Consider the following 121,145-nt stretch of genomic DNA (forward strand, 5'->3'; position numbering starts at 1 on the left):
TTTACATATTAAGCCCGAACCCGACCCGAACCCGAGGTCCATTCTGTTTCTCACAGCAATACCATTTTTGCAATATGCTATGTTGTATTTAATGATTGCTTGACTGACATATTAAACAAATACATGTAGGCGCAGCGGCCCTATCAGCAGGCAGCACAGCAGTAAGAGAAAAAACTTACCAAGTAATTTTTTGCTTTATCAGACTCATGGTTTGCTTGTTGTCGTCGGCTGTCTGTATTGTTACTGAAATAGGGCGCGAGAGCGGTAGCACATGCGCAAAACAGTTTTGTGATATAAATGATATGATAAAATAAAACAAATAATTAAAAAAATTATATTTATATATCATTATATTTGAGAGAGAGAAAATCGCGCACATATTGCACATCTGCGCACGTAGCCTATACTTTCTCTCTCTCGCGTGCCGGTCACCACAACACAGCAAGCAGGCAAAGCACACGGCACGCAAACTATATATAGCCTATTTAGTTTTTCTTAGTTAAACCCGAACCCGACCCGAACCCGAGGCTGTTCATTAACATTAACCCGAACCCGACCCGAAACCCGCACATTTTTCGGGACCCGTCGGGCTCGGGTCGGGTAGCAGACCTCTAATCCACATACCATTTTTAGCCATCCACCGCGGTAAAAATAAACCAGTCTCATTTCAAAGTCGTACGCGAAATGTCCGCCAGGTGGCGCAAAGGGACATTTAGCAAAACGTGAGTGGGGCTAATGTCTATTAACAGTAGCCTAAGGATGAAATACTACAAGTTATGGTAATTTCCAAATAAGCCTATACAAATTGTTGGTCATACAGATAAGATATAATCTTTTAAAACTGTAAAAGGCTAAAGTAGGCCTACACTCACAGGCTAAAGACAAAACGTTTTCTCGCTCATGTGAGAATCAAACGTTTGGATATTTCTCAGTAACAAAATTCATAGCCGAGCGGTAGAACTTACGGTTCATCATCAAGATGACACAGGTTCAAATCCCGCACATACATGGTCTGCTGTAAATTTTATATTTATTATTGCAGAGAGATTTGTCTAGCTCTAAAACTCTGTTACACCATACAGTTTTTTTTTATATAGGCTATATATTTTTTTTTTATTCCAGGCTCTCACGCCACACCCCCGATTTCTCACGCTGAAGTGTCAACCCGGTCGGTCAAATTCCTGAAAGATATAGTTTATCTATAGATCTACCTGTTGAGCCACTCGTGATCGACTAGTTATACCGCGAATTAGTTAAAATATCCCGTAATCTATCTAGAGCGAGCGTGCATGCAAGACAGATATTGTGCTCCAAACCGTGCGCGCGCATGGCAGAGAGGTCTGTTCCCTACAACCTAGAGTTTTTAAAAACATGGTTTTAAGTAAAGTGTGATTTGCCAGGGGGACTGGGATTTCCTTCTGGTCTAAACATCCCTACTTCTGCTGAATTATTTTAATCCCCACACCCCTCCCTCCACAGCTAATCAATGCTATAGGCTACTTCACCAATATCAAATATATAAAATAGAGATATGCAACAGGCACGTTTAAACGACAAACAATAAAATCAAAGCCAGCGTTTCAGTTGTTCATTAGTTCCAGTGGCCTGAATGCATGCACGGCTTTTCAAAATTTCACAAAGCGTGTTGAGATTATTTTGAATGAAATATTGAAGTTTATAATTAAGTGTTTTGGCACACCACGCCGAGTGGCCCTATGCATTTTTCTAAAGTCGGGTTTTATTCTGGCATCGTGAGTTAGTGTTCGACAAACGCGGCGGCGCGTTAATTTAGATTAATTTATTTATCTCATTATTACAGCTAAAATAACTTAATAGGCGACTCCGTAATTTTTTGGTCATACAGATAAGAGTAGAGTAGCTTACATCGTTCAAAACTGTAAACTTGAATCGCCCTGAATTAAAATGTAAAAACATAATAATGTATTTGTCGAAATGTTGCGATATTGTTTCATTTAAGTTCATATTTATTCTATAAATGTTATTTAATTTAGCAGCATTACCACGAAGCACCGTGTTTCGATATTTATTTGAATACAAAATAAAATAAAAACTTAAGTCACAAATTGCATGCCTGGTTGTAAGGATCCAAAGATCCCTGTAGACTTTAATATTAAGTTGAACATTTTGTTCATGACAACAAATTAACAAGCGTTTTTTCAGATTATATTTAGTTTTGCTTGGAAAAAGCTGCCCCAAACCAGTTTTATTTAATTAATTATTGAAATAATGAAATATTTAGTAATACACTTTTATGACAGAAATATCACTAGGCTACATGTAACTTAAATCATTTAATTCCTTCATTATCAACACTGTCTAGAATAGCGATTTAAGTGTGAATTGCGACTTCTCTTTGTGTTAAGTCAGCCTCAGACTCCGATAGCCTGTGGGGGGGTTGGAGGGACATTTGCTGGACAAAGGTGTTAATGTTCCTCTTTCATATGGAGAGTGTCGGATAGCCAGCCTGATGAGCAGGCAAAATTATTGTAAGGATAAATCTGTGTCCAAATGTAGGCCCCATATCTTATTAAATTATAAATATTGTAGTTTATTTATTGTAGCCTATTTTAAATTTTTTTTTACACAAAATTTCAATTGAAGTTATTGTAAGGTGAATTCAACAAGGCATGCTGTGTCTTTGAAGCAACAATTAAAGGCTAAATAATTATCATGCATTGATCATATCATGCATGCGCAGCGAGGGAGACTAAATAAATTTGTTAAAAAGAGTTCCAGCGCGAGAGAGGCAAAGAAAAACGCATGTTTTTAATTTAATTATGTTTCTTTGGACAATTTTCGTTTTGTACTGTTTTAATTGTTTAATTTAGCTGTAATTTCTTTGGCAATACAAATTTAAAATGTCGCAATAATAAGATTAGCCTAGTGTTTCTTATTTTGCATCGCAAAATAAATAAACTCTAAACCCGATGCAACCCTGTTTTAAATAAAAAAAACTGTCCCGACACTTTATTTAAACCTTGAAATGTTCGAACTTGGTTTCAAACTTAAGTAATTTTAGTGTTCTTTTACATTACACAATAATTTAGCAGACTAAAGACGAGCTTCTTCATTTTCATTTTCTGATGCAATCGGCTGACAATCTTCCTTCATCAGTTTATGTCGTTTGTGCAGCGGCTGCGGTTCTACAGGAATGTAGCAAATTTATGTTGTAATGATAATTAAACAAAACTCTTGACTTTAAATAATTAAACAGTTATAAACAGTTAGCTATTTAAGCATCAAGGTGGTAAAATATAAACGCTGTAGGACAACATCGGTTAACAACATGTATGCTACATTGAGATTCGATCTCGGGTCGATTGAAGCTCCTCAAAATTCGTGTTGATGCGTTAACCACTGAGCTACCGTCTGTACGCTGTTTAAGTTGTAAAGCCTCACGGATGTAGCCTAAATGTTTTTATTGCAATGTTTTATGTTGAAATGTTTTCATTATTTATTCAATTACATTTCAGTAGCCTAATTTCAGTATTGTGATTATGAATTATTTTAACCACGTTTCACTTGTTGAATTCATCTGCTACCAGCTTTCAATCGCTCTGAATCAGCGCGGTGCGGCAGCAGATTACGCATTAGAGAGAATAAACCGGAATAAACGAACACTTTTCATAGTCTATGATTGTAGCGCCTCTTAGCGGTAAAAGGCAGCAAATACACCACACATTTTACCGCCGCGGTGGAACGGCTGATGTGGGCATTGTCATGGCTTGCCTCGACATTTGCGTTTGAATAGCGCGCGTCCTCCGTGGGCGTGTCAGATTAACGCGTAATGAAGTGTAATGAGCTGGGGAAAAAAATACTGACAGCACTCTCTTTTCATACAGATTGCACAAACTGAGAATATTTGTTTTTTATATAAATTACTTCATTTAAAAGAAGAGAATTCAAGCTTCATAAAGAAAAATCTCTCGTGCCTGTATGACAAGTAATCGCGGAGTTACAGTTAATCTTAGGACGCGTTTCAGAATGGACTTCACTGACAGAGAGAACGCAGAACTCGCATCATGTTTGTTTTTCTTTATTTGGTGAAAAGCACAACACTTTGTTTTTATTGTGAGTATCCACAAAAAAAAATAGAAACTTAACAGGATCGATTGATGTATAACATTTGCCTGTATGACAAAAATCGACTGAGTTATTTGAGTCTCTTTTGCACTGATAAGAAAAAAAGCGAGCAGATCACGCCGGCGTGATTGCAGACCCCAGAGGGTTAATATCCATGTTCACATAAGCACTACGAGCTTTGCCAGTCGGCATGCAGTGGCTATCTGCTCAAAAGTAGTAAGAAAATGCTCCACATCATCGTCTTCGTTAAGCGGCTGTAGACGCGGCTCTGTCATAGCCCTTGGCTGTTCTACTACTTGACCAGCAACGGATGGTGACCCCTGAGCATCTGCCTGCTCACTCCCTTGATTCGAAGGGGTACATTGAAGCCCAGAAGGATGAACAGAAGTTGGTGTTGTTCTCGTATGTACCTCTTCCTGAAGAAGCGTGAACTGATGTTGAAGAGCCTTCCATCTATTTTTCTCCCATGCTGTCTCCTGGTCGAGTCGTTTATCTCTCTCTTGCTGCCTTTTCATATGTGCACCAAACATGTCCTGTAACTCTTCTACTGTAACATTCTGTGAGTCACCTGAAACTGGCGGATGCTCAGCATCAGCTCCTCCTGTAGCTGACGCCACCATCTCATCGCTCTTTACGGCTTTCTTCCGTCCCATTTTGACCAGTGGGGAAAAAAAAGTCGCTAACTGATGCCCCCTACTGGCACATCCCACCGCTGCCACCAATTGTGATAGGCGTGACAGTAAAGGGAAAAAGAACGCGGAGGCAGCAGTCTACTGCAAACGCTTAGAGTCACTGCACTTGCCTCTCAAACAATTACAGAGGTCTAGAGACTACAGGACCTGTTCTTTGTGGGTACGCAGACACATAATGGCCATTACACAAAATAAACAAATATGAAAACATCAAATATACACAAACAAAAGCTTCAAATGTCAAATGACTTCACTTCATAAATGTACTTCCTATATATAAATAAAAGAAAAGGAAGCAAAATAGTCCTTGGAGTCCCCTGGGTAGAAACCGGAATGGTTGCAGCCCGATCATTGCATCCAAATTTTCCGCCCGAACCCCTTTTGATGGTACACCAACTCACGGGAATCAGCCGTAACAAACAAGCAAACAAAAAAGAACAGGAAGAATAAACTCCGCAAACTAAACGTTAAAGAGTGAGCGCACTTAACTCCAAACGAAAGTTTAAATAAAGTTTATTAAACCAAAATAATGTTGTTGCGACTTTTTTACTGTGAACAAAAATCCCATTAAATAAAAAGACAAACTGACCTGACCCAGGCTCAAACAACATTCGCCACAAAGAGTTTCTTACTGTACACACACACACACAAAAAAAACCCCACCATGTTGTGCATCAAAACTACACGTTAGTACCTTTTACAGTCTATGGTTTGTAAACCATATTATGGCAACAGACGTGTACTTTCGACAGTTTCATGGGAATGAACTTCAGATAAATCACCAAAAAGGCATTAGCTTATCTGTCCTACTGGCGTCATGAGCGCTCACATGATTCTAACGTTACATTTACCATTAGAGCAAACATGATTCAGTAAAACAACACGTATCACTTAACATTTATCACTAAAATAAAAAATTCAGGATAATGGGAAATAATAGTGTAGCCTACATACCCCTGACTGTCGATCGCAATGTCACATACAGTCCTTCTCTTTAGTGACGCCCAGTGGACGTTTGTGTTTCAAAACTGTAGCATACGTTGGTACATATTTGTGGCGCTGTAAAAAAAAAGTGTACAGAGGAATGTTTTTCCTAGAGACCAGGTTGGCTTTGCTATTTTTTTTCCCCCCCTAGTATAATTATTTTTCTCTCTGTGTCTTTTTAATTTGTATAGAGTTGTGTGTTCTTTAGGAAATGTATATGGGTTCGTATTGCCTTATTTCTGTTTAAAAAAAAAAAAATCTCGCCGGAAGTAGTAGATCATAGATGATCTCCTCCTGTATCTGGGTACTTTTGGCTACTGTGAATTCGGACGTACTTATTTAGTCATACTGTTTTCGGATGCAGCAAGTGTTCTGACTGTTATTGCTTTAACGTTCTTCTTGGAAATTAATGAAGTGTACATACTGTTCCAGTACTCAGAATATAAATACAAAAACCACTTAATCTAGAGAAGGCAAAGAAAAAAGTAATGAACGTCTGAACATGCAATCCAGAAGAACAAGGTACGATTTGTGTATTTTTTATGGCTATTAAATGTTAACTGTTTTCTTGCAAAGTCTGAGCTCAACATACACTGTCATTACACACATGAGCCACTGGTGGGAGCCATTGTTATTTTATTTTTCAGTCTGATCGCACTGTTCCCCTTCTTCTGAGAATAAAAATAAGAACACTGTCCATAAGAGAGAAGCACTTTAGAGCAACCCAAGAAAATGTGCAGGTAGTGAATATTTGACAAACATATGAATTATATTAATTGAATCTCATTTCTATACAGTTTCTTAAATCTGGGTTTATTGTTGTTAAATGTTCAAAGGTGCACTACATTCACATCTCTCTGAACTGTTCAGTAGTCCTCAAGACATAGGCTACATTTATGAAACTAGTAACTTTATTAAATCATTCTTTATCACATGTGTACAGAAATACGAAAATATTTACATCCAGAATAGTGTCTGTTGTACAAAGATCTTAGAATTTCAATATAAAAAAATTACATTTTAATATACATTTAATATAAAAAGAATATAAATCAATAAGGATAAAAAAGGTATAGCATGCTAGATCAGAGGTAGTTATATTTTACAATACAATAGCTAGCCTACTTTACAATCTGTAAAAGATCCCGACCAAGCTTTATTACGACCTAATCACACATAGGCCTAGTTATTTTTTATATCTTCAGTTTATAGCACTGACATGTTCATTTCACTTTTTTATCTTCCTTAATCATGTGGCCTTGACGTAAAAAATTCAATTCAACTCTGAAAATAAAGTCAATCAGTTAAAATAAGTTGTCAACATGTTTATAACTAGATACCTGTATTTACGGCAGAGACATTTATAGGTGACTCTGTTCTCTCAAGGTTTCTTACCACCACTATTCATGTTAATATGTACAGTGGGACTGGGAGCTTGCAGTTCATTGGCCAAGCCTTTTGTGTACTTGCAGAGAGTATGTTTCTGGCCTCATGTTCTAGCATCTCTTGGCATGATGTATTTTCACTAAATATTATTTGACAATATACATAGGTATTTACCTTCCCATACATTTTTTTTTTTAATTCACTAGGTGCACATTAGCAAGTTACGACTTGCGAATAATTAACAAGGATATATACACACTTGGAAATTAATGCATAATGCTTTGAGATACATGACATAAGAATTGAGCTTTATGCAGAGACCTTTTTCACATTGACATATTTAGATACATCACTCCTTTTACATCAGCAAACATCCCTGTGATATTTTTGTAATTGAAGGAATGTTCCAGGTTCAAAACAATTAAATGTGTTTGGTAAAGCACCACAAAATTAAATTTTTAAAAAAGACGTTCTAGCTGTAAAGCTGTAAATCGTATGGTTATGCATTACCAAATACATGGTGGATTTGTTATTATGTAACACTGTTTTGTAGATACAGTGTGAATTTTAATATTTATATCCGTGCAGTACTTTGCCACATAGACTTCCATCGTACGTGCTTGTATTGTTTCGTTTGTTTTAAACGAACGGGTTGAACGGGAAATTGTTTTATTTGAAAATCCTCAGTATTCCCTGGATGATGATGATACTGAACCCAGAACATTCCTTTAAGCCTAATTACACAAACAAGTTACAAAGTTACAAAAAAATAAATGCAGATTTGTTTTTGAACATTGCTTAAATTACTGAATGGCCCACAAAATTGTGTCACAAAATGTTATTAGGCTTTTTTATGCCATGTAGCAGTTGGGACAGTATATTTGTATATAGTCCCATGTTAAAACAGTTCATTGTTCATTAGCTCTGAAGGTTTTAGGGGTCAGTTCATATGTAGGCTCACAACTTCTCAAACTCATTGGGTCCTTGAAAGCTTTAGAGTTTAGAAGAAGACTTAAGAACGAGCTGAGAGAATCGGGGAGTGGTAGACTCCAGAAAAGAAGTTGCCATTATGAGTTTCCAGTCCACTGCTCCTGAAATACTCCTGCTCTTTGGCAATGAGTTCTGGTGTTGACCTGACCAGGTTCTCTCCAATGCTCTCCCTCTCTGTTGAGGGTTTCATTTGCATCTGGCATGGGATGAGAGGCACTGAGGGTGGGCAAGAAAACCGTCCGACTGTGTCTGGGTTTGGTGCTGATGAACTCTCGAACACTGCATCCGCCTCGGCGGCAAAGGACACCAGGGCTTGAGTGGAGTCATATGAGCTTTTCTCCGTGTCAACCGAGACGAAGGAATCCAGGTTGTGGTCATGATGGTGGTGAGCTCTTCTAAAAAGGAGACGTGCGTCTTCACGGAAGTGTGGATTGAAGAGGAGGTAGAGTAAGGGGTTGATGCTTGCAGGGAGAGGCAGAAGTACCAGGACGACTGATTTGACAACCTCCTCGCTCACAGGAAAGAGTCCCAGAAGGGAGGAGAAGGTGAGGAAGGCTACGGGGCAGTAGAGCAGGCAGTTGGTGAAGATGAGCCAGGCCACATGCTTGATCATGGCACAATCCCAAATGCTGTCGAAGTCACCCTTCGTCAGGTCCCAGTACAGTTTGATGTAAGTTCCGGTGATCACCAGGAAACACAGGGAGTTCATCATTATCAGAGCGACCATAAAACCCAACGTGGAGGGTTCGCCATCCGGCAGTGGTGAAGGCGTGCAGAGTGGAGTTGCACCGTACTCCCCGACCCCAATTAGCGGCAAAGCGGCGACTGCCAACGAAAGTGCCAAGCACGCCACAGAGGCGGCTCGCACGCTTCCCAGGGACGGCGACTTTCCGTAGGCGCGAGCACAAGACACGGACACGCTGCACTGCACTGCGGCCAAAGTCAGGAAGAGTATGGACCCCTCCGAGGCAAGTACTGAAAGAAAGCCTGTAGTTTGGCAGCCAGCACCCATTTCCCATTGAGCTCCGTGCAAGGCGAACTCTCCAAATGTCCGGGCATCGACCAATGCCAAGGTGCCGGTACACAGGCCCGTTAGCAGGTTGGCGCCACTGATGGTGCCGATGATGAACTTAACAGGGGAGAGATAGCTGGGGGATGCAAAGACAGTCAAGAGGAGAAGGCTGTTTCCCGTCAGCGAGACCAAAGAGATGAGCCACATGCCAAGCCGTACCACCCAACTGTCAAACAGGTTATCACATGGTTTAAATGGACCTGAAGGGGTGAAACGATCAATTAGAATTTGAGCATTATATCAGAAAGAACACATTCTTTCTCATTTGAGGCTTATTCACACAAGACTGCATTTTTTACTACTGATCAAATACACAGCGAAATAATACACACAATATTTAGTAAATCTTTCTTAAAACAGTTATTGCATCAATTGTTGCTTTGAAAGAAGTGCAACATTTAATGTGAGAAAAGTTCTTTTCAAATTAAGTACACAAGTTTTTGTGCTTGTTTCATGAGACCCAATGCATCTTTATTCGCATCTTCACACAAAGTCAGAAATATAGTACTGCAAGAATCTAACTATATTCTTTCCCCCATAATTCAAAAGAGTTTGTGAAGTTTTTCAGAGAATGGTTTTAATACAATTGCTTGTACGTATAGATTATAAAAGAGAATAATAGTAGGCCACATTTGACCTTCTTCAGTATTACGCTCTATGGTCATTTACATAAACAGGGCCTAAAAAACTCGCAGAGCGTCAAATGTGAGTAGAAATCGGCGTTGGTGAGAATATGAATCGGTGTCAATCGAATTCTAACAATGCAATATTGTGAGAACATAAACGTGAACAAATGTGAACGATGCTCGGGACAGTTGATGGGCCAGTGCTGCATTGTCACAAAAGTTTAAGCCTTGCCAAATTTAAATATTCAAATGCAAGAAGACACAAAAGGGAACTCAATTCCTTACTCATGTGCTGTGTGAAAAGTTTAGAGTGCGCAAGGATCTGAAGAACGCACCCAGAAAAACTCCGTTCATTAGGTCTTGTGACAGCAGCCTAATATTTATGTTGCTCTCTGTGTTTTCATTGTTAATCAAACAACAAAAGGACAAATAAATAATTACTCACTTCTCTTGACTGAATAACTTTTGAAACTTTAATAAGGATTAATCTGTTTAATTTATACAGTGAAGACTTTTACATTTGATTAGTTTATATAATGTCTCTACCTGAAAACTACTGTTACTTGTCTTTATTCATGTTTTAAATGTATATGAGTTAGGCATGTAGTTATAGCTGTGGTATCGAAATTAGAATAGATAACGTCCCGGGTTACGTATGTAACCCTAGTTCCCCGAAGGGACGGACGCTGCGTGTAATCGCAGTGGGAACGCCCTCAGCGTGACGCGTCTGAAGCATGAATGAAATCAGTCAATGGAGAGAATGAGCGTACGGCGAGTGACGTCATCGACCAGGAAGCTATAAATATCCCCTGAGTACACAATACGCCAGCTTAAAAGTTACTGAAGCAGCGACCCAAGGGGATGCCGAGAGTATGGCAGGACACGCAGCGTCCGTCCCTTCGGGGAACTAGGGTTACATACGTAACCCGGGACGTTCCCCTTCAGGGACTACCGCTGCGTGTAATCGCAGTGGGAACGCAATACCCACATCCCCATACGACCAAATCCCCGTCGTGTGTCATTAGGAGACACAAGCCGACGAGAGAACCTGAGCCCCGGGAGTGGAGCTAAGATCGAGGGAATAAAATCTAACGAAAGTGTGCGGTGAGGACCAGCCTGCCGCATCACAAACGTCCTGAAGAGAAGCTCCTGAAAGAAGAGCTGTAGAAGCAGCCATACTCCGGGTGGAACGAGCCCTTACAGCCAAAGGTGAAGGCTGATGGGCCGACCCATAAGCAAGTGGGATGGCCTCGACCACCCACTTGCTCATCCTTTGCCTAGATGCAGGACACCCTTTCTTAGGTGACCCAAACAGACGAACAGTTGTTCCGATCTCCTCCACAGGGCAGCTCTGTGGACGTAAGCATCTAAAACCCAAACTGGGCACAGCAAATTAATTTTCTCCTGGTCTGACGTCAGAAAAGGCGGAGGACAGAAAACCTGCAGAACTATAGGTCTAACAGAAACAGTTGGAACCTTAGGAACATAACCTGGTCTCGGAAAGAGAAAGGCCTTAACCAACCAGGAGCAAATTCCAGGCACGAGGGAGCCACCGAAAGTGCTTGAATATCTCCAATTCTTTTTAGAGATGAGATAGCGAGAAAAAGGATAGTCTTAGAGTAAGAAACTTTTCCGAAACTTCCTCGATGGGCTCGAAAGGAGCAAGGGAGAGACCTTCTAAGATGATGGCCAGATCCCAAGCTGGTACCCTCGTGCGAACTGCAGGCCTCAGCCTCAAGGTGCCACGAAGGAAGCGAGACATAAGTGGGTGTTTCCCGAGGGAACCTCCATTTGAAGGGGTGTGGTAAGCAGCTAAGGCCGCCACATACACCTTCAGTGTGGAGTGGGATAACCCTGTGGAGAGACGGTCCTGCAGGAAATCCAGCACTGTACCAACCGGGCAGTTAACTGGGTCCTGCTGGCGCTCTCCACACCAAGAGGTGAAAAGTTTCCACCTCGCGCATATAACTTCCTCGTGGAGGGAGCTCTGGATCGGAGGATGGTCTCAACGACCTCAGCCGAGAGACCAGAATCTATGAGCTGGGCCCCCTCAGAGGCCAAGCCCACAGCCTCCATAGCTCTAGACGGGGGTGAAGGATCGACCCACTCGCCTGAGAGAGCAGATCTCTCCTGATCGGTATCTCTAGGGGAGAGCCGTCGAGGAGAGACACTAGGTCCGCAAACCATACCCGGGCCGACCAGAACGGGGCTATTAGCAGGAGACTGAGCCCGTCCCGGCGAACCCTCTCCAGAACTCCTGGGAGCAGAGCGATCGGGGAAAAAGCGTACAAGCGTGACCTCGGCCACGGATGTACCATCGCATCCAACCCCAGCGAGGCTGGATGGCTGCGAGAGAACCACAGCGGGCAGTGTGATGTTTCTCGAGAAGCAAATAGGTCTACCTCGGCAAGACCGAAATGTTTCCATAGGAGTTCCACCACCTCGGGGTGAAGACTCCATTCCCCGGGCCTCGGCCCCTGTCTTGACAGGATGTCTGCCCCCTGATTAAAATACCCCGGGAGATAAATAGCTCTCAGAGAAAGAATTTTCCCCTGGGACCATAGAAGGATCTGACGTGCCAGTTTGTAAAGCGGGCGAGAACGCAAACCCCCCTGATAGTTGATATAAGAAACCACCGATGTGTTGTCTGTCCGGACAAGAACATGGTGGCCCCTTAGGTCTGGGAGGAAGTGTTTCAGAGCCTGAAACACCGCCAACATCTCTAGGCAGTTTATGTGCCACAGACGATGATGGTCCTCCCACAGACCCTGAGCCGGGCGACCATCCATGATCGCCCCCCCAACCCGTGAGAGAAGCATCTGTCGTTAGCATAACGCGACGACAAGGAGCTCCTAACACAGGGCCTTGGGACAGAAACCAAGGATCTTTCCACATGATCAGGGCGTGATGACACCGTCGCGAACTCACGATCATGCGAAGCGGATTTCCCCTCGGGGAGAATCCCTTGGTCCTGAGCCACCACTGTAACAGTCTCATGTGCAAGAGGCCAAGAGGTATCACGTTGGACGCAGCTGCCATGAAACCTAACAGTCTCTGGAACTGTTTTACAGTGGATGACTGGCCTAGCTTGACCTGATCTACTGCAGCGAGAATCAAAGCAATACGAGCAGGTGACAATAGTGCCTGCATCGTCGTTGAATCCCACACTACACCTAGAAAAGTGGTTCTCTGTAATGGAGAAAGAACACTCTTTTTGGCGTTGAGCCTCAGCCCCAGTCACTTGATATGAGCAAGAACGACATCTCGGTGCCGAACCGCCTGTTGTTCCGATTGAGCTAGAATCAAGCAATCGTCTAAATAGTACAGAAAGCGGATGCCCTGTAACCTCAGCGGGGCTATAGCAGCATCCATACACTTCGTGAATGTTCGGGGTGACAGTGCTAGGCCGAACGGAAGAACCCGATATTGGTACGCTTCGCCCCCGAAAGCGAACCTCAGGAACTTCCTGTGTTGAGGGAGGATAGATACATGGAAGTAAACGTCCTTTAGATCTATCATGACAAACCAGTCCTCGGATCTGATTTGAACATCCCCTGTGACAGACACAGCGCCCTGTAACGTACTGGCAGGGAACAGCTGGCCTGGGCACTCCACAACCCTCCTCGGAGGGGGCGAGCGTCCCTCGGGAAATCGCTCGCAGAGTCTCTCTACGCCCTGTATAGGCAGGGTTAGTAGAACAGACCCCTGAGGGCATCGAGAAAGACAGGGCACCGTGTTTTTGTGCGGTGAACTCAGGTCTTTCACGATAGGGACCACCCTCAGAGTCCTGACGTTTAGCACGTCAGGATTTTTCTTTTTCCCGATGAAGTAGTATCCTAACTCCCTGCTGGGTGGGGGACCCATTCCGCCAGGAGCTCTACTAAGGGAACCAGCCTCTCGAGGCTGGCCTCTGGATGAACATCCCGAGTGACAGACACAGCGCCCTGTAACATACTGGCAGGAAACAGCTGGTCTGAACACTCCACAACCCTCCTTGGAGGGGGCGAGCGTCCCTCGGGAAATCGCTCGCCGAGTCTCTCTACGCCCTGTATAGGCAGGGTTAGTAGAACAGACCCCTGAGGGCATCGAGAAAGACAGGGCACCGTGTTTTTGTGCGGTGAACTCAAGTTTTTCCCGATGGGGACCACCCTCAGAGTCCTGACGTTCAGCCCGTCAGGACTTTTTCGACGCGGCCTTTCTGGCGACAATGACTGTCCTCAGATCAGTCCTGCCCCGAGAAGGCCGCGCCGGAGAGCGCCCGCCTCGTCCCTCCAGTTTCTCTGCAGGAGGGCACGAGACTTGACACTCCGCTTCTGCTGTGCTCTTTTGGAAGACGAACTCGACGAAAAACTTTGCTCTGGTTGAACATTCTGCGTGACAGACACAGTGCCCTGTAACGGCGCACCAGCAGGGAACGACTGGTCTGAACACACTAGAACCCTCCTTAGAGGCGGCGAGCGTCCCTCGGGAAAGCACTCGCCAGACCCTTCTACGCCCTGTTTCGGCAGGGTTAGTAGGACGGGCCCCTGAGGGCGCCGGGAGAGACAGGGCACCCTTAAGGGAGGTGAACGCAAGTCTCTCTCGGCGGGGAACCCCCTCAGATTTTCCTTTGATCGGCCTGAAAAGCCTGCATAAAAGTCTTTTTATTTTTATTTTTATTTTTTCGTATGCAAACATGCAGCCGCCTGCCCAGCCACCGAGTAAGCCTTCCCCACCAGCACAGAGGTATATATATTTATTTATTTATTTATTTTTGGTGGAAGAGCCGGTGCTTTAAGTGAAGACGATGAAGCAGGAGAGAGATAGCTCGCGAGCGTCTCCTCCGCCTACAGTATCGTCACATAACCAGCAGATTTAGCACCAACAATGTTACCATAAGCATTGGACTGATTTGTGTAAATTCTGCTTGAAACCGGTCTAACCCAGGTCTTTGACACCTCAGTATGAAGATCTGGGAAGAACGGTAAGCACCGGCGAGAAGGTTGAAGTCGTGCAGACAGAAATCTATCATCTAGATTGCTTTTAATTCTAGAAACCTGTCTATCAGCTGGCCACTCGATACTGTTTTTTTTTTTTTTTTCAGCTTTTCAACAGCCCGAGATAACACATCCATCAAACCTTCTTCATTTGCAGTATAATGTGATAAACTAGTTTTCTCTGATGCAAAAACTTTCGACATCCAGCTCCTCAGAACTGGAAAATCTCAATTCAACATCATCATGTGCCTCCACCCGGGCAGAAGTAACCGCCGCAGCGCGTGCTTCCAGAGCCGGGTGAGAGGCACTAGATCTCGGCGGAGATAGCTGAGATAGGCCGGAGCCCGTCTCAACGTCGCCAGTGAGATCCATCTGCGAGCCCCAAGACAAGCGCCGCCGCTCTGCCTCAACAGAAGCGGGACCCGAGCCTTGGGGAGCTCGCAGCAAATCACTCTCCTCGAAGAGCGATCGCCGCGAGCGCAGAGTTCTCAAGGGAAAACACTCGCAATGCTGACAATCGACTCCCTCGAGAGCCGACTGGGCATTGCTGCACTTCCCAACACACTTCTTATACTGCTCGCTCATATTGGTTTTTTTATATAAAATATATATAGTGAAAACTCCTGACAAAACAGACAAACACAATCGACAGATTCAGACACACACAGAGCTGCTGAAGTAACTAAAAGCTGGCGTATTGTGTACTCAGGGGATATTTATAGCTTCCTGGTCGATGACGTCACTCGCCGTACGCTCATTCTCTCCATTGACTGATTTCATTCATGCTTCAGACGCGTCACGCTGAGGGCGTTCCCACTGCGATTACACGCAGCGGTAGTCCCTGAAGGGGAACTGTGAATTTTCCCTGGTATCTAATATTTTGGCGTCATAACTGGCTGTTTTTGCTAAAACAGTTTAAGTCACCGTCCATTTGCCAGATGTGGCAAAATGTTAGTTTTAGGCCCTGTATATAAATGTTAATTTCGAATATACTGAAGCACATTTATTAATATTTGTCAAATCTTATTAAAATGCTAAATAAAATATAACAACAATAGCTGTTTTATAGATAACTGGGTCACAGCTGAAACCATCTTTCTTTCTTTTTTATATCAGCACCATTTCTGGAAGTGGCAACACATGGTTATCAAATCATGCTAAGCTGAAGTGTTGGTGGAGATTATGTGAAGTGTGCATAGATTGGGTGTACAAATTCGTTTTTCTTCAACATGCGTGTTGTTTAGTTTGTTTGTACTCGATATGAACAGTCTTGGTGGCATACATGTGACCTAGAGTTGAGATGTGTTGCTAATGGAATTTACCTGGGATGGGGGTACACTGTATGCTGGTTTGTAGTTTGGACTCTTCAATAGCTAACTGGAATTCCTCTAAGTCAAGGTCATCTGCAAGTGAACACATGAAAAGCATGAGGCACCTTTGGTTTGTGCATTTATGGCAGTATGATGAAATAGTCTTCAGTGTTCAAGATGCCATGATGCACTCAGTCTGGCAGAAGATTAATCACCATGTTATGGACATCAAGTCTGCTGGAACGGATTAATTTATCTAAGGGCTTTAGCACCACTCAACACCGAACACATCTCAGTTGCAACTTTCCATTTCTCCTTCAGTGTGCAATCAATCATCAGGCTTTGTTCACGCTCTGGTTTTGTTATTTTCCGATAAGCCAAATGGTATGTTTTGGACCTTGAATTGTTAATGTTTATCTAATTTCCCATGGAGTGTAATTACGGAAGGCTGCTTTCAAGTCTGAAACCTGATCAGATCCCATCGAGGAATGCATGGAGAAAAGACACATTTTATTTCATCTGTCAAATACCTGCGGTTACTGTAAGGCCCTGACATGTTTCTACTGTGCTAATTAAAGATGAAGAGACTGGCAGATAGAAGAGAGCAAATAAAAATAGACTCGCACACACACACACACACACTGTGGAAAACCGCTACAAGTGGTGCTTTTATGTTCCTTTCATATGAGGACCGTGTTTGTGTAAGGTCAATGTTTTCATTTTTGGCTACAGGGACTTTGATAAAAGGTTTACTGTACAAACTTGAGTGACTTGATACAATACAGAATTGGAGTTGGGAAACTTGCCACGATAAGTTCAAATAATTTAAACTTAACCGACTGGTTTATTCTATTCGTTTACATGTCTATTAAGAAGGTGAAGAGACCATCTCAGGAAGTCTAAAACTAGGGATGTCCCGATCCGATCACGCGATCGGAAATCGGGCCCAATCACGTGGTTTCAGACTCGATCGGAATCGGACGTTACCTCCCGATCAGGACTCGGATATATGTAAATTAGGGGTGTAACGGTACCAGTGCAGTCTCATCCCAAGACGTCATATAACTGACGTCTTGGGACGTCTTTTGACCATACGTCAATATCCGCCTTTTTAGGGTACCCTTAAACGTCGGTTAGATGACGTTATCGGATCCTAACTCTACCCCAGACCTAAACCTACCCCTAAACCTACCCCGTCACCTAACTGACGTTAAAGGTAAAGCGTCAGTTGTATGACGTCCCAGGATCGTCATAAACCGACGTTTAAGGGTGCCCTAAAAAGGCGGATATTGACGTATGGTCAAAAGACGTCCCAAGACGTCAGTTATATGACTTCTTGGGATGAGACTGTGTTAACGGTACATGTATTCGTAATTATTAAACCGTTTCGGTACGAGGCTTCCGGTTCGGTACGCATACAAACCGAACGATTCCTAGGACCATTTTTCCTGCAGACAAAATCCGCGCTGGCGCGATCACCACAACGTTGCGCAACATCAAATGGCAAACGTAATGAAAGCGGAACGAAACTGCGCTTCTCATTATATTGTGCTTAAAGTCCCCATGAAATCAAAATTGACCATACTTACTTTGTTTGCCTAAATTGATCGTTTTGTGGTGAACAATTCATCCATGCAAGTCAATCCACACAAAAAAATTTTTTGGCTTCGTAATCTTTAATCAAAATCTGAAATTTCCCCTCCCCTCTGCGTTGGAGGACCTTCCCTGATGACGTAGGTTTCACGGTTTGGGCGTCTTCTTAACATCCGTAACCACGCCCCTCCAACTGACAGTAGACAGGCTGAATGAAAACACCTACTTTTCTAGATCCAATCCGGTGCTAGTTGGGAAAAAAGCCACGCCCACCATTTTGCCTCATTTAGTATTCCGTTTCTCTCGGAAATACGTCACAACACTGGAGAAAAGTCGTTTGCAACTTCCGGTTCACGGGGACTTTAACGGACTGTTTATCAGTTCGGACCAGCAGCATCTGTGCAGCGCGAGATCAAGCGACACTGTGCTAAGAGATCCAGTGAAGAAAACATTTGAATTCGCCACTGAAGTAATAACATCGCTGCGAGATCTAGAGAGAAGCATTCACATTTCTCCGTTATTAACCGTAGATCTCTATTAGATCAAACAGCGCTGACGTGGACACCAGGAGAAACATTGTGCCGTGAATGAACATGGATTTAATGTTGCACTTAAAAACTCAAATATTATATAAATATATATTTAAATGTTATTTTTAATGTGATTACCAAAACATTATTTGTTCATCCTTCAAAGATTACCCCCATTTATAAACCTGAAAGTTTCAAGATGTTGGAAAACTCTAACTTATTTAAAAATAGTTTTTCTTTTAATAAATAGGAAATTTCTCTGGCATTTCTTTCTTTCTTTTTGCTGTATCGTATCGAACCGAACCGCAAATTTTGTGAACTGTTACACCCCTAATGTATATATATATTCTCATTATTTTTTATACACTTTTAAAACATTTTTATTTTTTGTTTACATGCCTGCCGGGTATTTTAAGTTGAGGTGCTATTTGTTTTTATATTAGACTTTTTCTATATTTACTGTTGTACTAAAGTCCAAAAGGGAAGATTTTATGTTATTTATTACTTGATTGTTCAAGCTACCTCACAGAAGTGCTCTGTTTGTTAACAGAGTTGTTGAATGTTAAAATAAGGTGAATTAAATAAAAAATAAGGAACATCCTGGATCTGTTTTTTCTCTCTTCTTTATTATTTTTTTATGTATTATATAAGTATCGGATCGGGACTCGGTATCGGTAGAAACTCAAAATCAAATGATCTAAATGCTTAAGCTTAAATGCTTGAAATCATCTTCACTTGTGGATGGTCACTACGTAATTCCCACACTTCTGTTTGTGTTATAGTTTCAGTGACTTTATTATTGTTGTACAATGTGGAAAATAGTAATAAATAATGAGCCGGTGTCTACATTTTTGACAGGTAGTGGTGGTGGCTGGTGGTACTTCAAAGAATACCATGTTATTGCACTAAGTAAAAAAAATTACTGTTTTGCAAATGGTGCTTGCTACCACTTTCTTCCTAGTCACAATGCTGTAAAATTTTAGACAGATTTGTGAGATGGCCTAGTTTAGTTGTAGGACTTACAGTTGTTGTCAGTGTGAATGGGGAACAGGGACAGCGCTTTCTTCTGGAGATCTTCCTCTTCACTGCCCATCTGTTCTTCCCACTGGCTGGCTGCTTTGTAGCTGTTACAGGCTCCAAAAACACAGCACTGATAGGCAAATGGCATCTCAATTACCCTGTTTCAACAAAAGTGATGTATACAATTCAAAATAATTTTATATGTTCCATCAAATATTTGTATACCACAAATAGTTTTATTATTATGTGCCAAATGGAGTTTTAACATTTTAAATAAGGACATATTGCATCCGTTTAAGTAAATATGAAAACTATAAAAGATCCCATTTCAGAGGAAAAAATGATTCATCAATCTGCAAATAATGCATGAAGTAATCTAGCAATACATCTAACTGCAAGGGCTATTTTAAATGTATTTGGGTCACGACTGAAACCGTGACTTGTCTTTAATTGTAATCAGTTGCTTTTTGGAAATGGTAATACTTGAAATCTCTCATTTCTTGAGGTGCTAATCAAATCACGGCAGCACTTAAGGCTGAAGTCTTGGAGCGCTTCCAAAGCACTGTGCTGTTGATGAATGGACAGGATATTTATAACAGCCTCTCTTGTATTGAGAATAAGGTATCTTGAAAAAATCTTTCCGCCTGTCAGGTGACTTTGCATCAAGCCAGATATTCTAGGGAACCTAACAGAAATCGTTTACTCGTACAAATGAACAGAATGTTCCTTGGGGCACGCACAGCCTGTTCCAGATTGTTAGTATCTTGAAACTGTCAAATCTATAAACGGTTGAATGTTTCTCCGAAAACAGAGTAAAACCTTCATGTGTTTTTGAGCTATTCGAGGCATTTGTGTTTATGGGACTTAATAACCACATACACTTGTGAATTTTCTTTGATGGTTTAACATGAAAGTGTTTTAAGTCAAGTAAATCTGATAGTGGAGTTTATTTGGGGTTATTGGTTATCACAAATGTACCTTATGTTGGGGAAGTCCTCCTCTCTGAAAGAACGTGAGAGTGCCATGTTGCCTTTCAGTTTAAGATGAGTAAGACTCGTTAGCCCAGCTAGCGGGAGACTGCTCAATCGGTTCCCAGTGAGATCTCTGGATGGAGAGAGGAGATTTAGATGGATCATCATGTGTAAAACAAAGTTGCAGATGGAGCAAAAGTGGTGCTGCTACACATGAAGTACCTACTTGTCCCATGTCCCATGTAAGATAATTTTGTGTGAACGTTTGTCAACATTGTGCCTTGGAGATCTTCTGTTGGAAATCTTGAAATTAGAGTCATGAGGTTTTAGCAGCTATTGAAGTGAAGTGATACCTTCAGTGATGCGTGATGTGGTTAAAAAGGCAACCATCACATTGAAGTTTTAGCCATTTTGCAGTTATGCAGTTAGCTGGTGTTTTAGTGATTTTAGTGGATGTGTGAAGTCAGTTTTCCTCAAGTTCACATACGTAGGTATCCTTGCAGAGTAACCACAGGTTCATCGCATTAACTCTATGAACATAAACATGATCCACTAATATCTTGCAACCAATAAGTGCCCTGATTATAGCCTGGCATGCCAGACCTACATCAAGATGTTAGGTCTGGGAACTCTCCATTGACATACCTCAATCCGAGGGGCGGGATAAACGGTTACCTTTCAAAATCCCTCTGCACGCAATAGGATAACGCTACAACCAACCAGAGCAACGAACGGTTGTCGATGAGTGAGTCCCATGCGTATTTCCACCAGCGGAGCTAATTGATATATTAAACTTTTGCCGTATCAGGTCGGTACAACTCCGAACACATCTTCCTTTTTTAAGAATGACTTAAGTGACGTTCTCTTAACTCCAAGTCCTCCAGAGTCGCGGCCAAAGCCGATTCGAAAGACCGCTGCATCTTCATTGTTTTCAAGTAGCAGGAAAATCACCTATGGAAATCACGCGGAACGTCATGAACTGTGCCGTCATTGTGTTAAGCCCGCCCGCCGACTCTATACACGATGTGATTGGCCTGACCAGTTTTTGTTTTTTACAGCTCAAAAGCCTATGGAGAGTTGCTAGACCACACTGGCTGCGAAATAATTTTCGCTGCCGCTAGGGTGCGTCTAGATTTCTAGGCTACCCTGATTATGCTTTTTATGATTTGACCTTTGTTGTAGTGTAATAGCTGTTTGTGAATGTAAACGGTCTGCAAATGTTTAAAGATCAAAGTGCAGATAAATGTCTCCCAAACGAACAAACCGATTCTGAACTGCCTGAAAGGAGTCGTCAGTAATTACAGACTTAATTCCTGCTCAAAACTACATATAGTTGTAACGAATGTGCATAATGCTAGCCTATGGTCTTTATTGGCTGCCTGTGAACAACGTCTACTTTGACCCTCAAACACTGTAGCTGTATCTGAGACTGGAAGAGTTTGGTTCGTGTTGTCGACATGTCAAGAAGACATGTCTGACATTTTCTGTGCTGCGAAAGCAAATCCACTTTGCATGCACTTCCAAACGGATGAGGACGTGAAGAGTAATCTACAGTGTACAACAAACTAAATATGAACGTGCCACTTAGAAACGTCCTGCCAAAGTCCTGCTTGCGATGGTGGCAAGGGTTGATCAGCTACTTCTTCCAATGTTTCAATATCGGACTCAGGCTCGAATTCATACAGTAAAACCGACAGCATCGTTACTGTTCGTATCGCTGTGTATCAAGTGCTGAGGAACAGCTGAAATTTAGAAATAGTAATGGGCATTTCGTTTCCGACTTGCACTGCAAGCAGTCGACTGATCACAACACACTGAGCCATCTGACTAATCAGAGCAGAGTAGACCAATCACAGCAGACTGAGCCATCTGACTAATCAGAGCAGAGTAGACCAATCACAACACACTGAGCCATCTGACTAATCAGAGCAGAGTAGACCAATCACAACACACTGAGCCATCTGACCAATCAGAGTAGAGAAGACCAATCACAACAGACCGGGCCATCTGACCAATCAGAGCATAGTAATCATGACAAACTGGGCCATCTGACCAATCAGAGCATAGTAATCATGACAAACTGGGCCATCTGACCAATCAGAGCATAGTAATCATGACAAACTGGGCCATCTGACCAATCAGAGCAGAGTAGACCAATCACAAAAGACTGGGCCATCTGACCAATCAGAGCAGAGTAGACCAATCACAACACACTGAGCCATCTGACTAATCAGAGCAGAGTAGACCAATCACAACACACTGAGCCATCTGACTAATCAGAGCAGAGTAGACCAATCACAACAGACTGAGCCATCTGACCAATTTGAGTAGAGAAGACCAATCACAACAGACCGGGCCATCTGACCAATCAGAGCATAGTAATCATGACAAACTGGGCCATCTGACCAATCAGAGCATAGTAGACCAATCACAAAAGACTGGGCCATCTGACCAATCAGAGCAGAGTAGACCAATTACAACAGACTGAGCCATCTGACCAATCAGAGCATAGTAGACCAATCACAAAAGACTGGGCCATCTGACCAATCAGAGCATAGTAGACCAATCACAAAAGACTGGGCCATCTGACCAATCAGAGCAGAGTAGACCAATTACAACAGACTGAGCCATCTGACCAATCAGAGCCGAGTAGACCAATCACAACAGACTGGGCCATCTGACCAATCAGAGCAGAGTAGACCAATCACAAAAGACTCGTCCATCTGACCAATCAGAGCAGAGTAGACCAATCACACACACACACACACACACACACACACACACACACACACACACACACACACACACACACACACACACACACACACACACACACACTCACATATATATATATGTATGTGTGTGTGTGTGTGTGTTAAAAACCAGTATTCTGCAGTGAAGAGGCTGTGAAGTTTTCTAAATCCAACAACACTTGTTGATAGGAGAAAGTTTTATTTAAACCGACATGTTTTGGCACACAGGCCTTGAACTATTAACGCTGATAAAAGCTGAAATGCATCGGTTTAAATAAAACTTTGCATGTTCCAGGTTCAACACAAGTGAATGCTGTTAATTTTGCTTGTTTTTACAAAGTGAAGCGCGAGTCAAATTTTTTTTTTTGTGGTAATCAACAGCATGCCTTAGATACTGTCGAAGGAGTTGTACTTGTATTGAGCCTGTAACAGTGATTTTCCTAGTCCAAGCACTTTGTTTGGTAGTGAATTTGCCCCAGAGTAATTACTTAGAGGTTTATACGAGGTCTATAACTATTGCGATATCTACTCGGGTATGACACTGTCTTTCACTGCTGCACAGATTTATCAGCCTCACTCCGTCACACTTTAAAAGTCTTCCTCATTCATTCATCACATTCTTCACCTAATGCTGCTTGTAATCGCCTGTGACTGACGATGCACGTCTTCAACACTGCACAGAGCTTTTAACCAGGATTACAAGCACAGTCTTTTCACTTTGAGCCAAAGAAAGCATTGCACGAATGACAGAAACTTAAAAGTGTGCATCATGGAATCTCTGTTTGTGAAAAGTCACAGTTTAATTACAGTTTTGTACATCTATATAGACATCTTGACTGTGTGAGCTTTATCTCCAGTGGAAAATACAATGATATACACTGTCAGTGTTTTGCATATAGTATACTTACAGTTTAATGAGAGACTGAAGAGAGGAAAAGGCGTCAGGGTGGATGGTGTTGATCCGGTTCCAGCTAAGATCCCTGTAATGAAACGTTATTTACTCATACACCTGTCATTTCTCCTTTTCTCATAAACATAGAAATGCTTTTGCTCAGAACTTGACAGCCAACATGACAGTTTCTATCCTTATCAGATATCTGTCTTGCTCTCATATTCTTTTAACAATAATCCTTGTTTTGTATATAATTTTCTGGGTTTTGTTGTTAATTGTTCCGGCCGTTGTTAATTGGTTAACTTGTCTTGGCCTCTAGGTGGAAGTGTTGGTGAGCTTTACCAATTATTTATATGAATTCTTTATATAGAAATAATATATATTTAATAATAATATTTATATATTCTCAAAATATATATATAAGGAATATTTAAGATGCGTGAACTTCATGTTTTCTCTCTCAAATCAATCATGCAGTTTGAGTGCCTCTGAGCAAAAAGGCGGACAAATTAAGTATTTAATCTTTTTTTATCCATCATTATGTTTCAATTTGTAATGTAAAATGTGTATTAAAGGTACACTGTAACTTTTGGACCAGTAGTGGTTAAAAAAAAAAAACTGCATGTATTTTGTGGAGGAACATTGTTTTGGTTGTGCTTCGGCTCTGCATGACGGATGAATATGGTTATCTTACTAATCATAAAACAGTCACTACTCGGCTTAAGAGATAAAACCAGTTTAGATGGAAAGGATCTCAAGCTGACCAGCTGAAGACGTTACTGTAGCTTTACCCATTAATAGACACGGTACTTCCATGAAAATAAATTCCAGCACAGCGCTACAACAACTATAATGAAATGAGCCTTCACAATAGATAATGCTTTACAATGATCTCTGTTAGAGAGCTACATATGGCAATCTATCAGTTCAATAAAATACCTTACTTGCCTGTTGAGTAATAAAATCGCCATCTCCTTTTACAACATTTCAAATCCCTCAGTTCTCGCCTTCTCTGAAAAGTCAAACTAATGTTGATTCTTGTTTTATTACGATCTCTATCCATGTCAGGCTTTCTCGCTCGCTGTGACAAGTAACATCTGCCACTCACACACCAGAAACTTTACTCTATTTACGGATATGATGAGACACGCACGGGCGAGTGACGTATGTACGCAATTTCCCATGAAATCCATCCCATCAGTTCTAAAATATAAACACTTATAACAAGCTAACCAGTGAATCATGGTAAGACAAAAATATTGATGATGCATCGACTCAATATTTAAATTGTACACTATGTACAAAAAAATGTATAGTGTACCTTTAAATTAGAAAAATGCAAATCTGGTGCTTTTATATTGTACTGTAACTCTTGAGGCCATCAGAAGATATGTGTGTGTGTGTGTGTGTGTGTGTATGTACAGTACTCACAGTGAGCGCAGAGAGCTGAGTTGTTGGAATGTGTTCATCTCAATCTGTTTGATCAGATTGTGCTGCAGGCCTCTGCCGAGTCAAAACAAAAAATCTGGTATTATTGCATCACACACACACTACGCCAGACATCATACACAGCGACCAAGGACACATTTGAAAGCCTCCAAAATATGGACAATGATGGATTGCTACTGTAATGACGTTCATTTGTCATTTGTCAAATACTGTGTGGGTTATTTAGGGCTCTCAGAGTTATCTTAGATATATTGGCAATATTATTCTATTACACTAGAGAGAGAACTCACATCTCTTGAAGCGAGGCACAGTGGTAGAAACTCGGCAGCTCTTCTATGACATTGTGAGACAGCTCCCTGAAATCAAACAAATAGATTAGAAATGTCTTCACATGAGATTCTTTATCTCAAAAAGCATTTCTTGCCGTAGCTCACGAATAATGACAGAGGTTGACTGGTAACACTTCACTATAATTTCATAAAATTCTTAACATGTCAGTCGTTTAACATCAAATGAATACAAAAAATATAGAAATATTAAAGTTATAATTATTTTGATGTATTTTCCACTTCTATCCCAGTTTAAGCACTGGTGGGTCTGTGACTCTATAAAACATTCATCACGTAATCATTATTCATTTATTATTTGTGGCACAGAAATTACACACTTGAGCCTCAATGGCCAATTATCAAAGACCCATGAATGCAAGTCAGTTCTAATATAGTTTCTATTTGAATGTGAAATGACCAACTGTTTGTAAAATTACTACTTTTAAACTAAAAAGCAAAAAAAAAAAAAACAATAATGGTATGATTTAGCTTATTTAGTTTCAATTAAAATGATCTGAAATGACCATTACAATTGTCAATTTTTCCTACAAGTGCACCATCTCTCCCTTATACCGTTTCTGTCATTATGAAATGTACATGTACTGTCCATGTTTCTTAATGTAACATTATAATAAGTGCTCCAAGTTGCATGTCAGTATGAGTTTAGTTTTAAGACCATCTTTTAGTGTTCTTTCTTTTTACCCAATATAGAGTTTATGCAAGAAGAAACCTTGGAGAGAGAAAAAGCGAATATAGAGAGAATGGCATGTTAAGCAGCTAATTTCCCTAGAGGTCTAATTCATCATTTGAACAGTTACATAAAGTCTCGCTTTTCCTGCAGGGCTTTCTCTAACTCAAAGTGGTTGCTCCTAAACATGTTAAAAAGAGAGATTATATGCAAAGAAAAAAGATTCAAAAATAATTTAATAAATAACTTTCAAATTGTTTGCACAAGCTTGCGCAAATGATACAAAAATAAAAAGTAAAGTTGGCTAAAAATATCCACCTGCTGATGTTTTGAAGTTCATGTTAAAGGAGGCTTTTAGGAACTCCTTGACAGTTTGGTTACATCAAATCCCTCTGGGGGAATTTCAACTCCCTTTTGCCAGTTCGGATCTTTAGGAATCTTTTAGAGCTGAGCTTTTGAATGTGTTTGTGTGTTGCAGGTGCGTATTTGTGTTTGGAAACTCACAGCACTCTTAATTTAGGCAGCAGGTGGCAGAGATCGTGTGGCAGGCCGGTCAGTCCAGCTCGGGTCAACGTACTGAGAGAAAATCAAAGAGGAAAGTTTACACTGTGTGTGTGTGTGTGTGTGTGTGTGTGTGTGTGTGTGTGTGTGTGTGTGTGTGTGTGTGTGTGTGTGTGTGTGTGTGTGTGTGTGTGTGTGTGTGCGAGAACCAGGGGAGAGAAACAGTTAGTGAAAAAGAATGCACTGAAAAAGATGACTTAAAAATAAAGAAACTGAGATTTATTCAACAAGACAAAATATATAATTAATTTTACTTATATATATATATATATATATATATATATATATATATATATATATATATATATATATATATATATATTGTTTTCTGGAACCAAGACAAAGATCATTCAAATTGATTAATTATAATAAATTAAATATTAATCAGTCAGATTAATGTAATTTTAAGTTGACTGTGCTTAAATTTAAGGCAGCACCTTTTTTTGCTGTGTTGGGCTGGTCGGGTTCCTCAAACTAAGCGATATTTTGTGTAAAAATTGTAAACACTGTGGCACTATCACAATGTTGCTTAGTTTGAGGAACCCGACCAGCCCAACACAGCAACTTTGACTCAAACAATGGCGTAATATTGGGGTGCGACCAAAAAGCTGTTTGAAAACCCTTCCCCCTTAACTCTAATGAGTGGTTTAATGATCCGTGGCTTTTAGGATCAGTAACTATATACTTCATATTAACAGATGCTTCACCAGTAAACATTGAAGGGCTCGGTTCAGCAGGCCCTTGCCTAAGCATCGTTTTTACCCTCGTGCGAAACCTGCTGACATGCTGAGAGATCAGTAAAAGCATCTCTATTTTGTCAACGGTTATTCCATTGTCCTCGACGGTGGGAAGAACTTCTGGAAGTCTCTTAAGTGAAACCGATCCTGCGTGAAATGGGGACATTTGATCTCAGACTCACAGAACTTGCAGGCTGGTGGTTCCTTTCAAATCTGGAAACTCTCGGATCTCAGTGGCCCCGTTCAAAGAGCTAAAACGAGATTAGATAACTCATTAGTGAGGATCGCTCTGCTAATGAAGATGTCGTCCAGCAAAACCACAGGGATGTCTACTGTTACCGTACACACTTAGCTCTCCATCATCCAGAGGGATATATTATTCCACTTGATTCCATCATTTTGATTACACTTGCAACGTTTCCCAAAATCAACAATGGAAGACGGTAGACTTTGTATCAAAATAATGAATGCTGAATAGACACTCACAGCATTCTTATGCATTATCTGTGCAATTGGAGAGAGGTAAATTACTTTTTTACTGGTTTTATGAAAAGCTAAATCTCATATTCTGGCATTTATGAGGTTATAATTGAAACGTGCTGTTTTTTGGAGACAAATTACTAGTTTAATGTTTACTCATGAGAGAGGTGATGGCAAGAGGTGAGCAAGATTACAGTATTCATCAAAATGAAAGCGATTATGAAATGGAAATTATACACATCTGCCAACTGGTACTTTAGAGGTGCATTATCGGAAGCCAAACGGTTCTGTTTAATCATGTGTATGTGATCATTTCACACATAGACGTGTACTTACAGTGTGTGTAGCTTTGGCAAGAACTGAAATGCTGATCTTCCAACAAACTGAATGGGATTCTCGTAGAAATGACTGAACAGAGAAGAAAAAGACATTCGTTTTTGTTAAAAATTGAATGGATCATTCTAAACGGGTGCCTTTTCCATTTTGACAAGGATATATTTAAATCATTTCAGGAAAGAATGTCTTTAAGCATTAATAAAGTACAGAGTGCCATATCCAGCTAAATTAATAAAGCTTAACATATGCTGAGATATAACATAACTATTTTTTATTGTATATTGTAACAGAGTTGACAATTAATTTAGCCATTAGCACAGTGGTTTTTTTAAGGATTAAAAAATAATTTAATGTTGACATTTTCATCAACTTTAACAATTTTTTTTATTGTTCTTGGTAACAGGGTTGAGATGTAAAAAATTGGTAACATGATTGATATGTTAAAAAAGTAGTTACAGAGTTGAGATGTAAAAGTAATTGGTAACAGGGCTGAGATGTAAAAAAAAAGTGGTAACAGAGTTAAGATGTAAAAAGAAGTAGTAACAGAGTTGATATGTAAAAAAAAAATGGTAACAGGGCTGTTGTGTGCGGGCCTCAAACCCGGTAACATGGAGGCTAAAGACCGCAGTCTCTAACGTCAGTCGCTAGAGCGCCTCTTGAGATCAGGGGAGTGAGGTTTTAACTCGCACAACTCTTACTAGCTGGCCTCCTTTACATATAGACAAAATAAAGATAATGTTGCTTTTATTTTATCTCTGTCCATTTTTATCTTTTTATGCCAACCCTGTTAACATCATAACTATTGCTTATTATAAAATAGAGTACTATTCAACAGATAAAATTACATCCTTTGACATTTTTTACAATAAGGTTTCATTTGTTAGCATTAGTTAATGTATTAACTAATATGAACTAACAATGAACAATACATTTTATACAATATTTATTCATCTTTGTTAATGTTAGTTAATAGAAATCCAGCTGTACATTGATTGTTCATGTCAGTTCACAGTGCATTAACTAATGTTAACAAATACAAAATTTGATTTTAATAATGTATTAGTAATTGTTGAAATTAACATAAACTAAGATTAATAAATGCTGCAGAAGTATTTTTAATTCTTGGTTCAAGGTCAATGTTAACTGATGAGACCTTAGTTTTTTCAATGAAAATCTATATTTGCTTATAGGAGAAAGCAATTCAATTAATTTAAAAATAAAGGTACTGAGTTATTCCCACATCGACACATATTTAAACATGTTAAAAAGGGATACAAAAGGCACCCGTTTTGTAAAACGACCCAAATATTTGTCATATATTTCCTGCTCCGTTGGCTGAGATAAACAAACTTCTATAACATGTTCTGTCTGTTACACGTGTTTAGTCAAAAGAAAAAGGCTTTACTGTCGTTTCTGAGACGAGATACTCACATGGTCTGCAGAAGTGGGTTCCCCACAAACGCTCTCTCGGGAATGGCCTTAATGTTGTTGTTGTGGAATCCCCTGCGAGACGCATGGAGAGTGAGAATATGACCATCTGCACACTTAAACACAGTCTACTATAGGATGAGGAAATCCAGCGATCAAGACCCGCTTTAGGAGTGCTTTTGCTAACTGCATCTGTTCCGTATAGGCTATAAATTGTAGCGCTGACGTGCTATTCGGAGTGGCCACACATTCAACCACTGCAACAGCTTATAATTCATCATCATCTGCCGTCACTATGAAATAACATGCTAAAGTTAATTTATGGCACACATGTTGCCAGCAAATTGTAATCCGAAAATTCTAAACAGTCTAAAATAATTACACGTGTTAAATAAACAAGGTTAAAAGGTCTTTTTTGGGTGCCGAAATTTCATTCATCACCTTGGACAATCGAGTCCAATTGCATTTTATCTTTTTATAAAGTGCAGAACTCTCCCATAAGCACATGTGTAAACCATTTGGTTGCGTCAATTCAAATCTGCCCATGTAAACATCCTTTGTATCTTACAGAAACACCTGTTGGGAGGCAGTCCCGCAGGCAAAAAACACTTTAGGATACTTGAGAAGGAAGGACTTAAGCGCTCATCTCTAAGCATCTGCTTTTTTGCAGGAAACTTGTGCTTGAGAACCACATTCTAGGGACTAACCGGGATTTACAAGGAGCACGAGGCCAGGCCAAGCGGTCCACTTTAAAGGAAGGACGCTGACACATGTATGCTGGGTAAGTTAGTCTCGGTTACTTACAGTTCCTGAAGCTTGGCCAGTGTGCGAATGGCCACGGGGAACTCTTGAAGTTCATTGAAGTTCAATTCCCTAGAGAAAGGAGAACAAACATAAGAGCAGAAGAACTCTGAGGAACACAAGTTAAGAGAAAAGAATGTATGTGTTAAAATGCAAAGCTACGTCCTTTTTATAAAGTTGTGCCTTGCATAAGACCACCTTTGGAACAACAATTAGCTAGATCGTCACATATTAGCCCAACTGTTTTGACGTTTTTATTTGATCTTTCATCCTACGTGTCTGTAGCATAAGCAAACACTTAAGAACTGTGGTTCCAATCAGTCAAAATCTTTCCCTGTGACCTTGCGGGTTTTCCGTGTTGCTCGTCCTTGGAGACCTAGACAGCTGTTCTAAGCTAATCTGACATGACGTGACCTCTCCTCTGCATACATTATTTTTGTTGTGAGCGTTTCATTAGCCTTCTAGGAAACCTGCGTCAAAAAGCGCGCTTGAACCAAAACACGGGCGGTTGCTAAGGGCGAGCGGCCTTACACGCAGGTGCAAGAACAATGTGTTTATGGCCACAGTTTGCATGTTGTTTTCCTTGGATCTCAGCGCTCCTTTTCATCTCTGATTCTTTCAGTTTTTCAGAGAATAATTATTGGGAAAATCCTATAATTGAACAGGAGCTTTTTTTCCCTCCACAAACCTTTTGCCCTGTAAAGGCGACTGGGCGGCATTAATAGGTGCCTTTTGGCCCTGTATCCCCTCGTGAAGGTCCAGGTCTTAGTCATATCGTCCGCTCCCCGCAGTTACAATACCTAATTCTGAATGTGTCTCTTCATACCCATAATTATATGTCTTATCCCTTAGTGTTAAGTGTACGCTTTCAAAACAGTCCAAATGTTTATATATTTTAGTCTTTTTTTTTTCTTTAAGGGGAAAAACGTTTCTGGCTGGTGGCCAGTGCGTTTGAAGTGAGCTTGGTGAATAGGGGTGGACCCGCGTTGGACGCCATCCAGAAAGGGCGAAACACTTGCTTAATTCCAGTGTGCGTGGGTGTACATGTGTTTGTCTATATGTGCGTGAGTGTGTCTGTGTTGCAAAACAGTCTTAAAAGCAAACTGACCTTGGCCTATTTGAGGTGAATATATATATATAAGGAAATTCTTGATACATGACAAATTATCATTAGCCATTAGCGTCACCAATGAAATTGCAAAAATAATACATTTTCAAATACGGTCTGACCCACAGTTAGTCCCGCCCCAAACTCATGGCATTGGTTGAAACAATGTTGGCGGGCTGGTCAGGATGCTGCAGAACCTGATTTCACCAAGTGCAACATGTTCCTGGATCAACATCTTTGTTGATCCTGGAACAACATTCCAATCAAGCAATCAGATTTGAGGGACAAGTTTACAGTTTATGTCAAGTTTTGGCTTACAACCAGGGTTAGGTGCTTCTACATCAATGTTATTTACCATAATTTCCCTCTAAATCTTTTGGGTAGGGGTAGGAATATGGTCAGGACTAAATTTATGAACAGGAATGTTGTTCCAGAATCAACTAAAGCCTAGTTCACACTACATGATTTTAAAACGTCGGGCTGAACTGTGCGGTTCACACTACATGACTTGCTCTCTGTGAAATCAGCAGTGTTCAAGTTGTTGAGCTAGTTCACACCACACGACACAACGTGATTGATCCGCAACAGGAGGTAACGCACTACACGAGTTGACAACAACTCTGTCACCCAACGATTCAATCTTGTCTACAAACCACGTTTTGTCACAAAAAATCACGCGATAAAACGAACCGAAAATGACGCGAAACAGCACGCGCGCCAATACCCAGCGAAGAAGACGAAGAAGAACACAACACGCGAACATGCCTTGCTCTGATTGGCTGTAGCTCATGACATCACGTGAGGTTGAGTCGTGCGATAGCTCTGGATATCTAGCATGCTAGATATTTTTCTGGGCTCGGCGAGGCGTCTGCGAGCGTCTTTGAAGCGTTGTTGGCTCTTTCATACTAACAGATTGGCGAGCGTTCATCGGCCGCGTTCATCGGCCGTTCATTTTGCACGCGATAACAACCTGACCTGTCGGCGAGCTCAACGATTTGCAAATCGGGGTTAAATCGGGCTTAAAATCATGTAGTGTGAACTAGGCTTAAATTGAACAAATTGACCCAGGAACGCATCTAACTCTGTAAAATCAGGACGTGCCAGGAAACTAAAAACAAACAGGAATGTTTTAGTAGTACCACAGTACCACTGGCTTTCAGGGGCATCGATCTATGAATGGCTTACTTGTAGATGACAAAATAACAAACTAAACAAGAGAATCAAAAGGATTGCATAACCAGTGCATGAGCAAATTAGATTTATATGAATGTGAATCTTTTGTATTCATTAGTTCTCTCACTTCTAGTGAGTCATGAAAGGGTTTAAGTAATTTTCTTCAAACTTTGCATGAAAATTCACTCGCATTTCCGGCCTATAAAATGGGCTGCATATGGAGAGACTGGGAACACAGTGCTGTGGGCGAGCCGTGCCGCGTGGCTCTGCCATGTCTACATCCTGGTTTTGTTTAGAACATCCGTCAGTCTTGTTTGGAGACATTACTTTGATATGGCAGAGAAGAGGAATGCCTTTCATTTCCTGGGAAGACCTCATTGTTTAGAACGGGAGCTGTCAGTTACCTTGATTTACAATTCGTCAAACCACGCAGAAGTCTGTTTGAAAGCTAAATCATCAGGCATCATAACAAAACAACACGGCGGTGGCCACTAAGTCTGATGATTATGAATGCATTTTCAGAGATAATTATAGTGATGGGGATTACAGCAGCATCAATAAAAAGATGCACATTATCCCACAAAAAGACGTCTGAGACCCTTTAAAGAAAGCTAATATGTTTCCTTCCATTGTTTCAGGAAGCTCAGCACTTTCCAAACACACATGTGCAACTGAACGGAGACAGCTGGCATGATTTCTTACAGTGTGTCATGTTACATATAAGAATATTTGCCTCAGGAAGATTAGTTTCTTGCTTAGCCATCATTGTAGAGATGATTACAATGTTACATATTACGGTTTCTGGGACTTTTTATTTGTTTACTACTATGCCATTTTAATTGCAGTGCATACAAGTTTTAAAACTTGTAACTTTATCCACTACAGACACATTCCAAACTGTTTATATATATATATATATATATATATATACTGTATATATATATATATATATATATATACACTGTATATGGAAATCCACTGTATCTATCCTGATTGAGAAACACTGCCCTAGTATCATAACTGATTCTCCTATCACCCTGGCCTTTAATAATAATAACATTTTTATCATTTTTGTCATTTCCAAGTGCTTAAGTCTATTGCAATAAATATTTTCTCCTTAAAATCAAATCTCCTTCCAAACGGCAAATTTGTCAAGCTGCAGAATTTTCACGGGAGAGTTTCAGCACACAGTTCCTCTGTGATTGCTCTCAAATGAAGTGTTCAGTTCAGTGTGTGCAATTCTCAAGGCTGAAATCTTCTTGTAAAGAGGAAAACGTCATCTTTAGCACTTCAGCAGGCTGTTAAAAAGCAGGTGTGAACCTCTCGGTATCCTGGAGACCACCATGACTTTAGCATATGTGTAATCCTTTAAAGCCAAACTTTCATAGCATGGTCTATGTAATGTCTTTCATACATTACATTACAAATATGTGTTGGCTTTGGTTCATAGGCCCCTTTCAACATTTCTCATGAATTTTAAAAGCATTTCTCATGTATTTATTGGGCCTATTTAACATGTGATTTCAATCTATCATGTTTGGTAATGTATAATAAGTTATATAGCATGATGAATCTGGCAGAGAATGTGTGCTATTGTCCAGGTGTGTTTATGAAAATTGTAGCCAGTAGCCTTAAAATGAATGTTTATTAATTTATTCATTCTTATATATTTGTATGAATTTTATTATGACTGTCAATTAAAACTTGATCCAGTGTAACATAATTGCAACCACCTCAAACATGGGTCATGCTGTTGACATTGCCTGAATAGTCCAATATAACTGCACGGGTGTAGTGATAGAACACATAAAAATCCACATTATGAAAGAAATTATTTCCCATGACATTTCCCACTCAATTCAATTACCTTATTTACTGTATTGCTGAATATATGAAGATAAAAGGAAAAGGGAAGCACACAATAAAGCATAAAAAAAAAATGTCGCCTGTAATACCAGCATAGGCCACTAGCCACATTAGCCTTGTAACCACAAAGGGCCCCCTAAAAATCATTGTATAGTTTGCTCACTGCTTAAACGTGTGAGTACTTTCGTATGGAGCAGTAAAGACATCATCCAACACTGAAGTCATTGTCAGGGAATCATTGCTGCTAAATTGAAAGTCTGCCATAAATTCTTAGATTTTAATAAGAGGTACGAGTGTTTCTTAAAAACAAGGTACTGCAATTAACATGTTCATATCTCAACAGCACAAGTATTGTGTAAAGAATGGTGTGTTTATAGTTCATACAAAGCTGAACCACTGAACATTCAGTAAGTAGAGTCAGGTTAGTTTGCTAGTAATTTTGATTTATATTTATAGCCACATAATAATAACACGAAGATGCCAAAATCAAATAACAGATCAGGGTCTGTTTGCATTAAAAACAGGAAATTCTTTCATGTTTTTAATCTTTCCTGAAGGGACAATCTTACTTACAGAGTCTCGAGGCTGTGCAGTCCCTCAAAGCAGTTCTGTCCGAGCGTCCGGATCATGTTGTTATGAAGATGCCTAAACATGAAAACATTCATTAGCGTTATGGTAAACATCAAAACAAACCTCAGGAATGACACCTGTTAGGCTGTGCACATTGCTTCAAATAAATGTGAACGTGGCGGATGATATATAAACTTAAACCACACTATCATTTCACTGCTTTGCAATTGAAAGAGTTTAGGATTATTGCGGTGTCCTATCAAACCAAGGCATGTGTTCAAACTTCCTCTGATTTCCTGGTTTCCATCCCTCACACCGATACATGCACAATGGTTAGTGTAATTTACTCAGAATCAAGGGCATTTCTAAGCCATGTTAACATTTAACAATTTTCTCTGATTGTACAGATTGGATATGTTGGGGTAAGATACTAAGCATGCTGATCCAGGAATACATCAAACTAGTTATTTTTTCTAACTAATATTTTGTGTGGAAGTAGATACGTACAGGACAACCAGGTTGGAGAGGTTCCTGAAGGCATAGTCAGGGATGTGGGTGATGCGGTTTAGGGCAAGGGTCATAGCCTGGAGTGAAGAGAGGTCATTGAGGGCGCTTATTGGGATCTCTGTCAGGGCATTGTCATCAAGCCACAAGTGCCTCAGTGACCGCATACCCAAGAGGGTCCTTGCTGGCACCTCCATAATCAGGTTGGCATCCAGACGCCTGTTTTTATTTGAATGAACACAAGCAGATGTTTATTCCTGTACAGAGGTTATGGAGGGTGCAGAAATGATAATGCAGTCAGTCATTTTTAACAGTCACTAATTGGTTAAACTTTCACCTAAAAAATAGGCATTTATTTCATGACAAATCAACAGCAGACATTAGTTAATATGAGCAATTACTATTGGCAAGAATTAAGAGATGAAAGCCATTAGGCTTTACGGGACTGGTGTTAAATGCCTTTCCCTCCAGATGAATCACTGAAGGAAGTTTCTGAACCTGTGTAAGCAAGACACTATACGCAACCCACCTTCCATTAAAATATACTTAGGGCCAGATTTACTAAACATGGCAAATTAGCACTGGAGCGCAATTCCAAAAAAGCGCGATGGGAGTGGAAAGTTCTGCGCGTGATCTACTGACGACACACAAATGAAAGAACATAGACGCAGTCAGATCATTTCCATAATGACCAACGCAATCTACCAAGAGCAGCGCAAATTAGCATCTGGTTTAAGACATGCTTTTTTTTGGTGGTAAATAATGGCGCAAATACCAGTAAATTGACAAGTGAAAACCTTTTAAATCACCGTGATTCTTCTAAATACTCTCCTCCCATAAATTTTGTGTCCGAAAGGGTAACTCCAGCAAAATCTTATGCAATAAGGTCAGCTGCAATGTAACACTGGCCACGCCTTTTCAGCGCTAAATTTTCACTGCGTGCCTTTAGTAAATCCTGAGAGTAAATTTTTAACGCCAAAAAGAGGGTTTGCGCTGGTGCAAGCTGCTAGTAAATCTGGCCCATAGTAGGGTAATTCACTAACTGTAGACTTTTTTGATAATGAGGCCTGACCTGGCCTGACCTCAGCGGTAACACTCCTTGTCCGTGCAGTGTCCTGTCATGGAATCTACCTCTTTCATTTCATTCATTAAACTGCCAAGCCTTGCAGAGGTATATCAAAACAGATGAACAAAGGAGCCATAATTGTGGCTAAATATAAAGAGATACCATGCTGTGGTCTGCGGTCACAACATTTCTGCTTTGACAATATCATTATTAAAGGATAATTTTGTTGCCTTTTTGTTTCGATCTTTTGTTATTCTGGTGTAAGAATTGGCACCACTACCTAAGCACTTTAGTCTCCCCCCCTTCCCCCCTTTAGTAACTCCAGCATGGACTTGTTTAATGAGAGTTTTGGCACGATTGCTGCTCTAAACGTTTGATAAAGAAGCATCGGGAGCCCACAGGTGGAGTGCTTTGCTTTGTGGATTGTCACATTTTTTTAATTGAAAGCTTTTGAAGAAATGAAGGGTGCTAAATCACAGCAAGTGTGTTTCAGAGGATACAAAGAAAAGTTGTGCAATCACAAACCAGGCGTACAAGGGCTGCCGAGGCAACGATTCCACTCTCGATCCAACCACATGAAGGCATTTTGTAAATTGGCCATTCCTCTTTCATTTCACTTGCGCTCATATGGTGTAATAAAGCACCGCTTGGTAATTTGATGGCTTTGTGGCATGGTGAGCTGATTTGGTTAAAGCCACCAAGCAATTGTTCCTCCATACTGACTGGAAGGCTTTAAGTCACTATTGAATTAACAGTTTTTCTCTCTGATTTTTGGAAATAAAACAAAGAAACTGCGCTAAAGACAAAAGCTGTGAAAAAAAATCAGAGGTTGCTGGAGATAATTGAAAGTGCAGACGTTTGGATTCTTTCACAATTTGAAGAACCCCCCATTTCTTTGCAAGGCTGTTGTTCACAAACCTTGACATCTCCACAACCAAGATGAATGTCCTCCCTGTGTCTACAACTTAAGTCTTTGATCTAATAAATGTTGCCCCCTGGATTCATTGGATGGGGTTGGTGGAGGGGTGGCGGGGGGAGGGGGGTGTTGAACCTCAGCGATCAGCGAATCGTGATGTATGATAGCAGCAGAGCACGTGGAGTTAGCCGCAAGCACTTCCTCTGCATTTTTTCCCCATGACCTTTCACACACATTCATTTGCACTGGCCTCTCCTCACCTCCCCTCTGGCCTCTTCAACCCTCGAGTCCTTCACCTCAAGGTAATGCACGATGAGCATCAATAGTAGAGGAACTTGATCTCAAAGTACAATGCTATTTGGCTTGAAGAACTCCCCATATTCTCAGACTACGTTCTCCAAGCTGTGCAAACCTGCTAGGTAGCAGTGATTCAAACTAAACACCAATATCTTGCTGATGACATCTCAATCATCTGGCTTGATAGGTTTAAGACTTGAAATAATAAATGTAAACATTGCTTTAGTCATCTATTGTGTGTGGAATCTCATTGGTAACCAACGTGTGATCAAGAGGTGTTGTATTGCCTCTGATTTAAGAAAGGTAAGTTTTATTGTTGCTCAGCTTTGACTGCACCTTTATCAGATCTTTCTTTCATAGACTAAATCCTGGAAGGATGGTCTTGACAGAGCATCAAAGGATGCTCTGTGCTGAGTGTAGCAAGCATAGACTCTAGTAAAGAAACAAAGATGAGTTTCATCACCAATCCTCTCTCCTGCCCCAACTCATCTTCCCTCTGTCTACATCGGGCGCCAGTGGACTTCAAACCTTATAGCCCCCCCAGTGGTTAACCGATCCCCATCTTATCATTACCCTAAATTACATGTTTGTTGAGAACTAAATGCCTTTCTACTCTTGTGGGAACTCAGGATAGAGCACCTAGCTGAATCACTGCATATTCTTTGTTATGGGGGATTGAAAGTGAGCGTAAGTTGGCTGGACGAATGCCAGAGCTCTGTCTCACTACAGGGAGGGCCTGGACACAGTCTATGCACGTCTGGAGCCTCTTCTGGAACCAGGCACGTCTTCCATGCGGAAAAAAAACTCTGTTGGTGGCAAAGGAATTAAATTTGTACGCCATGACTCTAATGAAAACATCCTTGCAAAGGTAGAAGGAAATGAGCGCATGGATATTTACATGGAATTATTCATTTGGAAAAAGTGGGTGTGCGGCTCTGCACCGGGATGCTGACTGGCATCGGGAAACTGGAATAATTGAAAGGAGTCGTGAGGTGGATGTGAGTCGAGCAGATGGACAAGGCCAGACAAAATCCCAGACAATATTTAGATTCTGACCTTTTCATGGGGAACCAGTTAGGAATAGGGGGCGTGATTCCGATTAGGAGGAAAACTTAAGGGAAGAGGAGCTGATGGAAAATTGGGCTCTTCACAGCTCATTGAATCTCCCAGCGCTCGCTCAGGAGCCAGTGTGCAGTGTCTGGCGGTTTCCTCATGGGTTCCAGATGCGCCAACAGGCCCTGTAAAGGTCCCTCTTTTTCACCGTTCTGATATTAAATGTGACATAGTCACGTTTCTTCTTCCTCAAAAACACTGAACTCTGGAATATCATATTTGTCTCTGTTGCGAATTAGCATTAAGGTAATAGCTCTTATAGAGAAAGTATAAACCAGATACACTAAATTCATTTTTAAATTGTATTAATTTAAAATCCAGAAATATACAGACCACACAATAACTACTATGACTTTTGTTACTCTTTCTCTGTTCATTATTTGTTCTTCCTTTGCGAACAACTGCATGGCATTGTCTGCAAATGAAAATCCAAAATAGAAGGATTTCTATTACCAAAAATCGATGCGTCTCACTATTACACAGCCAAAGAACACCTGTTTTACCACTTCCATGTGTGTCCTAAATTGCAAACTTGATCCTCCCTGGTGGGGAGTTCTTTAATGAAGGGCCTAATGGTCCTAATAGGCATATAAATAACTGGGCTTTCCTGCATCAACTCTATTATTAGAGATAAATGCCAAGAGTTACCTCATGGCTAGATTGCAGTGTAGACTAAATAACCTTACTGCTAGAGACTTTATCTGATAGAGGGGTGCTAAATGATTCATTTTGTTACTCGTGCTGTGCTTATGATGTAATATTTGATACATAATTATTCATCATGTTTTCTGGACGAACAACTCCACTTCCACTTAGACTTCTTTTGTTCTATGACGGGGAGCATCTTCTAAGCAGAATAACATTTCACATGAGACCAATCTTTGAATCAACTGAATCTGTTTTATTACAGCTGTTAAGCATGTAGCTGTGGTCACAACCAGGAGGTCTACACTTGGCATGTGGACCTATCCAATGTTGCTTTAATATACAACATTGTTCCATGTAAATCTCTTACAGCCCAAGTTTGCTTTTGATCACTTGAAGTATGTGGTACTTACAGAGACAGCAAATTGGGTAATTCCCATGGGTCTTCACTGGGCAATCTCTCTAACTGGTTATTCTGCAACATCCTGCAAAGATACCATAAAAGAAAATTAGACAGGTAATTCCATCTGCTATATATTAAATCATATTTTAAAACACTAAATGTGATATTAATACATTCAAGAATGAAATCTAGTATTATCTAAGTGGCCTTCTATTTGTATTAAGGAAATATATATATTAAAAAAAGTCACCACTAGTTCCAAATATGTAATTTGCTGCGTGGCGTATTTTAAATGTTAACGCTTGTCAAAAAACAGACTCTAGAGACATTTTGGAATTGAGAATGACAGTGTGGCTCCTGGGCACAAGAGTTTTCCAGCTTACTGCTGATGAGGTTACCTGTCACTCACATCAATCAGTCAAGAGATATGATTTCAGGTACTGTGTGGTGCACTTTTCAGTGGACAAAACCAGAACATGGGAGGGGCAGAGAGACTGAACAAGACGAAACAGAACGAGGGGGAGAAACTGCTTGGGTGGGCCACTGAGGTCATGCTCACAGGACTCGAATCGAATAAAAGAACGAAAGAAACAGGAAGTGGTAGAACAATGACACCAAGCTCTTTGAACAAAGCAAATTATTCCATAGTGAGAGCATGAGGCCACAGACGTTGAGCTTTAATTACAAGGCAGACAGTTTTATCATGTCCAATCAAATGAAACTCCTGACATTTGACCACACAGCCAGTGTTTGGAGGAATAAATACTCCTTTGTGGGCAGGATGTCCTTATCAAGGAAATCATGGTGCCACCATAGCCATTGTGAATCTAGACTTAAAATGTCCAGCAGTCTTGATATGACATTGTGAACAAGCCTCTATTATTTAGTCATTCAAATGCCACAAAGTGTATATTCATCCCCCCTGCACTTTCAGTTTTGTGTGGCATTGTCATATTTTCACCAATTGTTCGTGATGTGACATTCTTGCCATGTTTTTCTTGAAGTTTTGGTTAAAATGTTTTTAAATTTACATGTGATTCTGACTAGTTTATTGAAAGCTGAACATTAGTTCAAAAACATCCGGTCAGGTACTCGTGCCTCAGACAAGTTTGGTTGTTGAATAGGATAGTACGAAGCACAATAGAGCACAGAAAGCAAACAGAGAAAAATTTGTAACTATTGTAATACCCAACCCAATCCCTTTTTGTCTACACTGACCACAGAAATAAGATACCTGACAATGACAGACATTACCTTGTTGTTTTCTTCGAAAATGGGGGAAAGGGCATTAAAATATAAAACTTAAGTAATGTTCTCATACTAAATGGACTAAAATGTAACTCTAGTAATGGTTAAAGAAAACATTTTTTAATAAGGTACAATTACTGAAAAGGTATTGGCACACAAAGTTTTCATTCCACTTTATGGGGTAATGAAAGAATTTGATGTGGCAGGGCAATTTTCTTGAGATATGCAATCTATAAAGTAGAAAAATGTGTTGAATTGTTGAATGACAATACAGGGCAAATTTACTAAAGCTTCCAGGACAGCACGGAAAGGTGCATGGAATCCTGTGTGGAAATTTTGAGATGTATGTTGGCGTGAATGTGTTTCATGCCTGGCCTTTGTCTGTCCTTTTCTATTCCATCAACTGGTTTTAATTCAGTCAATAAAATTACAATCTGTCAATAGAACATCAACAAACACCCAGGCATGAGGAACAGCTAACTGACCATTCACCACAGAGCAAAACCTGAATCATCACCTGTCAGCGGTTCTGTTTCTAATTTTGCAGTGAATGACACTGCTGCAAGTCCTTTTCAGAATGAATCACCCTGAATGTTATTTTCCATAGAAGCATTAACTGAAACAAAAACGCTCTCACTCTTTCTGTCTTTCGTTACTCACAGGACTTTGAGGTTGTAGAGTCCTTGGAGCACGGGGCCAGGGATGTGTCTCAGGTGGTTGCCCGAGAGTCTCCTGTGGAAGGACAAAAGAAGTGCTTTGGTTCATTTGCAGTCCAACACATTGATGACTTTAACAGAGAGATGAGAATCTGGTGAATTCATAAAGGCGAGGGTGCATGTGTGTGCGTTCAGGAGCACACGGTGAAAACAAAAGTGAGAGATCTCCTTGGACACACGAACCACAGCAGCTGTGGTTCAGATCTCTCTGGCCGCTGGTCTTTACCGGTCACGTACTGAAATCTCTCTTTTGTATGGTCTCTAAAATACGTCAACGACTTTTGAAAGGAGCCAAGATATGAATGCGCTCTGAGCTCCTTTTGCCTCTTGTGGCAACAAACACATCATAGTACGGCTGAATTTATATACAATGGCCAAAGACAAAATGGATAGAATTGCTATTGAGGTGGAAAATCCACTCTACGGTACGTTGTTAGACCTTGTTATTGTTTGAGGGTCTCACACTACAGTCAGGGTACAAATTATGGAAGTTTGGTGTAAACCAAAACACACAAAACAGTGTTTTTTCAAACAAGAATATAATGTAAACAGAGCTCATAAGGTCACATGATGCCAAACAGACAATCTTAACCCTTTTATGCATGAAAGGTGACAACCTTAGTCAGGATTTGTATTTAATGCTCTTAGGGCAAGAAAAACAAGATTTGAACTATTGTTTTTTACACATTTTTCAAAGAGATTTTCAGATGGCCACTTGAGTTTTTGTTGTTAACTGAAGAGATACAGTATTAAACATAATACAGTGTGTGTATTTAACAAACCAATGAATATAATGATTTAAAACTATAAAATATATACAAAAAAATATTACTCCTTCAATTATTGCAAATGCAATTGAGTTTTATCCCGGTCATAACTTCATACAAGCTGGATGTCACTTGTCTTTGATATCAGAACATAACGAACAGAAAAGGACGTGATTCCATAAAAGATCTGGTGAAGGTACAACTCTGTGGAAACCCAAATAAAAAAATGCTCATGTTCCCTCCAGTCTAGATTATGTTGATTTACCCTTAATAGCAGATAATTCTAATTATGTTCAAAAATGGACACATTTGTAGCTCTCGTCTCTGAGAAAACCTCAGACTCTATTGATGTTTTCAGACTGTGGAAAAACTAATGATCAGGTGTCTTCAATCTCATCTGAAATGAGCAGTGTTGGGGGTAACGGATTGCAAGTAACATGCTTGATGTAATCAGATTACTTTTTGATGCAATGAGTAAAGTAACACATTACAAGTAACATGTAACCTAATCAGATTACTTTTTGATGTAACTGAAAATTACATTCTAATAACATAAATACATTAATTTACAGCCAAAAAAGTCATTGCAGATGAAGTATTTTCAAGAACAACAGTCACGGTAATAGTATGAATTGTTGCTGAAATATAGTTAGAGATGCATGATGTCCAATTTAGTGGACAGATGATTAATCAGAATTTCCTCCCAATCTAAAATCAATACTTGGAAAATGTAACAAGGATATGAATTCTTAGATGTTACACAATTTTTACCTACAAGAGTCTCCTAGAATAGAAGGAATGGATGGATATTCCGGAGCAACTTGGCAATTCTGACTGGCCATCAACTATCTTTGTTTGAAGAAATAAATCCACATACAATGGCTTGCCACTTGGTGGCAGTGTATAGGATGATGCACTAGTGTCAACTGTAGAGGTTGATGTGCAACTATGCCATCAAAACTCGTCCATTTGCAAAAAAATGCTTTTTGAATAGCTGTCTACTAGTGACCTCTATGTGTAAAAGTGTTAAATAGTCAAGTCAAGTCAAGTCATCTTCATTTATATAGCGCTTTTAACAATGGAGATTGTTTCAAAGCAGCTTTACAGAGATAAACATACAATTTACGGTAACAGAGATTGTTTTGGCTTTATAGCGATTTTGAATAATGTTATTTCCAGCTAAAGTTGGTTTTGATTGATTCACTTCCAGCAAAATTATCATTTGTTAGATTTGAAACACCTTAAAGGTGCAGCTTGGACACATCTTCAGTGAAGGACCCAGGGTCACAGGGTGTTTCGGGTCTTTGATCTTCAGACACCCTCACCTGGGCGACCCAACCGGGGTTGATCAGTCCCCGGTTTGTGTCCAAGCAGCGCGCTACTCCATACTTCTCCCCTTTGGATCCATAACCACCTTGAGTTATCACATTAGGGGCCACTAAGACGACGGCGTTCTCTCTAAACAGACTTTAAACGCGAACCTGTGACCTGATGGCGTTCACATGCGCATTAAAAATTGATTCTATAGTTAAATTAGTTTGAATATGTGTGCGCAGGTTTGTAATTTCCCAACAAACCATGCCTAAACAAACTACTTGTCTTGCCTATAAATTTGATACAGAATTTTATTTTATCACTTCGAGGTACGCGAACCGGATTTTCAACAACGCTTTATCTGTAGAGTGGGAAAGGGATCCTCCATAGGGAGAGGATAGTTGACACTTCAGCACTGCATTGTCATCGGGTCCAGGCGAATCTCCTTCGTCAGATCTGGATACGGCCTGGATCCAGATCTGTTTTTTAGTTTTAGTTTGAAGTCCTGCCAATTTTAGTTGTGCAGGACCTTCAAAATATAACATGTTCGTTCAGTTGGCTGAACGTCTGATGCATATGGCACACTTAACTGGAAACATTGTATCTGGATCATTATCTGATGGGCTGAATTCTACAGGATGTCCGGGAGACGTGTGTCGCGTTCTTTAACAGTCCGCCTGGAAACAAAGCCGTTGTGATGCCAAACCCCCTCATGGAAAAAGAAAGCTGTCATGTTTACAACTGTGACAATGTGCGCTTATCAGGATCAACTAAACGCTGGATTTTCAAAAGTATGTGAAGTTTGTGGCTCCATTGTTTGGGTAACCTTGCACAACATTCTTGAAAGAATAATTTATTAGATGCACGCCGGCCTGTTATCGTAGGGACGTCGACTTTTCACGCCCCTAAACATGACGCGGAACCAAACGAACTGTGATTGGTTGCTTCACATGTCGGACAGACGCCCTTTTGGGCGGTCCTTGGCCAATGAAAGCTGCGATAGAGTCCAGAACTTCTGCCGTCAGTCTGAAGGTCTGGCTACGCGAGATTATAATCATAGCAACATTACGTGTTCAGTGCCATAGGTGGGCTATTGTTGCCAAAATTCAATTTTAGTTGTGCAGGACAAATTTCAACACATCTTCCCTTAAATTATCGATTAAAATTACAAAAGATGACCCGTCAAAAAATCAGCATTTAAATCGCATGCAGCCACAGCCACAGCCAAGTAGAACATCGTGGCTGATACCTCTGAAATTACTAGAGACATGGGAAAGACATTCCCAGAGACAGTCAGAGCAAATATCAACCAGCTGTAGGCTCACCCATTCGGATTAATCAATTTGTTTATCAAACAAATCACTTAATAAGCGTTCGTGCCTGTTTTTTCCTGGGTGGCAGAGTTTGAGGAAAGTCTGTCGAAGCCTCACAAGGAGTCATGACAGCCTAAACAGGACCACCCATACCTCCAAACAGCTTTGCCTCAAAATCGCTCCATCCTGCCAGAGTAGCCTCAGTCTCCTCTTGTACGCCAAATGGTTCTTTTTGTATGACAAGATGAAATTTTTGAAAATTGCAGCCAATGTTTAGCATGTCAGCTTAGCTAATGTGATGGGTGCGACAGCTCTGGCAAAGCAACAACCGTGTTGTATACAGGCACATCAAGAGCGACACAAGCCCAGAAAACAGAACGGCAAAACCCAGAACTGGGTCCATGACAAGGTCTGATAGATCTTCACACACTCCCTTATGTGCTCACACACACACACACTGCCGTCTTCCACCATTGGGCCATGCAGTCTATGAGGTTTTTAATGGCTATCACTTCATGTTGTGCCAGACCACACTCCCATCCGTAGACTCTATTTCTGGTAAGACCATGTGCCGCCACTCTTTAACAAACATTTGTTTTGCGTAGGGCGAAAGACAGAGGGAAATGAAGGAGATGGAGGGGCTGGGGAAGGCAAAAATAAAAGTGTCAGATTTGGAGGCTGCGAAGCTTAGTGGTTCACCCCATGCAAATAGGCCAGTGATGGTTTCACATGCGTGTCGGATGAGGTTTCAGCCACGTACCACAGCAAGCTGTTCTGCTGAAAGCTTGTGCCAGCTCTGCGGTCAACTTTTATCCCTCGTTATAATTCAGTCATGTATCTAAACACTGTAGCTCTCGGCTTTATGTATTCTCTCACATTACAGACAAACATGGCTCTAATGCTAATTTTCCTAAGTCACTTGTGTCAACATGTTGTATATTCTTCTGAGAAATCTCTGGAATGATGAGTGTATCATTATGAATATCAAGATGTTTGTAAAATCAGTCATTATTTAGATTACGGTCCAATTCTCATCATTAGCTAACTATTACCTATGGCTTTTGCCTCAATAAAGTCCTAATTACTGCTTATTCATAGTTAGTAAGGTAGTTGTTAAGTTTAGGTATTGGGTGGATTAAGGGAAGTAGAATATGGTCATGCTGAATAAGGCATTAATATGTGCTTTATAAGTAGCTAATAAACAGATAATGTCCAGGATGCTAATAAGCAACTTGTTAATAGTGAGAACGGGACCCTACACTAAAGTGATAAATAATGGACCCTAAACCGTAAAATGTTGTTCAAAATTGAATCTGGCCATAGAAACGGATATTACAAATCAGATTTCTTTAATATCAAAACTCAACAACAGAAAGATACTCTCATTGCCACATTAGACGCCGAAAAAGCTTTTGATAGGGTCAACTGGAAATTTTTATTCACCACATTACACAAATTCGGCTTTGGAGAGTCATTTATTAACTGGATCAAGATTTTATACACATCACCATTGGCCACAGTCACAACCAATGGACTAACATCACAAAGCTTCACACTGCACAGGGGGACGAGGCAGGGATGTCCACTCTCTCCATCCCTATTCACGATTTTTATTGAACCCTTAGCAGCAGCTATCCGTCAAAACCCAGCAATCAAAGGTATTAAAACACCACAACAAACACATAAAATCTCACTTTATGCAGATGATATCCTACTATATATACAAGAACCCCTAGCATCTACTCAAGAAATAATTAAAACAATCCAGTCCTTCTCAAAAATATCGGACTATGCAATAAACTGGAACAAATCTTCCATCCTCCCTTTACATAAAACCAAATGGGATGTGGCACCCCATCAATCACCAATATCTATATGTCATGATCACATCACTTACTTAGGCATTAAGATTTCCTCCAGACTGTCAGAGTTGGTAACACTCAACTTCACACCACTGCTAAAAAAAATAGAAGACGATTTGCACAGGTGGCTCAACCTTCCAATCTCCATAATCGGCAGGATAGCAGCAATAAAAATGACGATTTTACCAAAAATTAATTACCTATTCTCAATGATTCCAACCCACCCCACACTCACCTGGTTTAAATCACTAGACTCCATTATAAATCGCTTCTATTGGAAAAATAAAATACCAAGGATAAAACTCACTACACTACAAAAAAGTAAGGTTCAAGGAGGACTAGAAGCACCAAATTTCCAATATTACTCAATGGCTAACCAACTGCAATACATATACAAATGGATTCACCCCACCCAATCTGATATTATATGGCTAGATATAGAACAATCACTATGCAAAGAATTAAATATAGCTGACATACCGTTTCTCACCAAATCAATTAAACAACACACATGTTTTAATGCAGTAACTATAGCCACCACTCTGACAGCCTGGTGGAAATTTCACCAAATCAATTCAAATCAAATTTCACCAATTCTACATTAGCTCCATCTAACCTCACCCCACTATGGAACAATCGTGACTTTATAAGCAATAAAAAAACATTGAATTTTCACACATGGGCGGAAAAGGGTATCACCCACATTAAGCATATTTTCAAATCTAACACATTTAGACCATTTCCGCAACTGGCCCAGGAGTATGGCATCGGGAGCAACAAATTTTTAAAATACCTGCAAATCAAATCTTCTGTTCTGACAAAAATAAACATCAGAGACACAAATTTAGAATCTCCACCGGCAATATCAGACTTGGTTAACATTTCCTCCCCAAAGAAACTTCTCTCTAAAATATACAAAATAATTTCAAACCAACTTCAGACCATACACTTACCAACAATAAAATGGGAAAACGATCTTTCAATAGCCCCTGATGCCAACTTCTGGACCCAAATCTGTAAAAACATCTATCTCATGTCCAAAAATGCGAATCTTCAGTTAATACAATACAAAATACTTCACAGAACACATTACACGGGAAACAGATTAGCTAAAATGGGTTTCACATCAGAAGTTTGCACACATTGCAATCAAAATTCTACAGATACATACATCCATGCAACCTGGCACTGCACTCCAATCAAACACTTTTGGGAAGAGGTCACACAGTCACTATCCACTATAGTTGGCTGCCACATCCCACTGTCGCCTTCTCTTTGCTTGCTGGGGGACCTCACAATAATCACTGATAAAACTATAAACTCTAAAATGCTCCTCATAGCTCTAACCATCGCCAAGAAAACTATCCTCATGAACTGGAAAACTAGAAATAAATTACACATTAACATTTGGAAAAATCTTATTACAGACTTCATTGCAGTGGAATACGCATCTCCCCTTCATAATTACACATCTGAAACTGACCTCTGCCATCCAACACTTTCTGACCTCTTACAGCTATGAATCCTTTCTCTGTTTTCAACTCCGACTCCTCCCACCTTCTTAATCAACCCACGAATATTAATGCATTTTAGTTGTTGGAACTTGTTTGTCATCATTGTTATTACTATCTTTATTGTTATTGCTATAGTTACTATTTTCACTTTTATTTTTTCATTGTTGTAATTGCTGTTGTTGCTGTCTTTTGCTTTCACCATTGCGGTCGCCACTGCCATCATCATTGTCATTTATTATTAATATTATTATTAACATAATTATTATCATTAATCTTGCCATTGTCAATGCTGTATTGGAATTAAGTGTCATTGTCATCACTACTGCAATAACTCCCCCCTTATCTCTTCATGGGCTTTTAATGCAACACAACATAGAATAGAAAAAAAAAAAAAAAAGGAATATGTATAGAAAACCTATCAAACACCAAGGCAGGCAAGACAGGCGTGAAGTGGTTTCAACGGGACAGCATCTCTGTCCCAATTTGAGACACTCTCGCACTGTACTCCCTCTTTTAATGCACCTTAGACATTGCACATAAAAAAAATAAATAAATAAAATAAAAAAAAAAATTAGGAAATGATAGGGACTGATGAGATGTGGGGGAAGGTTATCTTATATCTTATATCATCTTTTATTTTGTGCAGGATTGACAATGGCAATTGTTACATAGGAGAAAGGATGGAAATAAAAATCGACCAACACAATATTGGCAGTATGGTGGTAGTGGGGAGTAGGGGGGTGACGGTAATGACAATGGTAATAGATAATAAATGGTTACTTTGTTTACGCATACACACACATACACATACACATACCCACACTCACACCCGCTCACATACACACTTAGATCAAACACTTAAATCACTTTTATGTCACGTCTGGAATTATGGATTTACAAGATTGCTCACTGCTGCACTATGTTGGTTTGTATGTATGTTTGACTGTTAAATAAAAAAAAAAAAAAAAATATCAAAACTCAGATACACTTTGATGCATTTTATACACAAAAACAAAAAAGCCAGTAGCATTTCATACCTCTGTGGAAGTGCTGACTTTACATTTCAGTTGACAAAATGCAACTTTCTTTTGTTTTCTGTCTATGTAATGCATTAAAGTGTAACTGTATTTTGTCATGATATACTGTATTTCGTGTGATGTAATTCATTCAGTCCACAACATTAGTTAGGTCAGCTGGTCCATCCCTACACATTTTGTCTCCCTAATCAAACACACCTGATTCAACTCGTCATCTCATTAGTAGAGACTCCAAGACCTGAAAGGGTTGTGTCAGATTATAAAGACATACAAAATGTGTACTGTTGGGGATACTCCAGGACCAGGGTTGGGAACCACTGAGTTAGGCTTCACTTTGCACCCCACACTTTCTCATTAGAGCAGCTCACGGAGGACCTGCAGTTTTTACCTTCAACTTGCCCAACACAGATATTTGGAAGTTAAAAGTTGCTAGTAACACTAAACATTGTTATTAACTTGATGAGGTGTGTTTCATTGGGGCTGGAGCTATACTTAGTCTGCCGGACAGTGGCCCACCAGGAGTAGGATTGAACTGCACTAGAGAATTTCGCTGCATCTGAAATCGCATTCTTCCCTACTATATAGTAGGTGAAAAACAGTATATGACAAAAGAAGTATGTTCAAATTCACAGTAATCCTAAAAGAGTAACCGGATACTTCTTTCTAAAGACTCTGAAGTGTCAGATGAGGTGAAGCGACGCAACTGACGTTTGTAGGTCACATGATAATGACAACATGGCGGATGTAGTATACGTCCAGATTAGAAATTATACAACACACATTCATACTATATAGAACATACTTTTTAGCAGTTGTGAAGTAATTGGTTATTCAAAATAAGTCCCCTCATTTGGTTGGTTCGAAAGTGGTATTCTGATAATTTTGTGCACAAACAAATTACGATAAAATCTACAAATTCACTTCTTGTACTGAGTCGTCAGCCAATAGTGCTCAAGGTGGTACTCACATTGATGATTTGGAAAGATGCCGGAGATCTAATACTACACATACTACAACAATTCCAACCCAAAAGTGCAGTTTGAAAAGAAACTAGTGGAAGCAGAAAGAGGGGAATGGAATCAAACTCAGGTTCAGACCAAGCAATCAAACCAAGTGTGAAAACAGCCTAAGAGACAACGTGTTAAACAGAACCTCTTTGAACCTTTCCCAAATAACCCATGCCAGCCTACTAGTCTTTGTTCTCAGTCCAAAATTGTCCAAACTGCCCTTAACACTCCACTCCCTACAAAGAATCATTGAATGGTGAGATTAAGGAAGGTGTGAATGAGAAAAATATGCTATTGGTGGCAACCATTTCAAAAGCTTCAATACATTTGGGTTTCTGATCCTAAGACCAAAAGGTGTAAAACTCAAAAACAGTTTTTCAAAACAGAATAAATGCATTTTGTTGGATGCAAGTTACACGAAGCATTTACTTGCTGTAGTGTGATATCTCCAGCATCTGTCCAAGTCAGACCAAACAATAAAAGCCTCCATCAGATGAAGTGTGAGCTGAGCCTTTTCATACTGCAACTTTTACCACAGATGTTTTTTGAAATTAAGTGCGAGGGCACATTTGGTTGTCAAAATGCATAATCACAACCTACTAACAGCTCCATTGTTGCAGTTCCAGTCTGTTTTTAGCATCAATTGCGACCTCATAAAGTGGCAACCGCATGTTTATTGGGAGTAGTTTACGAGAATCGGCTGCGTCGCAGATAGTGTGTGTAAAAAGGTGGAGGCTGGCCGTTGTCATTAGACCACTGAAAGCTGTGTTGACAACAAGCAGTTGACAAAAAGTCAGAGGCAAACAACTTTGGGATGGCTGGTTAGAGTTAGGACCCCTGCAGCACATCTGTCTTCTGTTAGATGCCTCATTGGGGGCCAAAATACCATAAAACTTTAATCATATTTGTCTTTTATTTTTATTTTGCTTTGTTCATGGAGAGGTAATTTCAGTTGAGTTTTAGGGATGAATTTTTAGGCTGGGAAAGAAAAAATAAGGCCTTGATTGGACTCACACTGGTGAAACTATTGATACACTCTCATTTGTCCTCATTCCTTGGATGTATCAGTGAGTAAATTAAATTGAGAAATGTTTTCCTCATCCACGTGGAATCTACTACGGTAGAACTAGGTAAAAAGCTTTCCGGATTTGAGTAAAATTGCAAAACCTCTCATTCAAAAAAAATGGTAATCCCATGCATAACCATTTATTTGACGAATTGATTCATTTCTGCAATGCTAGCGACACAAATCAGAATTAATAATTGTTTTCAAACAGTTTTTCAGAACACTCCCCCTACCTACCATTGGTCGGAAAAACTGATACCCCTGCTTCAAAACACATCGCACTGGTTGGAACAATATTGCTATTTTGGGCTGGTCAGGATGTTTAACTTATGAATGTCTTGCGTATAGTTTTTTAACACACAAAAATCACACTTTAGCTTTAAACGATTTTGCTAATGTGATTATGGTTGCAGCTAGCAATAAGAATGTCATGCTATGAAGTCGGTTTAACATATTCTGCCATGATGAAATCCATTTCGCCCCTCATTCAGTGCATAAAAACATCCATTCCTTCTGGCCCTGCTCATCCATAATCAAACAGGACATAATTTATTGACACATTGCATTGCACCTTCCAAACAGTACCCCCCCCCCCCCCCCTTTTAGTTTTTTGGTCCTTTTTGGAATGAGGCCTACATGAATGATTACTTTCATATAGATAAATGCATGCTATGCCCTTGAGGCAGTTTTAAAAGATCTCAGTTCATTTGTCTACCTATTAAATTAATTATTTTTGCAATTACCTCAAGCATGCTGCAAGACAATGGCAAAAATAAACCTGCGCAAATAGCGATTACTTTAATTACTTAAACCACATATGTATTGCATTATTGAACAACTGGATCGGAAGAATTCTCTGACTGGTGAAAATATCACTGGTTTTAAAACCCTATGAAGCGGGTCATATTATTTGCAACGCAGTTTCCTATGATATCAGTTTCATAGCACAATGGAAAACGTTTCTATAGCTAAATCATTTTTGATTGGATCCTGGCCTGAGGAGGATCTGCAAATGGAAAAATGTACACGTTGTGACTGTACTTCCTCTGGCTTTGAAATTCAAACTCGCTAGCTCCCTGAAAGTGACCTTGTCTTCTCTTCAAAAATGTATTCATCATCACTATAAACTCTGACCTGTGCAGAAATAGTCTGAGCACGGCCACTTTTGATTCTCTCGTAAAAAATTGGATTGGCATTTACACAGATCTTTATCACAGGACTCGTGCTCTGTCCCATGTGGGAAGGAAGATAACAAAAATAAAAATCCTGTAATATGCCTATTCTATCATACACAGAGCAACCAAAATTCAACATTTCAAAAGAACAGATAAGACTTAAAGACAGACTCCCCATACCAAATGTCCTAACTTTGATTTCACAAGCCAGTGTTGTGGAAGCTTTTTTGTAACTGCCAAACTGCATAATTGAAAGTTGTTGAATTGCAGTAAAGATTCTCATAAGAAATATTCACACATAAGCCTTATCTAATATCTAAAAGAATCCGTAAGGGGATCAAAAAACATTCAGACTAATCAAAAATAAAGTGTCAAAGATACCCAGACAGTTTGAGTCATAGTTCAATGAAAATCAGCTCGGGTAAATGCAGTGCGATACCATGTTTTGGTTACTAAAGAGAATCAAAATGAGGGTAGCTGGGGTGAGGTGAAAATGTAGTGGCCGCATGTGAAAGGCATTTCGATAGCTAATCTTTCCAGGTGGCATTATCTCTGATGTACAAAAGATGAGAGGAGAGAAGAGAAAGGAGGAGAGGTTATCTGCAAACGCACGGGCAGGGTGTGGGTTCTCTACGTAGGTGCTAATCTAAGTGTGTTTATCTGTGTCTGACATTGTGACTGTAATATCAAATCACTGTCTGATGAAAGACATCTGCACTGAGCTCTCGATTCGACGATATTTTGTTCTGTGAATATCTTCGAAAGAAGGGAGATTATATCTAAAATAAAATGCAGATGAAAATGGTTGCCTTTGGGAGACTCTTTTCAAGAGGCCATCACATTTTTCTTTTATTATCATTATTTTGTTTTAATAATTTAAGCTTGAATTATTAGTACGTTGGGTTGTTTTTTTTTGTCAAAAAAGTATATTTTAGTCATATATTAGTAGAGTTTTATGTATCTGTATCTCTTGACCAAATTAGGTTTCTGTATCTGAATTAGGATAGAAAATATTAAATATGTTGATTAAAATATCATTTTAACTTTGTGTTTGTCTAATGGATGGGTCTAACAAATATCTTTCCTATTATTCGGTAGAATTAATAAAAAAAAAATGTTAGGTCCTTATGCTTATCTGAATGAGGTATTCGTTTTCAGGCACATAGTCCCTCTGTTGTTGAGAAACGTTCTCCCTACTTTTCCCTCGCCGTGTTCTTACGTTTCTGATCATCCAATAGGCGTCACTGATGTGCAAACGTGGACTGTCATGTGTTGAGCATCTGACAGCATAGACATTTGGAGTTTTGAAAGTTACAGTACGTTTTCATAGTACAAGCACTTTTATCTCAAAAGATCAAGGAAAATGTGATTACTCATGATACGACCCCTTTAAGGTTGACGGCGTGTTACTTCAGAGGCACGCGTTGCAAACAGTGCTTGACTTAAAAGCTACCATTGGCTTACAGCTAGACCGTGGAAATAAAAGTAAGATTTTTATCTCGCAACAAGCCAGATTTCCATACTCTTTCCCAAACGATTTCAGCTCATCACAAATTAAAGCATGATAAACTCAAACATGTGTCCTTTTGATCTGCCTGCTCAAGTAAAACTCTTGAAAATGTTTTTGCACAGCCATATTTTTCAGATTTACTAACAGCTTGCGCCAGCGCAAACCCTATTTTGGCGTTAATAAACTACTGTCAGGATTTATTAAAGACACGCAGTGAAATATTAGTGCTGAAAAGCGTGGACAGGGTTATTTTTGCATCTGACCTTATTGCATATGCATTTGTAAGAGTTTCCCTTTCAGACGCAAAATTTATGGGAGGAGAGTATTTAAATGAATCACGGTGATTTACTAAGGTGTGCGCTAGTCTATTTACAGGTATTTGCGCCATTATTTACCACCCAAAACACATCTTAGGGGCTGTTTAGGGACACCATTTTCAATTTTTTGGCCGTTCGTTTACACGACAACGGCGTTTTGGGTGCCTGAAAACTTGAAAACGGGTTTCATATTGCAAGTTTTTGAAAACGGTCTCCGTGTAAACAACAACAAAATCTCTGAAGACCATGACGTCATGCACATGCATATTACATGTTCAGTCTATTGTGTTTCATCGCCATCTAATGGCCTGGCAGCAGAACACAGGGGTTTTTATTCGTTTCCGCGGATCCGTGTGAATGGGGATCGTTTTGACAATGGTGTCGCCTGTACGCGGAAAAAACTCAAAGGAAAAACGTTTCCGTTTTAAGCCGATCGTTGTCGTGTAAACGTACCCTTAAACCAAATGCTAATTTGCGCTTCTTGTTAGATTGCATTGGTCATTATGGAAATGATCCGGCTGCATCTGTGTTCTTTAATTTGCGTGTTGTCAGCACAGAACTTTCCACTCCCATCTGCGCTTTAATTTATCTCACGCTAAATTTTTTTTGTAAATCTGGCCTTAAAGTCATTATAAAATGTGTAATGAAAATGAGGTCATGTCATCACAGTATTGTGGAAAGGCTCCAAATAAAGGATGGGAGACTGTACAGTCTGATTTTAAGCTCAGTTATTAAAGCAGATGTGCTATAATGCTCATGTGGAAGCTTTTTTTTTGTTTTGATGACTGTAAGCTTCTCTGTCCTCCGGTCTGCACTCACTCCAATTATCCTTCATTAATTACAGGATATAAGACAAACCCAGAACTCCAAAGATGGTTTAATCGCGCTTCACTCACAAGTGTTAAATGAATGCTTAATGACAGGGATTAAAGATCAATGAGAGATTGAAAAGAAGGGCATTAAAAGAGAGAGGGGAGTGGTGCGCCTCAGGAGATCATCTGCAAAAAGCAGGTGGGTGGAAACCTCCAGTCTAGTTATTTATTTAGCTTGATCTGCACAGTGACCATAGAGATGCGTTTAAACACTCCTCAATATGGTTAGTAACAATCCTCAGGGTAAATATCTTATTAAAGATAATGCGTTTCTTGCCATTACTGTGTCAGAGACCTAACAGTAGTACTAAAGGTGTGTCCAAACGTCTGACTGATTCTGTATATTTCACAATTAGCGCAAGATGCTAGCAGATACCAATTTTGTGGTTTTAAATTGCTAGGAATGCACAAATTGATAAAATATCAATCTAGGCTCAATGGGAAAACGTGCCTCTACCTATATAATGCCAAAAACGTACCTATACATACAATTCACTTTCCAGCTGAAGATAACTGAAGACACTAGCACCAACTTTACAGGGGAAGATTATCGATTAATAAAGACATTTTCAAGCAGTTCTTTGCACAATACTATGATATAACTTCAAAACACTATTACCCTAGTGCATCATTTATAAACTAATACATTTGGACATTTGCATCACTCCATCAGCTCCATATGTGTGGCTTTTCTGGTATGGTAAACTTGCTCAGTAGCTCACCTGATCGGGTACGACTCCCGTGAAACATAAGTCATGATTAAAGAGCTCGAATGGTGTGTTCACACCGAACGCGTATTTAATTATTTGCGCGAGTAGATTACATACAAAGTCAATGCAAAGACGCGAATAGACGCATCATTCGCGCCGGGCGTTGTGAATGACGCGAATTGGGCGACGCGTTTGACGCGAATGTCTTCCGCGCAAGTTGAAAAATTTGAACTCAAGCGAATGTTCAAGCGTCTAATTAGACGCGTATTTGACGCTCTATTCGCGTTCGGTGTGTGTTCACACCGAACGCATATTTAATTATTTGCGCAGGAAGATTTCATACAAAGTCAATGCAAAGACGCGAATAGACGCATCATTCGCGCCGGGCATTGCGAATGACGCGAATTGGGCGACGTGTTTGCCGCGAACGTCTTCCGCGAAAGTTAAAAAATTTGAACTCGAGCGAATGTTCAAGCCAAGCGTCTAACTAGTCTAACTAGTGCGCCTCACTCTCACCGCATGACACCCATTCAAACACCGGCGATAAATCCAAGCAAGTGCCGCGGCCGATGGCGCCGCCGCCGCCGAGTGACCTAGCATTTGACTGTCTTAACGAGTGAGTCATTTAATCTTTAAATCAGCTGTTTCGTTTAAAAGGACTGATTCGTTGTCGTCAGAAACTAAATGTCAATAATGTAAGTTAGGCTACTTATATTAACTTCTTTTCAACTGCAGAATAAAATCAGTTTCAATACTTCACACATTTGCAATAGGCTAACAAGTTACTGCTGATATTTGGGGAAAAGCATTCTGTGTGTAACATATCATATGATATAAATGTAAAGCACAAAAACTCGTACAGGGACATAGGCTACTCGATCATGTAGATTGCATATCGTTTAAAGGGATAGTTCACCCAAAAATGAAGCTTCTGTCATAATTTACTCACTCTCATGTTGTTCCAAACCTGTATGAATTTCTTTCTTCTGCTGAACACAAAAGAAGATATTTTGAGGAATATGGGTAACCAGACAGGCCCAAGCACCCATTGACTCCCATAGTAGGAAAAAGAAAATACTATGGAAATCAATGGGGCCCATCAACTGTTTGGTTACAGACATTCTTCAAAATATAATCTTTTGTGTTCAACAGAAAAAATAAATTCATACAGGTTTGAAACAACTTGAGGGTGAGTAAATTATGACAGAATTTTCATTTTTGGGTGAACAATCCCTTTAACATAACAGCAATTACAATATTGTCGTAGACAATAGGTATCGCTCGGCCCTATTTTGAGCACCCTCACTATTTTCAGAAGCACCCTCAGTGATTTGGTTCTAGAACCGGGCCTGGTTTGACGCTCTATTCGCGTTCGGTGTGAACACACCATGAGACTTGTAGAAGCAGCTAAAGTGGCATATCTCACGTTTGCTTTTGTTAACAATATCGTCTAGGGTTTAGTTATTTTCAAATGTGATTTATTTTTTTCAAAAGAGCAGTAACCTCTTCATCTTTTCAATTAGGATCAATGTAAATCATTGCCAGATTCACATGGGCGTAGGTTTGGTCTCAGCTTTGGTGGGGACATCCCCCGCCCCCAATCCCCCCCCAGCCGGGAATTATTTTGTTGTAAGATAAGTAACAGTGCTTTAATGGTGATTTCCTTTGTCATTTCTATTGTTCTCAATTGTAAGTCGTTGGATAAAAAGTGTCTGCTAAATGAATAAATGTAAATCTGTTGTGGTTTGATGCTGTCTTTCCTGCATACAAAATGGTTAATTAATTTTGTAGTCTATCCTATGGCTAGCAAGTTTAACCCTCCTACCAGATATTGTTATTTTGGATATTATCAATCAAATAATGATTTATTATATTTGAATAACCAACAGTGTTAACTTTTGCCTTTTTAACATTGCCAACATGTTTTTCCAGCACATGTGTCTAAGCAAGTAGGCTACACTACAAATACATTACATAAACAGAATGTAGAAACGAAAAATGTCTCAGATGATCCACTGTTTATGACGGCAAGATTCTAAGTTAAGGTAGGCTAATTAACATTCAGTGACTTGCTAACGTAGCATTCTATCATGATAGTGCGACTTCTATGAGTCTATCTGTGCTGCACACCCCTAATTAATGCTCCTAACCTTGAAAGATTGCAGAAGCTTCAAGCTAGGTTTAACTGTAACAATATCCACACAATATCCACAATATCAATAACTGTAACTATTTTCCACTAGAATCTGCATTTGAAAGCCTGGTCAGTCACTACTACTGCTAGTTATTTTTGCCTACTTACACTATGCTTTATGAAAAAGCTTCGTATGTCCCCTTTCTTCTTCTTGGGTGACATAGCTGATCTACAAAGTACAAAAAGGGGCAAAAAAACGGAATATTAAAATGTTTTACTCTGGCCTTTGTATATGGCACGCAGAGACAGCCCTGGTAACTTACCGTCGGCGTCGTCACGCGCGCACACACACACACCACCCGCTCGCTCGCTGCCAGTGAGTGCAAGCACAAAAAGTAGTCCCGGCCCGCGCGTGTACTGCCTGTCAGATACCCCGCCGCCAATCAAATTACGGCGTATCTTGTACTGTCGTCATCCTGGCCGTTGGAATCGATCCAAATGGCAGCGCAAAGATCCAAATGCAGCGCAAATATCAAAATAGCAGTTCAAAGGAGCTTGCTAAATATTGGTGGGGACAAATTTGTCATCTCAAAATATTGATTGGGACTAGTACCTAGCGTCCCCCCCTAAACCTACGCCCTTGCAGATTCACTTTGCTATTTAAACCACTGCATCAGGCTGAAACTAGCATAAAAACAATTGCCTCGCGTCTGGCGCCGGGTGTATGATACAGCCCAAAAACTTTACTCCACTATTATTTCACTTTGAAAGAGTTGTGAAATGTGCAAGAAGCAACATACATAATAACATTTTGCATAAATGTCCTTTCTTCATAAAAAAAAAAAAAGGAATTCAATGTTTCAAGGGAAAAAGTGAAATCTAGGTTGTAAGATCTCTAAATACAGTAGTGGCAGTTTTGGCTGTGCGCTGAGCTCTGCCACAACGTGTTTCGTTCTGTGTGTCTGCTAGGTGTGTTTTAAAGGACCTATTTATATTCACAAGAGGTTTTCCTTTCATGTGTGTAAGGAGATCATACCATACGCTTTAAAAAGATTCCTGAAGTTATACTTTCTAGCTAATAGCAGGACTTTGATTTATTTTGTGGCAGCTTGCTGTTTATCTTACTGCTGTGTAAAGCAGTGTCATTTTTTACGTTTTGCGCAAGGTGTTATTTTAAATGCATGTCATCGGCCTTCATGCTGAATATATATGATCGAGCGTCTGTGTTTGCTCATCTGCTCGGCAGAACCTTCCTCTGATCTGAAGACAGCAGCTCATTTCTCTGTGTGTGGTTCTCTCTTTTCATGAGTGCGTGTCTGTGTGGAGTGTACAGCTCATCTCTATGATCACTTCACATTGATCTGACGACCATCACATTGAACAAGACATGTTACAAATTACTACACTGAGTCCATGCATGTGTTCATGTGCGTGTGTGTGTTGGGGGTTGTGTTTGATGGATATAGCAACACGGGCTGTGTAATTTGCTCCATATGAGTTGGGCTGCCGGTTTATTATGGCAGGACAGAGTGGGAAAAGCATCCAGAACTCTGCGGTAGGTGACTCCAGTGCTGTCACCTGCTCTGACAGCTGTCAATCAAAATGATCCACTACCACCTCCTTCAGGTCATGTGACTGCATCCTTAAAGAGAGAGGGGTGATTTTGTTCTCCCACGTAGCCAGTTTGTAAAAATGTGTAACTTAAACAGCTTTAATGAAGATTACAGTTTTGGTTTGTAGATTTTGACAGTTTTATAGCTTTATGACTTTTCTAACTAAGCTGTATTTGGAATTATGTTATTTTGTAAATGTAGATTTATGGGGTGGTTGATTATGATTTCACCTTTTTTTTAACTTTAGTTAGTGTGTAATGTTGCTGTTTGAGCATAAACAACATCTGCAAAGTTATGACGCTCAAAGTTTAAAGCAAAGGGAGATATTCTTTTACAGAAATCGCTTTTTAAGGACTACAACAAACGACTGGCAGGGACTACACAAGCTTCCTCCCGGGATAGTGACATCACTGACCCTAAAACTTACATAAAAACCGCCCCCGGGAATGCGTTTATAGATTATCGTGACAGAATATGCTAATCAATGACTAGAAGATTGTTAACTCCACATCAGCTACATAGATTCATCAACTAACCATTCAGAAATGTCCTGTTGCATTCTACATGTTGTCACTTCTTCTCAAGTCTCTCCATCTTTGCCCGACTCCGGTTTGAACATAAAAGGCTAAACAGTTTTTGAAAGAGCTCTTGAAGCTCCGCCCTCTGTGCTGGGAGCAGCAGCTCATTTGCATTTAAAGGGACACACACACAAACATGTTTTTGCTCACCCTCAAAAAGTGACAATTTTAACATGCTATAAAAAATAGCAAAATCTGTGTGGTATTTTGAGCTAAAACTTCACATGCACACTCTGGGGACATCAGAGACTTATCTTACATCTTGTGAAAAGGTCATTATACCACTCCTTTAAAGCGTGGCATGAAAATATTGAATTTAGAGTCTCTCTGTCTCTTTATATACCTATCTGTCTACAGTACCTTTCTGTTAAAATTATATGATCAATTAGTTATGACAAAATATGTTTTTACATTGCTTTAACTCATCAAAATAAGTTAAGCAATATTCAACTTTTTTATAAGTTATACAAGATTCAACTCATTTTTAAGTAATTTAGTGTAATTTAAGTTGAAATCACTTAAACATCCAAGTTGATTGTACTTAAAAAAAATTTTTGCATCTGAATTTAGAATAATGTTATTTTTCGTAAATGTAGAGTAAAGCGTAGCATGGAAATATATTTAGAGCTTCAAAATAATGTTTAAAAAATTAACTTTGTCCTGTTCTCTTTGTTTCAAACCTGTTTGACCTTTGGGTTCCAAAGAAGATACGTTGAAGAATTTTGGTTTTGGTGACCATTGACTTCCACAGAAGGAAGAAAGTCATACAGGTTTAAGTGACATGATGGTGAGCGAACAATGACCGAATTGTATTTTTTTTTTGGATGAACTATCCCTTTAAAATCAAATCTACTGTCCTCTCCACACATACCACAGTTCTGAAAAAGATTTATCCGTCTCAAACTGTTTCTCGTTACCTAGATTTTCGCTGCAGCTCAAATGTAAACACAATTTTTTGTGTGAAAATACACAAATTACATGTATAAACATACACCAAACAGATGTGAATTCCAAACATTGTCAAGACGTGATTTGTGTGTTTTTGCTGTGGTTTGTGTTTAGTAAATTTGCTGAGGACCCCTCTGTATTTCTTGGACAATTACGCTACACTGTCATTTACCTCCCCTCGTATTGTAAACTATGATGTACCAATGATTTCTGCACTGTGGATCACAGTTGCACTACTGTTTGTGTCCTCACGAAGATTGTTCACTCATTCATGAAGCCAAGTTTAGGCCTTTGTGTTTATTGCTGTTCCACATGAAAATCATCAAAATTCAAAACAAAACACTTAAGATTAATTGTTCTCTGTCTGTCTATCTATCTATCTATCTATCTATCTATATATCTATCTATCTATCTATCTATCTATCTATCTATCTATCTATCTATCTATCTATCTATATATCTATCTGTCTGTATCTCTGTCTGTCTGTGTCCATGTGTTAGTGTTTTCAATCATGCTTCATTGTTATTCTGTCCTCAAAAGGGTCAAAACACCATTAAAATCCTCTCCATGGCAGTCACATCCTCACTGGAAGCAACACAAAGCAACAAGTATGTCTCATAAAATGTTACGACATGAAAGTGGACAGTGGAGACCAACAAAACCTTCTGCGCTCGTCCAAGGCTGAAGTCTGCCAGAGACCTGAGCTCTATATTTTGTTTTTTTGGCTTCTTGTCATAAAATCGGAGATGGGTGCCAAAGCAGGGTTACGTCTATTGAGGGGGTTACATTAATATCGCAGCTGGTCTTTTTCCTCATATGATACCTTTCAAGGCTTTCATCTCGAAATTTGGCCCCAGAGAACAGAGGAGAGGTAGAGAAAAAAGAGCAGTATTCATCACATTTTCATTGATTTGCACAAGCATTTGTAAAGAAAACATCAGATGCTGAGGCTTAGTTGGGTACACGTCAAAGAGGGCCTGCGAGAGAGGGGCTTATGGGTCATCACAACCTGGTGCGCTCCAGCGTCATTTCATCATGAAAGTCCTATGCTGGATTAGACTCTAAGGGTCTCGCCTCACCAAGTATCCACTTTAAAGGCCCTGACATACCTCAAGCGATGAACAAACTGGTATGACGTCTTTTCGAACAAAATCTGGTCAAAACAAACTTTGTTTCAGGAGTTCCCCAGGAGAAAGAGCTCCCCAAAGCGAACTCTCTGGAAAAGTTTGCTCCGGCTGTTAAACACCTTCAAACTACCATTAGTCCGTGGCGATTGCGTAATAGGTAGGTGTGCACTGAGGCTCCGCCTTCTTTGACAAGGAAATCTCCTCCGGTTCCTTCCTTCTGTTCAGTCCGTCGAGGTCTGACGTCCGCGAGTGAAAACATGAACACACTGGAGAGCTGCTTTATAGTAGAAAATGAACTTGTAATTCTAAGTGGAAGCAACACTGACACTTTTCTCATGCTTAATACTGTAAAGCTGCTTGCTTTAAAGCTAAATATTTTACAAAGTGCTATATAAAAGTAACGTGACTTGAATCCCGAATTGCAGAGCTGGTCCATTGCAAACATCCTCATCTCCATGATCTGATGCTTTCTTAACTGCTGTTTTCTCATTATTTTGTACCGTTATTATGCTTCTTGTTGTCATCTGTTGACGTTGAACATGCACAATGTAACGGTCGGTCAGTGTGGTAATTGTCCCGCCCCTCCTCCACTGTGATTGGACGGCTGGGTAAAAAGTGACAGTGATGAGTGCTGAGTTTAACCTAAAGTTGAACAATCTTCAACCCTCAGCGACCAGTAAAAAGACGCTCAGCGCCTCGTGCCGTTTTAAAAACGCGGCGCTCCCATTGAAAATACTTGGAAAAATACGCCATCCACGTGAAAATCGCTTTGGTGGTCTAATAGTCATAAGAATTTCTGTGACCACTCAAATATTTCCATTTGCTTTCCCGTTCCTCCTCTTGAACCTACCAGGAAACAGTTCTCATGCATTTTCTGACAGTGTGTCCAGTTAACCTTCACTCGAGAGAACGTGAGAGCTTCCCACTCGCTACACATCGCAATTAGTAAAGCAAACACCAGCAGAATTTCCAGCCAGCCGCAATGCCGTCAGAGATGCTGATTAATGGCGTTCGCATGAGGGATTAACCGTTCTCAAATGGGGCAACAATGCACCCATTAAACCCCATCAGCAGTGTCCTGTGGACTGCAGTGAGATGGAGATACCTTTAGCCCTCTAATGGCTCAGCATCAGCTTGCAATAATAAAGCAACAGAGCAATCTGGCCGGGGTTTGTTTGGTTGATGACGATGGAGCCATGAACTGTGATTTCAGCTGAGAGCCATTACAGACACAGAACGAAAGGTGGGAGAGGGGAGCTGGCCGTGGCCTTGAGTCTCACACAGGATGAGGAAGATTAGAAGACTTAAGAAAACAGGAGGACGGGTGTGAGACAGGAATTCCAGGTCTTTAGCATCGGAGTGCTCTCTTCTTAACATTGCTGGTATGTCAGTCACGGCTGAAGCCTGAGAAAGAAGCTTGTACTTCAGTGCTACCAGCATATGAAGTTTAGCTGGTCTTCCAACTGGTTATGCTGGTCTGTTTTGATTGTTTTCGATGGGTTTTGGACACTTGTCAGGTTGGGAAACCAGCTAAACGACTAAGGCCAGATAAACCACTTCAGGCTGGTTTAAATTGCATTTTTTGTCAGCTGGGAAAACCATGGTTAAGTTTATGAAATACCCGTAAAACTTCAAATAATAGCCGAGTCCCAAATAGACGCCTGTCTCTTTTACACGCCTGGTGTGGCTGCAGGTTTGGGTAAATAAAGGCCGGTCTCAAATAGAGGCCGGGTCTGTTTTTTAGTTTCGGGTTGTATTTAATCAGATCGTCAGATCGTCCGCTTTTTGGCGGCCGCCAACGCAAATGTTTGTCCCGCCAAAGCCTTTTTTGATCGGTGAGTGATGTAGAATAGAATGACTGCTGCGCTTGACAGGGCGCGAGCAGAGAGAGCGCTCCGGCCGCGCGCGCGCACTCTCACGTCTTCAACACGAGCGCTATGTCTTGGTCTCTCTCCCTCGCGAATATTAATCAAAATCAGTTGACGCGATAGTAAAAGGTCGGAAGTTTCACGTGGAGCATTTGGGGATTTTTAGAGATTAGAGACTCTAGGCCTATACACTCAATGAACAACATCTCAACACTAAATTATAAAGGCCTGTCTCATATAGGCGCCTGTCTCAAATAAAAGCCGGTGCAGTTCGACGATATGGGAAAATAAAAGCCCGGGCTACTATTTGAAGTTTTACGGTAGGTAAAAGGTATTTCTGTAATCAAGGTTATACTTTTTTCTACTTTTTAATACTAAAGGACTGGAATTCCTGTCTCACACCCATCCTCCTTTTCTTAAGCCTTCTAATCTTTGTGCTACTTTATACAAACAATGTAAATCTAGTGAAGTCTCTTGTGAAAAAAGTACACTTGATTGTAGTGTACTTCAAATCTTAAAAATAAATTTAACCTTTTAAATGCATGCATGAATGTTTCGCCGATCAATATTAAGTATTCGGGTCTTTAGCGACCCGGATCTATATCTAACACGGATGGATCTCTACCTGTCGTGATAATATAAAACTCTCCTGATATTAGAGTATCAATTACAGAAGGATAAAATAAAGCACATTTTGTTAGCTTTCAGAGCTTGGAAGGGTTCAGTTTGAGCAGATGTTTAAAACCATCATCACTGTCCTCGTCAGAGCTCATTTCAAATTACATTCAACATCCGGCTCATATTCGCAATCTCAAACATATCATTTTCAACATCTTCAAAATCAATATTTTGATCGCTGACAGGTTCTTCATCAGATCCAGCATCAAGTGACAGTGACACATATATTTGACTGCGTTCAGTACTTAAATCCCTGAGCCATTTCAAGCTATGCTGATGATTCTTCCTATTCTTTTGTTTTCTGCCTGCGGTAACTATGAGGGAAACGTCACTTAATCATTGTGTATCAGACATTGACACCTTATGGATTAAAGGTAAATTGCACTTAATCAGTCATCAAAGATTCAATTATTGTTGTGCAGAAAAAAATATATTTACACCTACACTCTTCGGGTCACCTACACCTTACACCTACATGTAGCAGATCTATTCCGCAAGACCCTATGCAATAAGTTGAGCTGCAAAAATAACCCTCTCCACACTTTTTCAGTGCTAATTTTTCACTACGTGTCTTTAGTAATTCCTGGCGTTAGTTCTTTAACGCCAAAAGAGGGTTTGCTCTGGCGCAAGATGTTAGTAAATTTGGCCTAATATTTGCTACAGCATGTAGACAGTACACAAAGCTCACTATCTTTTGGAGCGTAACTCAGAAAACCATCAACTCTAAAGAAGGTGAGGTAGAGCAGAGGTCAAAAGGTGGGGTTTAGGAAGTAAAAAGGACATGCTCGGCTCAGATTGCATTTCATCTGTCCCAAAGGCGCACAACAAGACTTCCTCTTCCCCCTTCCACGCTTGCAGATGACCTTGCAGTTGATAGGACAGCAGCCAGAATCTGACAGCCGCAGGTCATGGGAGAAGTTCATGTAATGCTGAGGGACTTTGGTGGGTTATAGTGTTACAAAAGTGAACAAGTAGATATTGATGGCTCAGTCTGAACTCTGATTGAAGTAGACACGCACCGCATAACTCAAACACAGGATGTGGATGGATAGCGTTTGGGTCGGGTCAGATCCGCCTCTCTGGACCATAAACATAAAGACTTGTCTGTATTCTCTCATCACATGCATTTTATCACATATGATTGTTTCAATTAATCATTCGATTCTTTGTGGGCAGCTTAAGGTGTAACATAGACTAAAAGAAAAAGCGAGAACTCCCAAAGAGCCCGCCGTCGTCCCCGGGGCATACAGAACTTTGCAGATGATCCTCAGAATTGTAATTTAGACCCGTGAAATTACTCTGCAAAGTGCGGTGCCTAGGGGTGTAAATGAGTCCCAGAAAGGGTAAAAACACACAAATTCATCATTCCCAGCAGCACATCAAAGAGAGCTAAGCTTGAAATTTATCTCACACTAATACCACTGTAATGTGTTTTCAGTCAAACTGTCTCTGGGAGTTTCTTAGTGTTCATAAAGCAGTTATTGAATAGAAACAAAGGAGTCTATTATATTCCTTAACAATAAATACAGTCAAAATAAAAATGATATGATTTTAATGAGGTGTCCAATGTTAATACGGTTCCAGTATATCAGCCAAGCAGCGCTTGAGGCGTTACAGTCGTATGTCATTATATCCCAATTCTTTTTCTCACAATATTGCATCAACGCTTTAGATATTGATATATATATATTTTTTTAATTATGTATTATGTGTAGGTGTGTCTGCATTTGTTTTTTATTCCCTGATACTAGTATGTTTTTGTGTTTGTTTATCGTGTTGCTTTTTGGTTTTTCTTTGTGTTTGTTTATTCCTTTCTTTTCGTTTTGTTTTTGTTTTTGGACTCCCTGGTAAAAGAGAGATTGTATCTCAATAAAACCTTCTATAAAACAATCATATATCAATATATTGTGATACAATATTACAATCAATCACCCGTTCGTTCGTTCATTTATTAATTCATTCATTTGTTTGTTTGTTAGAATTATAATTATTATTTTCTAAGTATTAATACAATCCTTACATAAAAATATATTGTTATACAATAAGATCCTTGTATTGATATTTTAAATGTATTATTACATTTATTTATTTATTACTGAATTATATTGTTATTATTATTATTTGTATGCATTAATAAAATCCTTGTATTCTAATCAATTGTTATATAATATGATGCTTGTATTGATATTCTAAATGCATTATTTGTTTATTTATTATATTATTATTATGTTTTATCATTATTGATGAATTACATTTATGTGTGAATTCATTGAATTTCCTGAAGTTAAATTAACACAGAATCAGGAAGATTGAATATACCTCTTCTGTGAGACACTAGGGAAAAAAGTGAAGTGCAGTTTCAGTCACAATATAATGGTGATGCATCTTGATGTCTTGGCTCATGATGACATATTACGATGTGTATCGGGAGGTAATTGGCAGCACCTATCCTTAGCTAGTTAGCAAGTTAGTTAGTTAGTTAGTTAGTTAACTAGTTAGTTAGTTAGTTGAACAGAGGGGTTAGAACTCAAGGGTTTCAGACAGAATGGTTTCAGGTTTGCTATTGTGTTGAAGCTTCGACATCTTCCTCTACGTCATCAACCTGTTTGTTTGAAATGTAGCAACAGCACGCTATTCCCAGGGAAGTGAGGACTAATTTAGTGAAGTGGAATGAGGAATTGCCCGTTTGCTTTGACAGCCACGCCATAAATATTGACTCCTAGCAAAATGTTACATTTCCTGCAGGCCTCCTGCCGTCTTGCATGTTCCCCAACACTTTCTGACAGCTCTGGGCATTCCCAATCCATCCTGTTAGTGTCAGTCAGGTGTCCCGACTCCCAGCTGCTCCGCAGACCTGCTCCCGCTCCCGCTCCTGCTGGCGGTAACATGTGCGAGCTGCCGCGACGGCCAGGTGCTTTTCATTTCAGTGTTAACGCTCTCCAGAGACTCTCACTGGGGTTGCGCTAGGGCTCACCTGAGCTAATTGGTCCTTCAGGGGGAAAGTGTGAGCAGACATGCTATATTGGCTTTAGCCTTCAACTTATTTTGATTGATGCCTGACATGTAAAGGTCTAGACAGAGCATGTTCATGCTAGATGTTGCTATAAAATATGGTTGATCTTTTATGTGGCTCTTATGAAGTACTGTCGCATCTTTGAGCTTTGAAGAGAGCATTTCTTTCTGACACATGCAGTGTTAAATGTGTCTGACATAGGAAATGATGAAAAGTGCCATGAAATTTTTGCCCCAAAAAAAATCTAAATTGGTGCGATGAAAACCTAGAATAAAATGGTAGTTGACGTCCTGCGATGTAACATGCTATACTGTTTTAGTTTTATTGTTTTACGTAACTTTTTCTATTTGTTTTTTCTATTTTCATTTTTTAAGCATTCGTCTTTAGTATTTACTATTACTTTATTTTATTTTTTATTCTAAACTGTTTTAATTATTCTTATTTGTTTTGATTATTTTAATTTCTTCTATGTAAAGCACTTTGAATTGCCATTGTGTATATGAAATGTGCTATATAAATAAACTTGCCTTGCCTAGTAGATCTTATTAATTGAGACACTACATTTATATATTTGTACTTTAAAAACATAAAACATTAATTTAAACTGCTAAAACAATCTGTGTTTTTATTGCTTTTCTTATTTTCCGGTAAAAAAAAATAAAAAAAACTGCAAAAAAAAATAAAAAATATGAATTTAACGAATTGTAATGAGGTTTATGCTTCAAACTAGAAATAATAAAAAAATATTGTAAGCTGTTAGCTGTTTTTTAACGAAATATATATATATATATATACAGTATATATATATATATATATATATATATATACACATATTGTGATTTTTTTATTAATTATAACTAACATTTATTTTTCTTCCAGGATTAACAATTATATGTTAATATATAATAATATAAATATAATTTCAAAATTATAATTGTTAATCCTGCAAGAAAAATAAAGGTTAGTTATGATTCATTAAAAAAATCCATCACATTATGTATATATATATATATATATATATATATATATATACACAGTACCTGTACATAGATTAAGAGATTTTCCAAGTATAAAATACTAGTGAATTGAAATAGTCCATCCCTTATATTCATTTTAATGTTGGTAAAAAATATAGGGTAATCAATTAATATGAATAAACTTTAAATAGAAATAAAGTTAATCAACATGTCATACGTGAACTACCCAAATACACAATGCATGCTAAGGTCATTATCACCCAAGCTGATGATTTCATTTATTTATTTATTCGTGGTTTTATGGTATCTAGGTCTTGTATAACACATCTGGAATTGCGTCATTCTCCAACTTAACCTTCACTGAAGCACTTCACATAAATAACCACTCATCAGCGGGGTTTTTTGTGTAGCCTACACCGTTTTGTCACACCATAGAGGTGAACGCAACTTCAATAAGCTGCAGTCCAAATGCCACACTTGTACTTACAGTTCACTGAGGAAGCGCAGGTTGTGGAAAGCGTTGGGCTGAATCTCACTGATGTTGTTCATACTGAGATCCCTAAAATAAAAAAGAGAGAGAAACGGAGGGTCAATGGCAATGATATCAGTTATGCAGTTTTCAGCATCATTACTCCAGTCCTCAGAGTCACATGATCCTTCAGAAATCATTCTAATATGATGATCTGATGATGAAGAAACATTTAGTATTATTATCCTCAATGTTGAAAACTGTTTTTGTGGAAACCGTGATACTTTTTTTTTTCAGCATTCTTTGAGAAATGTCACTTTTGATCAATTGATTGCGTAATTGCAGAGTGTTAGTATTATTTTAGTTGTAATAAAAGTATTAATTTCTTTTTAAAAAAAATCTTACTGACCCCAAACGTTTAAACTGTAGTGTATATCATAATGAAACTACATATAAAGTTTTTTTTATTTTATAAAAATACACTGTATAAAAATGTCTTCATAATCAAACCATGAAACTTATAAATACAATCAGGAACTGCATAGATCTATAGCAATATGTAACAAAATAGGAAAATTAATACTAGCCCAATAATCAAGAAACCTATGAATTTTGTGAATTTGTTTTCTCCTCCCTTTAATAAGTGTATTATAACTAAACTATGGATGATTTTGCAGTTAGTTTTATCGTATTATTTAAGTCATTCATTGTTTTCTCCTGCTGTATCAGAACAAAACAGTGACTCATTTTGGATAATGGCCCCACCAGTCAAGAACTGCTCATTTGTTTAATCTAGGTCTATGTGTGTCAGAGAAATACTGACATTTAGTTTATGTGTTTATGCTTGATTAGTTTATGAGTTCATTAATGTAACATCATAGGCTCCATGGCCACATATTTAACTTTTTGGCCATAACCGGAGCTTCATCGGGATCATTGATTTCCGTTCTTGCGATATTAAGCGCAATCAAGATGAAAAACGGCACCAATATTGATTGTGCTCCTAGAGTAATTATGAGTAATCCAACACAGTAGATCTCACATTTCAAAATACCGCCAACATCAGTTGGCCGGCTTCAAAAATAGAGCAACAATACAACCCTTGATTACAACATGTGAAATCTGGCTTTGTGTTATTTTTTCTGTCTATTATTTTTATTACAGATGCCGCTCTCAATTTCCCGTTCAATTAATTAATGGACTCCAGAGCCAGAGTTAGTGTGGAGATTTTGTGCTCTGCCCGAACCCAATGAGAGCAGACTGATCTGATGTCTTTATCAACTGTGCCAATTACATCTAATCAATAGAGTTGATTATAGACCTTGCCTGGTCTAGACAACACCTTCAGTCAGAGAGACCTGGACAATCTCAGCTGAGGAGAGGCTCTGGCTTTGACGATTTCTTCCAAAGGCAGCCAAGACCCTTCCGAATGAAACATGTGGACTCTCGTATCAAAGAAAACCCACACCTGCACGTTTTACCGTCCATCAGAGAGGAAGAGTGGAGAGAGAGAGAGAGAGAAAAAAAACGTTCCGCTCTGAATTATTGTCCAACGGATGTAATTTCCTCTCTGGTTCGCAGTAAGTGTGTGCGAGTAGTTGTGCTCCAGATGTTTTCTGCCTTCAACCTATTCAGACAATCCTGATGATCTTGTATTTTTTCCTCTTTTAAATATGACCTACTCCATCAGTAGTCAGGTATATATATTTTGATGTTTTCCCTCATACTTTACCCATCATAGTGTTTTCTGAGATCGTAAAGGGTTAGTTCACACAAAAAGTTTAATTATCCCATAATTTACTCACCCTCAAGCCATCATACAGTATACTATATTCTTCCAGCCAAACACAATCAGAGTTATTTTAAATGATATCCTGGCTCTTCCCAGCTTTATAATGGCATTGAATAGAGTTTTTGAAGCTCCAAAAAGTGCATCCCACCATCATAAAAGTAATCCCTACGGCTCCTATGGGTTAATAAAGGCCTTCTGAAGCAAAGCCATGCGTATTTGTAAGAAAAATATCCATATTTATAACTTTATAAACCATAATCACTGGGATTCCGGTAACGGCCGTATGCGAGTCTAGTTCAGACAGAAGAGTGACCTCTGACCCGACGCATGACGTATTGATGAACGCGGAAGTGCAGAGGACAAAACAAAACGCCGGTCATGAATTAGAAGTCTAAAACAAGAAGTTTTAAAGGGAAATGTTAGAGGATTTCGATAAAAGAGAAGAATAGCTGCGTCATATGTTGGGTCAAAGGTCACCCTTCCTTAGAAAAAATGTTCTTACAAAAACCCATGGCTTCGCTTCAGAATGCATTTATTAACCCCACTGGAGTCGTTTGGATTACTTTTATGATGGATGGATGTGTTTTTGGAGCTTCAAAAACTTGAACTATATTCAATGCCGATATACAAACCTGGGAAGAGCCAGGATATTCCACCAATCCATGTTTTCACTGTTATACGGTAGGGGGCGCTATTACGCATCTTCTGAAAGAGTCTCCTGATCAAAACACATGCGAAGAAACAGAAACAAGCAATAGAAGCATTGCCTACGCACATGTAAAATAACACGATCATCAACATTAAACAGCATATAAATCAAAACTGCGTAATGTTACTGAATGAAATGTCGACCCAGGACGAGCTACAGGACTGTGAAGCTTTGGGGGTGTTGATGGACTCGATCTACTCCATCTGTGTTTTGACCATTGTTCTGAATCCCATTCAGACAAAGTCTTTGACAAAAACATGAATTCCTCAGCTTGTTGTTCAAAATGTCGATTCCTTTTTTTTTTTTTTATTAAACTTACCCACATTCAAGTGGGGGAAGAGTCAAACATGTGAAATGACCTTATAGCAGGACTATTACTCCTAGTCTGCTGCCTTCAACATCCTAGTTTAGCTTGTCACTGGGAATGTAGCCATTGCACCTTTTCTACCCCTAAAGGGTGCACATTAATACCTTAATTCCATATCTGATGATCTAGAACATTCTCATGAGCTTTAGACGTAACTGAAGACATATTTAGCAACTAAAAAGCTGATTTCTCAGTGGAAGAAAATTAGAGTTGAAATCAATGAATTCATTGACTTATTTTAACTGCTCTGTCAGATGCTCTTCTTTCAAACAACCGCACACACAAGATTGAGCCATAGACAGGCAGCATTTTTTTTAAACACAGTCTGGTAGATCTTAATGGTGTTACTCAACCCACAGGTGCAATAAATTATTCAAGCCGAGGGTTGAGCCACTCCAGAAGTGTAACAGTGCTGGTGTAGCGCTAAGAAGAGTCAGGAATCGGCTGGAGTGGTTTTCCTGCGAAGACCTTGAACATCTGAGCTTGAACTGAGGTTTTCATTTAGGCAATGTCGAGTCGACATTGATGCAACCAAACTGCAACATTACTTCATTTGTTGTCCCTGGAGGTCTGGTACAGCCAAACAGGGCAGCTTCTCATAACCGTAGACCACCAGGCTTGAGAAGATAAACTGAAAAAGTCTGAAAATATTCATCACAGAGACTTTGATACTTTGCTGTTTATTTGTTTTGTCAGTGTGTCAACCATGACAAGGTGAAAAGCTAATTTGCTGTAGATGGGGCCTGGAAAACTTCACTCACAGAAATGAGTTGACCTGACCACCACTGTTTTCCACTGACATGGTGGCATGGAATGCAGTCAACACAAACCTGTTAAACTGGAGGGAATATTTGGGTTTTGAACTGTTCCCAATATCGCACACATGATCTGGTATTTATGACTTAATGAGCGTTTGCCATCAAGGTGTTGACGGCTAGCCTACAGCAGCTACAGAGAACTAACCAGAATATTAAATCCATATCAGAAAAAAAGGATTTATAGCTGTGTAAAACAGGCTGCAAACCACAGCATAACCTGTGTGCTAAAATCAATATCAGTAAGTCACAACTGAGGAGAATGGGATATAACGACTTTTTGTAAGACAAGTTGATCAAGGATTTATGAAAGCTTGTTTCCGCCACAGAATGAAAAATAAAAAGTGAATTAAGACTTTTTTTTCTCACAATTGCAAGTTTACATCTCACATGTACATTAAGTCTGATATAAAGTCGCATTAAGAGTTATAAAGTCAGAATTGCGTTATAGAAAGTCGAGAAATAAACTCAAAATTCAGAATTGCATGTTTATATCAAGTCAAGTCAAGTCAAGTCAAGTCAAGTCATCTTCATTTATATAGCGCTTTTAACAATGAATTGTTTCAAAGCAGCTTTACAGAGATAAACATATAATTTAAGTTAACAGATTGTTTTGGCGTTATAGCGTTTCTTGAATAATGTTACTTCCAGCTAAAGTTAACTTTGATTGATTCACCTCCGTCGAAATGATGAGACTTTAAACGCGAACCTGTGATTAACGCTGACGGCGTTCACATGCTCATTCAGAATTCTATAGTTATGTGCTTTTTAAAATATGTGCGCAGGTTTGTAATTAATATCTCACAATTCTGACTTTATAGCATGCAATTGGGAGATATAAAGTCAGAATACCATGATGTAAACTCGCAATTGCGTGTTATAAAGTCAGAATTGCGTGATATCAAGTCACAATTGTAAGAAAACAAAAAGTCAAACAATTTTAACACGCAATTGCGACTTTATACACGCCATTATGAGATTAAAAGTCGCAATTGTCTTTTAAAATGTTTATTCTGTTGCGGAAACAAGCTTCCATAAGGATTTATCAACTGCTCCTTCGTTTTAGTGGTTTGGTCCAGGGTTTGTAGCAATAATGTATTAGCTAATAAGCAAGCTTAGTTGCATCACAGACTATATCGCCATCTGCAGGTGGCCTGTCTTCTAAACAGATTTGACTGGAGTGACCCAATTCCAATTTTTTCCTCCCATGTGGAAGAGATCAGATATGACACGATCGTGTAAGCGGTAAAACAGCACATGGATTCAGGTATTCTCAGATCGGTTTCAGGCCTCGTTCATGTGTGGAAATAAATCTGATATGAATCGGATACATGCATTTGTGTCTGCCATGTAAGCGGACAGATCGGATTTTCCCGTCAATGCGAGTCGTACGTCATTGAAAAAGCGACGCTGGCGAATGATGTCATCTCAGGAGGACACCAACCGCGGTCACATGACTCTTTTCAAAGGCACAATTGCAGCCTGAGCTTTTCCGGGTCAGTACATCTACCTTTGGTTGTTTTGCCAAGAATAGTGTATACGCAGATATGGGTCACTTTTTTTTCTCTCTCTCTTTCATCTTATCTGTAGTTCATTTAGTTTTTTTTAATTTACGAAAAAGTCAATAGCTGATGTGTTCAGTTTTCGAGTATGATTATAAAAACCCTGCTGTTGACGGTTCCTTTTAAATATAAAACCGCTCCCTCATGTGGTAATCCTTTGTTTTTTCTACACTCAACAAACACATGCTGCTTTTTACTGCAATAATTACAATTAATGAAAACGACTTTTGTTTTTCAGCCAAAAGGGCAATGTTGATTTAAGACATTAAGACGTGTAACCGATCTCCTGCTGCCTTTACGGAGAAATGTGTGTTCTTCACACTCCACACGCAGCTTCTTATTGCAACCGCTGCAATCAAGAAGATATTGCTTTTCTTTATTTAATTCTATTTTTTTTTTTTCTATTTTAATTAAAGAAAGGCAGATGTGATAGGCGCAGTCCCGGTTCACAAGAGGTCATAAGCACAATGTTTTGAGACTAAAGGAAATATCTGGCAGCCATGTTTAGGCGCTGAACACATGGTTCCTGATGATTATTTCAGTTATTACTAAGTGTGTTCAGGCAAGGCGGCAAGTATGCCTTGCGGGAGACTGTATATATCGAGGCTGTGTCGCAATCTCTCCCCCCACCGTTTGCACATGTAGGGGTTTTGATGCACGGCCATCGGAAAGATGATACTCGTAAACGTCAACACATGCAATGAAGACTTTACTAGTTTCAAACAGCTGCTGCCTCTCTCTCTGCTGCCCTTTCCCCCCTTCATCATACATTTACATGTTATTCTGGCCTTTGTCTTCAACTTAATTCTACAGCTGCCTCGGCATTTTCATTGGAAAAATGTGTAAAATTAAACTTTCACGGTGATGAGATGCCTTGATATATGACTACAATGGCCTTAGTGTCATATAGCTTTTATTAAATGGTTACCGCATAATAAACAATAATAGCAAATAACTATATTATTGTTATTATACGTTTTCCATTTATAGGAACAGGTTGGTTTCTACACTGTAAAAAACAAGTTGCTGCCTTACATTTTTTTTAAGTACAATCAACTTGGACATTTAAGTCATATCAACCTAAATTACATTAAACTGACTTAAAAAATGAGTTGAATCTTGTATAACTTGTAAAAACGTTGACAATTGCTTAACTTATTTTTGATGAGTTAAAGTAATGCAAAAAAAAAATGGTCATAATTATTGATCATATAATGTTTTACAGTGTATAGGAGCAGTGCTGTTTGATCTTAAAGTGAGTGACAGCATCTGCCACTGCAACTGTAGAATGACTCCTTTATATATAGCGGATGATTAAGTGAAATAGGACCGACGAGCCATGTTTTCATGACTTTAAAGCTCTGGATAGAGGTGAAGTGTAGGTTACAAAAGCATTTTTAGCCCTCTAAGGACGCATGATGACATAAGCCTGGCTAGAGAGAGAGAGAAAGACGGCATGTGTTGACTCTACCAGCACAGTGTCGCACATATCCCATAAAGCTTTAAGATGTTTATCATTTACGGAGAAATGATAGTCAAGAGTATTTACTGTACTAGCAGACATATCATAGTTACATTTAATAGAATATGCAGTGATAACAATTGCTTTTTTCTGCTAAATATAGTCTTATACCATTTCATATTGGGTCAATGACACACGCCCAATGCCATTGGGTTGATGTCCAAAAAGAAGAAACATCTGTCTACCCTTTTACCCCTTAACAAAATTAAGATGTTTCTCACTTACTGAGAAATTATAGTCAGGAATCTCTGCTATACTAGAAGACAAGTTAAAATAACAACTCCAAACGGGATTTTTTTCACAGCAATCCCATAGAAGAACCATTCTGGGTTTCCCAGAGAACCTTTCAGTGAATAAACTTTTTTTTTTTTTACAAAATTTACACTTTTTTTTCTTAGTGTAAATCACATTTTCATCAAATTAAGATCGCTTTTCACTATGAAGAACCTTTTGTGCGTTGGAAAAGTTCCATGGATTTTCAAAGGCTCTTCAAAGGCTCTTCACAATCTGAACAAACCTTTCCATGGAAAAAAATGTCATATTTTAAATAGACTTTCATTTTTTTTTTACTTTGAGTCCCACCAAAATATTTTTATTTTATTTTATTTGTTTATATTATTTATCCCACTTCATAATCAAAGTATGTTTTACTTTCTGGGTTTAATTGTTTATTGTATGTGCAATTCATAAAATTAAAAAAATTAAAAAATTATGGTGAACCTGATTTTACCAAGTACATGTTCCTGGATCATCATCTTTGTTGATCCTGGAAGAACTTTCCAATCAACCAATCAGATTTGAGGTTTACTGTTTATGTCAAGGTCAGGCTTACACACAGCGTTCGGTGTTTCTACATCATCATTTCCCTCTGATTTTAGGGGTAAGGAATAGGTTTAGGTTTAGAGGTAGGGATAGGGTCAGGACAAAATTTTCAGACAAGAATGTTGTTCCAGGATCAACAAAATAAGTTGATCCAGGATCATGTCTAAATCAGGCAAAATCACGGTGACCTTATTTAATCTAGGCCTACACAAATAGTTTTCACATCATTCCCATCAAGTGCATATAGGAGGTGGACAAAGACCAAAGCAGGAGCTGCAGGAATCCAGCGCTGGAGACATGACTGGACTGCTCTGCCGGTCGTGTCGAGGCACAGCTACAGAGAGGAGATGTAATAGCCATCTTTGAAGTGGCTCTCGAGGGCTCGCTCCTTCCGCCAAACCCTGGCACAGGTATGCTTTAATCTCTACAGCCTCACGCCAGCTCATCATTAAAAGCATGACATGCGATTCCCATTACAACAACTGTATACCGTCTGCCTAGAACTAATGTGAGAAAACACCATCTCCACTGCAGAAGCTAAAAGTTAGATGGAAACCTAAGTCACAAGTGCGCTCAGCACTTTCCAGTTTCGAAAAAAAAAAACATTAAGGTGTGTCAGAAGTTGACAATGATGATGATGATGATGATGAATTGGATGATGATGATGACTTCAATCTCTGAGTCAGATCTACCACATTAGTAGGAAACCTTTGGGGCGAGTTCACTGTGAACAGCAAGGAAACTTCTGGGAATTTTATTTGACAAATGCAAAAATTCCTGCTGAGGAGCATAAGAATATTTTTAAAGACGAAAGGAAAAGGGGGAACAAGTGGGTGAGACAAATGCATAGATTAAGAGGCTGTTTGGGAGAAGTTGATACGGTCTCCATGGTGAGAAACCTCAAGCCCTTTTCGGGTGAAACAAAGTGTGGAGGTCGGAGCCATGCTTCAATTCATCATTCACTCCAAGTTGACGTAATGGCACATCAGAGAGACCCAGGGACCCAAAACAACAGTCCTAAACTCGCCTCAGAAATTGTTTCCTGCGAACAGTTCCCACCTCACACACAAAGGACAGTAAAGTGATAAGCTAACGCTCCAGTTCGTGCCGCTTTGTTTGTTGATAAGGCCGGTGCGAGTGTCATTTGAGTGTTCATTAGAGATATTCTATGTCTTTCTCACCCCCTTGATGACAGCGACCCATTTATCAGCACTACTGGAACAATCTGAGCATTGTTTGGCACGTTTCCTGTTTTTTGTCTCCCTTGCATGGACGCTCACTTACTCACAAACTCTTTTCTGTAGGTCAGGGGCCAAAGCTTCTCAAAGTGTCTTTACACTAGCTTCAGAGGAGACCACCCTGGAGAGGAAGGAGGGATTGAAGTTAAAGCTTCACAAAATAACATGCGATAAGGAAAAAAAAATCATAGTTGCCCTTTTAAAGACAGAATGAGGATGGGGGTTCCTCTTTGTTCAGTGGAACACCAGGCCATAGAGACGCCTGAGTGCACAATGAGCTTTCAGTACAGCACATCGCTCTCGCTTCATTGCAAGGGCTTTGAATTTGATTGCTTTACATTACTCTTTATTTTGGTAAATGTCTATCAAATCATGAACAAGGTTAAAGTTAAACTTCATGACCTATGGTTATTTTAATTATTTAATTAGTCTCTTTTTTTAATCTTCTCTCAACTAATGACCAAGATTCTTTTTTTATTTTGTCAGTTTTATTACATTATATTATTACATTTTTATCACATTTATTTTATTTTTTTAACTCCTCTCACTACATGACAAAGGTGTAATTATAATAGTATTTATTTATTTTAATTTAATTTTTTTATTTGATAACTTTTTTATTTCTATCACTTTTTCATTTTTTTCTTCTCTCACTTCAATGACCAAGGTTTATTTAATTTAATTAATATTTATTACATATATTTACGACATTTTATTTGATCAAATTTCCATCATATTCATTTTATTTTATTTTATTTGCTTTTTAATCTTCTAATACTTCATGACCAAGGTGTATTTTTAGAAAAAAAAATTATTAGCTTTTAAATAACTTTTCTCACTTGATAACCAAGGTCTACTATTTTATTTTATTTTATTTTAATTTAATTTAATTTTATTTTATTAAACTTTTATCACATCACAACCAATGGTTATTTTATTTATATTTACATTTACATTTACATTTAGTCATTTAGCAGACGCTTTTATCCAAAGCGACTTACATCTGAGGACTAACCAAACGAGTCATCGTGAAGAGACAATAGCAACCCAAGAAGTGCTCAAAATACAAAGTTCAAACATTGCTCAGAGTAGCATAAACCAGACAAGTGAGGATTTCAAGTTTTTTTTTTTTTTTTTTTTTTTTTTTTTTTTTTAAGTTTAAGTTCACTTTAAGTTAAGTGCTCACGGAAGAGATGAGTTTTCAGTTGTCTTTTAAATGCTGTCAGGGATTCTGCATTTCGGACGAGGGTGGGGAGATCATTCCACCAGCATGGAACCGTGAATGAGAATGTTCTGGAGAGTGATTTTGTGGCTCTTTGTGAAGGTACCACGAGCCGTCGCTCATTGACTGATCGTAGGCTTCTGGTAGGGATGTAGACTCGTAGGAGCGAGTGAAAGTTTATTTTTTTTTTATATTTATTTTTTACTTAATAAAAAATAAAATTAAATATTTAAATTTTCTTTTTTTAACTTTTCTCAACCAATGACCAAGGTTCCCTTTTGAGTGAATTCACTCTGCGTCGATGACGCTTTAGATTTAGATTTTAGATTTAGAGTCTCATTCCCTTCTCAGGGATCAATGCTTATAGTTGTAACCGGAGACGGTTTTTTTAATGTTATTTTTATTACTTTATTTATTTGTATTTGAATGGGATCATGATACAAGCTAGACTCAGGGGTCGTCTACACGACAGCATTTTCAACTAAATACGGAAAACTTTTTATGCGTTTTGGTAGCCTGAAAATGTGAAAACTAATGTGAAAATGTCTCTGTGTAAACGATGAACGTGAATTTGTGAAAACGGTGACGTAATGTATTACGTGTTCAGTCTATAGGTGTGTAATTACAAAATGACATCGCCAACTACTGGCCTGGCATGAATAATACAGCGTTTTTAGTCATTTTTGCATAGAGCAGAAGCATGCGAAATGGTGCGCACATTCAAATCTGAGATTTATTCGCAAAGCTTTATGAGAGTACTAGGCATTTGGTGGTGAGAGAACTTACATTCACCACTATCTGTGATATGCACTCTCTTCACTCAAACAGAGGATATAAATGATCTTTGTCTGGTTGTCCCTGTCATCTCCAGACTGTTTGACCTCTTTCTCTTCTTAACTACTTCCATCCAGTCCCACCCACTAAGCTACTACAACTCCTCAATATCTGTCTTTCTTTCAGTGTTTTCTGCTCCATTCATACTCTCGTCCTCCTCTAGCCTGGCAGACCTAATCCTCCCCTTCATCACCCTCCAACCTTAAATGCTGACATGTTTGGGTAAACATTACACAGTCCTGTGAATCCTGAGCCACTGGTGGAAAGCCACAAGGCAAACAGGCCGTCCTCAGGTGCTGCTGTCCTCTTCAAAGCTCTGGATCTCATTCAACAGCTCTCTGTCGTTAACACTGCTGCTCTAGTCCTGCTGTTCTTCGGTTAAACCCACACATGCACCCAAAAGAGAAAAGTAGGCCCTCCAGACATATCCGTCTCTCTCTCACGCTCTCTCGCTTTTTCTCCTTAAATGCAGGTTGTGGCTTTATCTTCTCATGTACTGTCTTCTTCTTCTTCCTAAACTATTCTAAAACAAAAACCATTTACTCACGCCCATGTCAAGCCAAACTTGTATGACTTACTTTCTTATGTGGAAAAAAAGGTATTTTCCAAAAAGCAACAGATCATAGTGATCGTGGCTGTTGTACGGAACTGGCTGTTAATTATAACATAAATTCAAACGAGGGAATTATTTATGTACCACGTGGCCACGATTTAACTAAAACAAGGGAACAAATGAATAAAACATGGCTATAATTTAACTAAAATGAGTGAACAACCTAGCCATGATTTAAAAAAAATCATGGGAACAAATTCTCAATTTCTATTCTTTCTTCCACATGTCATATGCAGGACTCTGTATACTGTTAAGGATGAAAAAAAAAAAAACACACACAAACACCAAAGCACCATACAAGTAATACAAATATGAACTATTAGTTCTAATGTGTGGTTCATAGAAAATAATTAGCGTCACGTGTTACTCAATGACTCAACTCAACTCAGTGACTCAACTCAACTCACCGACTCAACTCAACTCACTGACTCAACTCAACTCATTGACTCAACTCAACTCACTGACTCAACTCAGTGGCTCAACTCAACTCAGTGGCTCAACTCAACTCAGTGACTCAACTCAACTCATTGACTCAACTCAACTCATTGACTCAACTCAACTCATTGACTCAACTCAACTCATTGACTCAACTCAGTGGCTCAACTCAACTCACTGACTCAACTCAACTCATTGACTCAACTCAACTCATTGACTCAACTCATTGACTCAACTCAACTCATTGACTCAACTCAACTCAGTGGCTCAACTCAACTCAGTGACTCAACTCATTGACTCAACTCAACTCATTGACTCAACTCAACTCATTGACTCAACTCAGTGGCTCAACTCAACTCACTGGCTCAACTGAACTCAGTGGCTCAACTCAACTCACTGACTCAACTCAACTCATTGACTCAACTCAACTCACTGACTCAACTCAGTGGCTCAACTCAACTCAGTGGCTCAACTCAACTCATTGACTCAACTCACTGACTCAACTCAACTCACTGACTCAACTCAACTCAGTGACTCAACTCAACTCACTGACTCAACTCAACTCAACTCATTGACTCAACTCAACTCACTGACTCAACTCAGTGGCACAACTCAACTCAGTGGCTCAACTCAACTCATTGACTCAACTCAGTGACTCAACTCAACTCACTGACTCAACTCAGTGACTCAACTCAACTCACTGACTCAACTCAACTCACTGACTCACTGACTCAACTCAACTCAGTGGCTCAACTCAACTCAGTGGCTCAACTCAGTGGCTCAACTCAACTCATTGACTCAACTCAACTCACTGACTCAACTCAACTCAGTGGCTCAACTCAACTCACTGACTCAACTCAACTCACTGACTCAACTCAACTCAGTGGCTCAACTCAACTCAGTGGCTCAACTCAACTCACTGACTCAACTCAACTCATCTCAACTCAACTCACTGACTCAACTCAACTCAGTGGCTCAACTCAACTCAGTGGCTCAACTCAACTCACTGACTCAACTCAACTCACTGACTCAACTCAACTCAGTGGCTCAACTCAACTCAGTGGCTCAACTCAACTCATTGACTCAACTCAGTGACTCAACTCAACTCACTGACTCAACTCAGTGACTCAACTCAACTCACTGACTCAACTCAACTCAGTGGCTCAACTCAACTCAGTGGCTCAACTCAACTCATTGACTCAACTCAACTCACTGACTCAACTCAACTCACTGACTCAACTCAACTCAGTGGCTCAACTCAACTCACTGACTCAACTCAACTCACTGACTCAACTCAACTCAGTGGCTCAACTCAACTCACTGACTCAACTCAACTCAGTGGCTCAACTCAACTCAGTGGCTCAACTCAACTCACTGACTCAACTCAACTCAGTGGCTCAACTCAACTCACTGACTCAACTCAACTCAGTGGCTCAACTCAACTCAGTGGCTCAACTCAACTCAGTGGCTCAACTCAACTCAACTCACTGACTCAACTCAACTCACTGACTCAACTCAACTCATCTCAACTCAACTCACTGACTCAACTCAACTCACTGACTCAACTCAACTCAGTGGCTCACTGACTCAACTCAACTCAGTGGCTCAACTCAACTCAGTGGCTCAACTCTACTCACTGACTCAACTCAACTCACTGACTCAACTCAACTCATTGACTCAACTCAACTCACTGACTTAACTCAACTCAGTGGCTCAACTCAACTCAGTGGCTCAACTCAACTCATTGACTCAACTCATTGACTCAACTCACTGACTCAACTCAACTCACTGACTCAACTCAGTGGCTCAACTCAACTCAGTGGCTCAACTCAACTCATTGACTTAACTCAACTCATTGACTCAACTCACTGACTCAACTCACTGACTCAACTCACTGACTCAACTCAACTCAATGACTCAACTCAACTCAGTGGCTCAACTCAACTCATTGACTCAACTCAATGACTCAACTCAACTCACTGACTCAATGATAAAATTGGCAACTCTTAAATTTCAGTTTAAGATGTGGCTTCAGAATCAGGGTAAAATGATAAATGGACTGCATTTATATAGCGCTTTAAACAGACCAATGGCCACCAAAGCGCTTTACATTTTGCCTCACATTCACACACTGACGGCGGTGTCAGCCAAGCAGGGCGCCATCCAGTTCATCGGGAGCAGCTGGGGTTAGGTGTCTTGCTCATGGACACCTCGACACTTGGTCAGGTGGAACCGGGGACTGAACCACCAACCTTTCGGTTTGTAGACAACCGACATGAACCACTGAACCACTGCCACCCCAGTCTTGATAAAAGAGTATCAAAACTCGAGAGCTTATATTGAATTTGAGAACTTGTACCATTAATATTTGTATTTGTAAGTTGAAATTTACACTCACAGCTGTGTGTGAACTAATGTGAATAGTTGAATGTTTTGATTTGTATACGCACAGACAATAATCAGAAAAATAATTAAAGATGCAGAATTACATTAAAATAAACAAAAAGACAGACCCAAATGTGATATTTATTACATATTAGGCTACATATTTACTTTTGCACTTCAGTTTCCCTGATCCACTTACAACCTCTTAAATCTTGTAGTGCAATTTCAAGTCTTAGCATGATTTCCCTGTTGCAAAACTCACTTGTGTACTTGTATATTCAGATGCGAGCATGTAGAACCAGTGGTGGGAATTAAATCGTTTTATTGGTTGATGGCTGACCAATGAAGTGGGAAGTGTTCTACTTAAGATTTAGAATTTAGCTCAAGTTGTGTGAACTACCTTTATGGTGCTTGTTTTTCAATTTTGGAGCTTAACCGATGTGGCAACTATGAATGATTAAAAAGAGTTACATGAAGTTTCTTCAAAAGACATTCTCCTTTTTTCTTCAACAAATAACAGCATATGGGTTGGGAATGACATGAGCTTGAGTAAATTACAACATTTTCAGTTTTGTCTGAACTATTCCTTTAAATCTTTAAAAGTCCCTCCGTTCAAAAGTCACTGTGTTCCCACACAAGTCTTGACGCGCTCCCGTTGATAACAGGTAATATATACAGGAAAATATGAATGTGAACAGGAACGATTTCGAGTGCTTGCTTAAATTGCTTTGAACATTTAAAGGTGTATTTTGAAATAGGTGCCAAGATGGATTTGAAAAGGAAACGTTTGAAGAGTGATCCAAAAAGAAAAACTCTTGAAATGTCAATTATGCAATCGACTGAGGCAAAATCAACAATGAAAGGGGATATGATACCCCAACTTGAATGGATGAAAAACTGTGGAAAACTGAGAGAGAAATTTGGTGAAAAGGAAAGAACAACAATATTTGCCCTTCCTCGAGCCATGAAAAGGCAGCCTGGCTTAGCATTCTCCTCACACAGATTCACAATGACACAGGAAGGAGGAAACAATACTCACTTCCCCTCCTTCTGTTTTCCTAGAGACATGTTTTTCTTTTACATACTGTCAAGCTTCCTGAGCTCAATATTCTGTCTTTTGTTGCTCTGAGTGGCCTCCCTTTCACTCATGCACAATGAACAAGAGGACACTCTTTTACCTGAGCGAAAAACAGAAGACGAGCGCTAAACAGGGAGGAAGAAAATGAGGACAGAAAGAATGAGGGAGGGAAAGACGCGTTCTCATTGGACGTCCTTTATTTTCTGTATACCACAAATGCTTAATGGTTTAAAAAGAAGCAGAGAGAGAGAGAGTCAGATGTCTGGGTGGCTAAATTGGATGTTTAGTCTGTGGATGTGTCATGGGAGCTGCACTTTATACTTCTCTTTCCCTCAGGGCATTGCTAGGATGTCATTTGATTTAACACACACACACACACACACACACACTGATAGGGCTCAGAATTCCTGTTCGGAATCATAATCTTCATTGATGCCTTGCTGCCTATCATGAGACCTAGTTTGATGTTTGATTCTTCTTTTTGTTTCATTGCAACGTCCTTTTTTTAGTCCATCTGAGATCAATAACTGTCTGTATGTTCTGCATCACTTTGTCGAATTTCCTCTAATGCACTTATGAATAAGTTTGCGAAAATCTGCCTTGGCTTTGCGGATCTTTAGAAGAATTGGGCTCCTAGAGAACCTTTCTGTGCACTTCTATAAAGCACCAACAGAAAATTGAATTCAGAGAGATTCAAATGTGATACAAACACCAGCATCAGAGGGTAAGCCTACACAACATGCGTTTTTTTGCACAGAAGGCTCTCTATATCCCAGAATTCCCTCCACCTCCCACACGGACACAGGCAGAACAGACATTGTTCTGTTCCGTCTGCCTCTTTTTGCATGTAGACAAAAGATGACGCGGTTTGGACTAGAGGCATGAGTCAAAGGTCACACCTCTGGATAATACTCATAGGAAGTGGACTGATAGACCTACTTCCTCTATACAGCCACAGAAACTGTCACAAAAAAGACTGTTCACGCTATACAATATCCGGCAGCCTTTGACCCACAGTGGCTTTGTAGCTTTTGTTTGAAGTGTCCAGCCACAAGTGCACCACATTATCATGTCGATATTGTGTCTACTTGCATTTTGTTATTACCATTTATTGTCTTACAACCTATCAGTTGAGAGCCTGGTTTAGGGGGTAGGCTTTCTATTGTAATAACCCAAGATGTTAATATGATCCAATTGAAAGTTTTTGCCTCTTCATGGGATCATTCTGTGATACTTTTGCATCTTTTTTAGTGAGACATTTTTTTATTTATTTTTTTATTATCCTTTTGTGGTCCGAAAAATGACATACTGCATTAGGACAACACCAGGGTGGGTAAATGATGACTTAATTTTCATTTTTTGGGTGAACTAACTCTTTAAGTACATTAAAAATCAAGTACTTCTGTACTTTTACTCAAGTAAAATTGAAAATCATATCTGTATCTTTACTTGTATTCACATACTTTGTGTCCACCGCTGTTGAAGGTTGGTAAAGGCAAAGGGATTCGAATAATATAGTTAGAGGGAAGGTTTGCAATTGTTCTCAGAAACTAATGAAAATACCTGGATTACTAGCAGAATTCCATCACTGATTATTTCAAGAACTCTTAAAGATCATCTTACTCACAAAACAAAGTCTTTGGAATCTAAGATGACAGTTTAAGCATCTCATCTGCTATTTAATGTGCGATTCTTACTGATTTGTAATTCGGTAAGAAAGAACTTCTGGACTCTGTCTGAACCGCTTGCCAGCTGCACTGTTGCCTTATTGCGGCTCCCTGAAAGGAGACAATGTGTGTGACACCTAAGCCTCCGCCAGTGTTCTCCATGAGGACTCTATTTAAAGTGCCCGTGTCCTTCAAACAATCTCGATATCGGTTTCTCTACCTCATTTTTCTTCTGTCTACAAGGGCATTGAGACGACACTGCCTCATTTAAAGGAATAGTTCACCAAAAAAATTACAAATTGTCCATTACTCACCCTTATGTAACTTATTTTTGTCTGCAGAACACAATACAGTTTTTTTTTTTTCATTAAAGTATAACTGAATAAAATTTAATAAAAATTGGAAATGGAAAAGAGCCATTAAAGTATTATAAAAAAAAAACAATCGTGCATTATATTACAAGTCTTCTGAACTCATATCTGTTGTATTTGTGTGAGAACAGACAATGTATTTAAGTTGTTATTTACACACACACACATGGTACGTTTATGAGAGAAGTAGCGATGTCAGATTTATGAATTAATCCTTCTTTGAGCTTCTCAAAACATTAGTTGATCTGATTCACAAAACTGGTTGCAATTATTAATTCATAAATCAAACTGATGAGATTCTCGAGCCACAGGAGGGAAAGATTTTTAGTAAATAATGAATTTCACACAAAGTTGTTCTGTGAAAACCAGAAGCCTTGAAATAAATGTATAAGCTGTTTGAACCACTTCTATGATACTTTTATGAATCATTATACTTTTAACCAATGAATCACGCTCAAAATAAAAGAGCAGGGAAATTGGGAGGGCTACCATAAATTACCAAAAGTGTACAGAAATAATTTACTGTTTATCGGCACTTGCTGTGTCAAACATCCCGTCTTTTTACGCAATCCAAAAAACTCCCACACTGGTGAGCACTTTTTTCAAGCGTGGGTATAGAGTGTCTTGCTTTTACCCGTCATCTTAAAATTGTGTGTACCTTTATATATATATATATATATCACGGTTCTCGTCAATATCAGCATATTGTGACGCCCCTAGTGATTGCATAGAAAAGCTCAACTAACACAGTCTTCATGCTTCCATGAAAGAAAGTCATACAGATTTGGAACGACACACTGTATGAGTGAGTATTTTTGGGTGGACAAACCCTTTAATAAAGACATTTCGAGTGTCTTATTCCTGCTCCATCCCAGGACCCCTGGACCCAGCCCCTCCCCGTCCTCCAGCAAAAAACGCATTCCTCCACGTCTCCCACCGCCTTTGTTGGCTCTAAGTGTCGCTGTGATCTCCCGCTTTTCTTCCCGCTCTCCGTTGTCTCGTCACAGCGCTCTCCTTTTCTCTGCCTTGTAATCCTTCCTTCCATAGAGTGGCATTAGCACAGGGACTCTTATCGTCTTTGATGCTGCAGGGATTTGGGCAAGCATTAAGTGTCATTAACGCCGGGACTATTTATCACCTGCCTGCCAGCGGATCTGGCTGCTGCTGGATGAGAGCTTTGAGAAGGCTTTACTCACCACACTTGGCCAAAGATCTGAGCCCTGGATGGGTGGGAGGGGAGTTTACGGAGAGCTGGGCCCGCGGTACAGCTGACTGTGGCTTGCCACGTCATGCTAAAGCAAGCTGACGAAGTCTTCTTTTGGGTTCGAGATGTACCGTATTCAGGCAATTGATCTTAGAGAGTTGAGGAAATACATTGAGAGCTAGGAAATGGTGTGATGGCAGTATACACTACCAGTCAAAAGTTTTGGATCGGTAAGATGTTTTTAAAAGAAGTCTCTTCTGCTCACCTGCATTTATTTGAATAATACCCCCCAAAAAACAGTAATACTGTTAAATATTATGACAATTTAAAATAACTGTTTTCTATTTTAATATATTTTAAAATGTAATTTATTCCTGTGATCAAAGCTGAAGACTGGAGTAATGATGCTGAAAATTCAGCTTTGATCACAGGAATAAATTACACTTTACTATGTATTGACATAGAAAACAGCTGTTTTAAATTGTAATAATATTACACTATATTACTGTTTTCAATTGTATTTTAATCAAATAAATGCAGCCTCGGTGAGCAGAAGAGACATCTTTTCAAAACATTACAGGGATACTTTAGGATTTAGCATTAAGCTTTGTATTAGTAGAAAACCTGTAGTATTTTCAAATTACCGTGCTTTCCACCCTCATATCCCCCTGAGACGAGAGATTTATGTATTTTTTGTCTGGAAAAAATCCTCCGATGACGCAAAAACCGTCATTTTGCATCATCGGAGGATTTTTTGGCCAGAGGCTAAAGACTACAGCCAGTATTAGGGGCTGTCCCACATGTTCTCAACCCGCCCATAGAGGGTGGGATTTCACTCACAGAATGTACACATAGTGTCAGACATCATTTTGTGAAGCTAAGCTAGCAGGCTCTTGTTCTGTGGAGAAAGCTGAGTAGTAGGGGTTACCATCCTCTTTTTCCCGGACATGTCCGGCCGTCGATGTCCGCGATTCAGCTTTTGCTTTCTCCAGTCGCCATTCATTGTTTACATGCACACTTTTTGTTTCAATCTAACTGAATTCATTCCGATTGGTGAATCTGAATGTAGTGTTTACATGAATGCTAAACAAGTGATCGGATGATGTGCGTTTTAACATTGCTAAGAAAATTCCCGCTCCTCCGTGAGAGATACGAGACCGGTGCGTCTCACAGGTGTCGCTCATGGGTAATCACGCCACCGGCCTCGCGCCGTTCTCCCGCGGCCCTCACTCGTCCTGCTCGCCACAGTAAACATAATGAATGGCGACTGTAGAACGCAAAAGCCGAATCCCGGACATTTTGGGCGATCTCGAAACACATTTTCGGGCAGACTCATCACGGAGACTCACTAGTAGCCTAGACTTGTTGTTTAACTACTGCGCTCTGTTACCGGTAGGCGTGGCCTTCTAGGGCAGCGAAGCAAGTGCATTCTGGGAGTTGTTGTCTTTCATCCACATAAGCCAAAAATACATTTTCTGGCTTTTCTCAGTCTAGAAAGCTCCAAATTCCAAAAATAATTTCACATTTCTTCTATATAAATGACCCATTTTAAATACACATTCATCTTTCCAGAGGTAAAGTATCCCTTTAAAAATCGTACCTATCTAAAACGCTTGACTGGTAGTGTAGCTGTTAAAACCAGGCTGGATAATTATAATTAAACCACAAACTAAAATGTGTTGAATTGCTGGTGGAAGTTCTACAATATCAAGTCTTGTGAAACTTTGAAGAAGTAGTTCTCCTTAAACATTATTTATATTCACTCTCATGTCATCTCAAACTCGTATGCTGTTGTTTTTTAATGAAACACAAAGGGAGAATTTGAATGAAGAATGAACATTCTTCAAAAAGTCTCATTTGTAAAAGGTTATGGGTTTGAAGCACTCTAATCAAGTAGATTATGATAAAATGTTAATTTCTGGAAGAAGTGCCAATTTAAAGAGAAGACATTTTGAGACGCTTTATAGTATAATGTCCATATTACATACACATCAGGCCGCTTCTCATTGAAGGTTTCAAAGGAGTTCCTGTACACATCATCTTGTCAGCAACTCCAGCTCTCATCTTCCTGTTAATCCTTCAGTTCTAACGAGTCTCACTTTGCCAAACATGATTGGTTTGAGGACAGTCTGCCCGGGTCTGGGACTGAACACAATGCACCCTTTGTGGCAGGAGAGAATGGGGGTTGATGACAGGACAGGGGTCCGGCAGATTTCCATGGCGCAGGAGGAATCTCTGCAATGTGAGCGTGCACATCCTACCCTGTGGGAGTGATCGCAAAACATGCACGCAATTGCGCGGTGCTACTTGGATGAACTTGAAATCCATATAGTCTGCAAATCACATGAGAAAACTGGATGTTTTTGTTTAAACATATACAGACAAACTTCGATAAATAGGCCTTTTCTAAAGCAACCCCTGCAAGTACAGACCGGACGACTTCCTTCCTTCCTTCCCATCATCACCTTGTATCAACTCCACAATCTCAAACCGTGAGTGCAAACATTGACACTGACACCTTAGCTCTCTTTATTCCTTTGACAGGAACAGGAAATATCGCTGTGACTGAGCAGCTTACTCTTTTCTTTGTCTCTCTCCCCCCCGCCCTTACTAAAGCTATTGTTGGTGTAATAACCCTAACATCTAGCATCTGTCCCAGGGCAATGTACATCTTAAAGGTGGGGCGAATGAAACCTCATGCCTGCCACCTCCTTCCTCAGGAATATAACTGTGCCTTTGTCTTCAGCGGAAGCTACATTGTTTGTTCACAACGCCACTGCATCTTCAGCTCCTGAGGGACTTTCATTGAGTGACTGCACCTAGGGTCACTCTACAAACTGCCTGTAAATAATGCGTTGGATAACGTTCAGATGTGTTTCATTGAATTGATTAGATTCAACTGTTTTCAAGTCAATAAGTCAATTAACGAGTTTGTTTGCCCATAAAATCTTTAAGATATTAGGTTAAACTTATTTGGCTTGCTTATTTGGAGAGGGGCTCGATGAAGCAGCTTCAACTCGAGCTCTGATATACCCCCCAGTGGCTAAATGTAGGACCTGTTAATCAAAAGGCAAGGTACCTAAGATGAAGGTGGAGTTTGGGGAGGTGCAGGGATACTGGAACAGCTGATACTAGGGAGAGGTAAGCGGCTGCTTATATACTCTGTTTGTTGATTGAAAGATTGGATGGGCTCGCTCCTCCCTAACTTACGTTTAGGAACTTCATTCAACATGACAACACAATATTACACTAGAAACAAAAGTCATTTTAATGTTCAGACTGGGAAAAATAGTGTAATTTCTTTGGCACTAGCAGCACCACAATTTTTAAAAAAAATGGCTGTTTTCAAACTGGTTTTCTAAGTAACCCCCCCCCCCCCCCAATCTGTCACTGGTCAGTCAGACAGCTAGCCCCGCCCTAAACTCACACCATTGGTCGAGCTGTTGTTGTGTCAGTCATGGATGCGTTTCCTGAATGCATCATTAGTCAACTATGTTCGCAAGTTCTGTTGTTATCATTAAAGTTCAACGAGTCTGTGTTTCCCAAAACCATCGTTCCAACGTACATTCGCAAACAACATTGCAAAGTTGCGTGGTCTGAGCGACAGCTCTCGACCTGTGGTTAGAACCATAGTATCTTGTTTGCATGACATGTTGACCTAATAAATCCATATCTTGAGAAAAATAAGCAAGCTGACATTTATTTAGAATACATACAAATGCCATTTACATCTTTTAGTTTGTCAAGAGATTTTAGGAGTCGTTTTTTGAAGACTGCATGTGCGAACGTGCTCTAGTACGTAAGATTGAATCTGAAAATAAAGCAAAATAACTAAGAAAAATTTGAAATAATCCTCAGATGCCATGTCCGTAATTTATAGCAAAACATCTAGTATTAATTCAATCTCAAACAGATTCACTTAAAGGAAGTTATTACATGCGTGACATCCGTAACCAACTTGGTTGAACGACCAATTTGCAGCAATATGGTTACGGAAAACAGTCGTGACTAGCTAGTTGATTTCTTCAATGATGTATCGTACTATGGTAGTTGAGCAACGAGTTACGTTGGTGTATGGGAAACACACCCCTGGTTGGGATGCTCAAACAAACAGCAATGTTCTGATAATGCCACAAAGCTAGCTTTATACTTTTGGGTGAAATTAACCAACTTATCATCGCTGTCGTGTGGAAGCCTTATGTCTCCAAAGTTGAAATTGTGGATTTATATATTGTCAAAAACGTGCATGTGTCATTATGTTTTTAACATTACCAAAATCAAGCTTCAAATGGAGTTACGTGGTTTTTGACCAGCAAATTTTGGGACATACTTGTTTTGTTCATCATTAAAACGGCCGCATCTGAGGCAGTAAGTGTATCACATTACGTTTTCATCAAAATACACCTTAGACTAGTCTTAAATGTTTAGTCATCTCAATCTTTTCAGAATGCTCCTAACTTTTACATAAAATGAGTCAGATACATAAAATGAGAAAGACTGATTACCCTTTGGTAAACTACTATTTGGTCAAATTAGATCTTAAAACAGTCTCAACATAGTGGCTAAGTTTATGCAACTGGCCCCAACTTGTCCTAGAACAAAATGAGTGGCATGTCTAAAAAATATGCAATTACCAGGAAAACGTCTGTTTTATTGTCAGTATTGGCACATGATTATTATTCTGTCCTCTATTATTGATATTAAATGATTGTTTTTGGCCATCTGTACAACCCTCCACAGTTATTTGGCTATTTAATTTGTCAGAAAGGAATGTGGATTGCTGAACTGAATAAGAATGCAGAAGGAAGTTATTAAATTCTCTACTCCATTGTTGCTGTCAAAACCATGTTTTCCTATCCGCCTAAGAAACGTGGAAGAAGCCACTGATGAACTGTGTAGTCACCATAACGTCCTGGGATGAGGGCCATCTACTAATCCAGAGGTTATGAACCAACACTAATGTTGTCATTCCTAATTGAGTAATGAAAATCATAGGCAGCACACAGACAGAGGCGGATTCTCTTGTGATTTTGGTGCCGTTTGGCGAAAGTTGTGCTGAGATAAATCATGCATAACGAGAAACGTGTTGTATTGAGAAGGCTTGTAGAGAGAGCTGTGATCAAAGACCAGAGGATTCTTATAATAGTGTTGCTGGGATGTTTTGGATTTAGATACACTACTGTTCAAAAGTTTGGGATTTGTAAGATTTGAATATATTTTAAAATGTTATTTATTCCTGTTATTAAAACTGAATTTTCAGCATCATTACTCCAGTCTTCAATGTCACATGATCCTTCAGGAATCATTTTAATATGCTGATTTGGTATAAAACATTTCCTATTATTATCATTGTTGAAAATGGCTGCTTGCAGCTTACTCTTTAATAAACTAAAATGTAGAAAGAACAGCATTCATTTAAAATATAGCATTATAAATATCTTTACTGTAATCTTTAATCAATTTAATGCATCCTTGCTGAAAAAAAAATAGCAATATCTGTAAAACAAGGAAAAATGAAATAATAAAATCTCACAGTTATTCCAAACCCTCGTGTGCTCAGTGGATACTGTAACACCTAGTGCCATCAAAATAAGTTCTAATCGAGACTTTCTGGTCATCTAAACTCTGCGGGCTCCTCAATGTACTGGTCCTTGAGTAATTAGAGACATCTATCTTTCACCCAGTGCTGTTCTCTAACAACTTTGTCCTGGCCTGCAGCCAAACACACACTGAGCCGGCAGCAATGTGAGCAACATCAAACCGCGCCCTGTCCTCCTCAACAGACTCCCTGTCAACACATTTCCTTTGAGTCTTCAAAGAGAGAAACGGTGACTTTCTGAATGTACCTGCTTCTCACCGCACAGTAGTGCACTATGTCCATTCAGTGTTTCGAAACTAAAGACTTTACTCATGCACAGATATTCAAAAACAAAACGAGTGGAATAAAAATGAAGAGTCTTCATAAAATCATTAAAACTTGTCAAATGAAAAATTACATTTAGAGGAATGTACTTAAAATGGATTAGATAGGACAACACTGGGATACATGCTCAAATATACACTCAAAATGATTGTTACGTGTTTACTTGAGACTAGTGTGTTAAACTTGCTCTAACCAAAGTCATATCCAATCTTTTAAATGTCATTACAATATAAAGCAAATAAAAACAATATATTTTATGCAATATGCCCATATTGACCAATGAATGACCATATTTAAATCTATTCATTTATTCAAAAACACATCAAAACGCAATTCAAACACACAAGGACTTGAATACACCTCTTCTACAATCAGTATGTTTTTAATCTCTGAATTAAAATTCATTTAGGGTAAATATTTTTTTGAGGGGCATAAAGAAAAAAAAATAATATATGATACAACTGTCCTGATATCATAATGAAGAAAAAGCTACAGATGATTTCAACAGTATCAGGGATGACATAATTTTAGAGGCCAACTTGGAAGCTAGCATCACTCTGGTTCATTAAAAAACAAACAAAAAAAACAATAACAATAGGATTTTTCCATTGGCTTACTGCAGAAACTAACAACAAAACAAAAGTTTATGACATTTTGTTCATTAAGAGAATCTTTACAAATGAATAGAACTTTTGAAGCCTAAATACAATCGCTAGAAGTACAAAACTAAACATAGGCTATAAACAAACTACACCATGGTCCCATGACTTGAACTTCACCGTCATTAACTCTTTCCCCACCAGCGTTTTTGAAAAAAGTTGCCAGCCACCACCAGCATTTTTGATCACTTGATCAAAGAACTGATTTAAAAAACAAACAAACAAACAAAAAAAACGTTTTATTCTAGCTTCATGCATTCTTTTCAACACTCGAATGTTGGTAAGTTTCTTAAAAAAACAAACATTTTGTGCAAAAAGCTGAGAAAATTATGTTTATGTCAAACATCTGCTCTCATATGCTATCGTTTGTTTCTGCTTCTTCTTCGCATGTGTTTTGATCAGGAGATTCTGTACTCTTTCAGAAGATGTGTAAAAGCGTCCCCTACCGTCTAACAGTGAAAACACGGAAAGCCGTACATTTCCGCCAAGCTTCTTTCAGCTCTTTCAGTATTTATTTAAAATCTACAAGTTTGAAAGTTTGAGTTCGATTATAAAGACTGTAAAAGTGGACTAGTGAGATGAGTTTACCTGTTCAGCGTGAGGACGTTTAATGTCCCACACAATCTCTGTAGTTCCATTTAGACACTTGTGATCAACCGCCTTTTAAACGTATAAAAACCACAAGGGGGTATTACTAATGTATTTTATGTCACAGAATAAAATGTGAAAATGTCTTGAGCTTGTGTTAGCTCTATGTAGAGCTTAACTTGAAGAGAACCCGAACGCAACATGCAAAACAATTAACATTAGCATTGCTTTTCATAGGTGAGTGTTATCTTCAAAAGGCTAATTAACAGGTTCTTTACATGTGTAGTTTTTATCCATCATGCATTGTGGATTCTACAGCCTCAAGCCAACACCCAAACCAACACCCACCCCTCCCTGGTAAGATGGGGGGCAGGGGGCTCCAGGTCTGCGAGGAGTTTGAGAGGGAGCAGTCTGGAGCCAGCAGCCTGATGCTGGGGCTGATAGTGGGCATGTCCCGTCGTCTGGCTTCAGCGTGGCTCCTCTCTCCTCAGCTGCCCGCCTCTGAACACACTCCTGTTTACAGTGCGGCTTGACCTGGGTCAGGACCGATAATCATCGCTCCACTGACATAATGGGCAATCCGCATGGAAACCATTTTTGTCTTATGGAGAGGAATGCAATACGGATAAGGGGGAAGCTAAGAGGAAGAGATTAAAGTTTCGAGGAAGTCTTTGAGAGAAGGGAGACTGTGTAGGGCCAAGACACACGAACATTTCCGACTTTGCCACTTGATATCAATGTGTTTCCAATAGTACTGATTTGCTATGCTCTCAGGGACTACACACTTACTTTAAGTCAATAATTGTCTTATTTGAGTCAATATTTTATGTCTGTTTTTATTTCTTTTAGAAGAAACATCTGAGATGAAGAAGAAACGCAACTGAGAACCCTACCATGGGCCAGATGTACTAACAGTTTGCGCCAGCGCTTTTGGCATTAAGAAAACTACTGTCAGGATTTACTTAAGACACCCAGTAAGAAATAAGCGCTGAAAAGTTATGGACATTATTTTTGAGGCTGACCTTGTTGAATATGCATTTGTAGGAGTTTCCCTTTCAGATGCAACATTTATAGGAGGAGAGTATTTAAATGAATCTCTGTGATTTACTAAGGTTTGCGCTAGTCAATTAATTGGTATTTGCACCATTATTTAAAAAGCATGTCTTAAAATAGATGCTAATTTGCCCTGTTTAGTCATTTCAAGGATTCAGCGCATAAAATGATGTAGCAGTGAAGTGCCCACTGAAATCAACATATGGGTATGAGAACCAATATGTTGATTTCAGTCAATATGTTGATTTCAGATTTCAGGGTATGGCTTCAATTTATACAGCCGCAAAGATAAGAGTGTGAGACCGAGAGAATGAAGCAGAAAGAGTGATTGAGAAGGAGACAAAGGAGAAACAATTAGATCTAAATATAGACAGAAAGTGAGGGACCAAGATGCGGGCGGCAGAACAGAGTCGCTCGTGCATGTGGTCTCACCCTCTGGTTACGAGAGTCTGGGTGGTCCACACACACACACACACATAGGCCCTCAATTTCCCTCAGCTCTTAATTCGCTTGTCGTGGTTTTCTCCACAGGCCAGACTCTGGTTAGCCATCACCACTGCAATGCGTCACATAATGACAGCAATTTGCGGCCGCGAAGGGAGAAAACGAGAAAAGAAGACAGAAAGACATGAGCGTCATACTCCCTTTGTGGAAGATAGAGCCACAAATATCTGAGAGTAAAGGCATGAGTCAATCAAGTGGATGAGGAGTAGAGAGAAAAAAAAAATTCTATTTAATTCTCTATTTTGTTCAACTCAATCAGGCCTCAAATGCCTCAGAACATGCTGGCCCACGTCATAACTTTCTGAGAAGTCTTGAAACTGATATGCTGCAGGTCTTGTCGCACAGCAAAATTCACTCTAGATTAGTCTCTAGAATAGGGCCCTTGAGTCCACTGTCCTGTAGGGTTTAGGTCCAGCCCAGATCAAACTCACCTACCTGTTATTGTCTGGTAGTCCTAAAGACCTTGATTAGCTTGTTCAGGTGTGTTTGGTTAGGGTTGAAGCTAAATTCCCCAGGACGGTGGACCTCCAAGTTCAGAGTTGCCCACCCCTGCTCTAGAATCTCACTGGGAATGTCAATGTCACTGTTTGAGATATATCTTCATTAACAATTTTTTATGAATATTTGTAAATGCATGTGACCTTTTTTATGATCTTTTACACGTAGAGAGTGAGAGGACACAGTGGAGACAGGAGGGTGGAACTGAAAGCCGAATTCAACCCACATTAATGCCATGGCTGGACAGGTGTGCTATAGGGACACATGCAGCATTTTTACATCCCTTTTTTGTGTAAAGTACCGGTAATGGACACTCTGTTTAATCAATAATATAAAAATTTGCATGGATCTCTATCCAGGACTTTAGAATATCTCAAGCCTAGTTCTCCAAATGTATGTTCATAACTTTTAAAGTCACGTTTCAGATATAGTCCAGAACTCATTTCAGTCTACATATGACTTTAGTGCTGCAAAGAGAGTTTAGTAAATCACACATGTTTTCATTTTTATGATGCATTCAACATGTTCCACTCGCCATTCATCTGGAACGCCCAATAAATCATTACAAGGCCGAATCTGTAGTCTTTTACAAACAAAAATTATTTATTTTGACATACAAGTTTACACTAAACCACTCTGACTAGCTTCTGGGAGAGATGCAGAGAGGTGGAGGTCGAATCTAAAGGAATCATGATGCCGACACACACGTAAAAGCCAATCTATAATACAGTCTTGGGTACTTCAACATTACTACTTGTAAAATGTTTTTTTTTTTTTTAAGTGATTGCATCTCATTTAAACTATAATATGCAAACTAAACAATTACTCCCTTCTTATATAGTAAAATAATCAATCAACCGCATTAACACCAAAAGAGGCAAAACATCCAACATCTCCCTACATGTTAAGACTATTTGCCACCTCCTGAAAACTTCACTCTCTAATCAAGTATCAAAGAGAACGTCTTTCAAAACCTTTTCAAAGCAGAAGTGCGCTATTTAATGTGTTGCCTAGAGAGATGATTATTGCAATAAATTTCCTGTTGTCCCCAGTGGCGTGCAGCTGAGGCAGCTGCAGGTCGGGCGGAGGAAACGCCCTCTCTGTCTATCCTCTTCACTGGCTGGAGTTCACCCAGTCCCTGGAGCTCCCGGTCCTGACCGCTACCTCCCAAAAAGATGCACAAGATGGTTTGCTGGACTTTGCAAGACATTGACATGCTGCTTACAGATAAAGATTTTTCAAAGTTTTTTCCATTGACATTTGCTTTTGTTTCCCTGCTGTGCATGAGTTGGGAAACCTAATCTGCATGTCAAAGCCAGTGGAAGACATTGAAACATAAATTTCAGATGGTGACCTCAACATCAGCTCTTATTCTTTTCATTTATTTTCATCAGATATGCTGGGAATGCTTTTGCTTTTCTTAAGTCTCAAAGCAGAACAACTGTCCACATTCAAAGTGGCAAATCATCTGTAATGCCTTTTCGCCTATACCTTTGATGTTCGCCAGCAGTTTGGCAAGTGAGAACATGCAGTGGTTTTAGTCATAAAGGATTGTACCTGCACAGACCGCAGGGTTCTTGACTGGAATAGAGTTTCTTATGGCATTATTGGAAACTGATCACATTCATTTATCAGCTTTACCGGTTGGTCAGTTTGGAGATGCTCCCTTTAACCAGATAGTACACTAGCACGCAATCTTGTTTAACTTTTTGGCACACATCCAAGCAGGCCTCTTCCATCCATCTGGGTAAGAATTCTGAGCTGTAATTTGAAGTTTATTACAAAAAATGACTTTGATTTCAATAATTTTTTTCCAGTTACTCTTAAAATGCAAGCTATGTTTTCTTTGGCACAACCCAACGTAGCATCAAACAAAGTTGTGATGTTCAAAGATCTTATTTACAAGGTTGCTGAAGTGTAGATTTCTCATAGTTTAAGGACGCCACCTGCATTTCGACACGTGCCTGTGAGGTATGAGTGTAGTTGGCTGGTTGGGGCGCTAATAGATTTGTTTGGACTGTAGCTGTGCTTCTTTCAGAGAAGTGATGCCACGTCATGCACACCTCATGGCTCCCTTTTTAAGCAAGCATTTGATCATATTTTACTGCTCGACACAATGCCCTGAATAAACTAGATTGTCCTTTACAAATGTCCTAACTTGAGTCGCTCCAAAAAGCACTAAAAATGTGTAATTCCAACTTGCATTGTTGTCTCATTACAAAATGTTTCCACATACTGCGCAAATCTTACTCCGATATTGAGAGGGAAGCAGGTCATGTGATTCCCCTTTCTTAGTGAGGAAACCTTCTCATATAAGCCTGATACATAGATAGTAACCAGGATCCAGCCAGTAATCTTTCCTGATGCAAGGCACAGCCCTAAATAGTTCAGATAAGGAAACATCTCAGTTTAAAATTCCTGATTTGAGCCTGCCTCTGTCTGGCTATAGAGATCCTTCCTGGTCCACATATTGCAATCTGGGATGACTTGTATATTCTCAATGCAGCAAATGTAAGCAGACTCATTAAAAAAGCATTAGGGGGGACTGTGTAAGCTGTAAGCTGTATGCATGTAAAGTAATCTATTTGGAAACTCAGAAGGTTTAATTTGCCCCTTCATTTGAGTAGACGGCTTCTCCCATATGTGGATCCCAAGCATCTCTAGATGGGAAGTTTCTCCTCTATGATTAAGATCATGAATCTGAAATCTGAGCTTCTGTATAAACCATTTCCACTTAACGATCAGTATTCTGGGTCTCTTCTTTCCCAGCCTTTGCCCTCCCTTAAGGTTTCCAATGGTGTTGAGGGGGTGAGAACATGTCACCTCAAAAGCAAAGTTTATAGCTTCTGTCAGATCCAAAGAGCCGATGGTGAAATGTGGCTAAGGACTTAACCACAGGTTAAGAGACCCCCACACAGACCCCTACAGAGGTCTACGATGGATTGTCAAGTTTGCCCAGGGGCTGATTTATGAACCTCTGCCACTGAAAAGGACAGAATCCACACTTAACCACTCATTCGATAGTTATTTCCTCAACAGAACCCACAAGAAAAAAAACAATTCTTAGAAGTTGCTCTTCCATAGTTCAGGAGAATTCTCACTTAGGTTCACTTAAGAATCAACTTTGTCACAGATATTCTTCCTAAAGTACCCCTAGAGACAAATGAGGCCATTTTTTAAAGTCACATGAAACGGTAAAATGAGAATGTTTGAGTATATTGAAATGTCGTACTTATGGCAAAATACCAAAATCTGCCATCATATCTGAGCATATAGTTTGAGACTCTTCTGAAATTGTATGTGCATGCATACATTGCAAAAAAACTAGGACTTTAAAACTAGTCTAGGAGAACCACTTTATTTAATTCCTTCTTTTCTACAGAAAAAAAGACAAGGAGAAATGCCACGTCTTGATTTTAAAGATGGATCATTTAATGATCCAGTAGGGAAGTTAGTCTCCAACATTGTTGATAGTACAATCTATGATATATACAGTAGTTGATGATGTGACCAAGGTCTACATCTCTGCAATCCTACACAATATTTTTTGGGGTCCCACAAGGAGTTTGTTCTTCAGGGTTGGTTATTCGACAATGCGCTGAGTAGAAGAATTCAGGTCTTCTCCTCTAGCTCTGGATCTATTTAAAGATGTTCTGGAGATGAGGCAGTCTGCGGTAGGTCCACTGGGTTTATTTATCCTGCATGGGCTCTGACTATTTTCGGGCTGACTTCACAGGGCACTAATTGCTCTCGTTTCACTGTTAGGTAATGGGAAGAGAAGGAAATGAACAATCACTCCCATGTTTGTTTGAGGGTGAGGTTGAGTCTGCGACTCCGCATGTGTACTAGCTTGTACACAAATGGAGTCGTGTGTTAATGACAAGACATTCTACACGGAGAAAAAAAATGCAGCCGGCCTGTTTTTTGTTTATTTGTTTTTCTTTCCATTCAGCCTTTCTATCCGGAATTTGAATTGAGGAACTGAGGAATGTATGAAAGAATGTGTTGTTTTTTCCTCCATGAATTGCATAAATGCACTTTAAATAACCATTATATAGTGAAGTTTAAAAAGTAAAGACATTGGAAAAAAGTTTGTTGTCATGTATAATGAATGTGATTTGGTTTGGCAAGTAAGGTCATAACACTCTCAGGTGTAAACATACCTCTGTCTGTCTTACAGCCTGGAGGGTATGTTGTACACCCTGACCCCTCTCACTCACTCACTACATTGCACATCAGTGTGGCAGATTCCTAAGTCTGTTTGAATTGTCCAATGCTCTGAAAAGATCTGACTCCCTCCCCATTGCCTTGTCCATGACCTGTCCTGACACACAAAGCAGGTAAACAGGCCACTGGGGTACCATGAGTTGAGATCTACGGTCAGAGTCTAAGCCTTCTTCCCGCTTCTACCAGACATAATACATTACTTTCACCTGCGTCTTGCTTCGGTCATGAACCCATGCCGAAATTTCACCCCAGCAAACACGTACGTCTCTGTAAACTGGACTTCGTCAGCTGGAGTTTTTTATTAAAACTCACCATTCCAGATACCCCGTTGACATTTGGAGCCTCATTTGAAGAAAGTTTTTTATTCACTTTCTCTGAGGAACAGTCTGCGAGTACGCCAAATTTGTCCATGTGTTTCATATATTTGTTAACTTTCGAGTATTTTCTATTGGAGACTCTGGGTTTTGGTAATGGACGGTTGATGGGGGTACACATACAGCAATATAAATCCAAAAGAGCACCTCAGCTGTGATGTTATTCCTCAGCACTTTGCTCTACTCGTGTCCTACTGTGTTGCTTTGCAGCGGTACCGTAAGCATCAAAGCTGTGAGTGATTGTCCATGCAGTTTGTCTGCTAGCACCCCCTGAGGGATCAGCCTGCAAACTTACCACATTATAAAGCTCAAAGTGTTCACCACTGCCAGGATGAAAAGACCATTATCGCCCTGTTTCATTGAAGAGCTTAGGTGGTTAAACTGAGAGAACATTAGAGCCCTTGGAGCCGTTTAATGATGCAAGCTGCCAGAGTTGAATTCGCTCGGATTCAAAAGTGCGTAAACAACCCTTAAGGTCTGAGGCCCGATCTTGAAAAGGCCTTCTTCTAAACTCTGTGCTCACTTTTCAATAAATGTTTTACCATTTTTATTGACAGAACAGAGGGGGCACAGGAAATGATGCAACAAAGTGGCGGGAAAGTGATCGGAATAAACAGGATAGGCTATGTGAGCCCTATCCTAACTTCTCTTCTCAATATGAGCACCATGTAGCAACTACTAGGTCATGGCCCCAAAAGTCTCCCACATTGGTTCCTGTAAATTCTCTACTGCCCTGTTCCAACCAACCAACTAAATAAATAAATGGATAAATAATGAATTATTTGATTAATTCATAATTGAATGAATGAATGAATGAATGAATGAATGAACATATAGCTTGCTCCACCTTCCTTATTTACTTCTGGATAAAGTCCTGACTAATTTTACACTAATTGAATATCAATATTTATTTATTAACACATCCAATTATGGAAGTAAAATGGGTTCCGAACAGCATTTCGTGTCGAATGAACTAAACTCAAATGTGTTTCATGTTTATGTCACATAATTGATAAATGTATATACAAATTGTTCCAGCTGAATGTAATATTTGACATCATGATTTAGGTGTTAACTCTTCCTGTTTGACCCTTAAAATATAAATCACTGGTCAAAAGGGCTGCAAATAGATTTATGGCCCCAAAAATCAGATAACACAACACACTTCAGAGCTTGAAGGCATCTTTCACACACTCACTCTGTTCTTGTTTCTGACTAAAAGGTTTCAAGGCCAAAGCACTGGAAGTTGAGGCGGGCCAGTAAGCGAAAACATGTGTCTGTAGCCCTCAGCTCGAGCTCAACATTAATTTGTGTTTGTGTAGAAAATTGCCCTGAGAGAGATGAAAATATATGGCCCTTGGCTTCTGGGAATGGGTTGACAGCTTTGAGGTTTGAGCTGGTTGTATGATGATGGTTTAGCTGGTTGATGCTTGTACTCATCTTCAGTTGAGCTAACCTGGTTTCAGTAGAGCTGACATTTTCAGTGTTTTCTTTGAATGGAAATGGTTTTATCTTTATTGAAGTTATTTAAATATTGGATTTGCCAAATAATGCCTTTTCAGTGCCCCTGCTTTTCAAATATACATGAACCAACTGTTATAAATAATGTGATTTACAGTATATTGTTATTAGCTCAAACATTCTGCTTAAAAATATGCAATATTATTTTTAAGTATTTTAACCAAAACTAAATCTTTCAAACAAAATATATTAATTATTATTATACTAAAGGGCTTTTGAATGCTTGAATCTGATCGGATGACAAACGTTAAGGTGTGCTATTGTTTTTAGGGAAACGCACGGCTAAAGGACGCCAAATGATTTCAGTTATTTCAAAGGTCCTTACAGCCGACAACAGCAAAAGAACCAAAACCCACAATGACACTGACCAAGTAAATAAATATAGTAAACAATGGGATAAAAAACATTTCCATGTTTTTTGCCACAAAATCACGTTTTATTATGTAAGGAAAGCATATATTCTCTCTCTCTCTCCCACTCAAATGTACACACATACAGTACGAACACACACTCGCACAGAAACGTGTTGTCAGCGCTGCTCTGAAGATTTTATCAGTAAAATTTTTTAGCAACTTAAAAGCTACATGACATTTCTCACTAGCGAGGTAATGACGGCATTGTTCTTGAAGCAGATAAACTAAAGTGTCGCTATTAGTAGAGACGCTGCTGCCGAACACTGTTGAGAGATGTACAGGCTCAGGTAATTCACACACTCACTTGATAACTCTCTCTCTCTCTCTCTCTCTCTCTCTCTCTCTCTCTCTCTCTCTCTCTCTCTCTCTAATAACTGCATTAATAACTGCATTAGTCTACTATCAATGGCTCAAGCGTCCGTTACAAGCTCTAAAATGACGTTTTGGAATTAGCAACGGAGGCTTGGGATGAGATGCATAAGAAATTAGTCCCACATACAAGAGTAATTAAGGACAAAAAATGACTGACTCCATCAAATTATTAGAGAATTAGAAATAATTTAACGGCCCGTCGTCACTGAAAAAATGGAAACTGTGTCATCATTTACTTAACCTCATAAAGCCCAATGGGGGCCCAATGTTGTTTCGCAGAAAAAAAGAAAGTCAGACCGGTTTGAAAAAGACATGTGAGTGAAAAAATCAAACAATACACAACAGGTTCAAAACAGCCTCAGCTGGGTCAAAATGTATGATATTCACAAACTCTCTGCCATGATTGTATATCAGTGCATTGATGTACTGTGATAATATGCACTCAAAATATATCTGATGTGCTGCATCTTAATGCATCAACACAGTAGGCTTTTTAGACATTGTACATCAAAAAATATGAACCAATCACCAGTTAGTGTGCGTATGTTTAGGAATGTTCATAGGAGTGTTATTCATGTTAATATACATAACAGCAGTCTCTAACTTTTCCCTGTCTGATGTACCTCAATGTCCACTCCTGTTGAAACCAACAGAAACAAACAAAAACCAGTGCAAAAACAGACTGTCTCTGTGACAGACTTTTTCCACGCCCCAGGGCACCTGTTGTCCCATGACAGGCATTTAATACTTGCAAAACGTCCAGCGCTGCTGCCTGCTTTCTCAGGAGCGCGTTCGTTCACACAGCTCTCACTTGTGCTTTGCTTTTCGCTCTATGAACTGTTTTATCTCAATTTAATGTTAACCAAGACCAGCCATGTACAAAATGATGGCGAGTATCTGATTGTTATGTGCAAAGAAAAATAAGCAATAAAAGTATACAGTAACATTAAATTAATCTAGTGAGTATAAGAAGCAATGAAATTATAACATTGCTCATTGCATGTCGTTTTCTTAACAAGATAGTTTATGAAAGTTTGATTGTCTTGACTAATGTAAAATATTTCAGATCCACTGGATGAGCAGTTTAAATAACAAAAATCAAATGTCAATAGAATTTCATGACAGAACTTTGAGGGAAATGTATTCTGAATTAGAAGAGGGAATTACATGTGAACTCTGAAGTCTAAAGCTCAAATGGGGCAGCTGAGATGACATATTGTAGATTTAAGTACTGGTTGCTAGGCAACTTTACATCCCATAATTAAAAAATAATTAAAAATGCAACAATTGGCCACAGACCCTTCATACATTTACATTTTGGTGAGTTTTCAGTAAAGGGATTAAAAGTTATAGCTGTTCAAAGTGAAATCATAATGACAGGCCAGTGCAAAAGCAAAAGATATCAGGCCGGAAAGTCGTTGTATGTTCTAATGCAAACACTTTTTCTTGGTTTGTCTAAAACATTTGACATGAAAAAAGACGACTGATGAATGAGCACTTTCAATAAACGGCGTCAGAAGAACAGAGCCTTCTTGCAGAACGGTCCCCGACGTACTTAAACACACACTTTGACATCTCAACAATGACACGCAGATCAAAGCTCAGTCAATATTTACATCAATCTCCTCTACCCCCGGTGAAGAAAGAAAGAATTGCATTTGAAAGACTTCTGCTGGTCTGATCTACACAGACTCATAATGAAACTTTGAGGAAAAAAAGACTTTCCATAAAGTCTTTATGAAAATTTGTGTGAAATACCTCAATCTGACCAATAGAATTTCCATGATATTCAATGAACACAAAGATTCGCTAGCGAGATTGTATTAAAATTTTGTTAGGACACGATCAGTCCTCACTATATTAATAAGATTAGCACAAAATTATCTTCAGTGTTTAATAAAAATAGGAAATGGACATGTACTTCAAATATGAAACTGAAGTCATGTGATGTATTGCACAACGCAATAAAATTCCCTACAACATTGGCAGGATTAAAAGAGATCCAATCCCATGCACTTGCAAATGTCTAGAGACAAGGCTCAAGACGTTTCAATATGTTTGAAAGGTTGCGGTACATGTGTTTGCAATCCAATTCCCAACCATGAGCTATGCTTCCTCCAAAGCCTGAAACACAACTCTCTCCAGTTATTGATTCACGTGAGCTGCACAACGTTTTATGAGCGAACATTTGAGTCCTCCTTTGCGTCATCATTCACAATCAGGGGACATATGGCATGCCTTAGCGATTAGCATGGACTTAAACCCAACAGGCTTCCAGCTGACATGGAGAAACCCAATACTGTACGGAGCGCCCCACTGCATCACTCTCCACACACGTTCCCATCAGATACCGCTGGACTGAGAACTGTCACAGGACACATGGGAAACGAGCATTGCTTTTCCCGTTTGGTAACGAACTGCACGCTCTATGTGGTTCCGCTCGTGCTGAAAGTGTCCCGTTTGGGGCAAAATAGCTTTGCTAATGTGAGTGGAGTTTGTATTACAGCTCTGATTGAAGGTGCACGTCAGCACCAATCACTCAAGACGGATCACATGTATGTCATACGTCCTTAACTGGTGGGTCGCGATCAAGAAATGGGTTGCAGGTCACAGGGAAAACTCAAAAACAGTGCTACGTTTCAACAAGGCGAGTTAGGATAGCATAAATAAATTCAATTATAATGATTACATAGGGAGCACTTTTTTTTACAGTCCTGTTCCCCATGTACATACTTAATGTAACTGGGTAATAACTAGGTAATAACCCTGAACCTACCCCTGAACCTAACCTTAACCCATGTAGTAACCTTATATTACCCGGTACTTTCTTAGGTAAGTACATGTCAAGTGCAACCATTATTTAAAATATAAGTCATGTTGTTTTTGGTCATGCCTTCACTTTAACCATGGTATTTAAGTGCAAATTCATCTGTCAACTAGAAGAAGCAGCCAAATCAGATGTCAGGCGTGCGCTTATCCGCATAAACCACGAACAAAACTACTTAAGATAAAAGCAAACATGCTACAGACATTAAATGCAGGTGCACTTAGAATAAGCATAAATGGAAGACCAAAATGTGACTCTCGTTGATCTGTATGATCAATGATCTCTTGTTGACTTCTGAATGATCAATAATATTGGAACTGTGTTGGGTTTCCACTTGATGTCCTGACGCAAAACGAGTTGTCAGAGTCTGTTATTAACCTTAAGCCTTTCATATCTCCTAAACCCGGCATCAAACAATAATCTTACAGCGTCCTTTTGAAGATATTTAAAGTAATCAAAGAAAACAGCTCTTAAGATCTATTCGCAACACCTCGCTGTCTCAGCAAAAGCAGGTGATGGAAGAGGGAGGGCGTACTCACAGGTAAGACGTCAAAGGACTCAGGTCAGGTGGCACACTGGATAGTCCCTGTTCGGAGCAGTCGACGAGCAGTAGGATGCCATCCTCCTCACACTGGCACGCAGACGGGCACTGCTTGACAGGCACCGTGGCCCCCGGCGGCCCGTGAGAATGGGCACACGAGACGGCATGCAGGATCAGTAACACCACCAACATGACAATGACTCCAACTCTTGTCTTTCTGTGGATGGGCTGTATGTCTGTCTCTCTGCAGTCTCACTCAGCTGTAGCTCTATTTGTCTGTGGGTATGTGTCTGTCCTCTCTCAGCTCTCGGAAATGTTATCCTAAGCCTCGTCTCTGTAGATTTATTCTGTCACTTCAAACTCCCATGGGTGAATGAGTCAGTCAGGGGCTTACGCAGGTCTTCTCTCTCTCTCTCTCGTCTCATCTCACTTAGGAGACATTCACCTATTGTAGTGGAAGCTTGCAGCGCTCCTCTGATTGGCTGGAGCTTTTGGAGGGCGGAGCCGCCCGGCACAGCACTCCTCCTACTTTCTCTCGCGCGCTCTTTCTGCCTCGGGCAGCTGGAGTGGATGGTTGGAAGAAAGCAGGGGAGCCGATCTCTGAGAGGGGGAGAACTGACGGACAGAACGGAGATCTCAATTTCACTATGCCTTCTCATCACACCTTTAGATGTAGCACAACAATCCTTCCCTCATAATCACTTTTCTACGGCTGCTGAGATCCAGAGTTGCACTAGATCCTGCAGGGTAAATTTAGCCGTCCGTCAAACACTGACCACTTCTCCTGCTGTTGCTCCTCGTATAAATCACATGCAAATATTGTTTCGCTCCATTTCTCTTGGAGCAATGCTTACATGGTGTTTTATAACCCGAACAACAATAATTGAGTTAAGCTGCGGGCTCCCCTCAGCCAAACAAACTACAGATTTACTACTTCACTGTCCCAGCTTGTACAGCGGGGTGTCTTTTCACCGCAAGAGGCATGAATATCCTATACAGAGCGAGAGACATTTGCATTGCTTGCTCGGTGGGTCTCACTTTAACTAGTGGGAGCAACGGTGATAAATAGTGCTGTTTATTCATTTGGAAAAGTGGACAATGGAATTTTCCAGATCGCTAGGTGATAAATACTATCTGTTTATGTCTCGAAGGATCATGGGAACTCCTGATCGATTGCCGTCAAGGGTCCTAGGAGTGGCAACAGCTCAATTTTACCTAAACATTTCAGAAAAACACTAGAAAGATGTACCACAACATCCACGTTTCCAGGAAATGTCCAGGATATTTCCAGAAGCTGTGTAAGGCTTCCTTCAAGATGTGACTCCAAACATCTGTAAAACTCCTTAAGTACTGTCACTGTGGCCGTATTATCATACACATGATGTTTTATGTTGTGAATTGTTTGTAATATTTATGTAATGTGGATCATCTTCTACAATGCTAAGTTGGCATGAGTTTCTGGAAAAGTTCCCATTAGAAATCTTGCGTAGTAGTGCCCAAAGCACTGTCCTCTCTTGTTCTGCTTCATTCTATTTTTTTTTAGCTTGTTTTTGTTATGTTCATGGGGGGTCTCGATTGTTAGCGTGACACATTTCCCTTTTTGTGAAACTGTGGCCAGTTTCAGAGAATCAAATAACATTAGTTTGAGTGCTTCAGTTGTTTTGCATTAATCTTAGTCATCACATCTGTTTCAAAATCTTCCTTTCTAGGAGTCGATGCTTTTTATGCTTTCAGCGTTACAGTCCAGCATGAGGATCGCCAGCGCTGCTCATTCATCTGTTTTAGAGTCATTCACAATGGGCTCAAATGAATTCCACTAATTCATTAAAATTCCTCAGCTGAGCCTATTTTCTGTGGAGCCTTTGTTACATTCCCTCAAAAAAAAAAGAACTGTAGTCATTGATGCGCATTATGTCTGTATTATCCACACACACACACACACACACACACACATACTCACCAGCAAAACTCTCACACACCAAAACACCATCAAGAGCCCAATTCTCATGCAAACGTTCATTGCAGTAATTGCTTTGCCTGAGGACAGCCTCAATATAGATTCACAAACATGCAATACTCCCCTCTCTCTTGGTTTAATTTATGTCAGTTCAGTTGCCAGTCTTGTCATGCAAGAAGTGATGAAATGTAAGAGATGCTGAATAAAAAAATTCTGCTAGCACTTTATTTTACAGTTCTGTTCCCTATGTACATGCTATGCAATTACAATTACTGCATAATAACTAGATAATAACTCTAAACCTATCCCTAAACCTAACCTTAACCCATGTAACCTTTTATTATCCAGTACTGTCTTAGGGAAGAACACTGCAAGTGCACGTACTGTAAAATAAAGTGCAATCGAAATATTAAATAAATAAAACATGATGATTGCCTGTACCCTGAGGAAAGTTTAATCGCTCATAGGATGCTCTGTAGCTCAGAAGACTTAACAGAGCTTTTGTTTCTGGGGTTTTTCCCCTAACATTTCTTAGGAGCAATACAAATAGTAATGAATGAGCTACAAAATTAATGTGAGGTCAGATCATTGGCCATGGCTGAAACAGATGAGAAATGTGCAGGTTTTGATATTGAAAAAAAAAAAGAAGAGTTTTGATAAGCAAACTTTATTTTGGGCACAGTGTGAGATTACTGGAATCACTTCGGAAACTTTAGATATGATGAATGTGGGATTATAAGGGTCTTTTTCGCGAGTTTTAAAGTCCCCCAGTAGTCAATAATTGTATCCCTTAAAACCCATCTTTGATCACCAAAATGACATATTTAAAAGTTTTTTTCCTTGAAAACAAATTTCTTCATGCCTTAAAATAGCTTGAATGTAAATTCTCTACACCCTTGCCTCATTTAGTATACGTCGTGTTTATGATTATGCAAATTAGCCCCGCCTCCACACAGAGATCCACTCTTTGACGATCACACGTTGACCTGATTGGTTACAAGGTAGTTAATTGTGATGTCAGAAACACCAGCGATTTCAAACCGTGTTTTTCAAACTGTCTTTGGTTCACTGCAGTTTTAGAGAGAAAATACTCAGCAATGGTGTTGATTTATGAATTTGTACTTGGTTTGTCTTAAAGCATATTAAAAACACCACATAGACATATTTAAACAATATTAAAAGCTTGATTTTCACCACAGGATGACTTTAAATACGTCTTTATTTATTTAATCTCATTGCTCTCTAGAAGAAACAATTGAAATATTAAAGATTTCTATTTTTATTTGAGCAATATCTGTAAAAATCTGTAAAAATTAAGTAAAATTGTTCACTGCAAAAATAATTTTATTAATCTGTCTTGTTTTTTTTTAACTAAAATTATCTAAACATCCTTTAGACAATATGCATAAAATGGCACAATATATTTATACTTGCATACATATCTTGCTTATGTAATTGTATTTTAAAATTATATTAAAATGATAATTTATGTGTTTATGTTTTCTTAACGATAGGATAAACCGTGCAAAATTTTGTCACATTTATGCTTAAAACAAAAAAGAATATGAATGTTCTCTAAAAACAAGTTTTTATTTAGGCCTATGTATTGCACTTGTCAAGTAAATCTTGGAAAACTGGATATTTATACTGGAAAACTATCTAAAAAAAAAAGAATTCTAGGAAAATATTGTTTTGCCGTGCTGCAAGACTGAGGTTTGTGTTTTTCCCGTACAGCATGAATGAAATCTGCTCTCACTATTTCTGCTGAAGAGCAAAACAGAAAGAACAAGCGATCCTGAAAAGCTCAGACGCTGAAAAGCAGGGATTTGTGAACAATGTGGCGGCAGTAAAGGAGAAGTTGAAAGTTAGACGTGCTGTCACCAAACACAGCTCTGCAAACAGTTCCCACCTCTGGGCACCTGCTCGCTGAGTCGGAGGCCAAAACAGGGTTGGGTTACCTATATGGCTGGAGATACAGGGACCGCTGGAAGATTTGCCCCATTCCCTGCCCCTGAAGATCAAAGGCCTACACTCCCCTCTCAATCCCATATCCACCCACACACACTCTATCCAAGCATCGGCAATCTTTTAAGGCACAAAAGGGAAGCAGTTACCTGGCTCTCACCTGTCTGAATCTGCCACAGGTTATTCGAGCTCCGTCAAGCACGGAAGTCCATTCAGCGGCTGCCTGATGAGAGGGAGAAACTGGAGACCTGGTTCTACCCACTTACCGAGGCTGGGAACAGACAATTACGGGTGAACGCAGTCATATCTGGCTGCTATGACCACCTGCTCGGTTCACTTGAGGGAACGTCTCAGAATAAAAGCACACGGCTAGCAAAACAACTCTCAATACTTCTAAGCCTTGACCTTGCTGTGCAACATGCTGGTTAAAATGCTGCAATGGTGATCAAAATGCTACAGTGTATAATTTTAAAGTATAAAAGGGCTTTTAGTGGGCTTCCTTCCCAGATTGAAAAAAAGAAAATTCTCCCTGTGCCTGAACAACACTTCCCAGTAGTATCAGCCATTCCATTGCAAAGGTGTTCTGGGTGGTTGCTAGGGTGTTGCTAAGGAGTTCTGGGTAGTTGCCTGGCCTTTCCTATGAGCTGGATAGTGACCAGAAACTGGATAAAGCCTATGTCAAATATTTGTATATTTTTACTTATACAAAATGTGTTATATTTAAGCAAAATCACACGAGCAGAGTGCTGTGCGTTGTTCCAAACAGCAGCAGCACGACTGTGGGTGTGATGAATTTGTACAACTGTTTTAATAGTTACAGTAAAGGCAGGGTAGACGATTTTTTTCCAGAAACATTTTTGGTTATGTTGGTTGAAAGTCTATTCACATCCTGATAGCAATCGCTAAGCAAAGTGGTCTAAATTTATTTATATATATATATATATATATATATCGTCTGTGGAAGGGGAAGGACCATAAAATGCTCGTCCAATCATTGCATTCGGTCTGAATGTGCTACCAGCCTGACAACTTATGCATTTTCATACCTCCGAGCACTTCCTCGCACAGACATCAGTGTGTTTCATGCTGTGCAGAGTTAGACAGACGTCAGTAACCGAGCGCCAACAGCAGTCGCCTTTTACAGTTCCTCCTGAACCAAAACAACAAACTTATTTTGTGTTCACTACTGTAATTTGGAGGAGATGGAAACCTGTGTGGTTATACTTGGAGCGATCATGACTCAAATGTATGCGTTTCAATGAAACACTGTCAACGCAGAAATGAATCTGCAGCAGTCAGGTGATACAGGTCAGTCCTCTTTAAGTTGTTTATGTTCATTATTATTGTAATACTATGTGCTTTGAGACATGAGGTAGTTTAACGCCATCTCTCGTGAGGCTTTGCAAAATCTGCTGTATGCCTTCATGTGTTTTGGAGGAGGCGTGGCTTTGAATATACTCTGAAGAGAGGGTGGGATCTTATGCATTCAAAGCTAGCTCACTATTGCTAGCCTCTCCGAAAATTGCCTACCCTACCTTTAAATGAGCGAAAAATTCATATTGAGTTACATGTTTGATCAACACATTCTCATCCCAAGGCGTCATCTAACTGACACTTTTGACCATGCGTCAACATGCCGACGCACATGGTACCCTTTAAGCGTCAATATGAGACGCTCATCCTCGGGCGTCATCTAACTGACGCTTTTGATCATGCGTCTAAATCCGACGCACATGGCACCCTTTAGCGTCAGTTAGATGACGCTTCCGTTATGGGTAGGTTTAGGTCTGGGGTAGGGTTAGGGTTAGACCACTAGGAGGCGCGTCTCATATTGACGCTTAAGGGGTGCCATGTGCGTCGGCATGTTGACGCATGGTCAAAAGCGTCAGTTAGATGACGCCTTGGGATGAGAACGGGCTGGTTTGATCGATTATTCATTGCAGTTTCTCCGCCAACGAAAGTAGTTCCACAGTCAAAGCAGAATTGCCGAGCTTCTCTAAGCAATAGACATTAGACGCAGCATTTCGTTCCTGAATGAATCAGTGTTTTCAACAAATCGATGATTCAATGAAATCTGTCACTTGTCGCTACCTACGTGTGTAAATATGTAAAATTCACACCACTAATGCACAGACTGACATCGCACAAGCGAAATAAGTTCGGAGTGCCGCTCTGCCAATCAAATTTGAGTACCAGAACAGTATTGTACCTGTCTGTTACGCTGCTTGATGGTGGTAGCTGGTATTTCTTAACATTTTAATTTATTATCGTAATCATAATCACACTGGTTTGTCAAGCAAACAGTTTTACTGTTTACTGCAGCTTTTCTTTTGACATAATAGCTCCTAATGAATTGGAAGTCTCGTACATTTACAGGAAATAGCTTGATGTAAAAAAAGTAGATAACCAACGTTCTAGTTTGTAGATTTGGTTCATTCTAGTCATTCCTTAATTGTAAAAGTTTATTTAAAAAAATTGTTGCACTCGTTTTTGGATAATCACACGTTTTTCACCTGTTTTATTGTCCACCACTGAAAAGTGAAACAAACAAGCCACATGATTTGAAGAGTATAAAATATAAAGTTGAAAATGTTTTGGGTTTTAGTTTAGTTTTTATTCTAGACACACATTTATTAGACATCTTTATTAGACTTGGAATGCTGGTGAAGACATTAATCTGTGACCCTGCTCAAGGGTTCACGTCCCAGAATGTTTACCCCCAAAGACAGCGAGCTGAATTCATGTTGGCTTACTCGTGAGAATCTCATTTGACAATATAAAATACAGTCAGCTAGTATACATAACACACACACACACACATACACACACACACACAAACACAAACACACACACACACACACAAGTCAGAGCCTGCCAGGGTGAACAGAGGAAAGAAAATGATCTTATTTTGATTCTATTTTAAGTCTTGCCATTGGCACTCCAATTTAAGAAGCAAAGGTATGGGGGGCAATTTAAATGGTAATAAATAAGGATAAATTATCGATCGACTCAAATTTGATTGCTTCAATTATTTCCAGGCAAAGACTTGTTGCATGTGTTACTTTGGGACAAGCCAGACTCTTCCAACGTCTCTGCATCACATTCAAAGTGTGGAAGTAAATATTAAAAATAGTTACTACTGTAGTACTCTATGCTATATCTGCAGTAAGTGTCACATGCCTGTCCTGTCTTGTGCTGCACATGGGTGTTTTGTTATTTTGGGCCATGTGCTCTCTTGTCAATCGTCTACCCCGCCCATCTTGATATCTTGTTATTGTTTTATCTCCCACACCTTTTTGCCTCGTTTACCTGTTAGGTTGTTCCCTACTTAATCTCCTTGTGTTTGTAGTCTTGTGCGGATTCGTTGTACATGTTACGTGTTCCAGTTTGTGTCCTCCGTTTTGTTCCCGGGTTGAAGTTTGCACCTTTCCTTGGCATTGGAATAAATCTCTGCATTTGAATCCACGTCTCTTGTCTACTTAACGTGACAGAACGAATCCGCCTTTATGTGGATTCAGCGGAGCGAGTTTTGTCCCGCGGAGAGAGAGAATGGGATCTCCTTATTTAAGTATTTTGCGGCGTGTGCGCAGAGGAATGAGGAGATCAGGGCAGCCGACGCTCGGTCGGGAAGTGGTGAGATCCGTACTGTGACTGTTAACAGTGTTAATACCCCTGCTGATTTTCAGCGGTTTGATGGAACCCGATTGGCCAGATTTTCTGGGACCCGCGGAGGCCGTAGAAGAGGAGGTGATAGAGGAGAGTCCCAGCATCAGTCTTCACATCGGTCTCTCCTCGACCCAGAGGATCATCTACCCGGCGGGTTCGCCCAGTAGTAGGATATCACCACGGGGCCTGTCCAGCACAAGTCCCTCACCACTGGTCTCGTCCAACATGAAGTCTTCACCACTGGTTTCGTCCAGCGTAGGGACTTCATTGATGGGTTCGGTCTGCATGCAACCGACGGAGGAGGAGAAGGAGATCGGTGCCGGTCCATTTAGAGACTGTTCACGTTCCGTCTGCCCAGCCAGAGACTGTTCACGTCACGTCTGCCCAGCCAGACACTGTTCACGTCACGTCTGCCCAGTCAGAGACTGTTCACGTCACGTCTGCCCAGTCAGAGACTGTTCACGTCATGTCTGCCCAGTCAGAGACTTTTCACGTCACGTCTGCCCAGTCAGAGACTTTTCACGTTCCGTCTGCCCAGTCAGAGACTGTTCACGTCACGCCTGCCCAGCTAGAGACTGTTCATGTCATGTCTGCCCAGCCAGAGAATGTTCACGTCACGTCTGCCCAGCCAGAGACTGTTCACGTCCCATCTGCCCAGTCTGAGACCGATCAAGAGATGCCCATTCGTGTGGCCGCCAAGGCAATGATGAACTATTTGGAGCGTCTGGCTCGGATCCTGGACATGCCTGTGTCGGCTGTTCCAGGGCCGGAGCCAGTGTCTGTTCCAGGGCCGGAGCCAGTGTCTGTTCCAGGGCCGGAGCCAGTGTCTGTTCCAGGGCCGGAGCCAGTGTCTGTTCCAGGGTCGGAGCCAGTGTCTGTTCCAGGGTCGGAGCCAGTGTCTGTTCCAGGGTCGGAGCCAGTGTCTGTTCCAGGGCTGGAGCCAGTGTCTGTTCCAGGGCCGGAGCCAGTGTCTTTTCCAGGGCCGGAGCCAGTGTCTGTTCCAGAGCTGAAGCCAATGTCTGTTCCAGAGCCAGTGCCTGTTCCAGCGCCAGAGCCAGTGTTTGTTTCTGTGTTTGTGTCTGTTCTTGTGACTGTTACAGTTCTTGTGGCTGTTCCTGAGCCGGTGTCTGCGGTTCCTGAGCCGGTGTCTGCTGTTCCTGCGCCTGAGCCATCACCCTGGCTGCCCGAGGGGTCTTCACCGCCCTGGCCGCCAGAGGGGTCTTCACCGCCCTGGCCACCCGAGGGGTCTTCACCGCCCTGGCCGCCAGAGGGGTCTTCACCGCCCTGGCCACCCGAGGGGTCTTCACCGCCCTGGCCGCCCGAGGGGTCTTCACCGCCCTGGCCGCCCGAGGGGTTTTCACCGCCCTGGCCGCCCGAGGGGTCTTCACCGCCCTGGCCGCCCGATGGACTCTGTGTTTTGCCCTGGTCTGTTCCTCCCGTCCCGTCCTGGTCTGTCCCTCCCGTCCCGCCCTGGTCTGTCCCTCCCGTCCCGCCCTGGTCTGTCCCTCCCGTCCCGCCTTGGTCTGTACCTCCCGTCCCGCCTTGGTCTGTCCCTCCCGTCCCGCCTTGGTCTGTCCCCCCCGTCCCGCCCTGGTCTGTCCCTTCCGTCCCGCCCTGGTCTGTCCCTTCCAGCCCGCCCTGGTCTGTCCCTCCCGTCCCGCCCTGGTGTTTCCTTCCTGTTCCGCCCTGGTCTTATGGAGCGTCTGGTAGCCGCTCCGTAGGGAGGGGGTAATGTCACATGCCTGTCCTGTCTTGTGCTGCACATGGGTGTTTTGTTATTTTGGGCCATGTGCTCTCTTGTCAATCGTCTACCAATCTGTTTGCCTCGTTTACCTGTTAGGTTGTTCCCTACTTAATCTCTTTGTGTTTGTAGTCTTGTGCGGATTCGTTGTACATGTTACATGTTCCAGTTTGTGTCCTCCGTTTTGTTCCTGGGTTGAAGTTTGTACCTTTCCTTGGCATTGGAATAAATCTCTGCATTTGAATCCATGTCTCTTGTCTACTTAACGTGACAGAAAGGACTCAACTTGACCATTTCCAATGTGACGAATGAACTGTTAAAATTCACGGCTGCTATCGTCTGGCATATTTTCAAGGGGTCCTTGATTATGATTTCACTTTTTTAACTTTCGTTAGTGGGTAATGTTGCTGTTTGAGGACTACAACAAACGGCTTGTAGGGACTACAACGAGCTTCTTCCCAGGTTGGTGACATCACAAACCCTAACATTTACATAAACCCGCTCCCGGGAACACGCAGTGAAAGGGGGTGAGCCCATGTTGTGCTGCTTTAGAGAAGAGGAAGAGTTGCTGTTTTTTTACATCCCGGAAAAAGTTTGTCCAAAGGCTAGGGATGGGAATCGAGAACCGGTTCTTCTTCAGAACCGGTTCCCAGTGAACCAATTCCTTGGAACCATTAGTATGCCTGCTTAACGATTCCGCTTATCGGTTCCGCACGTTGCAAATGTGTCATGACGTCACACACGCGCTGCGTTATTTTGATTCAGAACGCAACAAACATGGCATCAAGGCAGAAGCGCTCGTTTGGTTATATTTCACGCGAAAAGACGACAATATGTGAGGTGCCGTCTAGGGCTTAAATCAAACTTCATTAACGCACACATATGAAACACTTGCATAAACGTATACTAGTCAAACATACATGTATACTGCTGAATGCTCAAACAAATACATATGAAATGCACAACGACACACCTAAAGTCGCTCACGCATACACGCAAACTCTACACACACGAGATGCACGAAACTCTCCAGGCACATACTCATATGAGACGCGCGCGCGCACACAAACTCTCCACGCACATACTCATATGAGACGTGCGCGCACACACAAACTCTCCAGGCACATACTCATATGAGACGCGCGCGCGCACACAAACTCTCCACGCACATACTCATATGAGACGTGCGCGCACACACAAACTCTCCACGCACATACTCATATGAGACGTGCGCGCACACACAAACTCTCCACGCACATACTCATATCAGACGCGCGCGCGCACACAAACTCTCCACGCACATACTCATATGAGACGCGCGCGCGCACACACAAACTCTCCACGCACATACTCATATGAGACGCGAGCACACACAAACTCAAACTCGCGCACATACTCAATGAGAGTATGACGGCGCCTCATAACAATATGGTCACTTGTTGCAACACCTGTAAAATTTCCATTTCGTCAAAGGGGGGGACCTCCAATATGCAGAAACATTTGGCCACACATCATGAACAGACTTTAGTCCCATGAAACTTAAACTGGAATGTCACTGTTTCTGTCACTGCGACTTCACGAACGGGTGAACACGCGCACGCACACATCACTTTTGAAGTAAAATTGAGGATGCAGTGCATGCAATGCATCGAGATATCGAATTGAACTGAATCGATGACATGATAATCGTAATCGAACCGAACCGTGAGACCAGTGTATGTTCACACCCCTAATACGCTGTGCTGTGTCAGAGAGGTAATAATAATTAACAAACAAACAAATAAGTTATAAGTTCAATAAGTTAATATGAACAAACAAATTTGTACTTATTCCCTCACCCAATGAGAATCGATAAGAGAATCGATAAGGAATCGAATCGATAAGCAATATCGATAATGGAATCGGAATCGTTAAATTCTTATCAATTCCCATCCCTACCAAAGGCTGACAAACTTAGAGAGGTTAACATTTATTTTAAACACTGTTCCTGAACATTACAACCTCAATCTTTGTCTGTGCGCTTTACATTTATTGAAGAACGGCTTCCAGAAGAGAGTACAATGCAGGCTATACGCACAAAAGCTTCTCCTGAAAGACGGAGCCATCCCCATTTTGTCGCGACAATCTGTTGTTTATGGATCACAACTTGTATGTATGTCTTATTATTTGTAGTTCTGTTTTCTATTAACAGTTCCAATTATAAGCTTTATGTAGTTGTCATGCTTGTGAACGAGGTTTTGCCTCCGCTAGCCTGCTAACTAGCATTACAGCATTGATGTAGTGTTTACTTTAGCTTTTGTAAGATCTTGCTTTTGTAAGATCTGTTTGCCTCGTTTACATGAGGGAAATCATTGTGGTGTCCATGAAGATGTAACATTTTTTTAGTTTTTTTTTTCCTCCCACGCCTGTTTAACCGACGCTGATTTGGGTGGGTTTCTCCCATACCCATACAACGTCACTTCTCTGTCTTTCACGGTCCTGACAAGAACGTCGCTCTCCTCGGCTGTGAACCGCTCCTGGCGCGCGCCTGGTAAATCCGCCGTTATAATAGCAATCCGCCATGCAACATGCGCACCTGCTCTTAAAGGGTATGTTGGATGACGCTCTGATTGGTTTATTTCACGTTACGCCCAAACCACACCTATGAATAATGAAGCTACTTCAGACCAACCCCTTTTAGATTTGCGCCAGGCGCAAGAGGCATTTATCCCGCCGGGAAAATAGCAACAGCGCCGGGATCCGCCCACAAAGTTACTTGCGCTTTGCGCTTTGACACTTTTTTTCAGATCGTTAAAATAGGGCCCATAATGTTTGAAATGGTTATTGTTGCATGGTATATTGCACACACTACTTAAAAAAAATAGTCAAGAGTACTCTAGTTTTCTATTCTGAACAGCCTATATACATATAGGTGTTTCTGTGATGGAAATTTAGCCTAAAACACTTATCTTTTCACGACAGCACAGTGGAAAGAGATGACTGAGATGAGACGGCACTTGTTAGGGTGTGTGGAGCTGTGTTTGGATTCATGCAACAGATATGTACACCAACAGAGGGAGAGAAAGAGAGAAAAACACATTACAGTTCAGTAAGTGATGATTGTATCTGGCAAGCAAGCGATTACAGCTTAGGTGGAATGTTATCATTGCCCGATAATATTTTACTGTCTCCATTTGAGTTCAGCCAACCAGAAACAGAGAAAAATTATTGACCTGAAAAGGAAAAGGTGTTTGTGTTCATAAAGGTGTGTGCGAGAAAGAGGGACTTCTTCATCTCTTTTAACAACAAGACAAGCAGATGCGATGATTGTCATTTCAATGATGACAAACCAAAAATGTGTTCATTTAAAGGCATTCCTTCCCTGAGTGTTTTAATGTGTAATAAATAACATCAATGTTGCATATATGTATGTTAAAAGCCAGTGAAATATGTGTGGATGTGCTGGGAGTGGTACTGTAATATGACTGCTTTCTTGTG

At 39.9% G+C, this 121,145-nt stretch overlaps 1 protein-coding gene across 1 annotated transcript; it reads right to left on the reverse strand.

Annotated features, from left to right (window-relative positions):
• Positions 1-7,646: 7,646 nt before the first annotated feature.
• On the reverse strand, positions 7,647-108,776 carry LOC130072932 (leucine-rich repeat-containing G-protein coupled receptor 6). The gene is made up of 18 exons (XM_056238255.1): positions 108,338-108,776; positions 70,222-70,293; positions 42,278-42,349; positions 40,380-40,451; positions 35,933-36,148; positions 35,429-35,500; positions 30,712-30,780; positions 29,911-29,982; positions 28,480-28,551; positions 27,846-27,914; positions 26,870-26,941; positions 25,639-25,704; positions 25,331-25,402; positions 23,916-23,987; positions 20,262-20,387; positions 19,287-19,441; positions 16,153-16,233; positions 7,647-9,428 (listed from the first exon to the last, which is right to left on the reverse strand). Exons 1-18 carry the CDS (start codon positions 108,529-108,531, stop codon positions 8,179-8,181), a joined length of 2,874 nt encoding a protein of 957 aa, XP_056094230.1. The 5' UTR covers positions 108,532-108,776; the 3' UTR covers positions 7,647-8,178.
• Positions 108,777-121,145: the final 12,369 nt, after the last annotated feature.

The sequence above is a fragment of the Rhinichthys klamathensis genome, unplaced genomic scaffold (genome assembly GCF_029890125.1).
Source record: "Rhinichthys klamathensis goyatoka isolate OS25496 unplaced genomic scaffold, OSU_Roscu_1.1 h1tg000513l_1, whole genome shotgun sequence".
Taxonomy (NCBI): Eukaryota; Metazoa; Chordata; class Actinopteri; order Cypriniformes; family Leuciscidae; genus Rhinichthys; species Rhinichthys klamathensis.

Coding starts and splice junctions, on each gene's coding strand:
- LOC130072932 (XM_056238255.1), bottom strand. CDS start 108,531: ATGTTGGTGGTGTTACTGATCCTGCATGCCGTCTCGTGTGCCCATTCT. Junction 23,988..25,330: donor CTCAGCTCTCTGCGCTCACT/GTGAGTACTGTA, acceptor GTTTCATTACAG/GGATCTTAGCTGGAACCGGA. Junction 19,442..20,261: donor GAGGACTTCCCCAACATAAG/GTACATTTGTGA, acceptor TTGTTGAAACAG/GGTAATTGAGATGCCATTTG.